This window comes from Heptranchias perlo, chromosome 22 (assembly GCF_035084215.1).
Source record: "Heptranchias perlo isolate sHepPer1 chromosome 22, sHepPer1.hap1, whole genome shotgun sequence".
Classification (NCBI taxonomy): Eukaryota; Metazoa; Chordata; class Chondrichthyes; order Hexanchiformes; family Hexanchidae; genus Heptranchias; species Heptranchias perlo.
In genome coordinates this window covers 29,120,837-29,265,015 of record NC_090346.1, presented here as the reverse complement: position 1 = coordinate 29,265,015, position 144,179 = coordinate 29,120,837, and the positions used below count along the sequence as shown (strand labels likewise).

Here is a 144,179-nt window from a genome sequence, read left to right as displayed (position 1 = left end):
GTGTTGTTAAAGTATTTGAAAGTGCTTGTAGTTGCAACTGTAAGTTCTGAACTGTCAAGGGCTTCTGGCATTGCGGTTGTTTCTTGATGGACGTCCTTCTAGGAATCCCATTTTAAGAGGAAGATAAACAGAGCTGTAACTGGAGACCTGCAGCCAACTGCTACAGCTAACATAGCATTACCTGTTGCAGTAATGGTTACTGCAGCCCTGAACTACTTTGTCTCTGGTTCTTCTCACTCTGCCACAGGGAATATCAACAACATCAGTCAGTCTGCAGTCCATGCTTGCATTAAACAGGTTACTGATACCTTGTTTTCTAGAGCAAACACATTCATCACTTGCCCCTTAAGTATCCAGAAGCAGCAGGATAGGACTCTAGGGTTCGCACAGATTGCAGGCTTCCCCCAGATCCAGAGTGTCACTCATGTCACCCTGTGGGCTTCTTCACACAATGTGACTGCCTTCATCAAATGCAAGGCGTTCCACTCTATTAAAATGCAATTGATGTGTGATGACCAGGAGTGCATCATGCAGATCTCTGCCTGTTTTCCTGGCAGCTGCCATGATCCTTTTATAGTGCATCAATCCTTCATCTCCCCATTCCTTGCCCCTGCACAGCAGGTGAGTCTGGCTGCTTGAAGACAATGGCTATCTCCTGCACCCTTGGCTCGTGACTCCTCTTAGGAATCCTCGCTTGGCAACGGAAGTCCGCTACAATCAGATCCACATGTCAAGCAGTGCCCTCATTGAGTATGATGTGGAGATGCCGGTGATGGACTGGGGTTAACAATTGTAAACAATTTTACAACACCAAGTTATAGTCCAACGATTTTATTTTTAATCCCACAAGCTTTCGGGGGCTTTCCCCTTCCTCAGGCGGTGTGGAAGGGGAAAGCCCCCGAAAGCTTGTGGGATTAAAAATAAAATCGTTGGACTATAACTTGGTGTTGTAAAATTGTTTACACTCATTGAGTATACCACTGGAGTCCTGAAATGATTCAGATGCCTGGATAGGTCTGGTGGCTTCCTGCAGTACAGCCCGGAAAAAAATATACCGTATACTTGTAGTTTGTTGTATTCTACATAACTTTGCTCTATAACAGGGACAACACATGGAACCATCATTGAAGGAGGAAGGTCAACATGATGAAGAGGGTAACACTGATGACACTGAGGATGATGAGGAAGTGGAAGACAGTTACCTGCAGCTAAAACATGTTCAGTCCCGGTATTAACATATGTCCCAATCATTCCACCTTAAAATAAACAGCATCTGCCCAAGTCCTGAAATTGATATTCATGTGAACTAACATTGCAGGATCACTAGCTACTACAGGAACACTATCTACTCACAATAATTTCAAACAACGTTGTGGTTTTGCTGGCTTACAGAAAGGCCTACACACTATTTTTCACCCCAGTGTGAGCCCCTAGTGCCAGTCTGAAGTGCCCTTTTGCCTACTGTAGTGAGTCTACGTGATACTCCTCAGTGGCTACCACAGGGGAAGTGGGAAGCTGCGGTGGTTACTCGAGGGCGCATGAGATGCTCGTGGTTGGCGGTGTCCTCTAGGAGCTTGGGCCTGAAAGGATTGACTGTAACAACTTGGCAACTGTCAGGGCAGCTGGCCCAGCTGCAGTGTGGGCATTGGATCAAGGGTTCACATTGATACAAAAATGTTATCATCATGAGAGATGGCACCAGTTGCAGAGGCCATTGAGGTGACCACATGCTCTATGGTTGACTGCAGAGTGTCAATGTTGTACATTGGAACACCACACAAGTTGATAATGGACTCCACCATACTATCTGATATTTTTGGACACTCCTCGGCAGGCAGTCCTATGCATTCAGCAGTTGTTGGTACACAAGAATCACCTTTCTTTTAAATGCTGGGCCCCTTAAATCTGCATATCGCTCCTCTTTAGCAGAGCTAGGACATTAACTGGCCCTCTGATTAGCTCATTCCTGGGCCTCCCTAATGACCTCCACCTGCTCCAGCTCACTTGTGCTTGGTATTCTCCCAGTGCAGTCCCTTTAAACTGACTATCTAGGTCATGCAGGATGATGATTTCTGTGCTGTTGCTTAGCAGGTTAAGGGTGTGTGACGGTGCATTATCTTCAGAGTTATCGTCATCAATCAGTCAGGTAGTAGCGACCGAATCATCTGATTGGCTTAGAAAAAGGGGAGTGGGACAATGGTTACGATATAGTTGTGAGGGTAAGCACCAACACATCAGTGGAAGATGTGCTCAGTGTGTGACTGTGTGAGTGTGTCTGAAAGAGTTAAGAGAAATACAAAAGGAAGAGTCAATGCCAACACACCCTGCTGTGTCAGGCGCCCAGCCTCACCATCTTCATGCTGACTTCTGTGAGTCTTATAATGATGTTAATGGCAGCCTCTTTGGCTGGTATCAGTGTTTGCGAAGTGGCAGGACTTCCTTCTGTGCTGGTTGTCTCCCTCCTTTTGTTTTTTTTTATTCGTTCATGGGATGTGGGCGTCGCTGGCGAGGCTAGCATTTATTGTCCATCCCTAATTGCCCTTGAGAAGGTGGTGGTGAGCCGCCTTCTTGAACCGCTGCAGTCTGTGTGGTGAAGGTTCTCCCACAGTGCTGTTAGGTAGGGAGTTCCAGGATTTTGACCCAGCGACGATGAAGGAACGGCGATATTTTTCCAAGTCGGGATGGTGTGTGACTTGGAGGGGAACGTGCAGGTGGTGTTGTTCCCATGAGCCTGCTCCCCTTGTCCTTCTAGGTTTATATGCCAGCCTCTCCTGCAAGAAGAGTGGAAGTGAGTTAACTTGAGCAAGGGTATTCCTCATGAATGAGCCAGCTTACCATAGTATGCATGATGACAGTAGGAAGCAGCAAATGTGGCCAAGAGGGAGAGATCATTGTGAGGGCAGTAGCAGCTTTTGAGGTTGAGTGGAAACAGAAAGGGGGTGTAGTGAAATCCTCCCTTCTGACTTATGGAAAGGTATGGCAAGTGGGGAAAGGAAGGATTGATCTGCTGAGGCAAAGGTAGTGTCCTTGATGGGCTAAGCAGAAAGTATGGCACTCCTGTTGAGATCATTGCATTTCTTTTGGCATTGCAGCCAGGTCCTGGGGAAAATGCTGATAGCATTCATGTGCCACCCCTTGCCATGTCCCTTCAACAATTTGCCGTGCAACCCATCTACCATCATGAGAAAGAGGACTTTCTGTTATTCACTTTCTCCACCAGCATCTCCAATGCTACATCCGAAAACTTTGCGGCACTGCTGAAACTCATGTTGTCCACGGACATCTTCCTGCAGCTCCACCATGTTCCTTCCGTCTTTTGCCTACAAAAAAAGCATCCCCCCTCTAAGCTGCTCGAGGCCCTTAAGAACCTTCAGCAGTGCCTGATTTCCCACTTCCTAATTGGTGAGCTTCCCATTGGGCCACCTCCACCATGCAAATGAGAGGTGGCCCAGAAACTGGCACCGGTCCCCCACTGACTCCTCTGCGGCCATTGCTGTTACCCCACCCACCTCCTGCCCAATTCCTACTGGGGGACCAAAATCGCCCCCATTGAATTCTAAATCATTGCGACCAAAAGGATTTTGAAGAAAATGTTTGGGGATTTGATTGGTAGATTTTTGTGACTTTTCTCTCAGCCATTTTGAATTTGCATTTTGGAAGGAAGAATGCAGAGAGGCAATATAAATGAAATGGTACAATTTTAAAGGGGGTACAGGAACAGATAGATCTGGGGTTTCACATACACAAATCTTTGAAGGTACAGGACAAGTTGATAAGCTTGCGATCTGGGGCTTTATAAATCGAGGCATATTATGAAGGATTTTGATAGAGTGAATAAGGAGAAACTGTTACCACTGGCAGGAGGGACAGTAACCAGAGGACACAGATTTAAGGTAATAGGCAGGAGAAGCAGAGGGGAGATGAGGAGAATTTTTTTACGCAGCGAGTTGTTATGATCTGGAATGTGCTGCCTGAAAGGGTGGTGGAAGCAGATTCAATAGTATCTTTTAAAAGGAAATTGGATAAATACGTAAAAAGGAAAAATTTGCTGGGCTATGGGGAAAAAGCGGAGGAGTGGGACTAATTGGATAGCTGCTTCAAAGAACCGGCACAGATATGATGGTTTGAATGACATCCTTCTGTGCTATATCATTCTACGGCCTCAATATTCCACCCCCTGCCTCCCACCCCACGATGTGCGGGAAGAGGTCAGGAGGGGTTAAACCCTAAAAAAAGTGACATCAACCCGCCACGCATTTGGGAGCCTGATTTAAATTTATCTGCTACGCAGGTTTCCCAGGGCTTGGGAAACCTGGCAGTGAAAGGGAAGTAAGAGCAGCTGGCTCCAGAAAGTAAGTGCCTTTTATAGCACTCCTTGTAGGCCAGAATCGCTGCCAGGATCACCTCTCTCTAGCCCCTTCGGCTTTCGATGACCTCCTCCCCTCCAGCCATAATCTGTGATCACAGCCGACCACCCCCCCACCCCCACAAGCCCCGATCTGCAGCCTGCCCCCCTCCCAATTGCTAGGAACCATCCACAAGGGCTGTGGCCTCCATGCTCTGCAACATTGTGAGGAAGCTCGCTGGCAGGATGCCCATCAGCTTGCTTCGGTAGCCTGGGCCCCTGAAGTCAGCATCTGAGTTGTCTGTAGCAGAGCTGGTATACGATCTCGCCCTCTGGCGTGCTGGCACCTGTGGCGTCCTATCCAACCTGCCCTAGCTGCTACACACATGCCCAGTGAGTGACCATGTGTAGACATCTCCTCCAACCTAGCCTCTAAAGTACACGTGGTGCCAGTAATCTAAGGGTCAGATTGAGTGCAACTTCAGGAAGGCTGGCCTCCTCTTCCTCCACTGGCACAGGCGCTTCCACGTTCTCAGCACCTGAAATGAAACAGAGGGACAAAGACCAGCTAGTGATGTGAAGGAGAGCAGAGAGAGACAAGCGGGTGGTGAAAGCATCTGCAGCTTGACATGCAGAGTGTGTAGGGTGAGATAGACGTCAGAAGGGACAAAGAGGATTAGGTGTGAACAAACCCAGCACGATGTTTTGTCCAGCGTTGCTAGTCACCACGGCCTCAACTTATAGCCAGCAGCTTTCTTCGAGGCGGGGAGAGGGTGTGCAAGCGAGCTCTTCCTCCTCTGGTGCCAGCCTTGCTGTCTTGAGTTGTGTACAACCTTCTCAAGCAAGAAAAAAGTAAGGGTATTATTGAGAGTCTTGTGAGGTGTTTGGAGAATGTGCCTGTCATGGTGATCGTCAGTGATAATGTGATTTCAGCTGATAGTCAGTGTATCAGATATGAGGTGTGGATAGATGAAGGTTGCAATAGTGGTGAGTGTGTGAGTATAAAGAGAAGCAGGTGTAGTGAGGTGTGGTGCAGTGATTGTAGGATAGTGTCTAGAAAGAGGGGAGATGAGTCTGTGAGTCTTGTGATTAGGGAGACTGTAAGTGGTGGAGATGTGAGCAGAGAATAAGAGAGCAGTATTCTTACCTTGACTTTAGTGAGCTTATATGCTGGTTTTGAAGCATAAAATTAAGTGTTACAAAAGGAAGGAGAGCAAAGGCTGTTTCCAGGTTTAATGAGGCATCCCTGGATATCCTGCTGGGTGTAGTAGGGCCAGGAAGAAGGTCTTCTTTCCCAGCAATGGGAAAAAGAAACCTGCAGCCACCACAAAGAAGGCATGGCTGGAGGTGGCCCAGAAGTCTGTAGTAGCAGCATGATCATGAGGATCTGGATCCAGTGCAGGAACGTTTTAGTGACCTAACCAGGTTGGGAAAGGTGAGCAAAGTTACAGATTTATCTACATCCTGTAGTGCACTCCCTCTCACTCTGTCTTGTCAAGCGTACTCCATTCACATCGCTTCTCACACCCACTTAACTTTCAGCAGCACCCATCATTCTGTTTCAATGCACATCCTCACCTGTCCTTTCCTTCATCCACCACTGCCATTCACCCCAATCCTCATGTAATCTGATATCACCTCAGTCAGCTCCCCCGATTTTCAGCACGCAGGAACATGGGAACAGGAATAGGCCATTCAGCCCCTCACGCCTGTTCCGCCATTCAATGAGATCATGGGTGATCCTAACTCCATTTACCTGCCTTGGCTCCATCTCCCTTAATACCCTTGGCTAGCAAAAATTATTAATTGAGCTAGCATCTACTGCTTTTTATGAGAGAGAGTTCCACACATCTACCACCCTTTGTGTGAAGAAGTGTTTCCTAACTTGTTGCCACTTGTGACGGAGACCAGAACTAGGAGCCATAAATATAAGATAGTCACTAATAAATCCAATAGGGAATTCAGGATAAACATCTTTACCCAGAGAGTGGATAGAATGTGGAACTCACTACCACAAGAAGTAGTTGAGGCAACTAGCATAGATGCATTTAAGGGGAAGTTAGATAAACACATGAGGGAGAAAGGAATAGAAGGATATACTGATAGGGTTCGATGAAGTAGGGAGGGAGGGAGGAGGCTCGTGTGGAGCATAAACACTGGCATAGACCTGTTGGGCCGCATGACCTGTTTCTGTGCTGTGCACTCTATGTAATTTTATGTAACTTCTCTCCTGAATGGCCTGGCTCTGATTTTAAGGCTATGTGCCCTTGTCCTAGACTGCCCCACCAGCAGAAAAAATTCTCTCTATCTACCCCACCAATTCCTTTCAAAATCCTAAAAGCCTCAACCTTAACCTTCTATATTCCAGGGAATACTAGCCTAGTTTATGTAATCTCTCCTCATAATTTAATCCTTGGAGCCCTGGTAACAATCTTGTGAACTTGCGCTGCACTCCTTCCAAGGCCAATACATCCTTTCTAAGGTGCAGTGCCCAGAACAGTACACAGTACTCCAGATGTGGTCTAACCAGGGCTTTGTATAGCTATAGCAAAACTTCCTCCCCTTTATATTCTAGCCCTGGATATAAAGGCTAACATTCCATTAGCCTTTTTGATTATTTTTTGTACCTGACTACTACATTTTAATAATCTATGTACATGGACTCCTAAATGTCTTTGGACCTCCAATGTTCCTAGCTTTTCACCATTTAAAAAATACTCAGATCTGTCCTTTTTTGGTCCAAAATGGATGACCTCACACTTTCCTGTGTTGAAATCAATCTGCCAGAGTTTTGCGCACTCACTTAATCTATCAATGTCTCTTTGGAATTTTATGTTCTTGTCTGCACTACTTACTATGCCACCAATCTTTGTGTCGTCGGCAAACTTGGATATATGGCTCTCTATTGTGTTATCTAAGTCATTAATAAATATAGTGAATAGTTGAGGCCCCGGCACAGATCCTTGTGGGACACCACTAGTCACTTCCTTCCAATTCGAGTACATACTCATTATCCTTACTCTGTCTTCTACCGCCGAACCAATCTCCTAACCAGGTCAATAATTTGTCTTCAATTCCACGACCTTTAATTTTAGCTAACAGTCTCTTGTGTGGAACCCTATCGAATGTCTTTTGGAAGTCCATATAAACTAAATCCATAGACATTCGCATGTCTACTACTTTAGTTAATTCCTCAAAAAATTCAATTGGGTTCATTAGACATGATCTATCCTTTACAAATCCATGTTGGCTCTCTCTAACCAGCTCAAATTTCTCTAAGTGCTCACTTACACTGTCCTTAATTATAGATTCCAATAACTTCCCGACAACAGATGTTGGACTAACAGATCTATAATTTCCTGTTTTCTCTCTCTCACTTTTCTTAAACAATGGGGTTACATTTGCAATTTTCCAATCTATGTGTAGACCCTGTTAGGTGGATAGTGCCTCCTGCGAGCTTGACCCCTCTGTTGCTCCCTTCTCTGCTGGCCATCTGCAGCTCCCGGAACAGCATGCCTTTGCTGCTGCTGATGCTGATTGTCTTCCTCGTCCGAAGTCAAATCAAAAGCAGCCATGGCGCCACCCATCATGAGCTTCTCTATCTAAATAACTCAAAACTCTCCAAATGACTCTCTCACACCAGGTACTCTCACCAAATCGAGTCCCAGAGGGAATTGAGAAAGCAGCTATGAACACTGAACCTTTCTTCAGATCGGGCCTCCTGATCTTTAATCATCCCGATACAGTGCCACTCAATCTAGCCTCGGTTTCACTGCCAAGTTGGTAATTTCAAATCGGGTTCCCAATTACATTATAGGAGCCCAATTTAGATATATTAATGACCGTTTCGCCTCTCCACAGCGGGATACTCTGATGCCCCGATTTCTGCTGCTGTAAAAAAGGTGGATTGTTGGGTGCTGTGCAGTACAAACAAGTTTATTTAAAGGATCCTAAGGAAGTTTTTAGGCCATTTCTGTTGGTTTCTCATAATTCTTTTCTCTTCTAGCACTTACATTCTGATGAGTCTTAATTTTTTTTTGCCTGTAGCACCATTACCTCTTTCTTTCTTTCCCACTCTTTATTTCTCTTGCTGTACCTGATTTGATATTGAATTCACTATTCTAACTTACACTTCTTGGTTCAGACTCTGCATTGTTCATTTCACAATCATTCAATCTGATTGATTAAGAAGATACACAGTCGTTTGCCCTGTTCACACAGATCCCAGATGCCCTGTAGGGGGCACCATGCTGTTTACATCTCTCACTTACAGCAACTCCCAGTGCAAGATCCCATGGAAATTAAACAGGCAAGGGCAAGTCTAACTAATGGCAGCACCCTTTGTTAACCGACTACAGAGAATTCTGGCCCTTTGCAATAAATTCTTTGGTCATCGAGGTGATCAATGCATACTGCTTTTCTTAAAAGAAGGTTTACTAACTGCTACTCCTATGAGGTGCTCCCCCAGTGGCTTCAGCAGAGCTGATGGAAGGCTGCTGTTGCTCCTGTGGGGACCCTTGAGGTGCTTTTGGCCAGCGATTTCTGAGAGCTTGAGTCTCTGAGGGCCCGGCTGCAGACTGCAGGACTTTTGGCACTGTGGCTGGTTTTGGTTGCAGGGCTGGCAAGGCAGCAGATGTGCTGACACCTGAGAGAGGGAATCATGTGCTTCTTCTGCTGCACCAATGCCATTCCCATGGGGCTGGGGTTCAACACTTCCACTGATTTGTGGGAGAACAGACTGCAGAAGGTGAGTGACACCTTCAAAGCCCCTATCCTTGTGTTCCATCAATCTCTCCAAGGCGGACATCTGTCTCTCTATAAGGCAGAGCACAGGTTTGGGTCCAGAGCCTGCATGGCAGCTTTTTGAAATTCCACAAAAGCTGCAAAGGCTGTTATGAGGGCCCAGGTGCAGCATCCCTGGAGGTGGCGACATTCTGCAAAGTAGACTGCAGAGTGCTGATGCCATGAGATATGACACCACATAGGCTGGGAGCTGACTCCTCCATACCTTCAGCCCTTGTGATGAAACTCATTGGCAGGCTTTCCAATACATGATATAACTGCATGTGTGAGGCAAGCAATTTACTTCTCATTGATGGACCCCTGAAGTCTGCATTCCTATAATCCTTAGCAGAGCTGGGAGAGTACCTTGGCCTCCAGTGAACTCTCTCCTGGGCTATCTGTGCCACCAGTACTTCCTGCTGCTCACTTGTGCAGACCCCTCTAACTCATTCTCTAACTCAGGCAGGGTGCAAATCTCTGTGCTGGTGCTTGGAAGTGATGCATGCGGTGATGATGCCTCCTCTGAGGTATCTTCTGCGGGCTGTGGCTCCTGAGAAGGACCTAGAAGAAATAGAAAAAGGACAAGAGTTAGCATGACACCGAGATACTGGACAGTAGCAGATGACAGGCATCACAATGCAACTTGATTTATTGGGGCAGATTTTGCTGAAAAAATAACAGATCCTGAGTCACGCAGCCGTTATTAATGCGTAAATCGACCAGCAACTTGTAGCGAGGAAGAGATACCCCGTGAATTGCGAATCGCCATAGGTTGCTGGCCAATTTGTGCGACTCCACTGTTAGCTTCATGGAAATGGCACCTCGTGCTAAATCTACCCGTGTATTTCGTGAAGTTGCTGCATTTGCACATTAATTGCCCATTAAACTTGCCACAGAAAGTTAAGTGTGGTAATTAATAGTGTAAGTACCCTTTTACGGTAGCATAGTGGTTATGTTACTGGGCTAGTAATCCAGAGGCCTGGACTAAAATCCAGAGTCATGAGTTCAAATCCCGCCACGGCAGCTGGCGAATTTAAATTCAATTAATTAAATAAAAATCTGGAATTAAAATACTAGTATCAGTAATGATGGCCATGAAACTACCGGATTGTCGTAAAAACCCATCTGGTTCACTAATGTTCTTTAGGGAAGGAAGCCTGCCGCCCTTACCCGGTCTGGCCTATATGTGACTCCAGACCCACAGCAATGTGGTTGATTCTTAATTGCCCTCTGAAATGGCTGAGCAAGCCACTCAGTTGTAAAATCTCGCTACGAAAAGTCATAATAAGAATAAAACCGGACGGACCACCCGGCATCGGACCACGAGGCACCGGACACGACAACGGCAAAACACCAAGCCCAGTCGACCCTGCAAGGTCCTCCTTACTAACATCTGGGGACTTGTGCCAAAATTGGGAGAGCTGTCCCACAGACGAGTCAAGCAACAGCCTGACATAGCCATACTCACAGAATCATATCTTTCAGCCAACGTCCCAGACTCTTCCATCACCATCCCTGGGTATGTCCTGTCCCACCGGCAGGACAGACCCACCAGAGGTGGCGGTACAGTGATATACAGTCAGGAGGGAGTGGCCCTGGGAGTCCTCAACATTGACTCTGGACCCCATGAAATCTCATGGTATCAGGTCAAACATGGGCAAGGAAACCTCCTGCTGATTACCACCTACCGTCCTCCCTCAGCTGATGAATCAGTCCTCCTCCATGTTGAACACCACTTGGAGGAAGCACTGAGGGTAGCAAGGGCACAAAATGTACTCTGGGTGGGGGACTTCAATGTCCATCACCAAGAGTGGCTCGGTAGCACCACTACTGACCGAGCTGGCCGAGTCCTGAAGGACATAGCTGCTAGACTGGGCCTGCGGCAGGTGGTGAGCGAACCAACACGAGGGAAAAACTTACTTGACCTCGTCCTCACCAATCTACCTGTCGCAAATGCATCTGTCCATGACAGTATTGGTAGGAGTGACCACCGCACAGTCCTCGTGGAGATGAAATCCCGTCTTCGCACTGAGGACACCATCCAACGTGTTGTGTGGCACTACCACCGTGCTAAATGGGATAGATTCAGAACAGATCTAGCAGCTCAAAACTGGGCATCCATGAGGCGCTGTGGGCCATCAGCAGCAGCAGAATTGTATTCCAGCACAATCTGTAACCTCATGGCCCGGCATATTCCTCACTCTACCATTACCAACAAGCCAGGGGATCAACCCTGGTTCAATGAGGAGTGTAGAAGAGCATGCCAGGAGCAGCACCAGGCGTACCTAAAAATGAGGTGCCAACCTGGTGAAGCTACAACTCAGGACTACATGCATGCTAAACAGCGGAAGCAACATGCTATAGACAGAGCTAAGCGATTCCACAACCAACGGATCAGATCAAAGCTCTGCAGTCCTGCCACATCCAGTCGTGAATGGTGGTGGACAATTAAACAACTAATGGGAGGAGGAGGCTCTGCAAACATCCCCATTCTCAATGATGGCGGAGTCCAGCACGTGAGTGCAAAAGACAAGGCTGAAGCGTTTGCAACCATCTTCAGCCAGAAGTGCCGAGTGGATAATCCATCTCAGCCTCCTCCCGATATCCCCACCATCACGGAAGCCAGTCTTCGGCCAATTCGATTCACTCCACGTGATATCAAGAAACGGCTGAGTGCACTGGATACAGCAAAGGCTATGGGTCCCGACAACATCCCAGCTGTAGTGCTGAAGACTTGTGCTCCAGAACTAGCTGTGCCTCTAGCCAAGCTGTTCCAGTACAGCTACAACACTGGCATCCACCCGACAATGTGGAAAATTGCCCAGGTATGTCCTGTCCACAAAAAGCAGGACAAATCCAATCCGGCCAATTACCGCCCCATCAGTCTACTCTCAATCATCAGCAAAGTGATGGAAGGTGTCGTCGACAGTGCTATCAAGCGGCACTTACTCACCAATAACCTGCTCACCGATGCTCAGTTTGGGTTCCGCCAGGACCACTCGGCTCCAGACCTCATTACAGCCTTGGTCCAAACATGGACAAAAGAGCTGAATTCCAGAGGTGAGGTGAGAGTGACTGCCCTTGACATCAAGGCAGCATTTGACCGAGTGTGGCACCAAGGAGCCCTGGTAAAATTGAAGTCAATGGGAATCAGGGGGAAAACTCTCCAGTGGCTGGAGTCATACCTGGCACAAAGGAAGATGGTAGTGGTTGTTGGAGGCCAGTCATCTCAGCCCCAGGGCATTGCTGCAGGGGTTCCTCAGGGCAGTGTCCTTGGCCCAACCATCTTCAGCTGCTTCATCAATGACCTTCCCTCCATCATAAGATCAGAAATGGGGATGTTCGCTGATGACTGCACAGTGTTCAGTTCCATTCGCAACCCCTCAGATAATGAAGCAGTCCGAGCCTGCATGCAGCAAGACCTGGACAACATCCAGGCTTGGGCTCATAAGTGGCAAGTAACATTCGCGCCAGATAAGTGCCAGGCAATGACCATCTCCAACAAGAGAGAGTCTAACCATCTCCCCTTGACATTCAACGGCATTACCATCGCCGAATCCCCCACCATCAACATCCTGGGGGTCACCATTGACCAGAAACTTAACTGGACCAGCCATATAAATACTGTGGCTACGAGAGCAGGTCAGAGGCTGGGTATTCTGCGGCGAGTGACTCACCTCCTGACTCCCCAAAGCCTTTCCACTATCTACAAGGCACAAGTCAGTAGTGTGATGGAATACTCTCCACTTGCCTGGATGAGTGCAGCTCCAACAACACTCAAGAAGCTCGACACCATCCAAGATAAAGCAGCCCGCTTGATTGGCACCCCATCCACCACCCTAAACATTCACTCCCTTCACCACCGGCGCACTGTGGCTGCAGTTTGCACCATCCACAGGATGCACTGCAGCAACTCGCCAAGGCTTCTTCGACAGCACCTCCCAAACCCGCGACCTCTACCACCTAGAAGGACAAGGGCAGCAGGCGCATGGGAACAACACCACCTGCACGTTCCCCTCCAAGTCACACACCATCCCGACTTGGAAATATATCGCCGTTCCTTCATTGTCGCTGGGTCAAAATCCTGGAACTCCCTTCCTAACAGCATTGTGGGAGAACCGTCACCACACGGACTGCAGCGGTTCAAGAAGGCGGCTCACCACCACCTTCTCGAGGGCAATTAGGGATGGGCAATAAATGCCGGCCTTGCCAGCGACGCCCACATCCCGTGAACGAATAAAAAAAAAATGAAGTGATGATTGTTAATGACTGGCAATCAACCTCTCTTATCCAGAAAGTAAACAATTATAAGTGTGGAGATACATTCCTTCAGGTTGTGAATTGTTTTTGGAGATTTAAAAAATGTCAAATTTTTAATTTTTAATTTTTTTTCTTACTTTTAATTTCTGTCTCTTTTTTTCTCTCTCTCTTAATCCAAACTTTCTTTCCCTCTCTTTATTTCTCTTTCTGTACCTGATTGGACATTGAATTCACCCACTCTAATTCACCCTCCTTCTCAGTCCTTCTGTTTATTTCTCAATCCTTTAATCTCATTGGTTAAGGAGATACACTGTTTGTCCCGTTGTTCACCAAGTTCCCAGACGCCCTATTTCTCTCGCTGCGCCATTATCAGCTCGTACTTCCAACAATTTTGTGGGCAAAAGTTTTTAAAACCTAAACGTGTACGAACAAGTTTAACTAATGATGCGAGATGTCCCACTCCAGCAAAATCTGGCCCATTGTGTTTTTCTGAGGTTCATGAAGCAGTGCAAGCAACAGCCAGAGACCTTGTTCAGAGAACTTCTCGACCTCAAAATGTTTTATTATGACAGCCCTGGAAGGACTACTGATTGCTTGCTGCTGCAGCTCGGAGGTTCATGATGTTGAATGGTCCTCACCTGGTCTTACTCCTCTCCCTTGTGTTGTGCGCTGTCTTGTCCTGCAGAAAGAGAGGGTGAGAGTTGTGGTCTGTCTCCTACAAAGGAGAATGCAGATGTGTGCAGATTCTTGTTGTGCAAATGCTGAGAGGGAGAAGAAGCAAGATGCAAGAAGGATGGGGAGGTGTTGAATAGAAAGCAGATGTGTGGAGTGTGAAATGAGGATTCTGAGGGGGCTTGACAGGTAAAGGCTGAGAGCTTGTTTCCCCTGGCTGGAGAGTCTAGAACTAGAGGGCATAGTCGCAGGACAAGGGGTTGGCCATTTATGGCTGAGATGAGGAGGCATTTCTTCACTCAGAGGGTTGTGAATCTTTGGAATTCTCTACCCCAGAGGGCTGTGGATGCTGAGTCATTGAGTATATTCAAGGCTGAGATAGATACATTTTTAGGCTCTAGGGGAATCTAGGGATATGGGGATCGGGCAGGAAAGTGGAGTTGAGGTTGAAGATCAGCCATGATCTGATTGAATGGTGGACCAGGCTCGAGGGGCCGTATGGAGCCTAATGCACTCCTGCTCCTATTTCTTATGTTCTTATATTCTAGGAAGGAGCCAGATTGGCGATTGTGTAACGGCTACCAAGTGAGAAGAGAATGCTGCTAATGAGTGCTGTGAAGGGAGCAGGAAGATGTGAGTGCGTGTGTTTGGACTGAGAATGAGAGGTGGTATAGTGTGGCCTTGGTGAAGGATGTGATGGAGGGAAGGGAACTGTTGAGAGTGCTGGGGGAGGGAGGAAAGTACTGTTGCAATGTGTTATTGAGAGAAATGGAAAAATGAAGAACTGTACTCACCTTCACCACTCTTTTGATGCCATGGAGGAGCTTCCTGCACTGCATTTAGGTCCTGGGGGTGATGCTCCTGGAACTGACAATCTCAGCAATCTCTCTCCATGCCTGGTGGACCTGAAATTTTGGGATCCTTCTCCCACTGGCTGGAAAGAGAACTTCCCTTCTCACCCTGACCTCTTCCAACAGGACCTCCTGATTATAGGCGTGCTGTTAATGCATGGTGGGGTTGCGGAAGGATGCCGTGAGCCATGTATGTGGGGGGTATCCCTTGTCCCCCAGCAGCTACCCTGTCACATTGGTGGAAGGGTCGAATATTGAGGAGCTAGTTGATTGCCACAGGATAAAAGCATTGTGAGAGAGAGAGAGAGAGAGAGAGAGAGAGGTGCCTTGCACACACACGCATAATTCAGTTTCTGTGATCGGAGACAAGCTGGACATTAATGGAATGATAGCCCTTCCTATTCATGAATGTTGCTGGCTGATGTTCTGGTGCCCTGATGGCCACATGTACGCAGTTAAGGATATGCTGGACATGAGGGAAGCCAGCCACTGCTGCTAATCCCCAAACTCTCTCCTGTTGACTGTTATGGTCAATGGGGAAGGTGCTGTACTGGTTAGCCTTGACGAATAGGACATTGCTGACCTGCTTAATGCAGCTGTGTACTTCAGACTGGGAGATGCTGGAGATGTCCCCTATAGCAGACTGGAAGGAGCCATGGCAAAGAAGTTAAGGGTTGTGGTGACTTTGACAGCCACTGGCAAAGCATAGCACCCTGGTCCAGCAGGCAGCAGGCCCTGTTGCAGGAGGCTGCAGAGGTCTGCAACAGCCTGACTGGAGAAAAGCAGCTTCCTGATGCACTCGTCCTCAGATAGATCCAAGAAACTGACTCTTGGTCTGTACACCCTTTGTGCTGGGTTTGGCCTCCTACGAGCAACTCCCCTCATCTGCTGTCTTTGAATAGACCCAGCTGCTGCTGGTTGCTGAGGCTGCAGCTGCTGCTCCACTTCTTTCAACTGTCTCTTCATCCAAATGAAACTGGCAATAATAGCACAATGATAAGCAGATTGATCTTACAGAGGGTCAGTAAGACAAAAAATCAGAAAGAAGTGATCTGGAAGCTGGATACTGTCCTGGCAATCCAAACAGCCAATGGCACACAGATCCTGTGATCCAATTAACTGCAGGTGAATGCCCCTTTAAATACTGCTTCAGTGGCAGGTTGGACTTCTGCAATTTTGCTTTAAAATGGCATTGGGGTGCTAATTGCATCATGGGACCCTGATTTGCCTCTGGTGGGCGCTGTGGCGACTAAAAAAACTGCACAGTTAAAATGGTGACCGGCGGGAAGGGAGCGTTAAGTCTTCTGCAGCAATTTTAACTGCATGAGTTAGATATGTGTTCAATAGATTCATTTATGAATAATTAATACATTTGTTCATCTATCATTTACATATTGTAGAAGCACAGTAGGTTCTAGTTCCAATGGGAGCAAAATTCAACTTACCTTTGCATATTTTTTGGGCATAAAATGGTCGGTGGGCCTGCAAATTTTGAGTGTTGATGTCCTGTGCCTGATCTGCCCTGAGGGTAAGCCGGTTGCAATGTTGGAAATGTCTAGGGAACCCACCTGAAATGCGTTAGACATCTTGTATATGCAAATCGGGATCCTAACACAGGTTGTAGGACCCTGATGAAAAATATGGATACAAATGGGCGGAGTTTGTGCTGCACAAGCTCCGCCTAGTTGTACCACGTATTGAGCAGCCTAACCAGTTATCCTTAAAGGGACCACTGGGGGCTGCTGAAGAAATTACCACAAAACAGTAACATATTTGTGGAGCCAGAAGCAGCAGGAGTGCTCCGCCTGGTTCCACAAAAATACTGTGGGTTGCTGTAGGCCCAGGCTCTCCCCACTCCACTTCGCTAATCGCCCTCCACAGGACCCACCTGCAGGCTGACTCGGCATCAGAGCCGCCTGAAATTTGCCAGGCCCCAAACAGGGAGCTGCATTAAGGGCATCCAATTGGCATCGACACCTCATCTGTTTCATTTGAATGAGGCCCGATGACGAATTTGGCTCGGGCTTCTAGCCGAAATCACCGGGTGTGTGTTTGGATCACACTGCCCATTTTGTGCCAGGAAATATCTCCATGGGAACTTTAACATCCACCTGAAGTACTGCACCTGAACCACTGGGTAGAAAGTCTCATCTGAAGGATGGCACAACCAGCAATGCAGCACTTCCTCATTATTACACTGATGTGTTAACCTAGATTATGTGTTCAGTTCCAGGGGTGGGGCTTGAATGTTCTGATTCAAAGGTCGGCATGCTATCAACTTAGTACAGTTGATGCTGTGCAACAGTTCAGGTCTCCATATTACAAGAAGGACAAAGAAGCACTGGAGAAAGTGCATAAAAGATTTACAAGGGTGATACTAGAACTGAGAGGGTACAACTATCAGGAAAGACTGAACAGTCTGGAACTCTTTTTTTTAGAAAAGAGAAGATTGAGAGGTGAGCTGATATAGGTCTTTAAAATTATGAAGGTGTTCAATAGAGTAGATGTAGAGAAGAGGTATCCACTTGTGGGGGAGTCCAAAAAGAGGGGCCATGAATATAAGATAGTCACTAATAAATCCAATAAGGAATTCAGGAGAAACTTCTTTACCCAGAGAGTGGTTAGAATGTGGAACTTGCTACCACATGAAGTATAGCACAGATGCATTTAAGGGGATGCTAGATAGGTACATGAGTGAGAAAGGAATAGAAGGCTATGTGGATAAGGTGAGATGACTTAAAATGGGAGCAGGTGTGGAGTATAAACACCGACATAGACCTGTTGGGTCAATTCCAAAGGCATTCAAGTTGATCAGAAAAATTTGCATTTATGTAGTGCCTTTCCTATCATCAGGGTATCCCAAAGTGTTTCACAGGCGATGAATGAGTCACTGTTATTAAGTATTCAAATGTGGCAACCAACATATGCACAGCAAGGTCCCACAAACAACAATGAGATAAAAGACTAGTTAATCTATTACGGTAATGTTGGTCCAGAGAGATATGATGGCAAAAATTATAAACTCCGATAAATATTTTGGAGTTTCTGCTCAATTACCTTTGAGTACGCGTTAAAATTCTACTCAACTATTCATCTCCCTCAGGAGATTAACTAAACTGGGAAGGTTAGTGCAAACTGAGGTTTATTTGAAGGAGTAGGTTTAATGGCCTTTCTTGTTCTATACCTTCTTATGTTGATTCACTGAATTGTTAGATATGTTTTGGTATCTTTAACAATGTGTATACATATAGGTGAAAGTTTTAAGCCCCCACGATGGACAAGTGAGGGTCGGTGGTTAAATTGGTAAAAATGTGAAACCCAACCACAACCCGCTGTGAATGTGCCTACTTCTGGTTTAACCAAGGTAGGTTGGGGGTGGGCCGAGGAACCGGCTCTGGAGATGTGGGTCCATAATTATAATATTTAAATGAAGCTCCTTTCCTCAGATTTTGGAAGCCATTTAAATTTAACGGCTGTGGGCCGGCGGGTTTCCCAGGGCTTGGAAAACCTGGCAGCTAAAGGGAGGTGGAAACTGCCAAAGCAAGCAGGTAATTGCTTTTCCAGCATTGCTTGTGGGCCAGGAGGAGCATGAGTGTTTCCCCCGGTCCCTCAAGCAAGTCTTCTGCCGCGTTCTGCCTCCCTCCCTGCGATCTCTTCTTCCCCGCGATCTCTTCCTCCCCGCGATCTCTCCCCCCTTGCGATTTCTCCCTCCCCACGGTTAACTAACACCACCCCTCCGCAATTTCTCCCTCCCCGCGATTTCTCCCTCCCCCGCAATCTCTCCCTCCCCCGCAATTGGCCGACCCCCTCCCTGCTGCCATGCTCCGAGCACCCTCACCATGCTCTGATCTTCTCTGATTGCCGGGGACTGTCCCCAGTGGTCCCCGGCTGTGGCCTTCTACCGCTGGCTTTCCCATCTGGCAGTTGGACAGATGAAGAGGCTGGCTGCTGCCGGGCAGAAACGGCGTAGAAAAATACTGATGCGGACCTGCCGTTAAATTTGGCAGGACCTCCTTGTTCCTGGCATTTCCTGGTTTCCCGGCCGCAAACATGCATCCCCGCTCCTTCCCCACCTCTCCGTAAATATCAGGGCCATAGTTTCAATTACTGTAGTAATAATAATCTAAGAATGTAAAGTTTGTTAACTACAGTCAAGGAAGTAGTTTACACTGAGGACAAACACTGTATTCCCACATCAATTCTTATTGCTTTTGGAGTTTTTTTCTAGGAGAGAGTAAATGTAAGTTGAATGTATTTGTAATTTAAATTGAATCTGCATACAGAAATTGTCTCCACTGTACTTGCATTGATCATTCTGTAATATCTGTCTGGGAATTGCATTAAACCTTGACTACTCCAGATACATAACATTGTTTTGCAAATTAGAAGGGTAGCCAGTAAAGAAATAAATAGGCTTCATGCTGTAGCCACACAGCTGATCAACATTGTCACTGTATATTTATTCAGCTATAATTTTTGTTATCTCAGTTTTATAGTTACAACAAACACATTCCCAGCAGCTATGGCTTTCCTTTCAAAAGTGACAAACTTTATTGGCACTGGCTCAACATATGAAAGCATTTCTTGCTCTTCCACCTGGTGGCAGTCTGTCATATTGTCCTAATAATTGAATCTAGTGCACTTATTCTGTAATCAAAGTCGAACAAGTAATTGTTATTCAGAACTACACTACAAAATATATCATAATGAATAATCTATATGTAATTACAATGATTACAATCATGCTCTGGTGAAACTTTATTTAAAAAATCTTCTATTTAGTACACCTTGAAAATAGTTTCACTTTTTTGCTTTGACCTTATCCTCAAGCCATGATCCTTGATCTGGTTGCATGTTAAGAAGAAGCCTTGAGAGGATGTTATCAGTGTTAGATTTTTTTCTGGCAAGTTACACATTAAGAAAAAGAAAGAATAAAACTATTTGGAAGTGAGGTTTTTGTAAAATGAATTAAAAACTGGCAATTATAGTTTCTGAGAAATGTTTGTTTAGTTGATTAATACTTTTGAAACTGATCTATTTAGCTCAATTTGTCACTATGATTAGTCAAGTAATTTGAAGTAGGATTCCCTATTGTAGTTTAAGATTGTCATCTGTCTTTCAGCAGAGACCTGATCAGGTGGATGTAAAATATCCCATGGCATTATTCGAAGAAAAGCTGGGAAAATCTGGGAGTTTACCTTGTGTCCTGGCCAACATTTTTCCCTCAAAGAGCACAAAAACACATCGTTTGGTCATTCATTTGCTGTTTTGGGGAATTTGCTGTGTGTTAAGTGGTTGCCTCATAATAACAGTGATTATAGCTCATTTGGTTGTAAAACACTTTGAGGCATCTTGTTGAAGTGATGAAGCTTAATATAAATGTAAGTTTTTTCTTTATTCTTCCTTAGTTTGAGATGTTTAAGGTCAGACATTGTTCACCTGAATCAGATTTTTAAATATTGACAGAAGGCTTTGGGAAGGTGGTTTGAATGTTATAAGATGTTAGAAAGGTTCACAGAATTACTTTATTTTAGATGCAAGTAGAAGTAAAGAATGTAAAATATGTTCCAACAATTAACTCAATAGTATAAATTTCAAAGTACAGAGAGAATGTATAGTACAATAGGCAACAGAAAACATACAATACTGTACATGCAAGGTTAGCTAAAGTTAGGAAAAGAAGAAGCCGACCAAAGAAACCAATGACCGCCCACCAGAGCATCACAGAGGAGGATGAAACTGCCTAATACCCAAGGAAAGAGATTGCATCTTTTTATGCTAATGCTATCCAAGGGATTTCTTTAACATTGGAAAACTACTTTGAATATTACCTGTGAACTAAACTTTGCTAAATCTGCACTGTAATCTTGCACATTAAATGTTATTATGCTATACTGCTATTAAGTGAAAAACATCTAAGGATGAGATGTTGTGACGCCTATAATTAAAGTTCTTATTCTGCTTATGATGATACGGATTCTGTTGATTCATATTAAGAATCAATTACTTTTGCCAAACCTTACGATGGTTCTAATGTAGTATACATGATGCTAAATAAAGTCGTTTTAATAATGCATCTTTGTGAGCTGAGACCTATTGCTTGCAATTCCTGCGCCATGTGGGTTCTTCAGGATGTTTCATGTGTCCTGGAGGGCCACATGTGCAGGAAATTAGAAAACATTTCTACACACAAAGGTTGGTAGAAGTTTGGAACTCTCTTCCGCAAACGGCAATTGATACTAGCTCAATTGCTAAATTTAAATATGAGATAGATAGCTTCTTGGCAACCAAAGGTATTAAGGGCTATGGGCCAAAGGCAGGTATATGGAGCTAGATCACAGATCAGCCATGATCTTATCAAATGGTGGAGCAGGCACGAGGGGCTGAATGGCCTACTCCTGTTCCTATGTTCCTATGTTCCTAAATGCCTCCAGTTGCTCGAGCTCAAACTGAGGGTTTCTGAGCTTGAGGGCAGCTGGAATTACAGCAGAGCATGAAGGAGGCTGAAGGTTTCCTGGATCAGAAGTTCCAGGAGGTGATCATCCCACAGCCACAGAGAGTTCAGGATAGCAAGTGGGTGGCCATTCAAAAGTAGGAAGAGGCAGGCAGTGCAGGAATCTTCTGGGTGTGTGGCACTCTCAAACTTGTATTCAGCATTGAACACCAATGTGTTGATGACAGCTTAAAGGAGTGCAGTCCTGAGCATGGCACCATGGGGCAATTGACTGCACGGTGGGGGGCACAGTGAAGCGTAGAAATGTAGTAGTCACAGGGGATTCGATAGTCAGGGGGACAGACAGGCGTTTCTGTGACCGTTGACATGAGTCCCGCATGGCGTGTTGCCTCCCTGGTGCCAGGGTAAAGGGCATCACGGAGAGGGTGCAGAACATTCTGCGGGAGGAAGGGGAACAGCCAGAGGTCATGATCCATGTGGGTACCATTTATACAGGAAAGAATAGGGATGAGGTCCTGCAGTCAGAGTTTCAGGAGCTAGGGAGGAAGTTAAAAAGTAGGACTTCAAAGGTAATAATCTCTGGATTATTCCCAGTGCCACGCGTTAGTGAGTACAGAAATAGGAAGATAAGGCAAGTTAATGTGTGGCTAGAAACATGGTGCAAGAGGAAGGGCTTCAGATTCCTGGGGCATTTGGACTAGTTCTGGGGCAGGAGTGACTTGATCAAGACGGACAGGTTGCACCTGGGGGGTGGGTGTGACTTTATTGATTAGGGAGAATATTGAATGCTGGAGAGAGTGAATGTCCTGGAGGGGTCAAGGTCAGAATCTATTTGATTACAGTTAAGAAACAATAGAGGCTTCATTACTGGATTACTGTTACAAAGAGCTGGCAGGGGCTCATTGGGCCAAATGGCCTCCTTCTGTGCTGTAACCATTCTATGGTTCTATGTGTCTGACTCACTGCTTGGTGTCCTCGCAAGTAAGAGTTCAATTGCACTTTGCCGAGGGTTCCGCTGTTATCCTGTTGCTGACAAATGTGAGGATCTTAGTTGAGATGTGGCTAATGTAGGATAGTTCAAAAGAATGAATTTAGTCACTACATATGAACTTCTAGGCACAAAAGTAAATCTCAGTCCATTTCTTATATATATATCTTACATGTATGTTATAGAAGAAACATCTGATATCTTTTATTACATTTTACATATTCGGATTATGAATTAAATAGAAGCCTGTTGTACATATGGGATTCCCTATATTTGGCGTGTTTATGACTTGGGACTTGTGATTCAATATTTCCTACATACTGTTGGCATTGCTGTGCACTTAGCATTAATATTTCCTGTATTTTACAAATGTGGACTGCCTGTTTCCAGTATATTTATACACTCTCAGGCTGTATTTGAAGAAAAGGTAGAAGACTTTCTAAACTTTAATTGCCCACTTCTAACCAACGGCAATTAGCTCAAACAATTTTACTGATTGTGAATCTCCTTTGTTTATTTTTGTATGAATAGGGAATCCAATCAATTTTGAGCCAGGTGTGCTTTGAGGAGGTGTGAAGACAAACTGCATTTGAAAGGAAGTGCTCGCACTCAGCAGCTGGCTATTAAAATTCTGAATGCAGTTTGCAAAATAAAAGAACCAAATAAATGTCAAGTCTTATTAATGGGGTTAAAAATGATTCCTGTTTTTTTAAAAACCTATTCTGATGCATACCAATCTTCAGAACAAAGACAGCTCCATTTGTTTAAATGCGGTTACAATCTGTTTTGTTTATGATCGAAATCTTATTCCAAACATTTCCTCTATCATAACTGACCAAAGGTTTTCAATCCAATTTTTTTTCTCCCGGATACCTGTTGTGTATTTCTATAAATTTATCTGTATATTTCAGACCTACTGTGTCAGATCTATTTCTCTTTTTACCTCTACTGTGTAATTGAAGTACTTACTTTTCACCAGAAGGTTGCAGAAGCATTTCAAGCAGGTCCCATGTGTGCTACAATGCTGTAAAAGATAACATTAATAGTAGACCGCAACCCCACTGCCCTCAGCATAGTTACCAAACCGAAAACTTCCTCGCTTTTGGGAACTTAAGGGCTTATATGAGTAAATGGATCTTTACTAATATGGAAATAAGCTGCTAGATTGTCCGGCTTTGCTCGCGAGAGATGGACACTCACTCACACACACAGCAGGTTCAGTGAGTTACGTCTGATATAACTCATTTCAACTTCACGCCGCGACGTATGGCAGAAGCAGAAAAAGAACAATCAGCACTGAGAGGTCGCTGTATTCGCACCGAAACAAGCATGAATAAGAAGTGGCATCATTGTAGCTTTCCTGGGCTGTCCTCCGAGACGGCGGAGTGACTGCGAATTTACCCATCCTACTGATTGTTCATTCTCCAGGATGAAGTTAACATTTAGCGTCCTCTCAGTGTCTGTTGTTTTGACGGGGGCGATGAGCTTCGTGCTGCTGGTGGTTGCAATGGGGACAGATTTTTGGTACATTATCGATGCCTCCAAACTGGAAACCTTCTCCAATTCCTCCGACCAGCTCAGCTCCCATTCTGGGCTTTGGAGAACTTGCAAATGTAAGTCTATTAGATAGTTCCACTTCTAGAGAAATGTAAATTGATTTCATATTAAATATATTAACGTTTTAACTTTTTTAGATGTGGTGATCTAAGAAATATTTGCAATTATTCGTCAGACTATCAGCAGCTGTAGGATTAATTGCGGATTTGGAATCTTTGCTTGTGCAACCTACTTTATTTCTAACATGCAGCTTATGTTCCTATTGTTTACAGTCTGTTTTGTGTTTTTGCTTACAGTTAAAAGTAAATGTTTCAATTTAATCAATCCATTCTGGCAAGGAGACACCAACTTCACAGCCTCGCAAAGACAACTTCTAAGTAAGTCTTGTTATCGGTTCTCATCTCCAGTTCATTAAATGAACTATTAATGATAATTTAGAACACCGTGCGAAGCAACCGATCTGTCGCAGCTATCGCCCGCTAAGCACAGAAAATGTTACCAACCATCGTTTTAAATATAAAGTAAGGAATGGTTAAAGGTATTCACGGTAATGTATCCTTTCCTCTGGGTGTCAAGTAAAAAAGTGGACTCCCGTGAACAGCTAAGCAAGGCTGTTGGAAAGTGGTATTTTTAGAGAAATATAAGATGATTTCCTATCTTGCTCATACAGCAAATTTATGGGAAAAATGCTTTTTAAGGGTTATTAAGGAATATGAAGACATTGTTAAAAGCCTGTTAGCGGATTTTCCCCTTACTGTCACTACAAGAGGGTTGTTAATCCTTCAACAATAACTACAGAGTGATACAAGTCAGAGTGGTTATAAAATAGCAAGCTTTAATAGATTGACTCACAATAGAATAATACAACTGTCTTCAGATTGCACTAAATGGCAAGCAATCAATATAATCGGGTTTCTCCATGAATTTAAGATGATCAGACCTGACCTCTGTGGACTGCCTGTAGCAATGGACTTCCAACCATCCCCTTTTGAGAGCTCTAACTTTTGGGAGGGAGCATGCCCTATCTTTATACTATTTGGCTGCGTTGTCCTGCACGTAAGCATCTCTGTCCTTATCTCGTGGTTGTAAAACATCCCACTATGCTGACTCTGTGAAACACAACCAAAGCTGGCCATACTATTTTAGCCTGGCTGCCTTATCCATTATCTCTGCTGCTTAAACAGTTTGTTCCATGTCGGCCTTGAATGGCTTCTGTGATATGGTTTCTTAGCAACTATCTGGTATGCACTGTCTCTTGACTTTTTACTTGGTTTCACCATTCTAATGCCTCAGCATTCTTGGGTTTCTGTAAGTTATCTTTCTCACAGAGATGCTGAACTTCACCCCCCTTTAACATCCGCCCTCTTGCTAAGATGCTTGGTGCTATGGGAGCCGATATTGTCTATGCTTGTTTCAAACCATATTCTTACATCTCCCTCCTCTTGAACCAGAGTGAAACCACACTGGTTCAGTTTTCACTTTATCCCTCAACTATCTTCTCCGTCTTGAGATTACATTTTATTGACATTAGGTTTACATAAGCACACATAGATATATTGCTTCTAAGTTTCATTTGGTTAATACAGAAACCCACAGTGTACCAAGAAACCATGGACTTAAAAGATTCTCCCGCTCTCCTTTTTATTAATATCCATCTTGTGGATATTTTGCTAAGTATTATTTCCTCCCTAGCCCAATTTCATTGTTAACTGAAAGGAACCTAACCCTGAATTTTGGAAAACCAAATTACTATGTCCCTCTACTTTTCAGTCCGTCTGATTGGTACCAGTGTTTCTTGATTGTTTCATTAATTAGTCGGTTTCTCTATGGAGCATGTGTCAGTGCCTTGTTTGAAAGCTTTTCTCACTCTCCTGAGCCACATTAACCATTTCATGTCATGCTGTTGTCAAGTAACTGAGCATGTCTCAGACCTGTTCTTCAGTGCTTCTTCATCATGCATTTCTGCATACTAGTTGCCTCGCATGCAACATATCACAGGTAATACTCTTGAATATTAACTTCTACTGGCCAGTTTTTTTTTCATGGTATTTCTGAATGAGTTTTCCATATCACACGTCCAGTAAGATTCAATCCTGTAAGAGCAACTGCTCTGTTTAAAGAGTGGTTCCAATAGCTCACCAGGCTGTGGGTCTTTGTAATCATGTTCTTCATCCAGGTCTCCATTTCCAATTGATGGCAACATACATTTGTATCTTTCATGTCCACTGTAGCCATTTTTGGGCTTTCGGGTTATCTTAACAAAAGATCGGGGGGTGTCTGAGGTCTTTGCTTATCTCCCCCTGCATGGTCCCAATGACTCGGGTAGTGGCCAGGCTATCAAATGCAGTTTTCTCATTGTTCAGTATAGGCAAGGACACAAATATCTCCAAGGGAAAGCTATCAATTAATTCTTCTCAACTACACTTTCCTGACTTTCAATAGATTGTACATTTATACTAGAATTATATATTTTGGTAAATCATGCCCAGGTGATTTATTTACCCAAAATCATCCAGGGATATGACTTTAGAAAAAATCCCATTTGATGGTGTAATTTCCCTGTTTCTATCTTATATCCTCAACCACTTCCTCTCATTGAATTTTGCACATCCCATTATATTACCATTTCATCTCATTCATGAGCCCTGGAGGAACTTTACTGTCCAATGCAATATTTACAGTGTGGTCCAATATCAGTACATTTTATTGTTTATTTTATTTAAATTCTTCTTTTGGCTTTTCATTATCCCAATTCAAGAGCAGTATTGTTGGACTGACGGGACTTGTCATTGTACAATTTTATTTCCCCCACCAAAATACTTTCTTCCTTGATACATAGCATTGGACAGGATCCAATTAGACTGGACTCCCTTTATTTAAAAAAATAATTTGATTATTCCTATAAACTACAAGTAAATTTTCCCTTCTCAAATGCTTGAACAGCAACTCACATCAATTTATCTTATCAACTCCAATTTCAGAAACAAATTATGTCCAGGCTTTGTGGTTTTACAGTTGATACAGAAGTGCTTATAATTTCTTTTGGATATATCTTCTCCCCACCCCGCCCCCCATAAGCACTCTGTCTCGGAAAATAAATGGGTTAAAGCAAAACAAATCAAAACATTGTCAAAAGAGGAAACACAACTTGGTATATTCTTAAGTATAGAAGAAATTTGATCAAGGCTGATGATTGCTTTTCCATCTCTATCAAATTTCGAATTTTCAAAATCCGAGCCTTAAGTCTTAGTCCAAAGTGTCACCATGCTGTGACATTTGATATCTGCCGATGTCTGTAGATAAGGTCTTAAATTCTTAATACCACTGAATCGCTTCCTGCACCAACATTTCTCCAGCAAAGCTTGCTCCTTAACTTTGTGAAGCCACTTTTATGTCAAAGAATTACTCTTGGTAATCCTGCACCATCAACACTCATGCATTCCTGAAAACCATGGCCCCCTGTTTAAAAAGAAACACAGAAAATGCACTGTGGCTCTTCTTGAGAGCCCAAGGGGTTAATTTGTCAATTCATGATTTCATGATTTCATTCTGTCACCATGGGGAAATATCCAATTAAATTTTGCCAATTATTTTAAATAAATGCAAAGGTTGTTGGTTGGCGAATAAAAAACAGATGTCACTTCCTTGGAAGGGGTTAACTTCTTTGCAGGAATAAAATGATGGAGCCAAATATCATCAGACTCATGCAGCGAGCATCAACGTACGTCAATGTAGCTTTCACATAAAAAATACTTGCATCTGGCCTTTTTATCTACAAACTTTGCAGGTTAAATTCCAATTGCTGTTAAAGCAATTACCATTTATTTAAGATATTTCTTATTCAAGCAGCCTTTGGACCAAGCTCTTTCCTCTTTGATGTCCACTGGACGTATGCGTCCATCAGACAATCTCTTTTCTGAGTTCTGTGGGGATGATCATTCGTTTTTTTATTTATTGGCGTCTAGGTGATGTCCTCCCCATTTTTAGGACGTCCCTGAGGCCATGGGCCTGTGCCCTGTACGGGATCCTTGGTTTGCAAATCTATCAAATTTACCTGTTCGCAAGCCACTCAGACAGGAGCCATCCAAGGTCACTTGCTAAAGGGCAAGTCCCACCATTTGCCACTCTGCTGGAAAGCCATAGCTAATAAATCAGCTTTTCCATTTTCTGCTACCTATGGCATGTTTTTAGAATGTGCCTTTACTTTTACAATGGCTACCAAATGTGTTCGATTTTGGGCCAGTTCCAAAATTTTTTGTAAGAGGTCAGTTGTGAGCAATGGCTTTCCATCTGCTGAGGCGAACCCTCGTTTCTCCCAGATAGGTAAAGAGTTAGTCAGTGAAAACAAGTAAAATGTCTGTCAGAGAAAATGGTCAGGGCTCGTTCCCCTACATCCATCTGGAGGACATAAGCCACTGTGGCTAATTCAGCTTGTTATGCTGATCAGCCTCCAATTAAATCTTTTAATGCACCTGACAGTAACATCTCGGTGGGGGTGTGGGCGGTCATAAGTACAACTTTATTTATTCCGCTGATTTAGGCTAATTTGTTAGTGGCCCAGTAGACAGTTAAAAGGTGTTTCTCACAGGCGGCGGACGTCTGTTCCACCAGTGACAGTGTTTGAGAGGCATATGCCACAGGCACCTGAACACTATGTCGTTCTTGGAGCAAAACAGCCGACACCACAATGTCGCTGTTCGCTACTTCGAGCGAGTATAGTTCGCCAGCCTTTGAGGTTTAATTTTAATCCACTCGCTGTGATCACTTCTAACAGTTCGTTGAACAGATTGTAATGTAGTTCCATAGTCTCAGTATGTAACAAAATATCATCCACATACTGTACTATTGCCGATTTGTCAGAAAATTTGGTCAAGATGTCCTTCAACATCGGATGAAAAATGGAGGGGGAATTGTGAAATCCCTGCATTAACCAGGTTCAGGTATACTGTTATATACCAAATAACTAGGCCTGTAGATAGCGCTTTAAACTAAAAAAGGGAGGGGGGGGGGTTTCAGGTGACGGGAAATTTAGAAATCTAATGGGAAAAGTCAAGGCAAAAGAGCAGTGTAGTGATACGGGTAAAGATAAGCAGAGAATGGCAGGAAGGGACAGAGAGTTTACCAATAATAGTGCATCAGCAAATAAGGTCAAAGCAGGAAAAAATGGTTAAAAAGTCAAAACTAAATGCTCTTTATCTGAATGCACGGAGCATTCATAACAAGATTTTTTTTTATTCGTTCATGGGATGTGGGCGTCGCTGGCAAGGCCAGCATTTATTGCCTATCCCTAATTGCCCTTGAGAAGGTGGTGATAAGCCGCCTTCTTGAACTGCTGCAGTGCATGTGGTGAAAGTTCTCCCCCAGTGCTGTTAGGTAGGGAGTTCCAGGATTTTGACCTATTCATTTATTTAATCTATTCTGTTTTTCAGTCACTTTATCTGACCGCAGCCAATCACAAGATAAAAGGGGCGCTGTTTGCGAATGGCTATCACATTTCAGTACAATCAAGATGATTACCTCAAATTTTTTTAATTTGATGCCCTGTACTAGATAAGAAAATTTGCAAGAGTAGTAAACAGTGAGGAGGATAGTGATAGACTTCAAGAGGTTATAGACATAGGATATAAAACACTGGTTCGGCCACAACTTTGGTATTGTGTCCAGTTCTGGGCACTGCACTTTAGGAAAGATGTGAAGGCCTTAGAGAGGATGCAGAAGAGTATGTAGGAAATAAACTTACTTAATTACGTGGCCATGAATTGGATGGGATTCTGTCGGTGGATTGGGTGAGGATGCTGTAAATCTACATTTGTGGGGCAGCTTAATGGGCTTTCTTCTGACACTCAAGCTAACATTAGGTGCTCAGGCTAGATCTGGATGGATAATTTTACTGCTGTTGACCAGGTGACTCGGTGGTGGGGGGGGGGGTGCGTGGCAGTGACCCATGGATCTTATAGAAGTCTATAAAATAATGAGGGGCATAGATAAGGTAGATAGTCAAAATCTTTTCCCAAAGGTAGGGGAGTCTATAACGAGGGGGCATAGATTTAAGGTGAGAGGGGAGAGATACAAAAGGGTCCAGAGGGGCAATTTTTTCACTCAAAGGGTGGTGAGTGTCTGGAACGAGCTGCCAGAGGCAGTAGTAGAGGCGGGTACAATTTTGTCTTTTAAAAAGCATTTGGACAGTTATATGGGTAAGATGGGTATAGAGGGATATGGGCCAAGTGCAGGCAATTGGGACTAGCTTAGTGGTATAAACTGGGCGACATGGACATGTTGGGCCGAAGGGCCTGTTTCCATGTTGTAAACTTCTATGATTCTATGATTCTATAAGAGATTTACGAGAATGATTCCAGGGATGAGAGGCTTTAGTTACATGGATTAACGGGAGAAGCTGGGGTTGTTCTCCTTGGAACAGAGATGGTTGCGAGGAGATTTGATAGAGGTATTCAAAATCATGAAGGTTCTAGACAGAGTAGATAGAGAGAAACTGTTCCCATTGGCAGAAGAGCCAAGAACCATAGGACATAGACTTAAGGTGACATGAGTAAAAACTTTTTTACACACTCAGTGGTTAGGATCTGGAATGCACTGCCCGAGGGGCTGGTGGAGGCAGTTTCAATCATGGTCTTCAAAAGGGAATTGGATAAGTACTTGAAAGGAAAAAATTTGTAGGGTTACGGGGATAGAGCCGGCGCAGACTCGATGGGCTGAATGGCTTCCTTCCATGCTCTAACCTTTCTCTGATTCTATGATTCCATGATTCTAAGAAGATATCATTCTTTGATTACAGTTACACACATTAACTCCTTACACATCAATTCACGCTCACCAATACTCAACATAACTTCAATCAGATTAATTTTCATATGTGATAATTTCATGTCCAGAATTTGAGACTCTCACTTTTAAATTTATAAGGACCAAAATTTCACTGTGGCCACAAAAGAAGTCTGGTTTCCACAATATGATAGGTTAGTTAACCTTAATAACGCCAATTTTAATTCAGCAATATCAAAATTATACACAAGACAGAACAGATAAAATTATCAATATAGCACATGCTTAATAAAACCCAATAAATTACATCCTCTTTCGTTTCATTCGTTCTTCAGGCGTGACTTTCCAAAACTGTAAAAATACTGGAAATAAGTGCTTTCAAAGCTAAACAAAATCTTTGCAACATTCCACAAAAGAGGAAAACACATAACACGCATTAAAAAGGGGCCGTAGCTCGCAACAGCGAGAAGAAAGAGCTCACAATGAGGACAGGTTTTCTAAAGAAACAGCACACTGAAATCAAAATAACACATTCTGTAACTTGTGACCCTCTCCCTTTCTCCTTCTTGATTCCATCATAGACTGACCTTTTTTTCCTTAAACCAAATTTCAATTTCTGATGTCTGTGACTTAACCCCATTCTGTACCGACTCAAAGTCTCAAACTCAGTCTGTGTCCTCATCCAAGCCTCCATCTTTTTATTTGTTCTTTTTTCTTCTTCATCTTTCAACCTACCCTGCTGAATTTCACCTTCCACTCTCAACCTCCCTAACTCTTGTGGCTGAAACAACAAGACTCCCACTTTCCAATCCTCCTCTTTAATTTCCTTCTCCTTTACCAGTTTCTTCCTCTTAGTCTCCATCTCACACAAAGTCTGACAGATTTTAACTAATACAGTACATGTTCTTTTGGATATACTTTGCATCTGATTTTACATAATTCCTTTAAGGCCTCTGTCATAGGAACATGGCAACAGGAGTAGGCCATATAGCCTCTCAAACCTGTTCTACCATTCAATGAGATCATGGCTGACCTGTGATCTAACTCCATATCCCTTAAAACCTTTGGTTAACAAAAATCTATCAAACTCAGATTTAAAATTAACAATTGAGCTAGCATCAACTGTCGTTTGCGGAAGAGAGTTCCAAACTTTTACCACTCTTTGCGTGCAGAAGTGTTTCCTAATTTCACTCCTGGCTCTAATTTTTAGGCTATGTCCCCTATTCCTAGATTCCCCAACCAGCGGAAATAGTTTCTCTCTATCTACCCTATCGGTTCCTCTTAATATTTTGGAAACTTTGATCAAATCACCCCTTAATGTTCTAAATTCCAGGGAATACAACTCTAGTATGTGTAATCTCTCCTCATAATTTAACCCTTGGATTCCAGGTATCATTCTAGTAAACCTACGCTTCACTCCCTCCAAGGCCAATATATCCTTCCTAACGTGTAGTGTCCAGAACTGAACACAGTACTCCAGGTGTGGTTTGACCAGGGCTTTGTATAGCTGTAGCATAATTCTACCCCCTTGTATTCCAGTCCTCTAGTTTTAAAGGCCAGCATTCCATTAGCCTTTTTGATTATTTTCTGTACCTGTCCATGACATTTTAATGATTCATATTAATGGACCCCTAAGTCTCTTTGGACCTCCACTGTTTTGAGTTTTTCACCATTTAGAAAGCACTCTGATCTATCCTTTTTAGGTCCAAAGTGAATGACCTCACACTTGCCTACACTGAAATCCATTTCCCACAGTTTTGCCCATTTACTTAATCTATTAATATCTCTCTGTAATTTTATGCTTCCACCTACACTGCTTATAATGCTGCTTATCTTTGTGTCATCGGCAAACTTGGATAAGTGACTCTCTATCCCATCATCTAAGTCATTAATAAATACAGTGAATAGCTGAGGCCCCAACACAGATCCCTGTGGGACACCACTAGTCACATCCTGCCAATCTGAGTACCTATCCATTATCTCTACTCTCTGTCTCCTGCCGCTCAACCAATTTCCTAACCAGGTCAATAATTCGTCCTCAATTCCATGCTGTCTGCTGTGAAGTGACTCATTTTAACTCCTCATCCTCCTGCATAATTTCTTTCCCTTCTCTTTTGCTTAGAACATTTTAACTTCTCGTCCTGCTGCACAATTTCTTTCCTCATCTCTCAAAGGCATGCATGACCCTAATGACTTTTCTACGTACATGTGGATTGTTGAACATAAACCATCCAGTCCACTTGCCATGATTTATTCTCTCATGGGTTTGAGAGGTTGGCTACTTCCAACTACTTATCCCTCCTCCCTGTCTTCTCTCACGGGCTTGAGGGGTGGCTACCTTTCGCTCACTCGATCAAAACCACTTATTCCTCCACTCCACCTCATCAGAATTACTCAGTAAATCTCTTAACACTAGCTACTTCAAACCTTTAAAACTCGGGCCCATCCAGGGATGCCATATGTTAGCGGATTTTCCTGTTATTGTCACTACAAAAGGGTTGGTAATCCTTCAATAATAACTTCCCGCAATGACACAAGCCGGAGTGGTTATAAAATAGCTTAATAGATTGACTCACAACAACATTATAGTTATCCAACTGTCTTTAGACTACATTAAATGGCAAGCATTCAAACACCCTGGTTTCTTCATGAATTCAGGGTGATCCGACCTGACCTCTGTGGCAATGGTCTCCTGACCTTCCCCTCTTGAGAGCTCTTACTTTTGGGAAGGAGTATACCTTATCTTTATGCTATTCAGCTGCATTGTTCTGCATGTAAGCATCTCTGTCCTTATCTCATGGTTGTAAAACATCCCATTGTGCTGACTCTGTGAAATACAACCAAGGATGGCCATACTATGTTAGCGTGGCTGCCTTGTCCCTTATCTCTTCTGTATAAGCAGATTGTTCCATGTAAGCCTTGATAGGCTTCTGCGATGTGGTTTCTTAGCAATTATTTGGTACAAACTATCTCTTGACTTTTACTTGTTTTTCACCATTCTAATGCCTCAACATTCTTTCAATAACCACTTGGGTTTCTGTAAGTTATCTTTCTCACAGAGATGCTGAATTTCACCCCCCTTTAATATCCGCCCTCTTGCTAAGATGCTTGGCGCTATGCGAGCCGGTATTGTTTATGCTGGGAGAGATATAAAGAACAGCAAATGGTGACGAAATAGATAGAGCAACAAAAAGGGATTATGAAAAGAAACTTGCAATGGATATCAAAATCAACACAACATTTTTTTACAATTATATTAGGAAATAGAGGGTGGGCAAGAGCAATGTGGGCCCCTTAAAAACTGATAATGGTGACATTGGAAATGAAAATAAGGAAATGGTGGACATGTTAAATAATTACTTTGCATCAGTATTTACAATAGAGGAAGAGGATAGCATGCTGGACACCCCAAGGATACTAATTTTGAATCGGGGACATGGACTCACCATAATTAACATAAGCAAATTAACAGTAATGAAGAAAATAATTGCCTAAAGAGTGACAAATCCCGAAGACCAGATGCTTCCCATCCCAGGGTTTTAAAGGAAGTAGGCGAGAACATTGCAGATGCCCTGACTATAATCTTCTAAAGTTCTCTCGATTCAGGAACAATTCCCTTAGATTGGAAAATTGCCCATGTCACTCCGCTATTTAAGAAAGGTGAGAGAGGGAAATCGGGAAATTACTAGATTCTATAATTAAGGATAGAGTGACTGAACACCTTGAAAATTTTCAGCTGATCAGAGAGAGCCAGCATGGATTTGTAACGGGTAGGTCATGCCTGACGAATTGGATTGATGTTTTTGAAGAGGTGACTAAAGTAGTGGACAAGGGAATGTCTATGGATGTTGTTTATATGGATTCCAGAAGGCCCACATAAGAGACTGTTAGCTAAAGTTGAAGCTCATGTGAATCCCTACCTTCCTCACTCTTTCTTTCTCCTAATAATTTTTAAACCCCAAGTTTGGTATCACCCAATAAATTTCCTGATTTACCCATCTTTTATTCTTTTCAGCCAGTGGTGTCCTGCACTACGGGCTTTGACCAACTTGCACTGTCAATCGAAAATGTCCGTGTTTAAATTAAACCTAAAATAAAATAATAAATGAATAGGGGTTGACGTGGTCAGTATTATGATGATTAAGTACTTAGTTGATTTTGTAATTTGTTCTCTTCTGTTGCTACGACAACTTTATAATGTTTCAACAACTTTATAATCATAATTTTACACTCTGGCAGACTATATATCATGGAGCATGGCCCCTTGATTTCGATTGTGACACCAATTATGGTAACCCAATTACAGCTTCATTATTTATTGGTTATGTGGTTGGACCACTCATGGTACAAACTCTGCATAGCAAAGACTTGAAAATTCTCTTCAAGTAACTTGGTATCAAAGTGAACATATTACAAGTGCAGAAATAGCTGTGACTAGGACATTTATTTGCAGAATAATGCTTTATCTTTCACAGTCTAATGCTGAAAAAAATTATTGAACAATTATAAGAGCTAACATTGGATAATGATTATATATTTGGCCTACAGCTCATGACACCCAAATAATCTTTGCTGTAGATTCAAAATAGGAGTGAACAGTAACTTTTAAAGCTCTAAGATTAGTAGCTCATACATAGTAAATAGTCATGGGTGACTTTCTTCCAAGTCATACATAATACATAAAGGGCAAAAGGGTAACAAGGGAGAGAGTAGGGCCTCTTAAGGATCAACAAGGTCATCTATGTGCGGAACCACAAGAGATGGGTGAGATCCTGAATGAATATTTCACATCGGTATTTACGGTTGAGAAAGGCATGGATGTTAGGGAACTTGGGGAAATAAATAGTGATGTCTTGAGGAGTGTACATATTACAGAGAGGGAGGTGCTGGAAGTCTTGACGCGCATCAAGGTAGATAAATCTCCGGGACCTGATGAAATGTATCCCAGGACGTTATGGGAGGTTAGGGAGGAAATTGCGGGTCCCCTAGCAGAGATATTTGAATCCTCCACCGCTACAGGTGAGGTGCCTGAAGATTGGAGGGTAGCAAATGTTGTGCCTTTGTTTAAGAAGGGCGGCAGGGAAAAGCCTGGGAACTACAGACCAGTGAGCCTGACATCTGTAGTGGGTAAGTTGTTAGAGGGTATTCTGAGGGACAGAATCTACAGGCATTTGGAGAGGCAGGGACTAATTAGGAACAGTCAGCATGGTTTTGTGAGAGGAAAATCATGTCTCACGAATTTGATTGAGTTTTTTGAAGGGGTAACCAAGAAGATAGATGAGGGCTGTGCAGTAGACGTGGTCTACATGGACTTCAGCAAAGCATTTGACAAGGTACCGCATGGTAGGTTGTTACATAAGGTTAAATCTCATGGGATCCAAGGTGAGGTAGCCAATTGGATACAAAATTGGCTTGACGACAGAAGACAGAGGGTGGTTGTCGAGGGTTGTTTTTCAAACTGGATGCCTGTGTCCAGCGGTGTGCCTCAGGGATCGGTGCTGGGTCCGCTGTTATTTGTTATTTATATTAATGATTTGGATGAGAATTTAGGAGGCATGGTTAGTAAGTTTGCAGATGACACCAAGATTGGTGGCATTGTGGACAGTGAAGAAGGTTATCTAGGATTGCAACGGGATCTTGATAAATTGGGCCAGTGGGCCGATGAATGGCAGATGGAGTTTAATTTAGATAAATGTGAGGTGATGCATTTTGGTAGATCGAATCGGGCCAGGACCTACTCCGTTAATGGTAGGGCGTTGGGGAGAGTTATAGAACAAAGAGATCTAGGAGTACAGATTCATAGCTCCTTGAAAGTGGAGTCACAGGTGGATAGGGTGGTGAAGAAGGCATTCAGCATGCTTGGTTTCATTGGTCAGAACATTGAATGCAGGAGTTGGGATGTCTTGTTGAAGTTGTACAGGGCATTGGTGAGGCCACACTTGGAGTACTGTGTACAGTTCTGGTCACCCTATTATAGAAAGGATATTATTAAACTAGAAAGAGTGCAGAAAAGATTTACTAGGATGCTACCGGGACTTGATGGTTTGACTTACAGGGAGAGGTTAGACAGACTGGGACTTTATTCCCTGGAGAGTAGGAGGTTAAGGGGTGATCTTATAGAAGTCTATAAAATAATGAGGGGCATAGATAAGGTCGATAGTCGTAATCTTTTCCCAAAGGTAGGGGAGTCTATAACGAGGGGGCACAGATTTAAGGTGAGAGGGGAGAGATACAAAAGGATCCAGAGGGGCAATTTTTTCACTCAAAGGGTGGTGAGTGTCTGGAACGAGCTGCCAGAGGCAGTAGTAGAGGCGGGTACAATTTTGTCTTTTAAAAAGCATTTGGACAGTTACATGGGGAAGATGGGTATCGAGGGATATGGGCCAAGTGCAGGCAATTGGGACTAGCTTAGTGGTATAAACTGGGCGACATGGACATGTTGGGCCGAAGGGCCTGTTTCCATGTTGTAACTTCTATGATTCTATGATTCTATACACATTGTCCATTATTTCTCTAATAAACGTTTTATGTTGAAAAATCATTGAAATTTTTGAACACTGCAGGAAGTTTCTGCAATTGACAATAAAGTGAAGAGGGAGTGAATGGGACAACTCGCCCATTTGATTTGACTGTTAAGTTGATTTAAAACTTTAAAAAAGAATATTTTTCATTAACAACTATATAACAATGATTTTACATTAGATCACAGGCTTTAATATTTGCATCCTCCATAAAACAGTTTAAGAAACTCCATAATCTACGTCAATTGTAATTGCTTACATAGCTATTGTATATTAAAAGCAGTGGATAGTCTCAAGATTCTAAAGATACAGTGCCTGTAGGTGACACTGTGATTGTAATGATATGTGATTAATTGTGTGTGATGGGGCAGCATCTAACGTCACCTGAGAACCCACCACTGATCCATAGTAATTGCCAATTTACACTTTCAGGAAAAGTTTGCGCTCACATGTGTGCAAAGTATGTGCAAGGAAAAGCAATCAAGTTTTAAAATAGAAAATCCAACAGAGAGTGGTTACTAGCCTAAATTATTGAACAGAAATACAGGGAAGTGAATCTCAAAGATTGTCCACCATTAAACCAAAATGAACATGAAGGTGAAATAGGTGTTGGAAAAGATTAATTTGAATCGAAATAGTCTGCTGTAAGTGAAGCTGTAAGAGAACAAATTGCAAAGGAAGCTCCGTGGATGAGGGAGCACGGGATAATGGAAGCTAGTACTGACATTGGCACAAAGATCAAAGGAAGCTTGAAGAAAAGGGTAGAGATAGAAGGATTAATTTCTTTCATAAGGGGAAGCTAGATAAATACATGAGGGAGAAAGGAATAGAAGGATATATCAATAGGGTGTGATGAAGTAAATAGAGTGGGAGGAGGCTCGAGTGGGGCATAAGTATGGTGTGGGCCAAATGGCCTGTTTCTGTGCTGTAAATTCTACGTAATTCATTTCCACATCTGCATTCTCTGGTTTCCTAGTGCTCTGTGAATCATCACATGTTAATTATTTGACCGTACTCCAAAACCAGCTAATCACTATATAGGGAAACATTGATGTTGCCTTCAATGCTACATCGTAGGACTCTACAAAATGCTGGAAAATGCATCAAAAAAAGGTCAATAATTAAAATCTCCTGGAGGGCATGACTCCAGACTCCTTTAAGAAATATTTTTACACCATCAGAACTCGCTTTCCCCTTGAAAAAAAAATCTAAATCCACACCGCAAAAAATGACATTGTTGTGTACTTTATTTTTTCCTATAATACAACTGATGGAATGTTGAATATAGCTGCAGCTTAAGTTATGTCAAGGGCAGGTTCCACGGCAATCCCATTATAAATATTTCTTTCCGTTTGACATACCTGAGGCCATTGGATTTTGGTTTTCACAGAAAAACACACTGAACTGTAGAATGTGATCACTGGACACCATTAAATATCTTGCAATCTAATATAATAAAAATAATTTTAATGCCTTGAAATAGTGACCTAGCTCATTGGCCCATATTCAGGGATCTTTTTCAGTTGCATGTTGTTATTTGAGTTATCAGCTTTTTTGACACTTTTAACAGCTTTTCTGAGTTTTGTCAGTCGGTGTGTATTATAGTGCCAATTTTATTGGTGGGGGTGTGTGTATAGTGCCAATTTTATTGGTGGGGGTGTATGTATAGTGCCAATTTTATTGGTGGGGGTGTGTGTATAGTGCCAATTTTATTGGTGGGGGTGTGTGTGTAGGGCCACCTTTATTGGTGGGGGTGTGTGCATAGGGCCAATTTAATCAGTGGGGGTGTATATATAGGGCCAATTTTATCAGTGGCGGTGTGTGCATAGGGCCAATTTTATCAGTGGCGGTGTGTGCATAGGGTCAATTTTATCAGTGGGGATGTATATATAGGGCCAATTTTATCAGTGGCGGTGTGTGCATAGGGCCAATTTTATCAGTGGGGGTGTGTGTATAGGGCCAATTTTGTCAGTGGGGATGTGTGTATAGGGCCAATTTTATCAGTGGGGGTGTGTGTATAGGGCCAATTTTATCAGTGGGGGTGTGTCTGTAGGGCCAATTTATCAGTGGGGGTGTATATATAGGGCCAATTTTATCAGTGGGGGTGTATGTATAGGGCCAATTTTATCAGTGGGGGTGTGTGTATAGGGCCAATTTTATCAGTGGGGGTGTATGTATAGGGCCAATTTTATCAGTGGGGGTGTGTGTATAGGGCCAATTTTATCAGTGGGGGTGTATGTATAGGGCCAATTTTATCAGTGGGGGTGTGTGTATAGGGCCAATTTTATCAGTAGGGGTGTATGTATAGGGCCAATTTTATCAGTGGGGGTGTATGTATAGGGCCAATTTTATCAATAAGGTTATGTATAGGGCCAATTTTATAAAACTGTGGTCTGTCCAGGGAGCTTTGCCAACCAGGAATGGATATTTGGAATTCAGGTCTCACTCCGGTGATTTTCTGTCCACATTTGCAAACATACTCTGGTTCTCCGCATTTATTTCTTAACTGTATTTCATAACATCCCATAGCACACTACTTTAGAAATCAGCAGTAAACAAATTCCAGGGCTCATTTACACCACAAGTATAGCATCAGTGTGAAGTGTTTTTGAATTTCATACCAACAATTAACTTGTGTAGTATAAATCCCTTATTAAGACCTGACCTGACTCTGGAGCAAAGTGAAGTGAGACTCCATCCTCCAGGCAATGTCATGCCGCTTTGTTCCATTGTCAGGTCAGGTCTTGACTCCAGACTCGGGTTGCATTTAGACAGAATCACTCTTGTTTTTATCTTGTTGTCTGCTGGAGATCATGCATTGCAGTTTCTATGACATTAGGTGTCATTGGAGTGCAGTATGACCACTGTACTAAAACTATTAAGGTGGAATTCTTACACTTTTAGTAAAAGAGTACCAAATTAATACTTTTTCAATTCACTTTCTAAATCGGAGTCCAGACACTGAGCCTAAGGGCTCACCTAAATACGACTGAGACAATAGCAATGTTCTCCACAAAGTATTTTAGCATGGCACACTGCCACACATTAAGAAATTACTGTTTCTTTTTAAATTAATATACAATACAACTATTGGCAATCAACAAGTTAATTAAGCAAGAAATGTATATGGAGCGAACAATGGGGCTCCCCCTTCACTAGCTTGGAGTGAAAGTTGCAAATAGGCTTTGATTCAAGCCTGGAACTTTCCATTTGTTTTTTTTTATTCGTTCACGGGATGTGGGCGTCGCTGGCGAGGCCAGCATTTATTGCCCATCCCTAATTGCCCTTGAGAAGGTGGTGGTGAGCCGCCTTCTTGAACCGCTGCAGTCCGTGTGGTGACGGTTCTCCCACAGTGCTGTTAGGAAGGGAGTTCCAGGATTTTGACCCAGCGACAATGAAGGAACGGCGATATATTTCCAAGTCGGGATGGTGTGTGACTTGGAGGGGAACGTGCAGGTGGTGTTGTTCTCATGTGCCTGCTGCTCTTGTCCTTCTAGGTGGTAGAGGTCGCGGGTTTGGGAGGTGCTGTCGAAGAAGCCTTGGCGAGTTGCTGCAGTGCATCCTGTGGATGGTACACACTGCAGCCACAGTGCGCCGGTGGTGAAGGGAGTGAATGTTTAGGGTGGTGGATGGGGTGCCAATCAAGCGGGCTGCTTTATCTTGGATGGTGTCGAGCTTCTTGAGTGTTGTTGGAGCTGCACTCATCCAGGCAAGTGGAGAGTATTCCATCACACTCCTGACTTGTGCCTTGTAGATGGTGGAAAGGCTTTGGGGAGTCAGGAGGTGAGTCACTCGCCGCAGAATACCCAGCCTCTGACCTGCTCTCGTAGCCACAGTGTTTATATGGCTGGTCCAGTTAAGTTTCTGGTCAATGGTGACCCCCAGGCTGTTGATGGTGGGGGATTCGGCAATGGTAATGCCGTTGAATGTCAAGGGGAGATGGTTAGACTCTCTCTTGTTGGAGATGGTCATTGCCTGGCACTTATCTGGCGCAGATGTTACTTGCCACTTATGAGCCCAAGCCTGGATGTTGTCCAGGTCTTGCTGCATGCGGGCTCGGACTGCTTCATTATTTGAGGGGTTGCGAATGGAACTGAACACTGTGCAGTCATCAGCGAACATCCCTATTTCTGACCTTATGATGGAGGGAAGGTCATTGATGAAGCAGTTGAAGATGGTTGGGCCTAGGACACTGCCCTGAGGAACTCCTGCAGCAATGTCCTGGGGCTGATTGGCCTCCAAGAACCACTACCATCTTCCTTTGTGCCAGGTATGACTCCAGCCACTGGAGAGTTTTCCCCCTGATTCCCATTGACTGAAATTTTACCAGGGCTCCTTGGTGCCACACTCTGTCAAATGCTGCCTTGATGTCAAGGGCAGTCACTCTCACCTCACCTCTGGAATTCAGCTCTTTTGTCCATGTTTAGACCAAGGCTGTAATGAGGTCTGAAGCCGAGTGGTCCTGGCGGAAACCAAACTGAGCATCGGTGAGCAGGTTATTGGTGAGTAAGTGCCGCTTGATAGCACTGTCGACGACACCTTCCATCACTTTGCTGATGATTGAGAGTAGACTGATGGGGCGGTAATTGGCCGGATTGGATTTGTCCTGCTTTTTGTGGACAGGACATACCTGGGCAATTTTCCACATTGTCAGGTAGATGCCAGTGTTGTAGCTGTACTGGAACAGCTTGGCTAGAGGCGCAGCTAGTTCTGGAGCACAAGTCTTCAGCACTACAGCCGGGATGTTGTCAGGGCCCATAGCCTTTGCTGTATCCAGTGCACTCAGCCGTTTCTTGATATCACGTGGAGTGAATCGAATTGGCCGAAGACTGGCTTCCGTGATGGTGGGGATATTGGGAGGAGGCTGAGATGGATCATCCACTCGACACTTCTGGCTGAAGATGGTTGCAAACGCTTCAGCCATGTCTTTTGCACTCACGTGCTGGACTCCGCCATCATTGAGAATGGGGATGTTTGCAGAGCCTCCTCCTCCCTGTTAGCTGTTTAATTGTCCACCACCATTCACGACTGGATGTGGCAGGACTTTGATCTGATCCGTTGGTTGTGGAATCGCTTAGCTCTGTCTATAGCATGTTGCTTCCGCTGTTTAGCATGCATGTAGTCCTGAGTTGTAGCTTCACCAGGTTGGTACCTCATTTTTAGGTACGCCTGGTGCTGCTCCTGTACACTCCTCATTGAACCAGGGTTGATCCCCTGGCTTGTTGGTAATATGCCGGGCCATGAGGTTACAGATTGTGCTGGAATACAATTCTGCTGCTGCTGATGGCCCACAGCGCCTCATGGATGCCCAGTTTTGAGCTGCCAGATCTGTTCTGAATCTATCCCTTTTAGCAAGGTGGTAGTGCCACACAACACGTTGGATGGTGTCCTCAGTGCTAAGATGGGACTTCATCTCCACGAGGACTGTACGGTGGTCACTCCTACCAATGCTGTCATGGACAGATGCATTTGCGACAGGTCGATTGGTGAGGACGAGGTCAAGTAAGTTTTTCCCTCATGTTGGTTCGTTCACCACCTGCCGCAGGCCCAGTCTGGCAGCTATGTCCTTTAGGACTCGGCCAGCTCGGTCAGTAGTGGTGCTACCGAGCCACTCTTGGTGATGGACATTGAAGTCCCCCACCCAGAGTACATTTTGTGCCCTTGCTACCCTCAGTGCTTCCTCCAAGTGGTGCTCAACATGGAGGAGGACTGATTCATCAGCTGAGGGAGGACAAGTAGGTGGTAATCAGCAGGAGGTTTCCTTGCCCATCGTTTGACCTGATGCCATGAGATTTCATGGGGTTCAGAGTCAATGTTGAGGACTCCGAGGGCCACTCCCTCCTGACTGTATATCACTCTACCGCCACCTCTGGTGGGTCTGTCCTGCCAGTGGGACAGGACATACCCAGGGATGGTGATGGAAGAGTCTGGGACGTTGGCTGAAAGATATGATTCTGTGAGTATGGCTATGTCAGGCTGTTGCTTGACTAGTCTGTGGGACAGCTCTCCCAATTTTGGCACAAGTCCCCAGATGTTAGTAAGGAGGACCTTGCAGAGTTGACTGGGCTTGGTGTTTTGCCGTTGTTGTGTCTGGTGCCTAGTGGTCCGTCTGGTTTTATTCTTATTATGACTTTTCATAGCGAGATTTTACAACTGAGTGGCTTGCTGGGCCATTTCAGAGGGCAATTAAGAATCAACCACATTGCTGTGGGTCTGGAGTCACATATAGGCCAGACCGGGTAAGGACGGCACGTTTCCTTCCCTAAAGGACATTAGTGAACCAGATGGGTTTTTACGACAATCCGGTAGTTTCATGGCCATCATTACTGATACTAGTATTTTAATTCCAGATTTTTATTTAATTAATTGAATTTAAATTCGCCAGCTGCCGTGGCAGGATTTGAACTTATGACTCTGGATTTTAGTCCAGGCCTTTGGATTACTAGCCCAGTAACATAACCACTATGCTACCGTACCCATGCTGCCCCAACATGATGATTCAATAAGAATACTGATATTGTTGCTATAAAAATGATGGTTTTGTGTGATAGCTCCTTGATGGAGATAGCTTTTCAATTTTTCCTTCACAACATTTTAACTTTTATGCATTTTTTTACACATTTTCAAAAAGAAATTCAATTTACAGCAAAAACATTGACCCATTACCTGCCCTCTCTCACTATAGAGGCTGTGTCTCCTCCTGTGTTATGGTTACAGCAGGAGCTATATTGACCAAAAAAATGAACATATATAAAACTGAGCCAAAGTTTATTTGAAACAATCAAATCTCAGATTCCTAAAAATTCCTGGATGTTATCTTGCACATAATAGTGTAAATTCACTGACAGCACCCCTTTTATCTTGTGATTGGCTGTGGCCAGAGAAAATGACAGAAAAACAGAATAGATTATTAAATAAAGGATATCTCGTATCTCTATGAGAAGAATTGGGAAATGTCGTGTCATTGGACTATCTAAGAGTTAATAAATCTCCTTGATAGAAAAAGCAGAAAACCTACAATAGCTAGAAGAGTTGGTTAAGACACTAACCAAAGAAAAGCATGTGAGAAAGGAAAAGTGGAAGGCTATAGCCGTGTTATGGCAAGGACAGCAAATTATAAAACTTAAGAAACAATTAGAAACCGTGGGCGACCTCCACAAAAAGTTGATGTTACAAAAATTAGAGATGGAAAATCAATTAGCTCATACAACTGCTTTCAACATGACTTTGGCTGCGTCACCTTCAAACGGAAGATGCAAATAGAGCCAGAAAATTAGTAGCATGTAATGCTGAAGTACAAAAACAGAAAGGTCAGGCTAAAATTGTGGAAGAAGAAGGTAGATGAGTTATGTGGTGCCCTATGAGAAGTCCTAACTCAAAAGCAGGACGACCAGTGTAGTGTAGCAGGAGCGGCAGATCATATCCATTGTTAAAAGAAAATACAGGAGCTGGAGGATAGATTAAAATCCAAGACAGATACTCTAAGTTGGGAGATAGAAATCTTGAAGATCACTCCGATCCTACTCTTCCACAGCATTTCCTCCCCCCCCCCCCCCCACCAGTGCGGAAGCATAAACAGCTCGGCACCACCACATGAAAGTCAGGGTCAGATGAAATGATGGTATGAGGCCTCTCCGGTCAAGGGAGCCTTGTGTGCATTGTACCGGGGCCCTTACCGAAGATCGCATACCAAAGCATGAGTTGGAGGCCACCCAAAGATATTGCTTCACATACGGTGGTATGGGGTGCACTTGACCAACAATTTGAACTTCAAGGCACAATAGAGCTAGGGAGCTTTGGAGGAGGAGGAGATATGGGGAAGATGGTAGAGACCGAAGTCACAGTAGTGGTTGTAAACATTTGCCAAATGGTAGTGTGAACTCAAAACCGATAGGAGACGGTGGATGGTAGATTAGGAGTAGATTGGATGGGAAAGAACAATGGGGTAGTGGACATGGTAAATATGTGTGGCAAATGGGTGCAGGCTCTCCACAAGGAGGATCGGACAGGACAAATCTGGTTGATTAGGGATACAAGGTCAATATTATGTAGCAGTATGCCTCCAACACGAATGGAGAGAATTAGATCAACTGCTAAAGACCGCCCCCTGCTGGGCACAACAACATAAGAATGTGTGTGGCAGAATAGACTGAGTAGTACAGATTGAGGCACCTAACCCATCCCGACTAGTCGACAATATCGTTTCCCAAAGGTAACGGAGATACCAGTAGCTAGGAGTCACTGGTGGAACAGGAAGTCCCGGGAAAGACAGCAAGCACTTACAACTCCCCAATTTGGCCCCCAATGGCTCATGGTGCTTAACCATTGATTACTGAGAGGTTAGCAAACACTGCCTGGCAGTATCCCCGACGGTGGCCTCTTCCCCTGAGACTCTGATGAAAACATCAGCCGAATTCAAGATATTTAATTTTCAAATGGATTCTGGTCCATTCCCTTGACCATTCAGCCAGTAAAAATTTGCATTCACCCTATGGGAGCAACAGTATATCTGGACCTGTTTACTGCAGGGATTTCACAACTCGCCCTCCATTTTTCAACAGATGTTGAAGGACATCTTGACCGAATTTTCTGACAAATCGGCAATAGTACAGTATGTGGATGATATTTTGTTACATACTACATACTGAGACTATGGAACAACATTGCAATCTGTTCAAAGAACTGTTAGAAGTGATCACAGCGAGTGAATTAAATTTAAACCCCAAAGGCTGGCGAACTATACTCGCTCGAAGTAGCGAACAGTGACATTGTGGTGTCGGCTGTTTTGCTCCAAGAACGACATAGTGTTCAGGTGCCTGTGGCATATGCCTCTCAAACACTGTCACTGGTGGAACAGACGTCCGCCGCCTGTGAGAAACATCTTTTAACTGTCTACTCGGCCACTAACAAATTAGCCAATATCACGGGACTAGATAAAGTCATACTTATGACCGCCCACACCCCCACCGAGTTGTTACCATCAGGTGCAGGAGTGCTCCTCTAGGCCCCACAAGGAAAGTTTAGGCCTCTTCTGTCCTGGGTTTCTCCCCCTCCTCTTAACGCAAGGCCCTCCCAAACTCCCTCCCAGCCACTTACTTGAGTGTTGAGGTCCATTCCCGGAGTCGCCGACAGCGGCCTCCTGCCACCCGACATTCCGTCCTCTCCTTCCGTCAAGATGCTGTTTCTCGTCTGTTTTGGGTGGGAGACTGACAGGGCCTATGCAGATAAAGCCCAGGAGTTAAAATCTGGGTCTCATGCTGCCAAGATGAAGATGGATTGCCACTCGTCTTGGCTCCCACACCAAGTTAAAATTGGGCATTTAGAAAGCCATGTGTGGGCACCCAAGAGAAGCACCGTGTTATCACTTTGGACTTTATTGTATTAAAATAGAATGTGCACTTATGTTGTGCTTTGTTATTCATGGAAGTTAGAGTTATACAGGAAAGTGTCCACTTACTTCATGTACACTTATTCAATCAGGTGATTATTATTGGTATTGTAGGGGCAAAGTGGTCTGATGTGTTGTTCTGTTCTAGGATGGGTAATGGGGATTAAAGATTAGTCTTTTATATGAAGGTGAGGAAGAAGGAGTTAAGTTAAATGGTAACAAAGTTAGATTGCATTAAACAGAAGAGAGACTTCACTCCCTTGCAGCAATCACTGCAGAGTCCTCTGAGTGAAGCTCCTTCTCATGTTCTCCTCCATGTATTTCTGTCTCCAAAGCAGTTCAGGTTCCCTTTCCCTGCACTATCCAAATTCAGGCCTTTTTAGATAGTGAAGTTGTGTAGGGCACACCAGGTCTATAACTATGTAGGACACATGTGTTGGAGCATATTGCTCTTCTGCTGCAGCTGCTCGGTTCATTCTTATTGGGGTCATTATCAATGGGAGCAGCGGGTAGGCCTCGTTACCCACAAGTCATCCATTGACTTGATTTTCTTCCTTGAGGAGATCGGGGAGGGCCAAATTTTGAAGAAGGAATGCATTGTGACAACTTCCAGCATAGCTCGTGTTGACATGTAGGGTCCTTTGCATTTTGTCACACACAATCTGTATATTCAGGTAGTGGAAGCCCATTCCATCGAGGAAGTTGAAAGGGTTGTCTGTAGGAGCTTGCAAAGTAAGAACATAAGGAATTGGAGCACGAGTGGACCATATAGCCCCTCGAGCCTGCTCCGACATTCAGTGAGATCATGGCTGATCTTCCACCTCAACTCCACTTTCCCACCCTATCCCATATCCCTTGATTCCCTTAGTGTCCAAACATCTATCGATCTCAGCCTTTATTATACTCTGTGACTGAGCATCCACAGCCCTCTGGGGTAGAGAATTCCAAAGATTCACAACCCTCTGAGTGAAGAAATTTTTCCTCATCTCGGTCCTAAATGGCCGACCCCTTATCTTAAGACTATGACACCTAGTTCTAGACTCTCCAGCCAAGGGAAACAGCCTCTCAGCATCTACCCTGTCAAGCCCTCTAAGAATTTTATATGTTTCAATGAGATCACCTCTCATTCTTCTAAACTCCAGAGAATATAGGCACATTCCACTCAATCTCTCCTCATAGGACAATCCTCTCATCCTGGGAATCAATCTAGTGAACCTTCGTTGAACCCCCTCTAAGGCAAGTATATCCTTCCTTAGGTAAGGAGACCAAAACTGTACAAAGTACTCCAGGTGTGTTCTTACCAGAGCCCGACATAATTACAGCAAGACCTCCTTACTCTTATACTCCTATCCCCTTGCAATAAAGGCTAACCTACCATTTGTCTTCCTAATTGCTTGCTGTACCTGCATGTTAACTTTCTGTGATTCGTGTACAAGGACACCCAAATCCCTCTGACTACCAATCCTTAATCCATGCTAATATATTACCCCCAATCCCATGAGCCCTAATCTTGTGTAACAACCTCTTGTGTGGCACCTTATCAAATGCCTTTTAAAAATCCAAATATACTACATCCACTGGTCCTCTCTTATCTACCCTGCTAGTTACACCCTCAAAAAACTCAAATAAATTTGTCAAACACAATTTCCCTTTCATTAAGCTGTTGACTCTGCATAATCATATTATGATTTTCTAAGTGCCCTGTTACTACACCCTTAATAATAGATTCTAGCATTTTCTCCACTACTGATGTGAGGCTAACTGGCCTGTAGTTCCTTGTTTTCTCTCTCCCTTCTTTCTTGAATAGTGGGGTTGCATTTGTTACCTTCCAATCCATGGGGATCATTTTTGAATCTAGGGAATTCTGGAAGATTAAAACCAATGCATCCACTTATCTCTGCAGTCACCTCTTTTAAAACCCTAGGATGTAGGCCATCAGGTCCAGGGAATTTGTTGGCTTTTAGTTTCATTAATTTCTCCAGTACTTTTTCTTTACTAATCTTAATTACTTTAAGTTCCTCACTCTCATTAGACCCTTGGTTCCCTACTATTTCCGGTATGTTTTTTGTGTCTTTTACCGTGAAGACAGATACAAAATATTTGTTTAACGTCTCTGCTATTTCCTTTATCCCCATTATAATTTCTCCTGTCTCTGCCTCTAAGGGACCCATGTTTACATTCGCTAATCGCTTCCTTTTTACATACTTGTAGAAACTCTTACAATCTGTTTTCATATTTGTTGCTAGTTTACTTATTCAATTTTCTCCCTCTATCAATTTCTTGGTCATCCTTTGCTGATTTCTAAAACCCTCCCAATCCTCAGGCTTACTTCTCTTTTAGGCAACATTGTAAGCTTCTTTTAATCTAATATTATCCTTAAATTCTCTAGTTAGACACAGTTGTATCACTTTTCCCTTGTTTTTATTCCTCGAGGGAATATATATTCGTTGAGAATTATGAATTATATCTTTAAATGTTTGTCATTGCTTATCTACCATCATATCATTTAATCTAATTTCCCAATCTACCTTAGCCAACTCGCCCCTTATACCTACACAATTGACCTTGTTCAAATTCAAATCCCTAGCTTCAAACTCAAACTCAATATGAAATTTTATCATATTATGATCACTCTGCCCCAGAGGATTCTTAGCTATATGATTGCTAATTAACCCTCATTACACAATAATAGATCTAATATAACCTGTTCCCCAATTGTTTCCTCAACATATTCTAGAAAACTGTCTCGAATGCATTCCATGAACTCGTCCTCCAAACTACTTTTGCCAATTTACTTTGCCCAGTCTATATGAAGATTTAAAGTCCCTCATGATTATTGCAGTACCCTTGTTACATGCTCCTCTAATTTCCTGATTTAAACTCTGTCCAACACTATAACTACTGATAGCGGGCCTATAAACTACTCCCTCCATGTTTTCTGCCACTTGTTTTTTCTTAGCTCCACCCATATTGATTCTACATCCTGATTTTCTGAGCCACGATTCTTTCTCACTACTGCCTTTATCTCATCCTTTATTATCTGAGCTAACCCTCCTGTACCACAGTGCTGTGGTCAGTTTGCCCATCCTCACTGCAGTCTTTGTTCTCGTCCACACAGGTTCCTGTTGGACAAGGGCAAAGGCTGAGGCTCCTTCATCACTAAATCTAGGGCCCCCTTACCTTCCTGACTCACAGTCACATTCTCCTGTCCCTGACCACTGACCAAATCTAAACCACTACTTAACCTAAAGTGTGTGACTGCCTCCTGGGTCAAAGTGTCCAGATAACTCTCCTCCTCCCTGATGCATCACAATGTCTGCAGCTCGGACTCCAGCTCAGCAACTCTGAGCCGAAGTTCCTCGAGTTGCAGACACTTACTGCAGATGCGGTTGCCTGGGATCACGCTGCTCTCCACAAACTCCCACATGCTGCAGTTACGGCACACCACCTGGACTGTCATCTCTATCTAACCTTGTTTTATTTATTTACTTAAAGTTTTTATGTAATTAATTCACTTGGTTTATTTTTAGTTATTTTTTTAACCTAATTAATTTATCTAGTTTAATTTACTAATTTAATAAAGTATTAGCAAGATAGAGGTTCCTAGCTCCTAGTTTAAACCACTCCCCTAGCTTAGAGAGCAAAAAATTGTATTACTCACCAACCAGTCATCAGCCTGCTGTCCTCTGATGTCACTCTTTCAAATCTCTGCCTGTGTTTGAGTTGGTCTCGGCTTTATATCCCCGCTCTGCTCTTGGTCACTGGTCCCTCTCCTTTATATCCCCGCTCTGCTCTCGGTCACTGGTCCCTCTCCTTTATATCCCCGCTCTGCTCTCGGTCACTGGTCCCTCTCCTTTATATCCCCGCTCTGCTCTCGGTCACTGGTCCCTCTCCTTTATGTCCCCGCTCTGCACTCGGTCAGTAGTCCCTCTCCTTTATGTCCCCGCTCTGCTCTCGGTCACTGGTCCCTCTCCTTTATGTCCCCGCTCTGCACTCGGTCAGTAGTCCCTCTCCTTTATATCCCTGCTCTGCTCTCGGTCACTGGTCCCACTCCTTTATATCCCCGCTCTGCTCTTGGTCACTGGTCCCTCTCCTTTATATCCCTGCTCTGCTCTCGGTCACTGGTCCCTCTCCTTTATATCCCCGCTCTGCTCTTGGTCACTGGTCCCTCTCCTTTATATCCCCGCTCTGCTCTCGGTCACTGGTCCCTCTCCTTTATATCCCCGCTCTGCTCTCGGTCACTGGTCCCTCTCCTTTATATCCCCGCTCTGCTCTCGGTCACTGGTCCCTCTCCTTTATGTCCCCGCTCTGCACTCGGTCAGTAGTCCCTCTCCTTTATGTCCCCGCTCTGCTCTCGGTCACTGGTCCCTCTCCTTTATGTCCCCGCTCTGCACTCGGTCAGTAGTCCCTCTCCTTTATATCCCTGCTCTGCTCTCGGTCACTGGTCCCACTCCTTTATATCCCCGCTCTGCTCTCGATCACTGGTCCCTCTCCTTTATATCCCCGCTCTGCTCTCGGTCACTGGTCCCTCTCCTTTATATCCCCGCTCTGCTCTCGATCACTGGTCCCTCTCCTTTATATCCCCGCTCTGCACTCGGTCACTGGTCCCTCTCCTTTATATCCCCGCTCTGCTCTCGGTCACTGGTCCCTCTCCTTTATATCCCCGCTCTGCTCTCGATCACTGGTCCCTCTCCTTTATATCCCCGCCCTGCTCTCGGTCACTGGTCCCTCTCCTTTATATCCCTATCTTGCTCTCGGTCACTGGTCCCTCTCCTTTATATCCCCGCTCTGCTCTCAGTCACTGGTCCCTCTCCTTTATATCCCCGCTCTGCTCTCGGTCACTGGTCCCTCTCCTTTATATCCCCGCTCTGCTCTCGGTCACTGGTCCCTCTCCTTTATGTCCCCGCTCTGCACTCGGTCACTGGTCCCTCTCCTTTATATCCCCGCTCTGCTCTCGGTCACTGGTCCCTCTCCTTTATATCCCCGCTCTGCTCTCGGTCACTGGTCCCTCTCCTTTATATCCCCGCTCTGCTCTCGGTCACTTGTCCCTCCTTTATGTCCCCGCTCTGCTCTCAGTCCCGCTCCCTCTCCTTTAGGTCCCCGCTCTGCTCTCGATTGCTGGTCCCACTCCTTTATGTCCCTGCTCTGCTCTCGGTCACTGGTCCCTCTCCTTTATATCCCCGCTCTGCTCTCGGTCACTGGTCCCTCTCCTTTATATCCCCACTCTGCTCTCGGTCACTGGTCCCTCTCCTTTATAACCCCGCTCTGCTCTCGGTCACTGGTCCCTCTCCTTTATATCCTCGCTCTGCTCTTGGTCACTGGTCCTACTCCTTCTGCTCTTGGGCCTCCGCTCCCGCTCCTTTTATCCCCAATAACTATAATAATCACTAAAAACACTAACCAATGATCTAAATACTTACTGACTTACTCTCGGCATCCCTCCTTGTCTTGTGATGTCTCATTTAGAATTTTTCTTGATTTTTGATTCCTTGCGTGACTCCCTTTATGCTCCAATCAATCTTAGTCTATAGTTCTTTGATTTAGATCACTTAGAACCTCCTTCCCCCTCTGCACGTAATTCCCACACTCACCAAATTCCCAGTTGACAGTCCTCGCTCTGTTATCACTTCACTCTGTTAGAGGTTCACTCTCTGCCTTTCCAAATCTCTGTGCTCAAGCTCAGAGTAATGTGGGTGCCACCTATTGCACTGTGTACCTTGAGAAAGCTCGCATCCCAGTAAAATTGGGAGGGTCTCTCTCACTGCTGCCTTGCCGTGATATCAAACTGGATGATCTCCCAGCTGTCCTGTAAAATGTGTCAGTCATCTGACGAATGCATGACCATACTGCAGCCTGTCTGATATTACAGAGAACCCCTATGATTGCCTGAAATAAGCTTGTGCCATAAATGTTGATTGGCTGCAGATTTTCAAGCATTAGGTGACAGAGTTCTCCTAATGCCTCTTTGGTGAAGCACACTTAGGTCTCCTCACTAAGATCCTCATGAGACCTGTGTTCCCTATATATTCTTTGAGGTGCATCCTCCTTAAATGCTGCCTGACTCTCCTTTGCTCCATCGTGTGCTGCTCCTCCGCCTCCATGATAATGGCATACGAGGCCATTCTCATAGGGAATACTGTACCTGCTCCTGAGAAGCCTTCACAAAATCTCCTGGTAATCTCACATTGCCAGAACTAGTCAGGAGCAAGTTCAATGCTGCGTAGGTAGAACGTCAAAAAAAAAATTGCTTCAAAAAGTCATTCTCAGCTGCAGTAATGATTACTCATACTCTCCACATTCTTTATGCTCCTAATTTCTGCCTGTGTCAGCTGATCCTGGCAACAGCCTTATATCTCTCATTCTAGCTTCCCTTGATTGAGTGTAAATCCTTGGCCCTCATTAGCATATATTGTAATGAGCAGGCTGGGGACTCGGCGGATGGATTACGGGAATGGCAAAATCATGTCTGAAAACTCGGGGGGCAATTTTGGGATGGGAAACTGGTGGAAATGGCTTCTGCTCTATTTTGCTGCCCCCCACCCCCACTAAAAGCCCTAATTTTACATGGAAAAAACCCACCAAAAGTGGAATGCAATTATGGGGCCTTTATAATCACCCTCTAAAAGCAACTTTAGTACCTGTCAGTAAGGCCAGGGTCTTGGTGCTTCATTATCTCTCTCTGTAGTCTACTCTGCTACTTGTGTGCTAGTCTTAGCATGTTTCCATCTGGTCGATGGATCACAATTCCTTTTTTTTTAGGGTGGCATAGCTGAAGCAAAAATAAACTCAAGTACATCCACATCATATTTGCTTCAAGTGGCTGTAGAGTGAGTTGGCCAGAATTGAACTTGGGACTCCAGGAGTGACTGGAGACAACAGGACTGGGTGGGAACTTGTCAACTGCGCACTTCATGCCCATTCATTCATGCATGGGGTGTCACAATATAATCTCAGGCAACCTCTGAGAAAACTTGGAGACTCATGAGTTTGCTTATAATCTTGGTGTCTCCATATTACGTTTGAAACCCTGCAGCAAGTGGGACATCTAACAGATACAAAATGTATTTTCAGACATCCGGCTGTAAAAAAAAAAATTGGAACAGGGATCCTCAAAAAACACATTTTTCACCATGCAGTCATGGAGAGGTACTAAGCAAGGTGAGACTCCTCACAAGGAGGACGAGAAAAATCAGCAGGCTGGAGCTCTTCACTTCTCTCATACCTCCGAGCAGTGGTCATATACTTATAGAGACGTGATATCACGTTGTCTTCATTTTCTTCTCATCGGGAGGCTGCTGCCTGATTCAGCTAAGGACAGAGAATTATATATATCTATCCTCATCTCAGAAAAATTGACCATTTTTTTCACGGAACAACTCACTTATTTGCTCCAGACTCAAAGGACACAGTAATAATTTTGCTACAGATATAGTCTGGAATAAAAGTAAACGTAATTGTTTTTTCCCTTGAAAACACAATGGGCGGAGTTTTCCGAGGCCCCATGTCACTGGTACGGCTTTGCACGCAGCTGGCAGCTTATTGAAAAATTGTGGGTGGTGTGCCAATGATTTTCCTCCCATTAATATCAATGGATGTAAAATTGCAGACAAAGCACCTGTGAATTTTCAATATGTTGCTCACTGCAGGGGAGGCCCTGCGGATGGTGTAGGGCCTTGGAAAGTTCCACCCATTGCTATGAACCGGAGTGACATCTAACCAAATGATGTGAAACTTGAGTGACACGAAACACTGACACATGACTAGAGTGATGAATGATGTGCCTCATAATGATGCTGAAATAATTTGAAGCTCGATTAAGTGAGGAATGACCTTGACTGATCATTCAGAAATTCATGATCGAGTGAGGTCAAAATAAAAGCTCAAATGAATAACACTCATTGACATAGAATTGAAATATGCCCTAAAATTGAAATAATGCAACAAGTCATTTCTTTGTGAATGCAAAATTTCTATTGATGTAAAATGATACATGTTCAGCAGAATATTTTTGACAAAAGAATGATGGAAATGCAATTAAAGTCTTTCCTGTTTCCCTGCCAGCTAAGCAATGTTATGGTTCAAAAATGACAGAGGAACAAGAACTGGAAGTTTAAAAAAAAATCGTTGAACTAAATATTGAATCTCCGTGCAACCTGTAGATGTACCATGACCAATAAGTCCTCAAATATTTATATCTAATGTGATAGACAGCTGTGAAGAGCAGAACATTGGCATCACTGCACTTCATAGAATCATAGAATGGTTACAGCATAGAAGGAGGCCATTCGGCCCAATGAGTTCGTGCCGGCTCTTTGTAAGAGCAAACCAGTTATTCCCATTCACCCGTACCCCTGCAAGTTTTTCTCTTCAAGTATTTATCCAATTCCTTTTTGAAAGCCATGATTGAATCTGCTCTCACCACCCTTTCAGGCAGCGCATTCCAGATCATAACTACTCGCTGCGTGAAAAAGTCTATCCTCATGTCGCCTTCGGTTCTTTTGCCGATCACCTTAAATCTGTGACCTCTGATTCTCGACCCTTCCGCCAATGGGAACAGTTTCTCTTTATTTACTTTATTTAAACCCTTCATGATGTTGAGCACTTCTATCAAATTTCCTCTCAACCTTCTCTGCTCTAAGGAGAACAACACCCGGTTCTCCAGTCTATCCACGTAACTGAAGTCCCTCATCCCTGGAACCATTCTAGTAAATCTTTTCTGCACCCTCTCTAAGGCCTTCACATCCTTCCTAAAGTGCGATGCCCAGAATTGAACACAATATTCCAGCTGTGGCCGAACCAGTGTTTTATAACTGTTCAACATAACTTCCTTGCTTTTGTACTCTATGCCTCTATTTGTAAAGCCCAGGATCCCGTATGCTTTAACTGCTTTCTCAACCTGTCCTGCCATCTTCAAAGATTTATGCACAGATGCTCCCAGGTCTCTCTGTTCCTGCACCCACTTTAGAATTGTACCATTTAGTTTATATTGCCTCTCCTCATTCTTCCTGCCAAAATGTATCATTTCACACTGCTCAGCGTTAAATTTCATCTGCCATGTGTGCACCTATTCCACCAGCCTGTCTATGACCTCTTGAAGTCTATTATTATCCTCCTCACTGTTTACTACACTTCCAAGTTTTGTGTCATCTGTCAATTTTGAAATTGAACCCGGTACACCCAAGTCATATACATATATACAAAAGAAGCAATGGTCCTAGTACCGACCCCTGGGGAACACCACTGTATGCCTTCCTCCAGTCCGAAAAACAACTGTTCACCACTACTCTCTGTTCAGTGTCACTTAGCCAATTTCTTATCCATGCTGTCATTGCTCCTTTTATTCCATGAGCTTCAATTTTGCTGACAAGCCTATTATGTGGCACTTTATCAAACGCCTTTTGAAAGTCTACATACACAACATCAACCGCATTGCCCTCATCAACCCTCACTGTTACCTCATCAAAAAACTCAATCTACTTAGTTAAACACGGTTTGCCTTTAACAAATCCGTGCTGACTTTCCTTTATTAATCTGCACTTGTCCAAGTGACTATTAATTTTGTCCCGGATTATCGTTTCTAAAAGCTTCCCCACCACCGAGGTTAAACTGACTGGCCTGTAGTTGCCAGGTTTAACCTTACACCCTTTTTTTGAACAAGGATGTAACATCTGCAATTCTCCAGTTCTCTGGTGCCATCCCCATATTTAAAAAAAATATTTATTCATGGGATGTGGGCATCGCTGGCAGGCCAGCATTTATTACCCATCCCAAATTGCCCTTGAGGATTGGAAGATAACAGCCAGCACCTCTGCAATTTCTACAACCTAGGATACATCCTATCCAGACCAGGTGACTTATCTACTTTAAGTACAGCCAGCCTTTCTAATGCCTCCTCCATCAATTTTTAGCCCATCCAGTATCTCAACTACCTGCTCTTTTACTGTTTGACTTTGGCAGCATCTTTTTCCTTGGTAAAGACAGGTGCAAAGTATTCATTTAGTACCTCAGCCCATGCCCTCTGCCTCCATGCGAAGATCTCCTTTTTGGTCCCTAATTGGCCCCACCCATCCTCTTACTGCTCGTTAACTATTTTTATGCTTGTAGAAGACTTTTGTATTCCCTTTTACGTTGGCCGTCAGTCTATTCTCATACTCTCTTTGCTCCTCTTATTTCCTTTTTCACTTCGCCTCTGTACTTTCTATATTCAGCATAGTTCTCACTTATTATCTGTATTATCAACCTGACATCTGTCATTCACCCCCTTTTTCTGCTTCATCTTACTCTCTATCTCTTTCGTCATCCAGGGAGCTCTGGCTTTGGTTGCCCTACATTTCCCCCTCGTGGGAATGTACCTGGACTGTACCCGAACCATCTCCTCTTTAAAGGTCGCCCATTAAAGATTAAAGTTTTGCCTGCCAATCCTTGATTCCAATTTACCCGGGCCAGATCAGTTCTCAACCCACTGAAATTGGCCCTCCTCCAATTAAATATTTTTACTTTAGATTGCTCCTTGTCTTTTTCCATAACTAATCTGATACTATAATCACTGTTCCCTAAATGTTCCTCCATTGAGACTTGCTCAATGAACCAGATCCAGCAATTCCTCCTTCCTCATTGGGCCGGAAACATATTGATCAAGAAAATTCTCCTGAACACAGTTCAGAAATTCCTCCCCCTCTTTGGCCTTTACACTATTACTATCCCAGTCTATATTAGGATAGTTGAATTTCCCCATTATCACTACTCTATGGTTCTTGCACCTCTCTGTAATTTCCTTGAAAATTTGCTCCTCTATATCCTTCCCACTAGTTGGTGGCACCTCTATTTTTTCTTAATTCTAACCAAGTAGATTCTGTCTTTGACCTCTCAAGGACAGCCTCTCTCTCCAGCACTGCAATGTTCTCGTTAATCAATATTCCCACACCCCCTCCTTTTTTTCCTTCCCTATCTTTCCTGAACACCTTGGGCCAGAAATGGCGCAGAGTGGTGTGGCGTGGCTCTCTGCAACTCCTGCAAATTAAAAGAACAAAAGTACTTACTGCGGGCTCCGCCGTGTCCACTTGCTCGATTTTGGAGTTTCTTGAGGTTGTGCGCTGTCAATTCATCCTCTTAGCAACATAAGCTGATTCGTATGGGACTGTCTGTGGGAATGGAAGACATGCCAACACAATCTGTCAACAAGAGAAGTCACGCCCAAAAGTAGACTTCATTCATTTAATGTTACTATTCTGTATGTCATAGTAAATTAAAAATTAACATTTTTTTAATAAAAAGCCAAGCAAATAATTGAATTAATTAAAGAGACAAGTTTAAAAAAAATTAAAAATTAAAAAGTTAATGATCAAAAAATATTACAATAAGGAGTAATATGACATTCCACATTTTTAAAATTTAATTTTTAGTTGTTGGCAGTTATTAAGAGTCATTGCACCTTTAAAAAGTAGTTTAGAGATATTATTTTTCAGCATATCTATTGGTATGTTCCAGCTGGGCAAGTTTACGATTTTTCAGTGATCAGTGATTGATGCGTGCGAGTCCCCTTTAATTCACAACTGTCAAATTGCCGGCGAACCAATAGGAGCAAGTTCACAATTTCCCGGTTTTAGTGTGCACGTGGAAATGCGTGAACTTGCTCCTTTGATTCGCCGTCAGAGTCAGCGGACTGATGTACCCCGTTGTTTGGTGAGCAATTTCCAGACCTTTACATCCAGGAATATTTAATACCCAATCTTGCTCTTTTTTGAGCCAGATCTCCGTTATCACCATTACATCATATTCCCATGTGGCTATTTGTGCCTGCAGCTCACCAACTTTATTTACCATGCTTCGTCCGTTTACATACATGCACTTTAAACCTATCTTAGACCTTCTCGTGTTCTCTCAGTCTGATCCCAACTAATCCTGTACTATTTCTTACTCTAGTGCTATCTGTCTCTCCCAATCCTTTGTGCACCTTGTTTCTCCTTTTTAATGCTACATCCTAGTGCCCATCCCCCTGCCAAATTAGTTTAAACGGTCCCCCACAGCACTAGTGAACCTCCCTGCTCTGTTGAGGACCAACCCATCCATCTTGACCAGATCCCTCCTGCCCTAGAACTGGTCCCAATGCCCAAAGAATCTGAAGCCCTCCCTCCTGCAGCATGTCTCTAGCCACACATTAACCTGCCTTGTCTTCCTATTTCTGTACTCACTAGCATGTGGCATTGGGAGTAATCCAGAGATTACTACCTTTGAGGTCCTACTTTTTAACTTCCTCCCTAACTCATGAAACTCTGACTGCAGGACCTCAACCCTTTCCTATATCGTTGGTACCCACATGAACCATGACTTCTGCCTGTTCCCCTTCCTCGCGTAGAATGTCCTGCACCCTCTTTGTGATGTCCTTTACCCTGGCACCAGGAAGTTATCCATGTTATGGTAGTATAGCTCCCAACCCTAAACACTGATGCAACTTCGGGATCATAAGACGTCAGAATAGGGCTAAGTATTTAGCAGGCCTAGAACATCTTGATAGAGGCTGGTACACTTTAGTACCGAGAAATATGGGTGAAGGCTTATGGATGTGGAGGCCTATGGAAAAGTGCAGCTAGAAACAGTATAAATGAGGTGAGATTGTAGGCATAGGTTAGAAGAAATCAGAAGGAGGAAGTTGGGCTCAACTGGCTGTAATGTGCTGTTCTTCTACGGCAACATCTTATGCAGTGAGTATGTTGGTTCATTTAACCCTAAATAAACCTCAAAGAGTTTTTGACTCCGTGTTTGAAACTCATTATTAATACATAGACAGGACTGCAGCCTTTGTCTATATATTAAAACAAACAGTATCAAGGGATATGGATCAAAAAAGGGTAAATGTAGTTGAAGCACAAATCAGCCATGGTCTAATTGAATAATGGAATAGGCTCGAGGGGCTGGATGGCCTATTCCAGTTCCTACGTTCTGCCTATCTCAACAAAAAAGTGTAGTTTCTAATCAATTATTTTTGCCTACATATAATATCCAGCTGATATTAATACACACAAGGCTTCAAAAAGTAAAAGGTTTCTAAACAAAATTTCTTGTATATATTAATGGTGGAAGTTTGAGAATTTGAATGCAGTTTAAAAAATCTGAAAAATAAAAGCTGGTGTTAGTAAAAAAGTGACTATGAAACTATCAGTTGTCATAAAAACCCAACTGATTCACTAATGTCCTTTAGGGAAGGAAACCTGCCGTTCTTACCCGGTCTGGCCTATAGGTGACTCCAGTCCCACACCAACATGATTAACTCTTACCTGCCTTCTGAAGTGGCCTAGCAAGCCACTCAGTTGTATTGGGGTAACTAGGGATGGGAAATAAATGTTGGCCCACAATGTGTGACTCCCTCAAGAGGCCACCAGCAGATGCAAAACATTTTAAAGGTGCAACAGCGGAGTAAGTCATTTTGAGGAAATTCTGGGTCTTCCTTTCATCTCTGGGACCTAGGTTTGATTTTAGCCCAGACTGTTGACAAAAGGTCAACTAACAGTCTTACAGGACCCACCGAAGTGCGAGCATCAGCGCTGGTGCATGGCTGTATGTCCTGTGACGGTGCAGCCTCAGAAGGAATGAGCTCCTCCAAGAAATGACTTTCTTCCATTTCTGCTGAATCGTCATGAAGGCGTGAAGGCCCTGGAAGACAACAGAAAGCGATATTAATGATTCATTGCAAAAGTGACAATCTTTCCAATACTGTGGCCTGTCACAGTTACATCATTGATAAAATCAATTCATCATGTGTGTGAAAGACAAAAGTTAAAGTTCTGTCACCAGCCACAAGCGGGTTGCCAGTCTCTCCATCTCCGATGGATAGGCATTCGACAGTCCAACTTATTTCCATGGCCTCCTCCTCCACTATGTGGCGGGCCACCTCCAGTTCTGCTCCTCTCCCTTGCGTTTTGCGCTCTCTTCTCCTACAAGGGGAGAAAGAACAAACCTGTGAATGACCGAAGGTGATGTATTCATCCAAGGAATGCATTGATTTGGGTGAGGCTGACCATGAAGCAGATGCATCAGAGGGTGACTATCAGACAGATACATCATGTTGCATCAGGATTGGGGTGAGTGGCATTGGTGGGTGAATAAATGAGCAGTTGAGGAAGTGCATAGAAAGTGAAGGATGGTTGCTGCTGCTGACACTTAGGTGGGTGTGAGGAGTTATGTGATGGGGGAGGTGAGCCAACACAGAGTGACGGGGGGAGTGGGGGGGGCAGGGTGTTGAACAACACAGGATGTGGGTGAATCAGCAACTGCACTCACTTTTCCTGACCTGGTTAGGTCATTAAAACGCTTTCTGCACTGAACCCAAGACCTGGGCACCGTGGTCCTGCTGCTCCCCTCTTATGCCACCTCCAGGCAAGCATTTCTGGTTACAGAGCCAGGTTTCTTCCTGCCATCCATTGGAAACATGACCTCCCTCCTGGCTCTCACTGCAGCCAGAAGTACGTCCAGGTAAGCATCATTAAATCTAGGGGCAGCCTTTGCTTTCCTGGACTCCATTTCTCCTTTCTCCTTCAAAATCTATTCTTGGACTGGCCCTTTAAATAATGGGCTTTAAATCGCATCATTCGGGTCGCAGTGGGCCCGCAGCGCAGCTTGGAGACACGAAACCCGGAAGCAATGATAATTGCCAGCAGTCGAGTTGTGACTGCAGATTTAAACACGTACAGTTGACTTCCGGGGTCCCCATGCAGAAATCCACCCATCCACTGAGTTCCTGTCTCCAAGTTAAAACCCAGGCCCAGATCTCTGCCCGTTTGTGTTTTGTGTGCACCGCTGGTCACGGGTCAGCTAGAGGCCACTCCAATGTGTCTGAAACAGATGTTTTTTATTAAAAAGTACCTGAAGTGACATTATTCTTGTCTGCCTATCAGTTTCCTCTACTTCATCTGAACACAGGTCATATGCAAGCTGCCCCTCTATAAACTGAATCTTCATTTTGTTAATACTGCATTTTAAAAGGTATAGTTAATACTGAGGAAGATTGCGATAAAATACAGGAAGACGTTAATAAACTTGCAGAATGGGCATGTAACTGACAAATGAATTTCAATGTAGGTAAGTGTGATGTGGTACATTTTGGTCGGAAGAATAAGGAGGCCACATACTCCTTGGAAAATAAGAGTCAAATGGGGTAGAGGAGCAGAGGGATCTGGGGGTACAGATACACAAATCACTAAAAGTAGCAACACAGGTTAATAAGGCCATAAAAAAGCAAACAAATCACTGGGGTTCATTTTTAGACGGAAAGAACTGAAAAGCAGGGAAGTTATGTTAAACTTGTATGGAACCTTGGTTAGACTACACTTGGAAGAGAGGACTGAGGGGTGATCTGATAGAGGTCTTTAAGATTATGAAAGGGTTTGATAGGGTAGTTGTAGAGAAGATGTTTCCACTTGTGGGTGAGATCAGAATTAGGGGCCATAGGTATAAGATAGTCACTAATAAATCCAATGGGGAATTCAGGAGAAACATCTTTACTTAGAGAGTGGTCAGAATATGGAACTCGCTGCCAAAGGGAGTAATTGAGGCAACTAGCATAGATGCATTTAAGGGGAAGCTAGATAAACACATGAGGGAGAAATGAATAGAAGGATATGTTGATGGGGTTAGATGAAGGAGGCTAGTGTGGGGCATAAACACCGGCATGGACCTGTTGGGCTGAATGGCCTGTTTCTGAGCTGTACATTCTGTGTAAGTATTGCAGCTTACAGGAATTTTCCCTTGGATTATAAGAAGGTTCCCATTAAAACCCATATTTAAGATATTGTCTTTTAAAAGATTACATGAATTATTACTGCAGCAGTCTTCTTACTAAGGTACCTCAGCTCCTGAAGCAGTCGATATACACACAAGTATCTGACTGAATCTGGCATCAGAATAAAAGTATACACGGATATAGTGTGAGAAAAGACCTTTCAACTCATCTCACTCGCCTTGTCATATGGGTCCATTTCTACATCATAGGGAAAAAAATTCATGGTGCTGTTGTAGCAGTGTAAGTACGTCGGGTGGGACTTCTGCTTTCATCTGCTGATGACCCAATCCCAATCCCAATCCCAAATCCCAGGGACAAGGTCATTAAAATAATTGGGGTGGGCCCTTGCACCTATAACGGTGCAACAAAGTCATCCACTACAAGGAAGCAGTGGGTCTTGCTGCTCAGAGAGGGGGAGTCCGGATTGGACCAAAGAATAAAGTGAAAGCATTTTTAATAAATATTCTCCCAGAAGCTGCAGAGCTATTTTTCAACATTTGTCTTTGCACTTTTCGGGCTCTCAACAGATGTAGTTCCAACTGAGTCTATCCAGGGCATATCTGGCAGAAATCCTGGAGTAGCCTGAGAATGTCCCAAGACGTGCTACCCATTTGCTGGTTCTATGTAACTGGGGTGAGCAGAATAAGCACTCTCCCTTCCTGGCCTCTTCAGCATCTTAGATGGGGGCGACATCTGGCAGATCCAGTTTCTGCCCCAAATTGCAGCCTCACAACTCAAAACTGGAATTTCACCACCCCATGATGTGACATTTCTATCCTCACACAAATGGGTCACTTCAGTGGTTTATTCCTTTAAAAATTCATCAATTTCATTATTTTTTTCAGGCTATTGCTAGGTGTCCTGTAAGGCTGCTCACAGGTAATCCAATGTTTGAATGCTGTTTCTGATATTACAGTGACCACGCCCCCCCCCTGTTTAAACCCAACTGTAGCCCTGACTCAGAAACCTCTGAGTGGTTCTTGGGATCTTAACTAATAAAGAAGAAAATTAACAGGTATCTGAAGAAAAAAACCTGATTGAGATTCGTGACAGAGATGACAGTCTTGTACCAGAGTTATACTCTACCCAGTGCCAAGCCTAGCAGTGAGAGACAAGTTCCTTGAGGAGGAGTCTCACATTGCTTAGTTTTAACACGTTCCAGAGACTGATTGGGTTGACTCCAGTGTTATATTCAAAGTTTCTACTCAATGTGCATTGATATGAAAGTGCAGCCTTATATTTCTCTTCCGAATCTACAGTTCACTATTCTTACTGTTCCTTCGTGGTTTTTTTTTGTATCCCTCATCGCTAATTTTGGCTCTGCATTCTAGCTTACAATAGTCATTTTTTTTTCATTGTCCATTATTTAAAAAAAAATTATATTTAAATCTTTGCCTTTAGTCCCTAAGTTCTATCCTTCTCAATTCCATTAACTATTTTCCTACTCTATGCTTTTGCTCTTCTTGCTTCAAGTCTTGCTGGTTCAGTTGTGTGCACTCTGTAACCTGAGTAGATTATCGTCGTCTACACATTCAAGTGTATTATCAGAAGTGCCAATCATTTTACTGAGGGACAAAAACCAACACTGAAAGGCAGTAACTATTTTGTTATGGTCCGGGAAATCACGTGCATGAGGCACAGGAAAAAAACAATCACACGTGCAGGTTGGCCTCAGAAAAATCAGGCGGCCTAGTTCAACAATAGAAGTTCCAGGAAGGGCAGAAATTGTAAGTCTGAGTTTGGGAAGAGAGGAGTGAGGGGAGAAGGTGGAGGGGTTAATGTGAACCAAGACAATAGGCCGTTCTGATTCTTACTCTCTAATATTAGATCTGTGCAGCAAGCTGCAAGCACATCTTTTAGTGTGGGTAAAACCAGAAAGAGAAAAAGGATGCCATACGCCAAGACTGGTTGAGAGAGAAGAACACACGAGTTATCTGAGTGGTGTGGAGCCAGGTGATCTCTGTGTGTTGTAGCATGAGAAAGTTATCACAGGAACAAAAAAGATAAAAGGAGCGGCAGAAATGACTGAAAGGAAAGAAGGAAAATACAAACAAGAGAATTCAGGGGTCGGTGCAAGGAGTCACACCAAGGTGAATACAAGAGACTGGGAACAGAACAGAGAGAGTATGTGTAACAGCAATGGAGATTAGAAACGCAGCTCGGAAGGGAGCCTGCAATGGATCCTCGGTGCAGGAAAGAGAGCAAGGCAGAGATCCCTGGGTGCCAGACAAAAGGAGCCCTAAGTGCAGCAGAGGCACAGGTAAACCCAGCACTGAGTTAGATGTTTGGCAGAGGGAAGACAACACCTGGAGAGAGCCCTGAATGACTGGCAGAAGAGAGCAGAGAGAGATATGCAATGAGACCCCAACAGCCCTGTCACAACTCATCCAAATTAGAAGAGGGCTCTGAAAACTGGAATCAGTCACAGTGTTATCAGCCAAGAGGGACAGTTGGTATACAGGTCTATAGGTACAAGAGATCCAGGCCGAGAACTAAGCATGAGGGAGCTAGGGAAAGTGTCACTGAACTATGCATAACTTTGTAAAGTGTAAGGATGTATCATATGCTGTGAAAATAAACTACTGCAGTATGCAGAAAGCTCTGTCTGCTATTGTAATGTGTAGTATTACATAGAATTACGTAGAATCTACAGCACAGAAACAGAACATTTGGCCCAACTTGGTCTATGCCAGTGTTTGTACTCCACAGGGGCCTCCTCGCACTCTAATTACCACTTCCCACCATGTCCCCATATCCTCAATTCCCTTCTCCCTCATGTATGCATCAAGACTCCCCATAATTGAATCAGTGCTATCTGCTTCAACCATGTGCCAGCGAGTTCCACATTCTCACCACTCTCTATGTAAAGAAATTTCAAATAAATTCTTTATTTGATCGTTAGTGGCTATCTTATATTTGTGCCCCCTTGTTCTGGACTCATCCACAGGTGGAAACAGTTTCACCACAGCCTCCCTATCGAATCTCTTCATAATTAAAAAAAATTCCATCAGTTTTCCTTTTTGTCTCTTTTCCAAACAAAAGAGCTCAGTTTGCTCAATCTTTCCTGATAGTTGCATCCTTTCAATTCTGGTAATAGCCTTTTAAATCTTTTTTGCAATTTCTCCAGTGCTTCACCATTCTTTTTGTAGTATGGAGAACAGAACTGCTCACAGTGCTCCAAGTGTCGTCTAACCAAGGTCCTATATAAATTTAACTTTACCTCCCTGCTTTTATATTCTATTACTCTACAAATGAACCCCAGGACTTTGCACTCTTTATGGCCTTATTAAATTGTATTGCTACTTTTAGTGATTTATGTATCTTTATTTCCAGATCTCTTTGCCCCTCTATTCCATTTAGTTTGTTATCTTCCAAGAAATAAGTGGTCTCCTTGTTCCTCCTACCAAAGTGAAACACCTCACTTCGCTATATTTGCCTGAGGGGTTCGGAGAGGAATTTTACAGTGTATTTTTTCCCTTATTCTTTCTGGGTTTTTTCTGTTTTTTGCCTCTCCCAGGAGATTACATGGTGTGGGGGTGGGTGTGACAGAGGGAGGTCGGGGGAGGGAAGAAGTGTTTAGCCATGATAGCCCGGCCATCATGGTGTGGGGCAGGCTTGATGGACCAGCTGGTCTTTTCCTGCCTGTCAGTTTCATGTGTTCATATGTATGTTCGTAATTTCATTTGCCATTTATCCACCCACTCTGCAAGTCTGTTTAACACTTCCTGTATTTTGGTGCAGTCCTCCACATAATTAGCGATACCCCCTAATTTGCAAATTTTGACACCATACCACCAAATTTCTGAGTTCAAGTCATTTGTGTATATGGTGAACGCCAGTGGTCCCAGGATGGATCCCTGCGGGACACCACTTCCCACTTTCTGCCCATCCAAGCAACCTCCCTTAATTCTTACCCTCTGTTTTCTGTTTTGTAGCCATCCTTCAATCCATTTTGCTACCCGGCACTGGAAAGCCACCAGCAGCAGGAAGTTGGCTGATTGTTCCTGTACTAGCCGAGTAGCATTGAAACCAGTTTTTGTACCCCGTGACAAAATGTCTGTGATGGATTGTTTACTGGATTCCTTCTTGCTGGTCAGAAACACACTCGGTTAAAATTGGTTTCAACTAGCTGTTTCTGCGGGTTGTGGAAAATGCACTTCCCAGACTGTCCGATATGTGTGGGTTACTTCTGCTATTGTCCTTAGATGGAGTCCTATCTAACGTCATTCAAAAGGAACAATTTTAACCCCATCTGCCTGGCAGAAACTGGGTGGGTGGGCAATTAAAATCTGCCAAATGACTTACCCAATAATCCTGGATTGGGAGAGGGGAGAGGTCCCATTTCCACCCAGGGGGACCCAGAATATGGGCTGGAACTGGCTCTGTTGGGATTCTGCCCCATGTGGACCAGACTTTTAAATTCTGGTCAGGGGTACCATGGGCAGATCTTCCACCCACCCCCCATGTCAAGGGGGCATTTGTCAGGAATTTCCTAGCATCGCCAGGAGTTTCTCTTGAAAGGCCTCAGTGGACATCATACCAGTTGAGACCTGGCATGATTCTCTATGAGGCCTCCTGAAGGCCCCAGACCTTTACTATAATAAGGTAATCGATTCCACAGGGGATTATTGACCAGAGCTCCCTCTTCCTCGACTATTGTCATAAATTTGGCAAATTCAGGATTTTGTGGCAGTCATATCAATGAAATGGAAAAGAGAACTGTTCATTCTTTACAGCAGCTGACAGAAAATTGGGCAACAAATTCTGATATTTTGCCTTGGCATGGACTAGTGGGGCTATAGATTCTTATCAGATCCACAATTTGTGAATTAACCTGGGTATTCCCCATTTCCCAGATGTGCACCTTACCTTATGATTTTTCAGTAGGACGAAATACATTTGATTTTTGTTTCTCTTACAGGTATGCATGGAACATTTGTAGTTCTGCTTCCACTCAGCCTTATCCTGATGATATTTGGAGGAATGGCTGGATGTGTTAGCATGTTAGCACGATCCTATGTGTTACTGCTGTTGACTGGAACCCTTTTTCTTTTTGGAGGTAAGACTAAGTTGAAAATGAAGGTACACATATCTTGGAGTCTCTTTTCCTTTTCTTAGCTTCTCTCATTTGCTGATTTCCCTTACCATCCCCACCCCTCCCACCCCTCCATCTCACCTTGGCTTTGTCCCTGAGAAATTCTCCCTCAGCCTATGTACAGAGTGACTCATTATCCTGGGTGATTTCAAACTCCATCTCAGTTCCCTTTTCCCTCTCTCCTCTGAATTCACTACTCTCTTGTCTTCCCTCAACCTTTCCCTCCCTATAAACTCTTGGACTCATTCATGGACATCCTCTCGACCTCTCCATCTCCATTGGGTCTCTCTACTCCTGTGGCCTCAATCATTGACAAAGCTAACTCAGCCCACTTCATGATATCCCTCACCACCCACATTCCTCTACCTTCTCCCAATCCAATTCCTTCTGCGTATGCCTCTGGAGAAAACTCTGCTTCAAATCTCTTCAAATTGCACTTTCAAATTCTCAACTGCTCATCCTTTGATGCTCCATTAATCATGATTCATGTGTAGCTGTTGATTTGCACAATCACTGCCTCGCCTCCAACTTCGATGCCCTTATCCCCAGCAAAACCTTCACTGTCTGCCATTCTGGACATCCCGCATCGTGTCGCCCTCATCTTTGCTCCTTCATATCTGCGGCTAACTGGCTGAACCATCCATCACCAGATCAAACTCTACCAACCCTCGTTCTCCTCTATCAAAACCTCCGAATACTCCAGGATCATCCTGGCGAGCAAAAGATAACCCCCATCGTTTTTTCTTCACTACCAATTGCTTCCTTAAACTCCTTTCCCCTGCTCCCTCCACCCTCACCTCTAACAAGTGTGAGGAGCTATTGGATTTTTTTGCCACCAAGATACAGACCATCTGTTCAGCTGTCCCTGAAACTTCATCCTTTTCCCTTGCCTACTAAGCCAAACCTCCCCCCAGAAGCCCCCTTCCATACCCCTGAACTCCATCTCTCTTTAGTTTCTTTCCCATCTCCCCCCATGCGCTCTACAGACTTATCTGTCCCGTCGACCCCATTCCCACTAAACTGCTGAACTACTGACCACCAACATACTTTCATGGCCCCATGCTAGCTGATATTGTAAATGACTCCTCTTCCTCAGGCACTGTACCACTTCTTTTCAAAGCTGCCATCAACACTCCCCTCCTCACAAAGGCACCTTTGACCCCTCTGCCCTTACAAATTACTGCTCCATCTCTAACCTCCCTTCTCTCGTAAAGGTACTTGAATGTGTTTCTACTTCCCAGATCTGTTCCCATAACTATCTAGAACCATAGAACAGATACAGCACAGAAAGGGGCCATTCGGTCCATCGTGTCCGCACCGGCTCAAAGAACAACCAGGTGCCCATTTTAATCCCACCTTCCAGCATCCGGTCTGTAGCCCTGCAGCTTACAGCACTTTAGGTGCAGGTCCAGGTACTTTTTAAAAGAGTTGAGGGTCCCTGCTTCTACCACCAATTCAGGCAGCGAATTCCATACACCCACCACCCTCTGGGTAAAAAAGTTTTTCCTCCTGTCCCCTCTAATCCTTCTGCCAATCAGCTTAAACCTATGTCCTCTAGTTCTTGAACTCTCCGCTGGGGGAAACAGGTACTTCCTGTCTACTCTATCTGGGCCCCTCATAATTTTGTACACCTCAATCAAGTCTCCCCTCAGCCTCCTCTGCTCCAAGGAAAACAGCCCCAGCCTATCCAATCTCTCCTCGTAGCTGCAATTTTCAAGCTCTGGCAACATTCTTGTAAATCTTCTCTGCACTCTCTCAAGAGCAATTACGTCCTTCCTGTAAAGTGGTGACCAGAACTGCGCACAATACTCCAGCTGTGGCCTTACCAGCGTTTTATACAGTTCCATCATTATATCCCTGCTTTTGTATTCTATACCTCGGCTAATAGCGGAGAGCATTCCGTATGTCTTCTTTACAACCTTATCCACCTGTACTGCCACCTTCAGGGACCTTTCCACATGCACTCCAAGGTCTCTCACTCCCTCTACCCCTCTCAATATATTCCCGTTTACTGTGTATTCCCTTTTACTGTTTGCCCTCCCTAAGTGCATTACCTCACACTTCTCTGGGTTGAACTCCATTTGCCACTTTTCCACCCACTCTACCAACCCATTGATATCTTCTTGGATTCTACAACTATCCTCTTCACTATCAACTGCACGGCCAATTTTTGTGTCATCTGCAAATATGCCAATCATGTCCCCTACATTCAAGTCCAAATCATTAATATCTCCAATCCCTCCAATCTGGATTCTGCCCCTCCTGCAGCATTGAAACAGCTCTAACCAAAGTTGCAATAACATTCTCTGTTACTGTGCATTATCCCCTTGTATGCTTCAACCTCTCTGTAGTCTTTCACACAGTTAACCAGACATCCTTCTCCAACTCCTTTCTACTGTTGTCCAATTTGCTGGGCTTGTTGTTGCTTAGTTCCACTCTTACCTATCTGATTGTAGCTAGAGCATCTCTAAAAATGGCTTCTCTCCCTCACCCCCCATGCACTGCTACCACTGGTGTCTTCCAAGGATCTATCCTCAACCCCTCCCTCAAATACGTGTTGTCCCTTGGCGACATCATCCACAGACATGGGGTCAGTGTAGTGTTGCCAAGAAGAGTAATAAGCCCGGGGATTGTGAAAGTTTTAGAAACCAACAAAGGACGACCAAAAAATTGATAAAAAGGGAGAAAATAGAATATGAAAGTAAACTAGCAAGAAATATAAAAACGCATTGTAAGAGCTTCTACAAGTATGTAAAAAGGAAGAGAGTAGCAAAAGTAAACGTTGTTCCCTTAGAGGCTGAGACAGGAGAAATTATAATGGGGAATCAGGAAATGGCAGATGCATTAAGCAAATATTTTGTATCTGTCTTCACAGTAGAAGACACAAAAAGTCTACCAAAAATAATGGGGAACGAAGGAGTAAATGAGAGTGAGGAACTTAAAATAATTAATAGCACTAGAGAAAAAGCACTGGACAAACTAATGGGACTAAAAGCCAACAAATTCCCTGGACCTGATGGCCTACATCTTAGGGTTCTAAAAGAGGTGGCTACAGAGATAGTGGATGCATTGGTTATGATCTTCTAAAATTCTCTAGATTCTGGAACGGTCCCAGTGGAGTGGAAGGTAGCAAATGTAACCCCGCTATTCAAGAAGGGAGGGAGAGAGAAAACAGCGAATTACGGGCCAGCTAGCCTGACATCAATAAGAACATAAGAACATAAGAAATAGGAGCAGGAGTAGGCCAATCGGCCCCTCGAGCCTGCTCCGCCATTCAATAAAATCATGGCTGATCTGATCCTAACCTCAAATCTAAATTCATGTCCAATTTCCTGCCCGCTCCCCGTAACCCCTAATTCCCTTTACTTCTAGGAAACTGTCTATTTCTGTTTCCTCGGAAAAATGCTGGAATCCATTATTAAGGAAGTGGTAACAGGGCACTTAGAAAATCATAATATGATTAGGCAGAGTCAGCATAGTTTTATGAAAGGGAAATCGTGTTTGACAAATTTATTAGAGTTTTTTGAGGATGTAACTAGCAGGATAGATAAAGAGGAACCAGTGGATGTAGCATATTTAGATTTTCAAAAGGCATTCGATAAGGTGCCACATAAAAGGTTGTTACACAAGGTAAGGGCTCATGGTGTTGGGGTAATATGTTAGCATGGATAGAGGATTGGTTAAAGGATAGAAAAAGAGAGTAGAGATAATTGGGTCATTCTCAGGTTGGCAGGCTGTAACTAGTGGAGTGCCGCAAGGATCGGTGCTTGGGCCTCAGCTTTTTACAATTTATAATAATGACTTGGATGAAGGGACCGAGTGTAACGCATCCAGATTTGCTCATGATACAAAGCTAGGTGGGAAAGTAAGCTGTGAGGAGGACATAAAGAGTCTGAAAAAGGATATAGACAGATTAAGTGAGTGGGCAAGAAGTTGGCAGATGGAGTATAATGTTGGGAAATGTGAGGTTATTCACTTTGGTAGGAAGAATAGAAAAACAGAAACTTGGGTGTCCTCGTACAAGAAACACAAAAAGTTAATGTGCAGGTACAGCAGGCAATTAGGAAAGCAAATGGCATGTTGCCCTTTATTGCAAAGGGGTTGGAGTACAAAAATAAGGAAGTCTTACTACAGTTGTACAGAGCTTTAGTGAGACCTCACCTGGAGTACTGCATACAGTTTTGGTCTCCTGATCTAAGGAAGGACATACTTGCCTCGGAGGTGGTACGGCGAAGGTTCACTGGATTAAATCCTGGGATGAGAGGGTTGTCCTATGAAGAGAGGTTGTGTAGAATAAGATTCTGATGGGGCTTGACAGGGTAGATGCTGAGAGATTATTTCCCCTGGCTGGAGAGACTAGAACTAGGGGGCATAGTCACAGGATAAAGGGTTGGCCATTCAAGACTGAGATGAGGGAGAATTTCTTCATGCAGAGGGTTGTGAATCTTTGGAATTCTCTACCCCAGAGGGCTGTCGATGCTGAGTCATTGAATATATTCCAGGCTGAGATGGGTAGATTTCTGGACTCTAGGGGAATCAAGGGATATGGGGATCGGGTGGGAAAGTGGAGTTGAGGTCGAAGATCAGCCACAGTCGGATTGAATGGCAGAGCAGGCTCGAGGGGCCGTATGGCCTGCTCCTGCTCCTATTTCTTATGCTCTTATGTTCTTATGTCAATCCCATATTTATGCTGATCAGACCCAGCTGTACCTCTCCACCTCCTGTCTTAATCCTTTTACAGTCTCTGTGTTGTCAGATTGTTTGTTCAACATCAAGGCATGGATGAGATGCAATTTTATCCAGCTAAATAATGGGAAGGCCGATGCCATGGCCTTTAGTCCCCTGCACAAACTCTGTACCCCTGTCACTAACTCCATCCTTTTCTCCAGCCACTGACTTAAGCTGAACCAGACTTTTCAGAACCTCAGTGACCTATTTGATCCTGATCTGAGGTTCTAACCCCATATCCTCTCCATTACAAATAACGCCTATTTCCACCTCTGTAACTTCACCTGCTTCCACTCCTACCTCAGTCCATATGTTACTGAAAACCCTCCAGGCTTACCTATTCCAATGCTCTCCTGGCCAGACTCCCATCCTCCACCCTCCATAAATCAGCTCACCCAAAACTCTGCTACCCATATCCTATCCCATGCCAAGTTCACTCATCCATTACCCCTGCTCTTGATGATCTACATTGGCTCTCATGGCCCAACACCTCAAGTTCAAAATTCTCATCCTTGTTTATAAATCCATCCTTAGCCTCGGCCCTATCTCTCCCCCCAACACTGTGGGGGTAATTTTCACCTTCATGCTAAGGCGATAATGAGTAGAGTGGATCGCCGCCCCCCCCCCCCAAACGATCGCGACCCCCATGATGACCCCCGATCCTAACCCTCCTGCCCCCCCCCCCAGGTGACTGATCCCCCCCTCCGGTGACTGACCCTTGATCCCCCCCCCGATGGCCTCTGATACCCCTCCTGTTGACACCCAATCCCGAGTCCCCCTTCGGTGACTGACCCCCCCCCCCCCCGCGATGATTGACCCCCTGAAGACTGACCCCCCACGGATGTCTGACCCCTCCCCCCGCCCCGGATGACTGACCTCCCCCGATGACTGACCCCTCCGCCCGGTGACTCCCATGCCCGCCAATGTCCGCCAATGTCCCATGCCCTTTGATGTCCCAATGCCCTCGATGCTCCCCCATGCCCACCCCCACCCCCCCACTCCAATCCATCCAATCTAAGACTTACCTCCTCCTTGCGTTTCTCCTTTCCGACTGAGACCAGTCTGTCAATCAGGCTGGCCTGCCGGGCGGGAAACCATAAAAAAAAAGATGTCTTTATGTCAAAATCGTAAGGACATCCAGAAAACCCATACCTCTGGGTTTCCTGTTTGCAATTCGAACCTCCCCCCGCCTCCCTTCCCGGCTCCGGGCTAAAATTATGCCAATTGAATTTCAAACACCAACAAAGCACAGCTTTCAGTGGGGGTTCTCCTGCATGTATGCCATAGCATTGGCGGAAAAGCTATGGAAACCCCATAGAAATGGTACAAACATCATTAATGCCATTTTTCTGGGTTTCTGTTGTTCTTCCATCAAAGTTACAGAGGATGAGTGGGAAAACCCCCATGGTAATTCATCCCCAGCATTAGTAGTGGAAGACAAGAAAGGACAAACTTGACAGCAGTCAGTGAAGAATGAATCCATATGGTAGAATCATAGAATCGTACAGAAGGAAGCCATTCAGCCCATCATGCCTCTATGAAAGAGCTGTCCAATTTAATCCCACATCCCAGCTTTTCCCTATAACCTTGCAAATTACTCCTCTTCAAGTACATGTCCAATTGCCTTTTGGACGTTCCAATGGACTCTGCTTCCACCATCCTTTCAGATAGTGAGTTCCAGATCTTAACAACCCTCTCTGTGAAAACAATTCTCCTCATTTCCCCTCTAATTCTTTTGCCAATTATTTTAAATCTGTGACCTCTGGTTACTGACCCACTTGTCAGAAGAAACAGTTTCTCCTTACTTGTTCTAACAAAACCCTTCATAATTTTGAATACCTCTATTAGGTTTTCCCTTAACCTTCTCTGCTGTAAGGAGAATAATCCCAGCTATCCAATCTCTCCACATAACTGAAGTTCCTCATCCCTGGTATCATCCTGGTAAACCTCCTCTCTGCCCTCTCTAAGGCCTTGACATCCTTCCTAAAGCGTGGTGCCAAGAATTGTACATAATACTCCAGCTGTGGCCTAAGCAGTGAATTGTAAAGTTTTAGCATGACTTCCTTGTTTTTGTATTCAATGCCCCTATTTACAAAAAAGTATCCCATATGCTTTCTTAATTGCCTTATCAACTTGCCCTGCCACCTTCAAAGATTTGTGAATATGCACCCCCAGGTCCCTCTGCTCTTGCACCCCCACAAAATGGTACCGTTTAGATTATACTGCCTCTCCATGTTGTTCCTCCCAAAGTGTATCACTTCACATTTATCCGCAATAAATTGCATTTGCCATGTGTCTGCCCATTTCACTTGTCTATGTCCTTCTGAAGTCTGCTATTATCCTTCTCACTATTTAGTACATTGTCAAGTTTTGTATCATCCGCAAACATCAAAATTGTACTCCCTATACCTAAGTCCAGGTCATTTATATATAACAAGAAAAGCAATGGTCCTAATACCAATCCCCGGGGGACTCCACAGCATACTTCTCTCCAGTCAGAAAAACATCTGTTCACCACTACTTCAAAAGCAAAATACTGTGGTTGCTCGAAATCTGAAATAAAAACAGAAAATACTTGAGAAGCTCAGCAAGTCAGGCAGCATCTGTGGAGAAAGAAACAGAGTTACCGTTTCAGATTCTGACGAAAGGTCTTTGATCTGAAACATTAACTCTTTTTCTTTCTCCACAGATGCTGTGCCTGACTTGCTGAGCTTCTCCAGCATTTTCTGTTTTTATTTTGTTCACGACTACTCTCTGCCTCCTATCCCTTAGCCAATTACGTACCCAAATTACCACTGCCCCTTTAATACCATGTGCATCTATTTTCCGAATAAGTCTGTTATGTGGTACTTTATCAAATGCCTTTTGAAAGTCTATATATACAACATCTACTGAAATACCTTCATCAACCCTTTCTGTTATTCCATCGAAGAACTCAATCAGGTTAGTCAGACACAATTTGCCTTTAACAAATCCATGCTGGCTGTCCCTCATTAACCCATGCTTCTCCAAGGAGAATTAATTTTGTGGTTGACAATGGTTTCTAGTAATTCTCCCACCACTGACGTTAGACTGATTGGTTTGTAGTTACCAAGTTTATGCCTCTCCCCTTTCTTGAATGGGGTGTAACATTTGCAATCCTTCAATCCTGTGGCACCACTCCCATATCCAAGGAGGATTAAAAGATTGTGATTAGAGCTTCTGCTATCTCCACCTTAACTTCCCTCAGCAACCTAGAATGCATCCCATCTGGACCGGGTGACTTGTTAACTTTGATGCCAACCTACTTAGCACCTCCCTTCTATCTATTTTTATCCTAGCCAATATCTCTACTCCCTCATCCCCTACTGCGACATTAACTTCATCTTCTTTTGTGAAGTGAAGATGCAAAGCACTCATTCAGTACCTCAGTCATGCCCTCTGCCTCCACAAGAAGATTCCCTGTACTACCTGATTACCCTATAAGAGGACAATTATAGTAGGGGACTTCAACTACCCTAACATCAACTGGGATTCAAACAGTGTGAGAGGCACAGAAGGCGCAAAATTCTTGATTGGTGTCCAGGAGAACTTTTTTAGCCAGTATGTGACGAGCCCAACAAGAGGGGATGCAATTCTAGATTTAGTCCTGGGAAATGAAGATGGGCAAATGGGTGAAGTGACAGTGGGTGACCATATTGGGGATAGTGACCACAATTCAGTTAGTTTTAACATTATTATGGAAAAGGACAGAGTTAAATCAGGAGCACTGTGGGAGAACCGTCACCACACGGACTGCAGCGGTTCAAGAAGGCGGCTCACCATCACCTTCTCAAGGGCAATTAGGGATGGGCAATAAATGCTGGCCTCGCCAGCGACGCCCACATCCCATGAACGAATAAAAAAATAAATCAGGAGTAAACCTTTTAAATTGGGGGAAGGCAAATTTTACAGAACTAAGAGGTGATTTGGCAGAAGTGGACTGGACACAACTACTTGAGGAGAAATCAGTGGCATGCCAGTGGGAGGCAATAAAAAGTGAAATTCTAAGGGTACAATGCAGACACATTTCCTCAAAGAAAAAGGGTGGCACTGCCAAATTTAGAGCCCCCTGGTTGTCTAGAAGTATATGGGGCAAGATAAAGCAGAAAAAGAAAGCTTATGACTGTCACAGAAAACTAAATACTGCAGAAAGCCTAGAGGAGTATAGGAAGTATAGGGATAATGTAAAAAAGGAAAGCAAAGAGAGGGCATGAAAAAATATTAGCTAGTAAGATTAAAGAAAACCCAAAGATGTTTTATTAAGAACATGAGGATAGCTAAGGAAAAGGTGGGACCTATCAGGGATGATAAGGGTAACTTGTGTGTAGAAGCAGAGGATGTGGGTAGGGTTTTAAATGAATATTTTGTCTCCGTATTCACAAAGGAAAGGGATGATCGGACGTAGTAGATGAGGTGTGAAATATTTGATAAAGTAAACATAACGAAAGAGGAAGCGATAGAGTGACTGGAATCCTTGAAAGTTGATAAGTCACCAGAGCCAGATGGACTGTTTCCTAGGCTATTGAAGGAAGCCAGGGAGGAAATAACGGATGCTCTGAGGATCATTTTCCAATCCTCACTAGATACAGGGGAGGTACCGGAGGACTGGAAGACTGCAAACATAGTACCATTGTTTAAAAAGGGTACGAGGGAAAGGCCGAACAATTATAGGCCGGTTAGTCTTACCTTGGTGGTGGGCAAACTATTAGAATCAATACTAAGAGATAGGATAAACTGTCACTTGGAAAGGCATGGTTTAATCAGGGATAGTCAGCATGGATTTGTTCAGGGAAGGTCATGCCGTACAAATCTGATTAAATTCTTTGAGGAAGTGACCAGGAGGATTGTTGAGGGTAGTGCAGTGGATGCTGTCTACATGGATTTTAGTAAGGCATTTGACAAGGTCCCACATGGCAGACTGTTCAGAAAGGTAAAAGCCCATGGGATACCGGGAAATGTGGCGAATTGGATCCAAAATTGGCTCAGTAATAGGAAACAAAGGGTAAAAGTTGATGGATGTCTTTGCGAATGGAAATCTGTTTCCAGTGGTGTGCCACAGGGCTCAGTGTTGGGTCCCTTGCTGTTTGTGGTATTGTTTTTTATTTATTCGTTATGGGATGTGGGCGTCGCTGGCGAGGCCGGCATTTATTGCCCATCCCTAATTGTCCTTGAAAAGGTGGTGGTGAGCTGCCTTCTTGAACCACTGCAGTCCGTGTGGTGATGGTTCTCCCACAGTGCTGTTAGGAAGGGAGTTCCAGGATTTTGACCCAGCGACGATGAAGGAACAGCGATATATTTCCAAGTCGGCATGGTGTGTGACTTGGAGGGGAACGTGCAGGTGGTGTTGTTCCCATGTGCCTGCTGCCCTTGTCCTTCTAGGTGGTAGAGGTCGTGGGTTTGGGAGGTGCTGTTGAAGAAGCCTTGGCGAGTTGCTGCAGTGCATCCTGTGGATGGTACACACTGCAGCCACAGTGCGCCGGTGGTGAAGGGAGTGAATGTTTAGGGTGGTGGATGGGGTGCCAATCAAGCGGGCTACTTTGTTCTGGATGGTGTTGAGCTTCTTGAGTGTTGTTGGAGCTGCACTCATCCAGGCAAGTGGAGAGTATTCCATCACACTCCTGACTTGTGCCTTGTAGATGGTGGAAAAGCTTTGGGGAGTCAGGAGGTGAGTCACTCGCCGCAGAATACCCAGCCTCTGACCTGGTCTTGTAGCCACAGCAATTATATGGCTGGTCCAGTTAAGTTTCTGGTCAATGGTGACCCCCAGGATATTGATGGTGGGGGATTCGGCGATGGTAATGCCGTTGAATGTCAAGGGGAAGTGGTTAGACTCTCTCTTGTTGGAGATGGTCATTGCCTGGCACTTGTCTGGTACGAATGTTACTTGCCACTTATGAGCCCGAGCCTGGATGTTGTCCAGGTCTTGCTGCATGCGGGCTTGGACTGCTTCATTATTTGAGGGGTTGCGAATGGAACTGAACACTGTGCAATCATCAGCGAACATGCCCATTTCTGACCTTATGATGGAGGGAAGGTCATTGATGAAGCAGCTGAAGATGGTTGGGTCTGGGACACTGCAGCAATGCCCTGGGGCTGAGATGATTGACCTCCAACAACCACTACCATCTTCCTTTGTGCTAGGTATGACTCCAGCCACTGGAGAGTTTTCCCCCTGATTCCCATTGACTTCAATTTTACTAGGGCTCCTTGGTGCCACACTCGGTCAAATGCTGCCTTGATGTCAAGGGCAGTCGCTCTCACCTCACTTCTGGAATTCAGCTCTTTTGTCCATGTTTGGACCAAGGCTGTAATGAGGTCTGGAGCCGAGTGGTCCTGGCGGAACCCAAACTGAGCATCGGTGAGCAGGTTATTGGTGAGTAAGTGCCGCTTGATAGCACTGTCGAAGACACCTTCCATCACTTTGCTGATGATTGAGAGTAGACTGATGGGGCGGTAATTGGCCAGATTGGATTTGTCCTGCTTTTTGTGGACAGGACATACCTGGGCAATTTTCCACATTGTCGCGTAGATGCCAATGTTGTAGCTGTACTGGAATGATTTGGACTTGAATGTAGGGGGCATGATTTGCAAATTTGCAGACGACACAAAAATTAGCTGTGTAGTTGATAGTGAAGAGGATAGCTGTAGACTCCAAGAAGATATCAATGGGTTGGTGGAGTGGGCGGAAAAGTGGCAAATGGAGTTCAACCCGGAGAAGTGTGAGGTAATGCACTTAGGGAGGGCAAACAGTAAAAGGGAATACGCAGTAAACGGGAATATATTGAGAGGGGTAGAGGAAGTGAGGGACCTTGGAGTGCATGTGCACAGGTCCCTGAAGGTGGCAGTACATGTAGATAAGGTTGTAAAGAAGGCATACGGAATGCTCTCCGCTATTAGCCGAGGTATAGAATACAAAAGCAGGGATATAATGATGGAACTGTATAAAACGCTGGTAAGGCCACAGCTGGAGTATTGTGCGCAGTTCTGGTCACCACTTTACAGGAAGGACGTAATTGCTCTTGAGAGAGTGCAGAGAAGATTTACAAGAATGTTGCCAGGGCTTGAAAATTGCAGCTATGAGGAGAGATTGGATAGGCTGGGGTTGTTTTCCTTGGAGCAGAGGAGGCTGAGGGGAGACTTGATTGAGGTGTACAAAGTTATGAGGGGCCCAGATAGAGTAGACAGGAAGTACCTGTTTTCCCTAGCGGAGAGCTCAAGAACTAGAGGACATAGATTTAAGCTGATTGGCGGAAGGATTAGAGGGAACATGTGGAAAACCTTTTTTACCCAGAGGGTGGTGGGTGTATGGAATTCGCTACCCAAATTGGTTGTAGAGGCAGGGACCCTCAACTCTTTTAAAAAGTACTTGGACCTGCACCTAAAGTGCTGTAAGCTGTAGGGCTACGGACCGGGTGCTGGAAGGTGGGATTAGAATGGGCACCTGGTTGTTCTTTGAGCCGGCGCAGACACGATGGGCCAAATGGCCCCCTTCTGTGCTGTATCTTTTCTGTGGTTCTACCTTTTTTTAACCTCTATTTCCTTTGTCATCCAGGGAGCTGTGGCTTTGGATGCCCCATCTTTCTTCCTTATGGGAATATGCTTGGCTAACTAACTCCAACTTGAAGACCTATCATTGCTAATTTACTGTTTTATTGGCCAACCTTTATTTCCAGTCCACCTGTGCTAGATCACTTCTCAAATCACTGAAATTGACTCTCTTCCAGTTGTGTTTTCATCTTTGATTTTTCTTTCTCCCTTCCCATAACTACTTGAAACCTAATTATATTATGATCACTATTACCCAGATGTTCTCCCACAGAAACACACTCCACTTGCCCTACTTCATTCCCCAGAACTAGATCCAGCACTGCTTCCTTCCTCTTTTGGCTGGAAACACACTGATTAAGAGAGTTCTCCTGTATACATTTTAGGAATTCTTCATCCTCCTTGCCCTATACTCTTTTTTTCCCAGTCTATGTTAGGTTAATTGAAGTCCCCTCGTATTACTGCTCTATTATTTTTACATTACATAGAAGCGCATGATAAATGATGCACGTCAGTGCCCGACAAATTCTCAGAATGTTATAAGCAATGTGTGTCCTTGGAGTGAATGCACAAAAATTCACATGAAATGTACTTGTTCATTGTTATGAACACGATGTTGTAGGAATTGTTTAAGTCAGGAGAGAATCAGCCTTAATAATTGAACCTTGAGCAATTGCATTTCACAGATCTGTCAGGGATACAGACAGGTTAAGCGAGTGGGCAAGAAGGTAACAGATGGAGTATGGTGTGGGGAAATGTGAGCTTATTCATTTTGATAGGAAGAATAGAAACACAGAATATTTTTTAAATGGTGAGAAACTATTAAATGTTGGTGTTCAGAGAGACTTGGGTGTCCTCATCCAAGAAACACAAAAGTTTAGCATGCAGGTACAGCAAGCAATTAGGAAAGCAAATGGAATGTTGTCCTTTATTGCAAGGGTGTTAGAGTACAAAAGTAAGGAAATATGCCTACAATTGTACAGGGCTTTGGTGAGACCTCACCTCGAGTACTGTGTACAGTTTTGGTCTCCTTACCTAAGGAAGGATATATTTGCCTTAGAGGCTGTGCAACGAAGGGTCACTACATTAATTCCTAGGATGAGAGGGTTGTCCTATGAGACAAGGTTGAGTAGAATAAGCCTATACTCTCTGGAGTTCAAAAGAATGAGAGATGATCTAATTGAAACATATAAGATTGTGAAGGGGCTTGACGGATTGATGTTGATAGGTTGTTTCCATGGCTGGAGAGTCTAGAGCTAGGGGGCATAGTTGCAGGGTAAGGGGTTCGCCATTTAAGACTGAGATGAGGAGGAATTTCTTCACTCAGAGGGTTGTGAATCTTTGGAATTCTCTACCCCAGAGGGCTGTGAATGATGAGTCATTGAATATATTCAAGGCTGAGATAGACAAATTTCTGGACTCTAGGGGAATTAAGGGATAAGTGGATCGGGCAGGAAAGTGGAGTTGAGGTGGAAGATCAGCCATGATCTGATTGAATGGTGGAGCAGGCTCGAGGGGCCATATGGCCTACTCCTGCTCCTATTTGTTATGTTATGTTCGGATGACATTTCCATGGTACCAGCAGAATAGGAATCACAATCTTCCGTTAATATTTAATCATTTACATGGAGTTACATAGGGGGTCATTTTAACCTCCAAGAATGGATGGGTTGGGGGCAGGTGGGTGGTGAAAATCATAGGTTTTTGTAGCGCGACCGCAACGTGGGCGGTTTGAATGTGCGCGTGCAGCCGAAACCCAGAAGTCGCTTCCTCAATTACTACCGGAGGGCAGTTACTTAGAGCATCAATTCAGATCGTTGACATACTTCAGGTAGGTATTTTTAAATTGATTCTTAAACAGAAACTTAAATTTAACTTGTGCTGCATGGGTTTTCCATGGCTACTGAATCTTGCCACTGAAACAGAGGGCCGAGAAGGGCCGGATCCGTGAGGAAAGTGCCTTTATTGCACTGCTTCTGGGCCAGGAGGAGCAGGAGTGTTTCCTCCAAGCTCAACAAACCTACCTGTCGTGATCCGTGCCCCGCAATCGGCTGACCCACCTGATGTCCGACCCTCCGTCCCGACCTCTGACTCTTCTGCTGTCCTCTGATCTTCAACTCCTCCCAATTCTCGACTCTTCTGCTGTCCTCAGATCTCCGACTCTTCTGCTGACCTCTGATCTCCGACTCCTCCTGATCTCCGACTCTTCTGCTGACCTCTGATCTCCGACTCCTCCTGATTTCCGACTCTTCTGCTGACCTGATCACCTCTCGGCCCGCAATCTTGTCCACGGCCCCCACCCCCGCGATGTTCTCCACGGCCCCACATGTGCCGTGTATCTGAAATGCGGATAACATGGGGACTTATTGAGCCTTGCACGCAGTTGGTACGCAGACTCTGAATGCATTATATGCTGACTGACGTATCGGGTGTGCTGAGCACCCCGGAGGGATCAAAAGCCTTGAGCTTCTATGCCCAATAATAAGAGATGTCTGGTGTTGCATTATTAGCCCTACAGAGTCTGCCCACTGCACAAGATGAGAAAACAAGGAGCCCAGCACATACTATTTATATACCATTAATGCACAAAGGTAAAACAAAGAGTAGAAATTGAGGCATGCTGTAGGAACATTGAGATTTGTAATTTGTACTTACAAATGAAATGATAATAGAAATTTGCCCTACATTTTTTATCCTGTGCTTAGGTGTTAAAGGCAGTGAGACAAATTAAACTATGCCTTGTTTAGGACTGATCTTCTTAGAAACACAGAAAGTTCCTTGGCTTGCATATTAAAGGAAGTTTAACTATTTACTCACAGCAGACCTATTGGTAAGGCTGAGGATAAACAAGATGAAAAAGCTTGAACAAATCGAACACAGAGGCAGACCCGTGGAAGATGCTGAGATGCAGCCACATCTCAATTGTTAACTTGATGTCCTACATGCCCCCCCCACCCCATGTCCTCCATGCCCCCACCCCATGTCCTACACGGCGCCCCTCCCCCCCAACAATGTCCTCCACGACTCACGATCTCTCCCTCCCTCCCACCTCTCTGATGCCCGGCCTTCCCACCCGACAGCCAGCCAGCCTGTCAATCTGGCTGGCTGTCATGCGGGAAACCTGGAAGCAAAATTAATTGCCTTCAGTTGACTTGTGATTGCAGATTCTGACACACAAACTTCACTTCCGGGTTTCCTGCATGAAAATCTACCACCTGCTGTCTTCCCAGCTACAATAAAAATCATGCCCATAGAGTCTACAGCACAGAAACAGGCTACTCGGTCCAACCAGTCTATGCCGGCATTTATGTTCCACATGAGCCTCCTCCCACCCCTCTTCATCTAAGCCTTCAGCATATCCTGCTATTCCTTTCTCCCTTATTTGCTTATCTAGCTTCCCCTTAAATGCATCTATGCTATTTGCCTCAACATTCTTACCACTCTTTGGGTGAAGAAGTTTCTCCTGAATTCCCTATTGGATTTAGCAGTGACTATCTTATATTTATGACCTCTAATTTTGGACACCCCACAAGTGGAAACATAGGTCTAACCTATCAAATCTTTTCATTATCTTAAAGACCTCTATCAGGTCACCCTTCTGGAGAAAAGACCCCCAGCCTGTTCATCCTTTCCTGGTAAATATCATAGTATCATAGTAGGTACAGCCATTTGGCCCATCGTGCCTGTGCTGGTTCTTTGAATTAGTCCTATTCCCCTGCTCTTTCCCCATAGCCCTGTAATTTTTTTCCCTTCAAGTATTTGTCCGATTCCCTTTTGAAAGTTATGATTGAATCTGCTTCCACTACCCCTTCAGGCAGTATATTCTAGATCATTACAAGTCGCTGTGTAAAAAAAAGTTTCCTCATGTCGCCTCAGGCTCTTTTGCCGATCACCTTAAATCCGTGTCCTCTAGTTATTGTGGTATCATAGTAGGTCCAGCACAGGAGCAGGCCATTTGGCCCATCGTGCCTGTGCCGGCTCTTTGAAATAGCTATCCAATTTGTCCCATTCCCCTGCTCTTTCCCCATAGCCCTGTAATTTTTTTCCCTTCAAGTATTTATCCAATTCCCTTTTGAAAATTACTATTGAATCTGCTTCCACCACCCTTTCAGGTAGCGCATTCCAGACCGTTACAACTTGCTGCATAAAGAAATGTTCCTCATGTCGTCTCTGGCTCTTTTGCCGATCACCTTAAATCTGTGTCCTTTGGTTACTGATCCTTCTGCCACAGAAACAGTTTATCCTTATTTACTCTGTCAAAACCATTCATGATTTTGAACACCCCTATCAAATCTCCTCTTAACCTCTCTGTTCTAAGGAGAACAACCTCAGCATCTCCAGTCTCTCCACATAACTGAAGTCTCATCCCTGGTACCATTCTAGCAAATCTTTTCTGCACTCTCTCGAAGGTCTAAAGTGCAGTGCCCAGAATTGAACAGAATACTCCAGCTGAGGCCTAACCAGTGTTTTATAAAGGCTTAGGATAACTTCCCTGCTTTTGTACTCTATGCCTCTATTAATAAAGTTCAGGATCACATATGCATTTTTTAACAGCCTTCTCAACTTGTCCTGCCACCTTCAAAGATTTGTGTATGTGCACCCCCAGGTGTCTCTGTTCCTGCACCCCATTTAAAATTATATCATTTAGTTTTAATTACCTCTCCTCATTCTTCTTACCAAAATGCATCACTTCACACTCCTCTGTGTTAAATTCCATCTGCCTTGTGTCTGCCCATTTCACCAATCTGTCTATGTCCTCCTGAAATCTGTTACTATCCTCCACATTGTTTGCTACATTTCTGAGTTTCGTGTCATCTGTAAACTTTGAAATTATACCCTGTGTACCCATGTCCAGGTCATTAATATATATCAAAAAGAGCAGTGGTCCTCATACTGACCCCTGGGGAACACCACTGTATATTTCCCTCCAGTCTGAAAAACAACCATTCGCCACTGCTCTCTGCTTTCTGACCCCTGGCCAATTTTGTACCAATGCTTCCACTGTCCCTTTAATCTCATGTGCTTTAATTTTGCTAGCAAATCTATTATGTGGTACTTTATCAAATGCCTTTTGAAAATCCATATAAACAACATCAACCGCACTACCCTCATCAACCCTCTCCCTTATTTCATCAAAGAACTCACTCAAGTAAGTCAAACACGATTTCCCTTTAACAAATCTGTGCTGACCTTAATTTATTAGCCCATACTTTTCCAAATGCCAGTTAATTTAGTCCTGGATTATTGTCTCTGAAAGTTTCCCCACCACTGATGTTAGGCTGACTGGCCTGTAATTGCTGGGTTTATCCCTCTCCCCTTTTTTGAACAGAGTTGTAACATATGCAGTCCTCCAGTCCTACGGCACCATCCCCATATTTAAGGAGGCTTGGAAGATTGTGGCCAGAGCCTCCGCAATTTCCACCCTTTCTTCCCTCAATAACCCAGGATGCATCCCACCTGGACTGGGTGAGTATATCCTCTCAGTTCTGGTATCATCCTTGTGAATCTTTTTTGCACCCCCTCCAATGCCTCTATATCCTTTTTATAATATGGAGATCAAAACTGGACACAGTACTTCAAGTGTGGTCTAACCAAGGTTCTATAACAATTTTAACATACCTTCTCTGCTTTTCAGTTCTATCCCTTTGGAAATGAACCCCAGTGTTTGGTTTGTTTTTTTTTGGCTTTATCAACCTGCGTCGCTACTTTTAGTGATTTATGTATCTGAACCCCTAGATCCCTTTGCTCCTCTACCCCATTTAGACTCTTAATATCCAAGCAGTATGTGGCCTCCTTATTCTTCCTACCAAAATGCACCACTTATCTATATTAAAATTCATTTGCCATTACAAACCATTCTGCAAATTTATTAATGTCTCCCCGTACTTTGTTGCAGTCTTCCTTTGTATTAACTACACCTCCCAATTTGGTGCCGTCCGCAAATTTTGAAATTGTACTTCCGATTCCCAAATCCAAGTCATTAATGTAAATGGTGAACAACCGTAGTCCCAGCACTGATCCCTGTGGAACTCTTCCCAACTTTTGCCAGTCTGAGTGGGTCCCCTTAGCCCCTACTCTCTGTTTTCTATTTTGCAGCCAGCTTGCTATCCATTCTGCCTTTCCTGATTCTTATAACCTTCAATTCAATTCCTACGCATATGTTGATTCAACTATTTTTGAAGGAGTTAATTGATACAGTATTAACTCCTTTTGCTCAGAACCTGTACCACAGATCTACTCCTATACTAGTCCTGGATCTTGTTAATTATGTACTTGTTCAATAGCCTGCTTACATCTATTATTATCCCAATTGTTACAGCATCTTCAAGAACTGAATTAATCTTTTCTCCAGTGAATAAAAGTTCAGTTCTTTGAATTTCTGAATCATCCTTTATGCACTTCCATGAACCTTCTTCTGTGTATCAATATTCTTTTGCGGGTACATTGCTTAGAAATACACATAATGCTTCATTATAATACACCGATGAGTTATAGACAAAGTATACTGTATAGTAACAAAGCAAATTTTTTAGTAGAATGTGGGTGTGAAATCACCAAGTGTAGGTGGACAAGAACGTTGAGGCTACTTCTAGTTATGCAGCAACAGACGTGAAGTAGAATTTAAAAAGTGCAAACAAGCATAGAGATATCTATTTCTCCTGACTGGAGAATAACACTGTAACCAACAATGTAACTTAGGTCTGCCAGTCTGCATAGGTCTATTTTTTGGATATTAATGTGGAGCAGCACAGGAGGAGGCTGTAATCCAACAGGCAGTTTGTTGCTAACCTATGCTGCTTGTTGCAGCCGGATCTGCTAACTGCTGGACCAGAGGTCCATGCTTTGCTAGTGGTTGTCAAATTCACCACTGCTCTTCATTTTTTTGCCACAAGCTCCGTCCAGGCTGCTAACAGAGGACATCACCTGCATCTCCCAGTCTGCAGTCCATAGCTGCATCAAGCAGGTCACTAACACCCTCCTTGCCAGAGAAAACCAGTACATTACCTTCCCAATTAATGCCAACAGCCAGAATGATATGGCTTGGGGATTTGCAGCAATGGCTGGCTTCTCTTATGTCCAGGACATAATAGACATCATGTAGCTATCAGGGTGCCAGCAGCTTTTGTGAACAGGAAGGGCTCCATCAATGTTCAACTGGTGTGTCAGCACCGCAGAAGGATATTGCAAGTCTGCACCAGTTTCACTGGTAACTGCCATGCTGCTTTCATTCTGTGACACTCATCCATCGCCCCATTTTGCACCCATCCAGGAATGCCAGAGGATGGCTGCTAGGGAACAAGGGATACCCCTCCACATCTGACTGATGACACCCGTCTGCAACCCCACCATGCCTGAGCAATAGAGGTTCAATGAGAGTCGTGGGACTGCAAGGAACATCATGGAGCACACCAGTGGCATATTGAAGCAAAGATTCAGGTGTCTTGATCACTTGGGGGGGCTCCCTACAACATGGCCCAGACAAAGTGGTCCGCATCATTGTAGTTTGCTGTATTTGAGCAAGGATTGGAGTTGGAGGATGCACAGAAACACGAAGAGGGATCGTCAGTTGAGAAAGAATTGGATGAAGGCAAGGGAGAACCACAAGAAGGAGAGACATCAGAATGCAATGGAGCTAGACAGGCCAGGGAGCGGTTGATTGAGCAGCAGTTTTGGTGACTTCCTCAATCACCTTACCTGAAATGTCACAAAAAGCTCCTCAACATTAACAGCGGTTGTTATCAGTTCAAGAGGGAACCTTATGTATGCGGGTCCCTTCTTAACACTGATTTATATATTTATACTGTTTCAGTACAAACTCATTAACTAAATTAAACCCGATCTGGATGTTCTGTCCATACTTACTGCGACCCATCCCCACATTATCAGATTGGAGCCAATGCTCCTAAACGCATCGTTGTTCCTTGGACATGTATCAGACATTGGCTGCCCTGCTCCCAATCCATCGCTATACTCACTGCGATGTAATCTAATTATTTTCCAACAAATTGTGGCATGAATTTGCCACTGGAGAATCGGGGAGCACAACAGTCTAATATATGGCGTTCATCGCCAATATCGCTATTTCAGTGAATTCCGGGCCATTATTTTTATCCAACGAGTGGATCTGACTGAGTAACAAATTTGATAAAGCCACCTGGGTGCCCAGTGATGGACAAATCTTCAGGACCTGACGGGTTCCACCCCAAGATATTAAAAGAAATAGGTGAAGAAATTGCAGATGCAGCGGTCATAACTTTCCGAAGCTCTCTAGATATAGGAACTGAGACTTTGGTTGGAAAATTGCAAATTGTTTATGAAGGGAAGGATGGAGAAACCAGGTAACTACTGACCTGTCAGTTTAACATCAATTGTGGGGGATGTTACTGGAATCTATCATCAGAGACAGAGAGGTTAATGATGTGTGGGAGGGATTAAAATCGGTGAGTCCATTTATTGGCCTGAGGCCTCACCATTCCCGTCACATTTTATCTTCACCGACTTTGAAGTTGGCCGAGGTTATCACTGCAGGCAGGTGGGGACTTAATTTAAGTCTAAAAGTCATAGCTCGATGATGTCATCAGCGTCCCGACGGCATTTTAATGTTGGCATTTAGGACGATCGCACGGGGCGACAACTGAACAATGGCGGAAATCGTTGGATGGCTAGGACAGGCCAAGGTAAGTTTAAAAATGTTACCCTTTTTTTCCAGTGCTCCACCAATGTCTGCAAGAAGTCCTTGGGTCTCCCCAGCCTTGGCCTTGCTTTACCCTCCCACGACTGGCATCGGCTTGACAACCCCCCCCCACAACCCCCCAACCCCCAGCACTTATGCCACGGGCCGTTACCTTGGTTCCACAATGGCATTGGCTCCCGCACCAATTCCCGCTGCCACCCACCAGTCGGAGACCAATGGACTCACTAGGGAAATGGTGGAGATCTGGGAATTTCCGCCCCTCCCTATCTCTGTAACCTTCTCTAGCCCTACAACTCTCCAAAATCTCTGAGCTCCTCGAATTCTGGTCTCTTGCGCATCGCCGAGCGATTTAATCGCTTCACCATTGGCGGCAGTGCCTTCAGCTGCTTAGGCCCCAAGCTCTGCAATTCCTTCCCTAAACCTCTCTGCATCTCTACCTCTCCACCTTTAAGATACTCCTTAAAACCTATCTCTTTGACCAAGCTTTTAGTCACCTGTCCTAATACCTCCTTATGTGGCTCGGTGTCAAATATTAGTTTCATTACACTCCTGTGAGGTGCCTTGGGACATTTTACTGCATTAAAGGTGCTATGCAAATGCAAGTTTTTCTTGTTATTGACTTGAGGTGGAATTTCTGCTGTCTCTCACAAGGCAAATGATGGGCAGGGCTGGGAGTTCCTGCTCATGTTCCCCAAATGTTACCTGGGGCACGACTTTAAAAGGGCGGCGCGATGGCAGTGGGGTTGGGGGGGGTGGGTGAACGGTGCGTGGGTAACCCGAATAATAAAAGCTTACTATTCCCCACAAGATCGCAATTTAATTGGTGGCCATTAACCTTGTTTCTGGGTTTGCCGTCCGAAAGCTGTGCAGCGGGCGGACTGCGCACTCGCATGACCTGCCGTCAGCTGGAGCGTCTAGATTTAAAGGGCCATTGCTGTAAGGGATTTTGCTGAAGAAAGGAGCAAGGAGACAAAATGGAGCAGCACAAGCGAGGCAGCTCCAAGATTCAGCGATGCCTCACTTGAGGTGCTGCTGGCCGGGGTGAGGAGGAGGAGGGAACTATTTTACCTGGCCGAAAGGAGGAAGTGCCCTGCCTCTGCCATCAAGAAGGCCTGGCTCGAGGTGGCAGAAGAGGTCACGAGCAGGAGCAATGTATCCCGCACATGGGCCCAGCACAGGAAGCGTTTCAATGACCTAACTAGGTCAGCCACTTACTGATTCTCCTGCATTCCGAGATGCACATCACCTCCACAACCCCCCTCCCACCCATATCATTCTGCACTGCCAAGACTACTCCATCACATCACTCCTCACACCCACTCAAGGCTCATCCTGAACTTACCTTCACTTCCTGAGCACTTCCTCACCTCCCCATTTGTGACCCCACCACTACCACTCCCCCCAATCCTGATCCAACATGATGTCCCTGTCTGATACTCACCCTCTGATGCACCTCTTTCATGGTCAGCCTCGCCCAAACCAATGCATTCATTGGCTGACCACTTCACCCTCACTCACTCATACGTCTGTACTTTCTCCCCTTCAAGGAGAAGAGAGCACAAAATGTACGCGAGAGGGCGAGGACTGGAGGGGGGCCACAACAAATAGCGGTCCTCACAGAGGAGGCGGTCCTGCAGATCAGCCGAACCCTCGAGTGCCTGTCCATCAGGGACGCTGAGACTGGCACCCCACAAACATCTGGTGAAACAACTTTAACATTCACCACACACAACATGAATTGATGTTAACAATGATTACCATGTTGAACACCTCAGTATGCTCATCGCAGCATGATACATCTATGATGATGCTTAATATTGCCTTCTGTTCTCTTACAGGCACTTCAATGACCACAGTGACGGGAGAGGGTGATTCCTCAGAGGAGCTCCCGGCCTCTCAGGGCGCACTAACACATCTTAGTGAGCCATCCACCAGCGCAGATACTCACACCTCGGTGGGTCCTAGTAGTCGGTTAATTGGGTTGGCACCTGGTGAGTCACCACACACAGGTGAGCACAAGCAGACACTGGTGGCGGGGCAGCTGTGGACAGGCCGTGTCGGCGGGCGGACTCCGGGCTCTGCTCAGCTGGACTCAGATGCTGAACACTGGGGGCCATCCTTTAAAAGGAGAATGATCGAGGGACAGCAGCACATTTGCGAGGTACTGGAACAGGTATCATGCACACTCTCCACAATACACAGAAGATGGAAGAGACCAACTCCTGCATTAGTGGAATGGTGGCACAGGTACGTGAGGGAATCTGAGAGAGTATCGCAGGTAAGTGCGGAAATGTCTGAGAGAGTGTCGCAGGTAAGTGCGGGAATGTCTGCGATGGAGAGAAGGCTAGCCTCCATTGAGCTTCAAGCACGGCTTAAAAATAAGTGCATTCAGGCCCTGTTAATGGCAGTTTGGACTCACGGTGAACAACATTCTGCCGCCTTAAACAGGCAGACAGAAACTTTACAACTGGGCTTACAAGGCATCACACATGTTCTCCAAACTGTTCTCCAGCAGGGTGGTAGGAGTGATGTGGGCCTGGGCCAGGAGAGGGATGATGGTGAAAAGGGACATAGAAATGGGGACGCCACTCAAAGCACTCCCATGTCTCACCTGTTGCTCCCCTCTTAACGAGTACCCGCAGTGCTGCCTCCTCTCCAGGTGGCCGAGTCTGCCCCTGCACAGGTGCAGGTGGAGCAGTCTTTGGCGGGGTCCTCACGGGCTCCAAAACCCAGAGGGCATAGGCCGAAAGCATCTAAGCAGTCCAGGCATGGACATGAGCAACCTGCCACTACCTCTACTGCAGCCACAGGGGATGCACCACATAGAAGTAGTAGGAAGAGAAAGGCTGAGGATTTGTGATCACGAAGGGTATGCACAAGGGTGTTTGACAGACTGTCATGTTTTTCATTTATATTTGTTTTTTGTTAATGTCACATTAAATGTTATCATTCTCACCACTACTGCCACGTCTTGCCCATTCTTGACTGCCTTTTGTGATAGTGCCCTCTCATGTGCTTCATCATGAATGGCAAGACTTGATGCCACTCAGTGGGTGACTTTACAGTGGGTGTATGTGTAGTTGCAGGACTGTTTTGTGCAGGGAGGGGTGGTGTTGGTGCTGCTCTTTCCAGGTGGTCTGAGGATTGGACTATTCTCACTTTGTGATCTCCTTATGAGAAGCGTTCACATATTAGTGACTCCCTGGCCTCACGAGCAGCCAGGTGAGCCGCTGCTTTATCGATGGGTTCATCCTCCTCCTCCTCCTCCTCCTCCTCCTGCTGTTCCTGCTCCTCCTCAATGTTCATTGCAGATGTGGATGCTGGATGAGGGCGTGGGGCCTCATCAACCGGTACCCCTCTCTGTAGCGCCATGTTGTGCAGGACACAACGCACTACTATAATACGACCCACTCTTGCTGGTGCGTATTGAAGCGCTCCCCCAGAACGATCGAGGCAACGAAATCGCATCTTCAGCAGTCCTATCGCAAGTTCAATTACAGACCTGGTGGCGATGTGGCTGTAGTTGTATCAATGCTGTTCCTGGCTGATGGGGTTCCTCAGGAGTGTCATGAGCCACGTTTTCAGGGGGTATCCCTTGTCCCCAAGGAGCCAGCCCTTAAGGCTGTTTGGTGCATGAAAGAGGCCTGGGATGCTCACACGTGAAGAAATATTTTGCAGTGGTCACAAATGAACTGAGTGATATCCCTTTCTGTTGATGAACAGTCCTGGCTCGTGTGGAGATGTTCGGATTGCTATATGCGTGCAATCAATTGCACCCTCTCAACGAGTACCCGCAGTGTTGCCTCCTCTCCAGGTGGCCGAGTCTGCCCCTGCACAGGTGCAGGTGGAGCAGTCAATTGCACCCTGTACCCGTGGGAAGCCAGCCACAGAGTGGAATCCCACTGCCCTCTCCGTCTGGCTGAGGTCATCCATGGGGAAGTTGACTTATTGCAACGCCCTGCGAAACAAACCATCAGTGACCTGCCTTATGCACTTGTGGGCAGACAATTGAGGGACCCCGGTGATGTCACCGATGGCACCCTGGAAAGATCCGGAGGCGAAGAAGTTGAGGGCAGTGGTCACTTTAACTGCAGCGGATAATGAGATCCCGCCGGACCCAACCGGGAGCAGCTCGGCATGAAGGAGGCTGCAGATGTCTGCGACCGCCTGGCGGATCACTCTCAGCCTCCGTAGGCACTGCTCCTCAGAGAGGTGCAGGAAGCTCAGTCTCGGTCTGTAGACCCTCTGACGAGGGTAGTGCCTCCTGCGACATCAGTCCCTCAGTTGTTCCCCTCTCTGCTCTTGTGCAGGTGCCTGTGGCGCAGCACTGTATTGTAGAGCTACAAGTGGCGGAAGTACACGCCGTGCCTGGTGAGGATGGTGATGTTCCTCGTCCTCAGATATACTCGTGAATGCAGCCATCGCGCCCCCCCATCATGATGGTATCAGTTTGAGGGGGTCCGAAAAGTTGGTAAATATGTGTAAACTGAACAATTCTGAGTGTGAACCAAGAATTTTCAGACTAAAGACAAAGACCTCCCAGCCAAAAGTTCGTCTGAGAGAACTGAGTGTCCTAGAAACATAGAAACATAGAAAATAAGAGCAGGAGTAGGCCATTCGGCCCTTCGAGCCTGCTCCACCATTCAATATGATCATGGCTGATCCTCTATCTCAATACCATATTCCCGCTCTCTCCCCATACCCCTTTGATGCCTTTTGTGTCTAGAAATCTATCTAGCTCCTTCTTAAATATATTCAGTGACTTGGCCTCCACAGGTTCACCACCCTCTGAGTGAAGAAATTTCTCCTCATCTCAGTCCTAAATATCCTACCCCATATCCTGAGACTGTGACCCCTCGTTCTGGACCCCCCAGCCAGGGGAAACATCCTCCCTGCATCAAGTCTGTCTAGCCCTGTCAGAATTTTATATGTTTCAATGAGATCCCCTCTCATTCTTTTAAACTCGAGTGAATACAGGCCGAGTCAACCCAATCTCTCCTCATACGACAGTCCTGTTATCCCAGGAATCAGTCTGGTGAACCTTCGCTGCAGTCCCTCTGTGGCAAGTATATCCTTTCTTAGGTAAGAAGACCAAAACTGCACACAATACTCCAGGTCTCACCAAAGCCCAGTTGAAAAAACTGTCTGTAATCACCAAGCATTGTTCTGTGAATTATAAATGCGACTTCATTTCGAGGACTTCATTTCCACATCGTTCACCTGAGGAAGGAGGTAGCCTCCGAAAGCTTGTGAATTTAAAATAAAATTGCTGGACTATAACTTGGTGTCGTAAAATTGTTTACAATTGTCAACCCCAGTCCATCACCGGCATCTCCACATCATAACTGCAGTAAGACATCCTTGCTCCTGTACTCAAATCCTCTTCCAATGAAGGCCAACATACCATTTGCCTTCCTAACTGCTTGCGGCATCTGCATGTTTGCTTTCACTGACTGGTGTACAAGGGCACCCAAGTCCCTTTGTGCATCAACATTTCCCAATCTATCACCATTTAAATAATACTCTGCCTTTCTGTTTTTCCTTCCGAAGTGGATAACTTCACATTTATCCACATTATACTGCATCTGCCATGTATTTGCCCACTCGCTCAACTTGTCTAAATCACCTTGAAGCCTCTTTGCATCCTCCTCACAATTCACGATCCCACCTAATTTTGTGTCGTCAGCAAACTTGGAAATATTACATTTGGTTCCCTCATCCAAATCATTGATATATATTGTGAATAGCTGGGGCCCAAGCGCTGATCCCTGCGATACCCCACTAGTCACTGCCTGCCACCCCAAAAAAGACCCATTTATTCCTACTCTCTGTTTCCTGTCTGTTAACCAATTTTCAATCCATGCTGGTATATTACCCCCAATCCCATGTGCTTTAATTTTGCACACTAACCTCTTATGTGGGACTTTATCAAAGACCTTCTGAAAAAGACCTGCTGTAATAAACTGACCTTTTATCACCATCTGTCAAATGGGGTTTTAAATGTCCAAATGGCTGCCGGCTGAAACCCGACTACTTTCCCATGGCTTGCTTCACACAGCATGGGAAACACGTTGAGGCAGCGTTGAAATCGCTTGCCTTCATTCTTAATTGGATTTATGGACATTTCAAGTACTTTAAGTACTTGATTTACTGCTTTAAATATCGTAAAGCCGGTGGGACTTACCGGGTCGGGAACGGCGCGGGAACTCAGATGACTCTGGGTCGTGCGTTCTTCGGTGAGTTGGAGCCGGGATTCCTGCCTGCTCCAAAAAATCCCGATTTTCTTTGCCCCCAACACACCCACATTTTCCTTTTAAAATTGTGCCCCTGGTGTTTGCTTGACAGCTGGTATGCCAAATGAGTGGAGACGTACTGGCTTCCACAAGGACAAATGTGGGCCCTACTGGTGAGAGGCCTGGATCCTCGAAAGAACTAAATTATTTTTTTTTTGAACTTAGCTGGATTAGAACTTTGACGGGGTTGCGGGGGGGGCGGGCGGCATGTGCAACCATAACCTCATCACCAGCTTCCATGGGCATGACGCAGGCGAGCATTAGAGATATGCCCGAAATGATGCTTGTGCCTATCTGCTCTGTGCTTTCCTGCCAATCCCACAATCGCTGTGGAGTTGGTGCTGGAGGGCACCAGTAGGTGAAATTCCAGCTAATCGCTGGGATTGCAACCTGATGAATTTCAGCGCATCTGGTTTCTTTGTGGATTGGTCACATTTGCCAAATGAAAATTCCAGTTTATCTGTATGAATAGATTGATATTAATGACTCTCATTCACTGATAGTAATTGTTCACTGATGTGATAATCATATATCGGAATGTAAAAAGCTCGGTTTAAACAGCTCAAATTACCTTTATTAACCAGACCACAATGTTCCTTCTGATAGTGATTGGGTGGAAAAATGATCAAAACATTATTTACTCTGATCTTTCATCAACCGCAATCTTGACTTGAGATTACACTATGCAAATATTAGCATTTGTATGAAATTCCCTTTTCTGCTATATAAAAGAAAATGCTAACCCATTTATTGTAAATGGGTTAACGCCGCTTAAAATAGACGGCAACCTAACTTTATATGTACATGTTCAGCATTTACACTCAATCCTTACACAGTATAATTTCATGCCTTGAGAGACTAACCAATTTTCAATATTTGGTGTAACAGCTGTTTATTTTGCTTAATCTAAATTTAAAGAATGCAACCTTCCTTGGGGTGCGATTTATGTTATTGGTTTTGCCCTTGCATCAAGTACTGTTCTGGAAATTATTCTGGTATTAATGTGGGTGCTGATTCCGACAAACATTGACAGAACAATGTAATGACATAAATCAGGTGACTCAAAAGACCCACTTTAACTATCACAGGCACATGCTTAATTTCTGCAGATGATATTTAAAAATGTGTTGATGTTGAAAACAGCCCGAGCTATTTCAAACAATAAAGATAGACGTCATGCCAAACAGCAAATAGAGCAACATGAAGTATTGAAGAGAAATTATCCTGAGGTTGTAAGATAATGGAAGTACTGGATAGACAATTAACTCAAAATGATCTCCCTTTGTCTCCTTGGCTTTGCTTTAATTAATCCAAGATGAGATAGAGCATTCAGCTCACACTGTAGGGAGTTTTGCCTGCCTGTAAAACTCCACGCTAAGATGACAGCCCCATGTGGATACATTGGACTAGTTCCAGAAAAAACAGGTCAATTTTTATAAAATTTGTTATGGTGGGAAACAATAGATGTAGTCTATGTACCAGAAGTTTGGACTATAGCCCCAACTGAGAGTTGGGTAAAAATGGGGTTCTGTTGACCTATGGCACAGGCTCACTGTGCTGGCAACTCAGGAGGCAGGCTGCACCGAATGTTGCATTAGTTGTGTCTTTCCCTAATATCAACAGGCTACTAGCTTACGCTTGCCCAAAGGGCTTGGCCTGTCATACACTTAGCTGGAAAACACAAAAAACTGCTGAAACAGCCCTTTTTAAAGGGCTACAGCTTGTTTTAAAAGGGCATAAGGTGGCGGCAGAAAAGTGGACTAATTGTTCACAATGACACAGCAGAGACAGGTGGGCAGCACTGCTCCCTTTGATGCTAAGAGTTGGAGGAAATTCATTAAAGGAGGGTCGCCCTATATGGGCTGAAGGCCGCTCACCAGTAAAAGCACAAGAGCCAGTTATGTGGAGAGAGGTTGCCAACTGAGTCCATGCACTCACATAGGTCTCTCAGATGAGGAAGAGAAAGATAAGTAATGGTAAGTGTGCTCCTCATTTGTGCACACATTTCTGATGGGCCCATCAACCGTGATACAAACCGAAGCTGAGTACTCCAGCAGCCTCTGGGAGGTATCATTTGAAGTATTGTGCACAGCCATTGTCCCTTTGCACACTCTTTTTCACTGTGTCTATGCTGCGTGGCACACTTTTCTTGCAGGTGGAGATGGCACTGACAGAACAGCAACCACACGCTGAAGCATCCAAGCTGTTAGGTGGTTTCTCTGTGGGATCAGCAGCTATGGATGCGGATGGCTGTCCTGTTTCTCTAAGGTGCATCTACCCAGTGGTTTTTCTCCTTCAAAAGAGGTGGGCATTGTGGAATGTTGCACAATTAAGACATCACAGCTATTCCCTGGATAATGGCCACTGACATGCACAGTGGTCAGAAACAGTGATTGAGTGCAAACTCTTTCTGTTTATGAAGGCTATGGGGTTGATATAAAAAGCTCTGATGCCCACTTGGGTGCCATCTACAATGCTGTACACTCCAGGGAACCCTGCTACCTTGAGAAAGCTGGGTTTCATATCCAGCTGATGCTTTCTTTCCACAGGAAAAAGGATTAAGGTATTGCATCTTACAAACAAAGGAGTTGAATTTTCACAGGGGTTCTCCTGCACGTCTGTTGTAACTTTGGTTGAAAGCTTCAAAAACCCAGAAAAATGTGTAAACATGTAAGCAGGGGACTCAGCTACAGTCACGAGATTCAGCATGTTAGCTTCTTTCGGTATATTTACATATTAAAATGAAGCTGTGAATGCTGGTAGAGCAGTATTACTTTTTGGCCCCAAACCAATTGTCGGAAAATTGGATGTCCTGTTGCGGGACGTCAGTGGCTGACTTTTCAACCTGCACCCGCTGCCTGTGAACCCAGCATTACTGCCCTGCCTCACAAAATTAGCGTTGATATGTATTTCTGAAACTGTCACAACTGCTCCCTATAGTATATTTATTTTGATGATCAACAAAAGTTCAGTGTGGGAAGATCAGAGTTACAAGTGTCACGACAAACAGTTCACTAGGTATGATACATTTTTGCATTAAACATAATGGGCCAGATTTTGCTTTGAAAATAACGGTGAGGCTAACCCGCTCATTGTTATTTATGCGTAAATTGGACAGCACGTGCGCAGTTAAATGCGAAAATCTGGAAGTTCCTGTCCGAGAAAACGCATCTCGCCGTCTGGCTCCCCATTTAAATGTATTGAATGGTGTGAAGTTCCTGTACTGATGTTGTAGATAGGAACGAAACTCGCCACAAAAAGCTAGGGCTTGTCCATTCCAGTCTAAGTACCCTTTTAACAGTGTGGTATGTCTTAATTACTGCCAAACAACCTTTCTGGCACTGCAGATGAACTTTTACAAGTGTGGAGTCTCATTCCTTCAGCTTTTAATTATTGTTGGAGATTTTAAAAAATGTAAATACATTTTTTTAACTTTTTCTTTCTGTCTCTTTTATCCCTTCTCTTAATCCAATCTGTTTTTCCCTCTCTTTATTTTGCTTTCTGTACCTGATTTGATATTGAATTCACTATTCCAACTTACACTTCCTGGCTCAGACTCTGTGCTGCTCATTAACGATTCTTCAATTTGATTGGTTAAGGAGACACATAGTTGCTTGCCCTGTTCATACAGGTCCCAGATGCCCTGTAGAGGGCGTTGTGATGTTTGGATCTCCCGCTGACAACAACTTGCTGTTCAAAACCCCATGGAAAGTCAATGGGCAAGTGCAAGATCGCCACTCACAGCAAAATCCGCCCAATAAAAATAGCATCAAAAATGTAAAAGCAATTTTAAAAAGTAACTCCAGACTGGTTGCAGCTCTCTGTAATGTGTGTGCAGATCAAGCAGTGTCAGACCACTTCCTCAAAGAGGTCTCACAATGGTTGAAAAAATTTGAAAAGCTCTATAATTGGCAACTTCAAACCACAGTTTCTGTATCGAGGCAATGTGAAAACTGAACGATATTGATGCAGAAACTCCATTGTGACTAGTCAGTAGTGTTGTTCAATGGGTTCATTTGGAAAAAGACCTGGTTTAATGCTATTATCATCTTATTGTATTGCGGTTTTAACAGAGTAGAGGGTTTGGATTTGGAAGCTAATTTTGAACCAAGTCTAAAATAATCTAAATTCTCATCCCTGCTTAAACAATACACATGTAATACTCTCATACAGGATGCTGATAATTGTTTTACAATTGTCTCAGGCTTCTTTGTGTGATATTTCCTTCAAGAAATTCTGAAGCACTAAAGGGATTAATATCTAAGCAACCTTCTCCACACAAATACAAGTTAGTAAAATAAATGTCAGTAGCTACAAGGTACTTGCTACCCGTGTGGATGAGAACAAAGACTGCAGGGAGGATGGGCAAATTGATCACGGCACCGTGGTACAGGAGGCAACTCAAGTGGGGGGGAGTGAAAAGGAATGTGGTAGTGTTAGGGGATAGTATAGTCAGGAGGATAGATACTGTTCTCTGCAGCCATGACCGGGAGTCCTGAAAGCTGTGTTGCCTGCCTGGTGCCAGGGTTAAGGACATCACCGGGCGGGTGGAGAAGAACTTGAAGCAGGAGGGGGAGGATCCAGTTGCTGTGGCTCACGTAGGAACCAATGACAGGTAGAACTAGGAATGAGGTTCTGCTGAGGGAGTTTGAGGAACTAGGGTCTAAATTAAAAAGCAGAACCTCAAAGGTAATAATCTCTGGATTACTACCTGAGCCATGCACAAATTGGCATAGGGACAAGGTTAGGTGGTTAAATGTGTGGCTGGAAGAGTGGTGTGGGAAGCAGGGATTTCAATTCATGGGGCACTGGCATCAGTACTGGGGAAAGAGAGAGCTGTTCCATTGGACGGGCTCTACTTCAACCAGGCTGGGACCAGTGTCCTGGTAAATTGAATAAATATGGTGGTAGATAGGACTTTAAACTAATAGAGAGGTGGAGGGCTCAGGTAAGGGTAAATTTATAAGTCTAAAGAGAAAAGTCAAGGCTATAGAGCAGAGTAGTGATTTGGGTAAAAACAAGCTGAATATGTCACGAAGGAACAGAGAGTTTAACAAAGGTAATAGGGCATTAGTGACTAAGGTCACTTCAGGGGAAAATATTATAAAGTTAAAATTAAAGACGCTATATCTGAATGCATGAAGCATTTGTGGCAAGGTGATGGCACAAATAGAGATAAATGGGTTTGATCGAGTCGCCATTACTTAAACATGGTTGCAGGGTGACCAAGGTTGGGAAATAAATATTCCAGGGTATTTGACGTTTAGAAAAGATAGACAAAATGGAAAAGGAGGGGTGTAGCCCTTATAATAAAGGATGAGATAAAGGCAGTAGTGAGAAAGAATCTTAACTTAGAAAATTAGGATGTAGAATCAGTATGGGTGAAGCTAAGAAATAATATGGGGCAGAAAACACTGGTGGGAGTAGTTTATAGGCCCCCTAACAGTAGTTATAGTGTTGGACAGAGTATAAATCCGGAAATGAGAGTGGCATGTATCAAGGGTACTACAATCATCATGGGGACTTTAATCTTCATATTGACTGGGCAAACCAAATTGGCAAAGGTAATGTGGAGGATGAGTTCATGGAATGCATTCGGGACAGTTTTCTAGAACAATACATTGAGGAACCAACTTGGGAGCAGACTATTTTAGATCTAGTATTGTTTAATGAGACAGGGTTAATTAGTAATCTTATAGCTAAAGATCCTTTGGGGCAGAGTGATCATAATATGATAGAATTTCATATTGAGTTTGAGAGTGATGTAGTTAAGTCTGAAACCGGAGTCTTAAATTTAAACAAAGCCAATTACGTAGGTATGAGGGGTGAGTTGTTAAGGTAGATTGGGAATTTAGATTAAAAGATATGACAGTAGATAAGCAATGGTGAACATTTAAAGAAATAATTTATAATTCTCAATGCATATACATTCTCTTGAGGAATAAAAACTCCACGGAAAAAGTGAGCAACCGTGGCTAACTAAAGAAGTAAAGGATAGCATTAGATTAAAAGAAGAGGCTTACAATGTTGCCAAAAAGAATAGTAAGCCTGAGGATTGGGAGGGTTTTAGAAATCAGCAAAGGATGACCAAGAAATTGATAAAGAGATTGTAAAAGCTTCTACAAGTATGTAAAATGGAAGAGATTTGTGAAAGTACACATGAGTACTTTAGAGGCAGAGACAGGAAAAATTATAACGGGGAATAAGGAAATGGCAGCGACATTAAACAAATATTTTGTATCCACACATAAAACCGTGTTGACTCTGCCTAATCATATTATGATTTTCTAAGTGCCCTGTAACTACGTCCTTAATAATAGCATTTCCCCTACTACTGATGTCAGGCCAACTGCTCTATGGTGCCCTGTTGTCTCTCTCCCTCCTTTCTTGAATAGCGAGGTTACATTTGCTACCTTCCAATCCACAGGGACCATTTTAGAATCTAGGGATTTCTTGAACAATCCAAACCAATGCATCCACTATCTCTGCAGCCATCTCTTTTAAAACTCTTGGATGTAGACCATCAGGTCAAGGGGAACAGTGATTCTTATCAAAGCAGTGGGGGAAAATTAGATTTTTTTTTAACAACTCTCCATTTAAACAAAAATAAAATGACTGAGAATAATATGCTTAGCACAACTTAATTCTATTTATCTATTGTATGGAACAAAATACCATTTCATGAGTATAATTCTGATACCTTATATTAGCGTAACTTAATTTTGAAATCATATTGTTAAGAATGAGAAAAGGCTATCCAGCTTGCCTCATTATTCACATCAACATTCTGAATCTGAATAGGAAAGTCTATTTCCTTGCTGCTTTGGTGCCAACCTTATATCCATCTGTTAGGAACAGAGGAACAGGAGTAGGCCATTCAGCCCCTCATGGCTGATCTGTACTTCAATTCCATTTACCCGCCTTAGCTTCATATCCCTTGATACCCTTATTTAACAAAAATCTATCACTCCCAGTCTTGAGATCTCCGGGTGTCCCTGCATCCAAAGCCTGTTGAGTGTGAGAATTCCAGATTTCTACTACCTTTTGTATGAAAAAGTGTTTCCTGATTTCACTCCTGAATGGCCTAGCTCTAATTTTAAAATTATGTCCTCTCTTGATTCCCCCACCAGAGGACATAATTTCTCTTTATCTACCCTATCAATACCTTTTATCACCTCGATCAGATCACCCTTTAATCTTCTATACTCAAGGGAATACAAGCCACGTTTAAGCAACTTGTCCGCATAATTTAACCCTTTGAGCCTCGGTATCATTCTGGTGAATCTGGGCTGCACCCCCTCCAAGGCATGGTGCCCAAAACTTAACGCAATGCTCCAGATGGGGTCTGACCAAGGCTCTATACATCTGAAGCATAACTTCCTCCACTTTGGATTCCAGCCCCTTTGAGATGTTTTAAATGTTTTGTGTATTTGGAATATATATATATATATATATAGAGGATATATTGGCTCTGGAGGGGGTGCAGTGCAAATTCACCAAAATGATAGCAGGACTTAGAGGGTTAAGTTATGAGGACAGGTTGTATAAACTATTTTCTATTGAATCAGGAATTTGTCCATTTCTTATTTGAATGCTCTGATGACCAAGGCATTTTCTGTATTTTTAGGCACTTTATTCCATTAAGTCACATCTCTGCAAAGTTATTCCTGAAATGACACTTGGCTGTGATGGTTCTCATTTTATAAACATGCGATCTAGATATTTTCTTTGCATCCATCTCACCGATTCTCCCTTCATGGTTCAAATAGTCAATTGTATTTGCTGTCAACCTTTTTCCAAAATGTATAAATTGTTCTTTTCATAGCTCAGTGGATTACTCTATTTCAAAGTTCCTATGTTTGTATAGGTTCAGTGGCCTTGCCTTCATTGGCTTATTTTCTCAGCCCTGTACTCTTTTTTGCATGTGCCTCCCAAAGAGCAATTTGTTTTGGCAGTTCTTCAACATGTGAAGAAGATCGCAGTGTTTGGCCTCCAATGCCTCCAAGTCTTTTTCCTGATCATTATATTAATACATAGGTCCTAAATGAAAAATCATTTAGGTTATTTATAGCACCCATGTACATTACTTTGCACTTCTCAATTTTAAATTCATCAACCTGATCACCTAATCCCTGTAAATCTCTGAACAATATGTCTTTCTTTGAAGCATGGTCCCTTCACACACTGTTTGGAGTCATCTAAAAATGTAAGCATTTTATTTACAGTTCCCCATTGCAGATGTTAATTCATACTAAAAACAAAAGTGTTTTCAGAACTTATCTGGGGAGGATGAGGGATGGTATACTCCACTGGTTAACACAGCTCAGATTGAGCTAATACATAGTTATTCTCAGCTTCATGTTGTAAAGTCGATGTACTATACATAGGACAGAGAATTCCATTGTTATTTTACCAATCAATACTCTGTGAGGTCCTTTGTCATTTTGCATTATCACCCGTGTCACTTTGAAATTACTTTGGTAAGCCAACGGACAATGTTTTTTTTTGGTAGGAAACATCAAAAATTGCATACAGTAAAAAATATTTGACATTTATAAAGGCTTGGAGAGAGTGATCTAATCCTGGGATTCAGATAATTTATAAACCACACTAATGCTTATACACTGTTCTGTATTATGCAAACAATAACCTGATCATTTATCTCTTGAGCTCTTTAGCAATATGCACTGTATAAATTTGGCAATGCCTCCTAGTTCGTGTTGTTGGAGGTCCAATTTCTACCCCAATAGGCTCCAGTTTAACTTTGATTTAATGACAGTGCTAATAGAACCAGTACTAAATAGTTATTTCCTCCTAGTGATTGATTTAGTGTGTTCGAGTTGTAACATTACCAAAGTGTTTTTTCTACTCATCTGTGCCAGAGCCAACATGGCAGTTAACATTGGGGAAGATTGTAGGTTATTTACCAACATACATTTTCAACCCGCCACCACCCCTCCCAGAGCAACATGGAAAAGGGTCGACAGAGTAATGAACAAAAGCTTTTCTTAGGGGAGCAAATTTTTCTGTCCTGTGCTCCTGGGGAACATCCACTTCCCAGGCACATAGGCAGATAAAAAGGGGCAGAGGCCTGTTATGCCACATCTCCACCTCCTTTATGCTGTTCCACGATTTCCAAGGCTTCCCTGCTGGGACGGAGCAGGTCCAACAATGTCATGGGGGCATTCCCAGCCCTCACGCCTCAATTTCTTGTTTGTGCAGCAATGAGATGTGCAGATGCATGTATTGTGTTCTCTCTTCTCCTGCAAGGGGAATGACAGACCTATGAGTGTCTGTAAGGCACGTGTTCATCCATGGATGCAGTGCATTCTGTGAGGGTGACTATTAGGCAGATGTTTGGTGAGTGCCACTGGCATGCATTTGAGGATGTGTGTTTAGAATCGGGTGAGGTGACTGAGGTGGCATCACATTGTGTAAGGATTGGAGTGGTGAGTGGCAGTGGTGGATGGATAAATGGGGAGGTGAGGAAGTGCATAGAAAGTGAACGGTGGGTGCTATTCAAACTTAAGTGGCTGTGAGGAGTGATGTGATGGAGTACGCTTGACAAGACAGAGTGAAAGGGGGTGTACTACAGGATGTAGGTGAATCTGTAACTGTCCTCACCTTTCCTGACCTGGTTAGGTCATTAAACCACTTCCTGCACTGGATCCAGGTATGGGACACTATACTCATGCTGCTGACCTCCTCAGCCACCTCTAACTTGGTCACAGCAGCAGCTGTTTTCTTCTTGCCATTTCTTGGGAAGATTATCTCCTTCCTGCTCATTACTCCACCCAGAACATCAAGTGGCGCGTCATTGAGGCGGGCGCAGCCTTTGACCGTATTGACTCCATGTTTGAATTTTTTTCATCTCTCTAGAAATGCTTCCAACCCTTCCAAATTTCATCTTTGCATTGGCCCTTTAAATAGCTGAGGTGAGGTCGCGTCATGTGGGTGTGCATCACGCCTGCTGATGCGCATTGGAGATGCAAAGCCTGGAAGTAAAATGATAATGAGGCATCCATGTTGAAATCGGACATTCCCACACGTCCCATGATCTTCCTTGTTTCACGCTCACTATCGCGCCCCACACCCCCCCAGCTCAGATTCCGCCTCTGCATTATCAGGCCCTAAAGATTTTTTTTAAAGAAAATAAAATTGGTTTATGCTACTTTGGCAGTCAGTCCAAACATCCACAAAAATCTGGTAAAAAGATGGGCGGCCTTAAGAAGATTTTCTCTAATTGTTACTGTCAGCAGCTTCAGTCTGGTAAAAGCTCATCAGTCCTTTTGCACAGGTTGCAGAGACATTCCTTCTCGTGTCTGCACTTGTTAGAGTCCAGAATCATTCAGACTAATGACTCTGCATCAGAGTCCGTTCTTGACCAAACTGGAAAGATAGGGCGTGTATACATACCAACCCAGAGATAGGGCGTGTATACATACCAACCCAGAGATAGGGCGTGTATACATACCAACCCAGAGATAGGGCGTGTATACATACCAACCCAGAGATAGGGCGTGTATACATACCAACCCAGAGATAGGGCGTGTATACATACCAACCCAGAGATAGGGCGTGTATACATACCAACCCAGAGATAGGGCGTGTATACATACCAACCCAGAGATAGGGCGTGTATACATACCAACCCAGAGATAGGGCGTGTATACATACCAACCCAGAGATCGGGCGTGTATACATACCAACCCAGAGATAGGGCGTGTATACATACCAACCCAGAGATAGGGCGTGTATACATACCAACCCAGAGATAGGGCGTGTATACATACCAACCCAGAGATAGGGCGTGTATACATACCAACCCAGAGATAGGGCGTGTATACATACCAACCCAGAGATAGGGCGTGTATACATACCAACCCAGAGATCGGGCGTGTATACATACCAACCCAGAGATAGGGCGTGTATACATACCAACCCAGAGATAGGGCGTGTATACATACCAACCCAGAGATAGGGCGTGTATACATACCAACCCAGAGATAGGGCGTGTATACATACCAACCGAGAAAACCAGCAAAAACTGACCACTGCTTTAAAAAAGCTCCAAAAGCCTGACAACTGAAGGACATCTTTGACATGTGAAAACAAGTAATTATATGGGCTTTTGTAGAAGCTGTAGGGATACATAACATTCCTGCCCATGTATTGGAGGGAAAGAAGTAAGTACATGAATACTGTAAGGGAAAACACCAGTGCTGAAGGTACAAAATTAGTGGTACATTTCTGAGGTGGAGGGAGCTTGGGGCATGCTTCCCCAGAAAATGTTGAATTTATATATATAAAATGATGCAACCTGACTAATCTTAAGTATTTTTATACTTCACATTTCATCGAATATTAATCCAAAAAAGTAAAGGTAAAGTGAGATGTGGATTTTCAACGGACCAACCAAAAAATCACTGATCCAAATGTTTGCTCAGTAATTACTGCCCATACCCAAAGCCTCTCCTCAGTTCAACATGGCACTCTCCTCCCCCTCTCAGTTCATCCTGGCACTCTCCTCCCCCTCTCAATTCATCCTGACACTCTCCTCCCCCTCTCAGTTCATGCTGACACTCTCCTCCCCCTCTCAGTTCATACTGACACTCTCCTCCCCCTCTCAGTTCATACTGACACTCTCCTCCCCCTCTCAGTTCATCCTGGCACTCTCCTCCCCCTCTCAGTTCATGCTGACACTCACCTCCCCCTCTCAGTTCATGCTGACACTCTCCTCCCCCTCTCAGTTCATGCTGACACTCTCCTCCCCCTCTCAGTTCATGCTGACACTCTCCTCCCCCTCTCAGTTCATACTGACACTCTCCTCCCCCTCTCAGTTCATGCTGACACTCTCCTCCCCCTCTCAGTTCATGCTGACACTCTCCTCCCCCTCTCCCTCTCAGTTCATGCTGATGCTTTCCTTCTCTACTCCCATAAAAATACTGCTGCCAACAACTCTTCTTCTACCCTCCAAATGCACAACTGGCAGTTTCTGTGTCCTTCTCTCTCCTCTTCATTTCCATCTTTCCCTCCCCCCCTTTATTGCTGAGCATTTCCCTCCTTTTTCCCTTCCTTGTCATGCATTTCCCCATCACTCATTGCTGTCCCCTTCAATTGTCATCTATTTCCCCCCTCCAATTACTATCCACCTGCCCCTTTCATTGCCACCCATTCCCTATTGGCCATTCAGTTCCAATTTCGTCTGAGTGTGACTGCTAATGTACCAGACTGAGATGCTGTCTGCTCTCAGTGCCTCTGCTATGCAATAGGCAGGGATTGCAGTTTCTGTGTATTGTGTCTTGTAGAGAAATTACCTAACCTGGTAGGCTAAATTGGGCGCTATGTGGACATGTATGCCCCGAAAATGGCGCCTGAGATGCATGCGCACACTTCCAGCATGACGTGCGCAGGACACCTTCTTAGTAAAGGCGTTTGCGCATACGCACCTAACTAATACCGGCAGCATGTAGAGTAGGGAGATTATGACCTAAATCAGTGTGCAATGTTGATTTAAAGGGATCACTGCTATTTCGGAGCTCCATGCTCCAGCCAACGCACTGTCTTAACATAGCACATCTAAACAAGTCTTAAACAGTATGGAGGACCCCTCCCCCCACCAGCGCTATTTAAAGGGATCATGCAGGAGTTACAGGTTGGTTGCTGGATTATTTGTTCTGGCTGCTGATGCATTTGTACCTGTTTTTGGAGGTCTCCTATACTTGAATATGAGGACTAGAGGACATAGCCTAAAAATTAGAGCCAGGACTTTCAGGAGTGAAGTTAGGAAACACTTCTACACACAAAGGGTGGTAGAAGTTTGGAACTCTCTTCTGCAAATGGCAGTTGATGCTAGCTCAATTGTTAATTTTAAATCTGAGATTGATAGATTTTTGTTAACCAAAGGTATTAACTAAAGAGGGTACATGGAGTTAGGTCACAGATAAACAATGATCTCACTGAATGACGGAACAGGCTCGAGGGGCTAAATGGCCTACTCCTGTTCCCATGTTCCTATAATAAAGTTTCAATACTCCACAGGGAGTGGGCTGGCTAGCTGACAGGCAACAGCAAGGGCACTGGTGGAGTGGCAGGGGTGGGACAGGAATGCTGTCATCCTGAGAGAGGACGGCAGGTTCATGTTCCATGGAGCCATTGCCACTTGCTGCCTCCTGTTATGCGCCACCTTCTCCTCCAAGGAAGCAGGACTTGTGTCAGTGAGTGTCCTGCAAGATGTTTGGGTGATGTGGCTATCATGGTTGAATAGCTGCCAATGTGTGTGATATGTGAGTTGTGGGTGTGCGGCTTACAATAGTGGTAATGTGTGAGGGTGAGAGGAAGCATCTGATTGGAAGAGTTGCGTACTGATTGAAAGATTTTGTTAGTAGGTGGGTGATGGGGGGGTGTCCTGTGTGGAACAGTGGATGTGGCTAGTGGTGCAGTTGGCAGGATATGCCATGTGACAGTTGATCTCCTGCACCTTGACCACTCGTATCAAATCATTGAACTTCTTCCTGACTGCATCCATGTTCGTGATGCGATGTGCCTGGTATTGACTTTGTCCGCTACTCTCTCCCACTGCCTCGGGAGCATATGTCTGGAGGGCCTTTTGCCCCCCTGCAGATATAGGATGTCCCTCCTTCTGTCCACCTCTTGCACCAAGGCCTCTAGTACATCATCAGAGAACCTCCGTGCACGCACTCTTGCAGGCCCGGTACGTACTCAGATCGGCAGATTGGTGGGGTCTGGCGGGGATGTAGTTTTGTGAAACCTTTATTCAATATTTTAAAATAAAACAACAGTTTTTAAAAATAAGGTTGAGACCTGCATCTGTGTTTTTCGTGTGTGATTTCTGACCTCTGTTCAGGCACTGTTCAGACCCGTATCTGATATTTTGAAAATGAAAGAGTCCGGCCAACTTTGAGCAGCCAAGTTGTTGCCCATTAAAAATTCCAGAGTTCCCATCATCACCGTGCTTCACTTCGTCCAGCACAGATTTACTTCCCAATGGACTACCCGCTCTTCCTGGAGCCGCTGAGCACCTCTGCTTTAAGAGGTGTAGGCTGCCTTTAAGTGGTGCTAGCCACTTCCGATAGCGGGGCCCTCTGCTGGGGCGTGTACGAACATTACGTGCTGACTGCATCGCAACCAACGGGTGCAGGTTAATTGCGCACCGCAATCCCAGCATCCGTTTTCAGGGGTTAACTGATATAACCCCCCTGGTGTTATACAATGTTACCTTTGAGTGAGGGTTTATTTGTATTTAGCCATAACCACTAAAACCAGTGCCAGCATGGAGTGAGCTGAGGAGAGTGTTTCTGTGTGAAGACTAACAAGAATATCAAGTGATGCTCTTGATAGTGCCAATGTTTCACACTAACGCTCGGCATTTTGGGGGCCAGGTTAGAGTGTCAGCATTTGCTGACAAAAGGGAGAGCAGATGTCTACAGTACACAGAGGCTGCAATCTCTGCAATTTGTGCTGGGAGAGTTGCTGAGAGGAGAAGGGGAACTAGTCCAGTGTAATAACAGCCAGACTCATGTAGGAGTTAGGTTTCTCAACCCTCCCGGAATGACCGGGAGTCTCCCGGATTCAGGAACTCCTCTCCTGAGCGCTGCTTCCAGCAGCTTGGGAGATCAGCGATTTAAATTTCCAGCTGCAGTGCCGCCCCCCTCCCCCGCTCCATGACATCACCTGCAGAGAGCCACGACCACATGGAGTGCAGTCGGGAGGGGGCTAAGGGGACAGGAATCGGGGGTCTTTGAAACTGGGGGGGTCGCTGAAATCAGGGGGCTCTGAAATCGGGGGGGGGGGGTCTCTGAAATCGGGGGGCAGCTCTGAAATTGGAGGGGTCTCTGAAATCGGGGGGCAGCTCTGAAATTGGGGGTCTCTGAAATCGGGGGGGGGTCTCTGAAATTGGAGGGTCTCTAAAATCGGCGGTGTCTCTGAAATCGGCGGGGTCTCTGAAATCGGGGAGTCTCTGAAATAGGGGGTCTCTGAAATAGGGGAGCTCGAGAGTGGGGAAAGGGAGGGAAACTGGGGAATGGGGGCTCAGGAGGAGAAATGGAGGCTGGAGAATGGGGGTTTGGGGAGAAATAGAGACTGGAGAATGAGGTGGGGTGGGCGTGGGGCCCAGCATTTTTCTGCAGAGCCGGGAGCAGCAGCAACAAGGTGGTGAGGGGTCGTGAGTAAAGGGGCAAGTGAAACCTGGGGACTTTACCATGCGTAAATAGTGAATGATTATTTCCACTGGTAGACAAATGGGGAACAAGGGGATGGAGACCAAGGATTCTCACTGGAGAAAACAAGGGGGAAGGGAGGAGGAAAGTTCTTGAACAGAGGGCTATTAGACCATGGGATACTTCACCACATGTGGCTATTGAGGAAGATACTAAATCATAATTTCAAAGGGAATGGGATAAACGTTTGAAAAGGAGGTATATAAAAAGATCTGGGGGAGGAATTGGGTTACAGGAGAGAGCACCAGCACCGGGGGCTAAGTGGCCCCCTCCTGTGCTGTAATTTCTATAATTCTATGAAAACTAGGAAGCCTTCAAAGAGGAGATAGTTCAAGTACAGTATGGACATCTTTCCACAAGGGGGAAAAGAAGGGCATCCAAAGCTACAGCTCCCTGGATGACTAAAGATATAGAAGTTAAAATGAAAATGAAAAAGGAGGCTTATGATAAATGTTAGGTTCATAATTCAGTAGAGAACCAGGCTGAATACAGAAAGTACAGGCGAGAACTGAAAAAGGCAATAAGAGGGACAAAGAGAGTGTATGAGAATAGATTAGCGGATATCATAAAAGGGAACCCAAAAGTCTTTTATAAACATATAAATAGTAAAAGGTAAAGGAATAGTCAAAGGAAGGGTGCGGCCAATTAGGGGCAAAAAGGAGATCTTCTTGTGGAGGCAGAGGGTATTCTAAGATACTAAATATGTTGCATTTGTCTTCACTAAAGAAGAGGATGCTGCCAATGTCAGAGTAAAGGAGGAGGTGGTAGAGAGATTAGATAGGATACAAATAGATAAAGAGGAGGTACTTAAAAGGTTGGTAGTGCTCAAAGTAGAAAAGTCACCCGGTCCAGATGGGATGCAATCTAGGTTGCTGAGGGAAGTAAGGGTGGAAATTGCAGAGGCTCTGGGAAAATCTTCCAAACATCCTTAGGTACGGGAGTGGTGCCAAGGGACTGGAGGATTGCAAATGTTACACTGCTACTCAAAAAAGGGGAGAGTCAGCCTAACATCAGTGGTGGGGAAACTTTTAGAGGCATTAAACCGGGACCAAATTAATTGGTACTTGGTAAAATATGGGTTAATAAATGAAAGCCTTCATGGATTTGTTAAAGGCAAATCAGGTTTGACTAACTTGATTGAGTTCTTTGATGAAGTAACAGAGAGGATTGATGAGGGTAGTGCGGTTGATGTGTATATGGATTTTCAAAAGGCGTTTGATAAAGTACCATATAATAGATTTGTTAGCAAAATTAAAGCCCATGGGATTAAAGGCTCTGTGGCTGCATGGATACGAAATTGGCTAAGGGACAGAAAGCAGAGAGTAGTGTTGAATAGTTGTTTTTCAGACTGGAGGGAAGTATGCAGTGGTGTCCCCCAGGGGTCAGCGTTGGGATCACTGCTCTTTTTGATAAATATTAATGACTTGGACTTGGGTGTAAAGGGCATAATTTCAAAGTTTGCAGATGACATGAAAGGTGGAAAAACAGTAAAGAGTGAGGAGGATAGTAACAGACTTCAAGAGGACATAGGCTGGTGAAATGGGCAGACACATGGCAAATAAGGTTTAACACAGAGAAGTGTGAAGTGATTCATTTTTGTAGGAAGAATGAGCAGAGGAAATATAAACGAAATGGTACAATTTTAAAGGTGGTGCAGGAACAGAGAGACCTGGGGGTGCACGTACACAAATCTTTGAAGGTGGCAGGACAAGTTGAGAAAGCTGTTAAAAAGGCATACACAATCCTTGGCTTTATAAATAGAGGCACAGAGTACAAAAGCAAGGAAGTTATGCTAAACCTTTATAAAACACTGGTTAGGCCCCAGCTGGAGTAATGTGACGAACTCTGGGTATTTTTTTTTATTCGTTCATGGGATGTGGGCATTGCTGGCGAGGCCAGCATTTATTGCCCATCCCTAATTGCCCTTGAAAAGGTGGTGGTGAGCCACCTTCTTGAACCGCTGCAGTCCGTGTGGTGAATGTTCTCCCACAGTGCTGTTAGGAAGGGAGTTCCAGGATATTGACCCAGTGACGATGAAGGAACGGCGATATATTTCTAAGTCGGGATGGTGTGTGACTTGGAGGGGAACGTGCAAGTGGTGTTGTTCCCATGTGCCTGCTGCCCTTGTCCTTCTAGATGGTAGAGGTCGCGGGTTTGGGAGGTGCTGTCGAAGAAGCCTTGGTGAGTTGCTGCAGTGCATCCTGTGGATGGTACACACTGCAGCCACTGTGCGCCGGTGGTGAAGGGAGTGAATGTTTAGGGTGGTGGATGGGGTGCCAATCAAGCGGGCTGCTTTGTCCTGGATGGTGTCGTGCTTCTTGAGTGTTGTTGGAGCTGCACTCATCCAGGCAAGTGGGGAGTATTCCATCACATTCCTGACCTGTGCCTTGTAGATGGCGGAAAGGCTTTGGGAGGTCAGGAGGTGAGTCACTTGCTGCAGAATACCCAGCCTCTGACCTGCTCCTGTAGCCACAGTATTTATATGGCTGGTCCAGTTAAGTTTCTTGTTAATGGTGACCCCCAAGATGTTGATAGTGGGGGATTCGGCAATGGTAATGCCGTTGAATGTTAAGGAGAGGTGGTTAGACTCTCCCTTGTTGGACATGGTCATTGCCTGGCACTTGTTAGGTGCAAATGTTACATGCCACTCATCAGCCCAAGCCTAGATGTTGTCCAGGTCTTGCTGCATGCTGGCATGGACTGCTTCATTATCTGAGGGGTTGCGAATGGAACTGAACACTGTGCAATCATCAGTGAACATCCCCATTTCTGACCTTATGATGGAGGGAAGGTCATTGATGAAGCAGCTGAAGATGGTTGGGCCTAGGACACTGCCCTGAGGAACTCCTGCAGCAATGTCCTGGGGCTGAGATGATTAACCTCCACCAACCACTACCATCTTCCTTTGTGCTAGGTATGACTCCAGCCACTGGAGAGTTTTCCTCCTGATTCCCATTGACTTAAATTTTACTCGTGCTCCTTGGTGCCGCACTCAGTCAAATGCTGCCTTGATGTCAAGGGCAGTTGCTCTCACCTCACTTCTGGAATTCAGCTCTTTTGTCCATGTTTGGACCAAGGCTGTAATGAGGCCTGGAGCAGAGTGGTCCTGGCGGAACCCAAACTGAGCATCGGTGAGCAGGTTATTGGTGAGTAAGTGCCGCTTGATAGCACTGTCGACGACACCTTCCATCACTTTGCTGATGATTGAGAGTAGACTGATGGGGCGGTAATTGGCCGGATTGGATTTGTCCTGCTTTTTGTGGACAGGACATACCTGGGCAATTTTCCACATTGTCGGGTAGATGCCAGTGTTGTAGCTGTACTGGAACAGTTTGGCTAGAGGCGCGGCTAGTTCTGGAGCACAAGTCATCAGCACTACAGCCGGGATGTTGTCGGGGCCCATAGCCTTTGCTGTATCCAGTGCACTCAGCCGTTTCTTGATATCATGTGGAGTGAATCGAATTGGCTGAAGACTGGCTTCTGTGATGGTGGGGATATCGGGTGGAGGCCGAGTTGGATCATCCACTCGCACTTCTGGCTGAAGATGGTTGCAAATGCTTCAGCCTTGTCTTTTGCACTCACATGCTGGACTCCGCCATCATTGAGGATGGGGATGTTTACAGAGCTCCCTCCTCCTGTTAGTTGTTAAATTGTCCACCACCATTCACGACTGGATGTGACAGGACTGCAGAGCTTTGAACTGACCCGTTGGTTGTGGAATCGCTTAGCTCTGTCTTTAGCATGTTGCTTCCGCTGTTTAGCATGCATGTAGTCCTGAGTTGTAGCTTCACCAGTTTGGCACCTCCTTTTTAGGTACGCCTGGTGCTGCTCCTGGCATGCTCTTCTACACTCCTCATTGAACCAGGGTTGATCCCCATGGCTTGTTGGTAATGGTAGAGTGAGGAATATGCCAGGCCATGAGGTTACAGATTGTGCTGGAATACAATTCTGCTGCTCATGATGGCCCACAGCGCCTCATGGATGCCCAGTTTTGAGCTGCTCGATCTGTTCTGAATCTATCCCATTTAGCACGGTGGTAGTGCCACTCAACACGTTGGATGGTGTCCTCAGTGCGAAGACGGGACTTCATCTCCACGAGGACTGTGCGGTGGTCACCCCTACCAATACTATCATGGACGACAGGTAGATTGGTGAGGACGAGGTCAAGTGGGTTTTTACCTGGTGTTGGTTCACTCATCACCTGCTGCAGGCCCAGTCTGGCAGGTATATCCTTCAGGACTCGGCCAGCTCGGTCAGTAATGGTGCTACCGAGCTGGCCGAGTCCTGAAGCATTGTAGCAGAAACATTGAAGCCATTCTCATCCTGTGAATCCTGACAGCTATTTTCCAGTGCTTTTGAGAAATAGAAATGGCTCGTGCCATGCTTGTCATTATCATGGAGTAGAAGAGGAGCAGTAAGAAGAGAACCAGAGACAGGAGGCCCAGAGAGTGAAGTACCACCAGCAAAGACAGCACCCCACATGCACGTATCCGGCCTGGAGAGTATACAGAACTTGACTGACAATCTAGGAGATGTTGGAGGAACTGACTGTGTGACAGCTTTGCTTTACAAATGAGGCCATCGGCCGACTCTGCGACCTGCTCTGCGATGAGTTATAGCAGAGCCTCACCTGTAGAAATGAAGATCACCATGGCCCTCAACTTTTACAAGTCTAGATCTTTCCAGGCATCTACAGGGAACCTGTCTAGGATTAGCCAAGGGGCAGTGAGGGCCTACTTTCGGTAGGTAACTGGTACCCTTTTCCATTGGGCTGGGGAGGTCAGCAGATTTGACGTCCACGGTGGAGCAAAGGCAGAGGGCATTAAGTTTCTACAGGATTGCTGGCTTCTCTAAAGTGCAGGGGATGACTGATGGCACACACATCGCAATAAAGGTTTCCCATCAGAACGCTGAAAGCAACATGAACAGAACAAGCTATCACTCTCTCAACATTCAGATGGTCTGCGACGCCCGGCTGCACATCTTACATGTGAGTATGCAGCATGTGGGGGCCGGTCACGATGCGTTCATTGCGCGCAACTCAGGAATGTATGCGCACTTGGGAGATGGGGGCGAGTGGTATGATGGATCCTTGGTGATAAGACTTACCCCTTGCTGCTCTGGCTGATGGCCTCTTTTCCCATCCCACCGAAGCTGATTAGCGATAGAGCCAAGTACATATGTCCACCAGGCAGTTGGTTGGGAGGACCATTGGAGTGCTGAAGCGCTGCTTCAGGAGCTTGGACAGGTCTATGGGTGTTGTCCAATATTCCCAAGAGAGGGTAGTGAGAAAGGTCATCGTGTGCTGTTCCCTGCACAACTGTGACATGACAGAAGGTTTGGGCCTCGACACTCTGGTGCCACAGGTCCCCTGTGGATGCCTGGAACGATTCAGACCTGGAAAAGTTGAGGGCTGTGGTGATCTTCATGGAGGAGCCCTGGAGGAGCCAATCAAAACAGAAGACCCTGGACTGTGGGAATGGAGCTGAGGGACGTGGCGTGTCGGCAGGGAGCGTCGCCACACTGCGTAAGGGTGTCTTTCTTTGTCTGAACTATAGTCCAGGTCCACAAATCACTGGGGAGCACTCGTTTCCCTACGGACCCCCCACGAGGAGAAGGCGGTGCAACTCTAGGGCTGCTGCACCACAGCGGCAGCAGTGGAGGCCGAGATGGAGGCGGGAGAGTCCTGAGACAGGTCAGTCTCTCAATGCTCCAGGACGGGCGCCAAGCCTTCCTCTCCCCATTCCTTCCCCCCTCCCCGTCGGGCATCCCAGTAGTGGCAAAGACAAACATTCTAACCCTCTATTTTTTGTTCCCAATGGGCAGTTTTTTGAAAGAGGAGGAGGAGATGGAGGAGGGGGCAAAGATGGGATTGGGGGTAACAGCTTGGAAGGATTTGGAAAACACAGACCCTGATTCATGGCACCCTTCAGCCAGAGCAGCCACATACACTACAGCTGCCAATTCGTTGCTTACACAGACATGTACAGTCAGTTTAATTTCTATTCGTTTGTCCAGGTCATATATTTCACATCCTGTCTTCCTTTGTCTGTTCTCTACTCTACTGGATCTGTTTACATATATATCGCGAGTGTCAGGCAACACTCCTGCTCTATTGGACCTTTGTGGTGGTTTTCGTTGGCCACTTTACACTGATGCTTTTCTCCGTGATATATCAGACTTCCTTCTATCACCATGGGGAACTAGCTACAAATTAAGAAACTTAAAAATTTTATACACTTGACTAAAGCACTGCAACAATAGCACTAAATTTCAAAGAATTATTCTTTTAACCGAAACAAACCCAACAAAATATGTCGAGACAAACGTGGGAGAGATTGCTAGCTTTTCTGACTTATCTTCCAAGGTCTCTCTCTCTCCTTTGTTCCAAGCTCTCAGCCCATCTGAAATTATCCCTGTCTATCCCACACACAGATGTGCATAGGACAACTGAATTTGCAATTTCCAACTTCAAGACCTTTTTGTGTTTTTAAGATGTAACCAGATTAAGAAAACTGTTTTGTAAATCGTTGAAGTGATTTAAAACAAGTAAAGTGATAATCGCTCAAACTAAAGAAAAATTCTCTAGTTTGTAACAGAAAAGATACAGAATATTCCCTTTTCCCTTTTCTCCTGTTTTAAATCCTGTTTTATCCTTTATCTCTGAACTCCATTTTCAATCTCCAATATTTCCTACTTAACTCAATTTTGAACCGATTTAAAATCTCATGTGGGAAAGACCTTTTGTCAGCTTGTATTGGCTCTCCTGTAAAAGTTTTCCCCTCTTCCGTTGCTGGAAGGATGGGTTATAGTAAATGGAGAGGGGAGGACGGGGGATCCAGTGGAGAGTTCTAGTTTCTATCTCGGTTCACTTCCTAGAACCTCTACGACTGCCTCTCTCACTCCTGCAACTCCCAGATCATCTTTACACCTGTCACATTTTCCCTTCACACTCTCGGTTTTGAGACGTTCCCCTTCTACAGAAATTTTAAATGCTTGTGAACAAATTACTGCTCTTGTTGGTGAACAATCTCATATCCAAATTGCTGGATTTTTATTTCCTGTGCTTTTATTTCTAACTGTTTCTGCTTATTTTCTTTTTCCTTTAACTGAGTGTCCTGACATTTGGGAATCTATTTGGACATTTCCTGTAGTCGCTGTGGGGTATAGGGGACCATGAATCTCCTGGCCACAGCTCCCCTCATGCCTTGGGCGTCTACATTATACTTGACCTGTTCCATCGGTGCCATTGGAGAGGCCACTGGTACTATGGGAGGGGGGTGCTCACCCCATGGCTGATCTTTATTTAAATCACTCCAATCCAGGTTGTATAAATCACTATCACTATCGTCTCCCTTCATGGTGCAGATTATTCCTTGTTTTACCTGCAGGTCTTTTTCTAATTCAGCTATCTTATGTTTACAATGGTAATGAGATATTTCGAGTCTTCTACGACTTTCTTTGTTGGTGCTCATCTGTATTTGTATGGCTGCCTTTAAATCATCCCTTTCCATGCCAGTTTTTTGCAATTACTGTAATAGTTCCTTTTGAGTTGCCTGCATGTGAGTCACATCATTTCCTTTAACTACTGCCTGGACTTGAAAGTACACTACGTAGCTTTGTAGAGTTTGGATGCTTTTTCCATTTTTTTTCCTTCCTGTTTCCCATTATCAAGTGTCTTTTCTAACTGTTCCTCTACCTCGTCCAATGCCCGCTTTAGTTTGGATACTTCTGTTGCTAAACCTGCCTTTTCCGTCGTAGCTCTCCCCAACCATGCTTTTATCTCTTCTAATTCCTGCTTTAGATCAGATACTTCTGTTTCTAACCCTCCCTTTTGCTTCTCATCGCTGTTTTTTTTACTGAAGGCAAGGAGCCATACTTTAGCCTTTAGGCTTTAGCCATTTTAAAAAATCTTGGCCTCTCTGTTAACATATGTATCCACGTATCATCGTGTGCTTTGAAGGTCCTCAACCAGGAACCATTCCTCACACTTTGGCAACTTCTTTGCTATGTATTTTCGAATTGCCGCTTCCATTTTATATTCCACCTGCCTTTACCTGTACCTTTAATTATACCTTCCATTTCTATCTAAATGTTGGTTCTACAGCCCTCCAACACCTCTTTCCAGAAATACTCTGGTTCTGTCTGGACATTGGACAAGGATTTAAAAAAAAAATTCTACCTTCCATCTGTCCCTGCCCAGAAAACTCAGTTTTCTGTCTAAACGTGGCTCCAATATATAGTCCACCTGCTTCTACCCAGAAAACCCTATTCTCTGTCTAAGGACACAGTATTCTTTCTTTACCCTGCCTGTTATATCCTCCTATGCCTTCTCTGGACATTGGATAAGGATTTTAGCCTTTGCCCTGGGGGTCATTTCACATGAACTTGTAGGCTTTCTTTGTTGAACTATGTCAGGTCCCTGTTCGGGCACCACTTGTAGGGAAATGTGTACTTCCCAATGATTCGTGGATCTGGACAACAGTTTAGACAAAGAAAGATACCCTTACACTGTGATTAAAAAAACTACTGCGTAAGGATGTCTTTCTTTGTCTGAACTATTATCCAAGATTATGAATCACTGGGAAGTACCCATTTCCCTATAAGTCAGAGAGTGGCAGATGGTCACACCGCGCACCAACCCCGCTGCCCCCCTTCCTCCCCCCCCCCCCCCCGCTCCCGGGCACTGTGCCCTGCAAAGACAAAAAGAGAGAAAAATTAGGCTTGCACTCATTTGAATGTATGGAACAACTGAAGGTTCAACTGGTCTGTATCTTTCTGGGGACTTTCACTGCAAGGTCACTGATCAATGAGTTCCACCTCAGAGATTTGAGCGTGGTGCCCAAAGTGGGCGAGGAAGAAAAGTCTGGTCAGGTCTTGAATTTCTTGCTGCACTGATCCACCATCCTTCGGACTGTGGATGTGGCATTTAGTGCCTCTGCCACCTCCTAACTGCACATTAGAGCTGGGATGTGGGGGAGCTGAGCTGCTGGTCCCGCCTTCTCTCAGTTTTGGCTAGGAGGGCCTGCAGGTCGCCCTCCATGAAGTTCGAGGCCCTCTTCCTGCCTGCCCTCTCTGCTGGGAATCAGCAGTAGTCATCTATGAGAAGGGAAAGATTTGAGACAATGGAGACACTCCATTCTGAATGAATTAATGAAAAATCTTTTAAGTCAGAGAACTGTCTGCCACTTACCTTGCACTCTCCAGCCTCACTCTGAAGGAATTTCCCCCCCACCCCAATTTTTATAGTGCTCCACTCGAAGACCTTGAGGCCCCATTGGTTATGTTCAAATTATGTTCAAAGCACGCTGGCCATTTACGCTGATTTACACTAATTTTTACACTTTGGCATATGCTAATGAGATTGGCAGGATATTTTGGCATAACTTGACAATGATAGAATGGGCGCGAGAATGGGTGTAATTTCAGGCACAAGTTCCGAGTTACATTTGAATAGCCATCTATTAAATAGCTCAACTCTACATGCGATTAACAATGCTCAAAGCTTACACAACCTCATTGTTCTCTTTCCTTCCCTGGGACACAGGTGTTAGCTTCTGGAGCGTTCAGTGGATGAACCCCCTTTCGGCAGTGGGGTTATTTGTTCCACTTGGATCTTCAGTCCCAACAGCCTCACAAGCTAATTCAGTGTTTTACTCCTTGTCCTAATACGTTGTACTTGTAAAGGCACCTTTCTGCATCTTCTAGGTAAAGGTTTTTACAGAACAAAGAGAACCTAAGTGAACTGACAGAGACTGTTACTTCTACAAAGACAAAGAGAGACAGCTTGCTCTTTCTAGAAAAAGACTGTCTACTCCTGCCACTACCACTGACCTAATAAATGTAGAGTCCTGCGGCTGTTGTTGAGTCACTGGAGCATGAAATTTCCCCCAGCAACACAGACGAGGGGGATAATTTTGACTTTGTGCGGTAGTGTAAAACGGGTGATAGCGAATCGGCAGCCCATTTTACATTTCTCCTGATTTTTATTTCCACTGACTTCAATCGAAATGAAAATCGGGAGAGATGTAAAACGTTCCGCTGATTTGCTACCACCCAATTTACACTATTGCACAAAGTTAAAATTACCCCCTTTCTGCATACGATTTTTACGACCACCTCCCCCCTACTGATTTCTCGAGTTTTGTTTCCCATAAATGGGACATGACATCTCAATGTTCCATTAAATGTGACCTAAGTGGTTTGAGTTAGGGACAATGGCTTCTCAAACTAGTAAAGGATGCCTGCAGTATAAACACTGACCTTCCTGGTGTAATTAATCTAGAGGTTTTATGGTTTTAATTCATTATGACGTTTAGCTTAGAAGATTTTATGGCCAAGTTATCTGGGAAACACCACGGCCAAAAGCCTGGGTGATGATTTGAACCAGTTGAGAACTTGTGTTAGCTGAAATTCTTTTCCCAGCATTCAGTTCAACAGCTGAATTCTGTTTTGTGTGGTCAGCATTCAAGCTAAAACTCCACAAACCTCAACCGCATCCTTTGCCAATTTATGGGACATTGTTCCTACACACTCTCGTCTGATGCAAAATTGCAATGAGACGAGGCATTCGGGTCGATTTTAACTCCTCCCCCCTCACCGCCACCCCCCACCCCGGTTTCCGCACAGTTAAAATGGAGTGGAGGACTTACCCACTTCTTTCCAGCCCCAATCTGGCCGACTGCAATTTTAAATTGCATGCAGCAAGGACACTTAGCCCAAGCCAGCGGGATCCTCTTGAAATATGCAGATCAGACTCCGATGATGTCACCATCAGGGCAGCAGCAGGCCAAACCAGCCGGGAACAGCAACCAGGACCTAAAGAGGCCCAGCGAAGTAAGTTTAAAAAAAAATTTAGTTTTCTTGTGGGTCAGGAGGAACAAGGGAGCTCCTCCAGCCCCAACAAGGAAACCTTGGGCCTCCCCTGCCCCAGGCTTCCCATGCTTCCTCCAACCAGGACTCCCCTCTCAGAGCATTTAGATTGTGCTGGGACCCTTTGAGGCCTCCTGTCGTCAGATTTTAACAACCAGGCAGCCGCAATTGCACCGACTTCCCGGCCATTTTGGTTAATGAGGCCCGGCTGTTAAAATCGGCCAAGCCTTCCCGCGACCGCTCCGGATGAGCTTTCGGGCCCGTGAGTTAAAATCGAGCTGATTGTGTCTGTGTGATTACAGTTGTACACTCATAGGATGCCTGACATTTCACATTGTTTTTTCAACTAAAGTGTTCAGGTCTCTTTTGTCTTATATTACCTTGCTACATGTGCACCATTGGCATCTGAACAAAATATGTTGGAATGAGAACACTGAGGATTGGTCTATATTGCTAAATAATCTCACTGGAATTGATTTTTGGAAAAAAATCTTCCAAGGAAATTATTGAGCAATGTGGAAGTCTAAAACTAGGGAGTATAGTTGCAGAATAAGGGGTCCTCCTCAAGACTAATATGAGGAGGAATTTCTTCATGCAGAGGGCTGTGAATCTTTGGAATTCTCTACCCCAGAGGGCTGTAGATGCTGAGTCATTGAATATATTCAAGGCTGAGGTGGATAGATTTTTGGACTCTAAAGGAATCAAGGGATATGGGGATCGGGCGGGAAAGTGGAGTTGAGGTCGAAGATCAGTCATGATCTTATTGAATGGCGTAGCAGACTCGAGGGGCCATATGGCCTACTCCAGCTCCTATTTCTTATGTTCTTATGGACCAAATATCAGTGCTCTTATATTAATACATATTGTTCAGATGCCAGGTACCAAAATCATCATTTACTGTCTGGAATGATATATAAACCCCAGTTAGGAAGAATTGAAACCAATGTTAACATACAATTAATAATCCTTCAATAATGTAATTACAACAGGACAAAGTTGGTTCAGTTCAGTTTTATGGAGTTAATGCATTCAGGGAAATCAGCTCAGATGTTGGAAATTACAAAAAATGGTGATATTAGTCACCCATCTAATCTTATTTAGATGCCACACATTGCCTTCTGAGCAACAAACTATATTCCCTTTATCAACATTTACAAACATGCAAACCCCCAATCACTCTATTCATATTGTGGCTGCTAAAACAGCGATGTTGACTCTTGTTCCATAAAGCATAGGAGTTTACCTTTTCTGTGCATGCACGAAAGAGACGAGTTACTATACTTTATAGACAGACAGTCAGTCTGAGCCTGAAACGCTGTTTTAGGAGTCACTGCATGAATGGGGAGCAAAAAGCAGTGTAAAGAACTTAAAACTGGTTCCCAGCTGGGAAGACAACTATGAGGTGTTTCTTTGGGGAAAGAGTTGGTAACATAGAGCAGGGGGAAAACATAAGTGTTTGGGGCAGGAGTGGTGAGAGGTGATAGCAAGGAGCTACGAACAAAATACACTTTAAATAAATAAAAGGGAAGGTGTCTGATAGGTTGGAGGGCAAGAGTGATTAAATGACAAAAGGGATGATGGTGCAAGGCAAGGAGGGTGGTAATGGGACAGGTTAAGAAACAAAAGATGGGTCTAGAGGAACTGTAAAGGGTAACAGCAGAACTGTCCAAAAAAATGGGCGCAGTGATTATGTCTGAAGTTATTGGAATCAATGTTGAGTCCGGAAGGTTGTAAAGTGCCCAATCAAATGATGAGGTGCTGTTCCTCGAGCTTCCATTGAGCTTCATTGGAACAGTGTAAGAGGCCGAGGTCAGAGTGGGAGTGGGACGAAGAATTAAAATGGCAAACGACCGGAAGGGTCACGCTTGTGGACAGAGTGGAGGTGTTCAGCAAAACGATCACCCAATCTGCGTCTGGTCTCCCCAGTGTAGAGGAGACTGCATCATGAGCAGCGAATACAGTATACTAAATTGAAAGAAGTACAAGTAAATCACTGTTTCACATTATATGTGCAACATTCATCGATCATGTTGGACTAACCATGTTCTTTTTCATCAAAAAGGAGAAGGATCTAGAGAGGCTTAAGGGATTCAAAACTGTCAAATCCTGAGGGACAGATATCCCAGCATACTGAGAAAGATGAGGAACAAGATTCATGAGATGCTAACAGTCATTATGAGAAAGTGACTGAAAGCTGAAGAGGTCCCATTAGGTTTGAAACAAGCGAAGATAGTATCTATCTTCAAAAAAATAACTCTGGAAACTGCAGAACTATTAGTATTCATAAATAACGGAATCAATTGTCAAAAGCAAATTTGAGAATAATCCGTATGATAATGATGTAGTGAATAGCAGCAAACATGGCTTCAAATGGGAATAACACTATCTGACCAACTTTTTTGAGGAAGTGAGGTGCGGACTGAATTAACACTTTCTGAGATTTGTGGTCTGGCTCTATGTTCCAAGGTCTGGTTAGCCTTCCTTACTGTATCCATCAGTACCTCAATTTCCCCCTCCTAGAATCATGGAATCATAGAAAGGTTACAACACGGAAGGAGGCCATTCGGTCCATTGAGTCCGAGCCAGCTCTATGCAAGAGCAATCCAGCTAGTCCCACTCCGCCAACCTGGTAACTACAGATCAATCAGTGTTGTGTTCTGCAATGTAGAGCCATTTAGTTTATATTTATGGAGGCAGAGGGCATGACTGAGGTACCGAATGAGTACTTTGTATCAGTCTTCACAAAAGAAGAGGATGAAGTTAATGTCACAGTTGTGGGGGTGGGGGGGTGGGGAGGGGGGGGGTGGTAGAGATATTGGATTGGATAAAAATAGATGGAAAGGAGGTGTTAAATAGGTTGGCATCATTCAAAGTTAACAAGTCACCCGGTCCAGATGGGATGCATCCTAGGTTGCTGAGGGAAGCTAAGGTGGAGATAGCAGAAGCTCTGACCAAATCTTTCAATCCTCCTTGGATATGGGAGTGGTGCCAGAGGATTGGAGGGTTGCAAATGTCACACCCCATTCAATAAAGGGGAGAGAGATAAAGCTGGTAACTACAAACCAATCAGTCTAATGTCAGTGGTGGAAAAGTACTAGAGACCGTTGTTGAAAATTAATTCTCACTTGGAGAAGCATGGGTTAATAAGGGACAGCCAAAAGGGATTTGTTAAAGGCAAATCATGCCTGACTAACCTGATTGAGTTTTTCGACGAAGTAATAGAAAGGGTTGATGAAGTTGGTGCAGCAGATGTATATATGGACTTTCAAAAGACATTTGATAAAGTACATAACAGACTTATTCGGAAAAAGAAGCAGATGGTATTAAAGGGATGGTGGTAACTTTGGTAAGTAATTGACTAAGGAATAGGAGGCAGAGAGTAGTGGTGAATGGATGTTTTTGTGACTGGAGAAGTATGCAGTGGGGTCCTTCAGGGATCGTTATTAGGACCATTGCTTTTCTTGTTATATATATATATAACCTGGACTTAGGTATAGGGAATACAATTTCAAAGCTTGCGGATGATACAAAACTTGGCAACGTCATAAATAGTGAGGAGGACATTAGCAGACGTCAGGAGGAGATAGACAGACTGGTGAAATGGGCAAACAAATGGCAGATGCAATTTAATGCGGATAAGTGTGAAGTGATTCACTTTGGTAGGAACAACATGGAGAGAGATGATAATCTAAATAGTGCCATTTTGAGGGGGGTGGAAGAGCAGAGCGACCTGGGGTGCATATTCACAAATCTTTGAAGGTGGCAGGGTAAGTTGATAAGGCGGTTAAGAAAGCACATGGGATATTGGCTTTGTAAATAGGGGCATTGAATACAAAAACAAGGAAGTCATGCCAAACCTTTACAAATCACTGGTTAGGCCTCAGCTGGAATATTATTCTGGGCACCACATTTTAGGAAAGATGTCTAGGCCTTGGAGAGGTACAGAGGTGGTTTACCAGGATGATACCAGGGATGTAGGACTTCAGTTGTGTGGAGAGATTGGAGAAGCTGAGATTATTCTTCTTAGAGCAGAGAAGGTTAAGGGGAGACCTAATAGAGGTATTCAAAATTATGAAGGGTTTTGTTAGAGCAAGTAGGGAGAAAGTTGGTCGGTAACCAAAGGTCTTAGTTTTAAAATAATTCGCAAACGAACTAGAGGGGAAATGAGAAGAATTTTTTTCACACAGAGGGCTGTTAAGATCTGGAACGCATTACTTGAAAGGGTGGTGGAATCAGATTCCATTGGAACTTTCAAAAGACAATTATACATGTACTTGAAGAGGACTAATTTGCAGGGTTATGGGAAAAAAGCTGGGGTGTGGGACTAAATTGGACAGCTCTTTCAAAGAGTCAGCTCAGCATGATAGGCCGAATGGCCTCCTTCTATGCTTTCTACTGTTTATTTCCATTCCCTAGTCTCATTACCTTGCATTCGTCCTCATTAAATGCCATTTGCTACTCATCAGTTCACCTTCCCAACCTCTCCAGATCCCTTAACATTTGATTTGCCCCTCCCCTTTGTTTGAACCTCCACAAATTTGGTGTCATCTGAAAACTTGGACAGCTTTGTTCCTGTCCCTACCTCCAAATCATTTACACTGTAAACTGCAGATCCTTGCGGTACCATTTCTGGTGACCCCTTGCCATGTTGACACAGTTTCTCTGGTTTGTCCAATTTTTAAGCTTCCCTCTTATTCCATCTCTTCCCACCTTGCAGTGTAATCATCTGTTGGCACGGTATCAAAAGCCTTGCTGAAATATCACATCTACAGAATTTGCTTTGTAAATAAAGTCTAGCATTTCCTCAAAGAACTCAAGTAAATTTGTCAGGCAAGACTTCCTTCCCATACAATTACACTGACTCCCTCTTTCCATACAATTCATGTTGACTCCCTCTTCCCATACAATTCACAGTGACTGCCTCTTCCCATACAGTTCACACCGACTCCCTCTTCCCATGCAATTCATGTTGACTCCCTCTTACCGTACAATTCATGGTAACTTCCTCTTAACATACCACGTCTTTTCTCCTCTTTCACAATTTCCACCATCTACAAGGCACAAGTCAGGAGTGTGATGGAATACTCTCCACTTGCCTGGATGAGTGCAGCTCCAACAACACTCAAGAAGCTCGACTCCATCCAGGACAAAGCAGCCCGCTTGATTGGCACCCCATCCCCCACCCTAAACGTTCACTCCCATCACCACCGGCGCACTGTGGCTGCAGTGTGTACCATCCACAGGATGCACTGCAGCAACTCGCCAAGGCTTCTTCGACAGCACCTCCAAAATCCGCGACCTCTACCACCTAGAAGGACAAGGGCAGCAGGCACATGGGAACAATAACACCTGCACGTTCCCCTCCAAGTCACACACCATCCCGACTTGGAAATATATCGCCGTTCCTTCATCGTCGCTGGGTCAAAATCCTGGAACTTCCTTCCTAACAGCACTGTGGGAGAACCTTCACCACACGGACTGCAGCGGTTCAAGAAGGTGGCTCACCACCACCTTCTCAAGGGCAATTAGGGATGGGCAATAAATGCTGGCCTTGCCAGCGATGCCCACATCCCATGAACGAATAAAAAAAAAACAATGCCTTGTAATACTTTACCCAATAGATGTCAGGCTCACTGCTCTGTTGCTCTCTGGGCTATCCCTATGCACCTTTTAAAAGATTAGTGTTATATTAACTACTTTCCAATCCTCAGGCACCACTCCCATTTCTAATGATTGTAAAAATGTTTTCATCATGTGTCTCAAAACTAGGGTAAAAGGGAATGCTACGTTACTGGCTAGAATGCACTGTCTGCCTGAACAGGTACATCAGTTTATTTTGCCTTGAAATTAGTGCTGGTGATTTTTATCTTTCTACATTCCCGATTTTCGGCGTGAATGGGATGGTAACAAATCAAAAATTTAAAATAAACGTAGTACTTATTTCGCAACCAAGGCCCACCTGATGCGATTTTCGAGTGGGCCTCGAAATAGGCGATACGTCCTCCCACCTGAAGGCAGTTTTAGTCATCAACTGGGTGCTCTGTGTACTCTGCCCAGTGGAACGGAGCATTGAGCAGCCTAACCAGCTGTACTTAAAGGGGCCGCTGTAAGCCAATCATAAGAACTCAATAACCAGCTTTGCTAATGATTTTTGTGGGCCAAGAGGAGCATGGATACTTCACCTGGCCCCACAATAATCTTCCTGCCTCTCTGGGATTGTCTCCCCGCCACTGCCTTTAATGACCCAATTTTGGCTCAGCACTGTGGAGGAACCGCTAGATCTCCTGCTCCCCCGCCGAGTGACGAGCTGCCTGTCAGCACCTGTTCAGCACTGGCATCTCACTGATATTGTAACGAGGCCCAACCATGACGATGGTTCTGGCCTCTTGCCGACGACAGTGGGCGAGCAATCTGATTGCGTTGCACACCACCCGCCTGATGTGAGCCGAAAATGAAAATCGCCTTCTGTTTTTCAGGCAATTGAATCACAAGAATCATTTGGCCTGCTTTATTATTTAGCATAGAACTCTGCAGTTGAACATGACATTACATTGCTGGCTGTTAGATGACTAATATTGGAAAAAACCATGGCAAAGAAATGAGATAGTCTGAAAAGCATCATCAGTGTGTCAGTTCTGATGAAAGGTCATCAACCAGAAACATTAACTTTATTTCTCTCTCCACAAATGCTGCCTGACCTGCTGAGTATTTCCAGCATTTTCTGTTTCTATATCAGTATGCCAGTATCTAATCAAAGTCTCATCTTATGTTTAACTCAGCACTGGTCACTCTCGGTGGGGTCAGCGTGTATATCGGATATTCTGCAGCAGCATTCAAAGAAGCCGTCTGTGTGTCTGGAAAGAAGATTCTGGAAGATATTAACATCAGGTTTGGATGGTCTTTGGCTCTGGCATGGATCTCATTCATTGCCGAAGTCTTTACAGGTGTTGCATTCATATTAGCTGCAAAATTGGCAGGCATGAAAAGGAGGCAGGAAGAAGCAACACGAAGCTAACATGTACTTAGTTTAATTGCAACCAAAGCTGCAATGTAACAAAGGCAATTAAGTTAAGTTTCTGTAAATTACTTTGATATTGAAATCATGGAAAGATCTCAGTGATCTGGGGAAACTGCTCAAATATGTATCTCTCACAAAGTCAAAATTATTTAAAATGTTCTCAATGCTGAAAATGTGGAATAAATATTAGTAGCTGAATTACTTAATGAAAGCAGTCTGTTCTTATTCACTGTTTAGTTTATGTTGTTTAACTGTTAACAAGATCAAAATATCTTTGCTAATGTAACTTTCACAGAAAAATGTAACAAAGAAATGCTGTAAGTGATTTGTGTGTGATGACAGTTAACAGTGTACCATAGTAGTGAAAGGAGAGCTCCCAGAATTACAGGTCAAATGGCAAAGTTCTCTGTTTTTGCAGAGAAAATATATTTCTTGTATGTTACTCCATTTCCATTATCTACAATTACAGTAAGTATAGCAGATTATTGTTAAATAAACTGTATCAGTTCCCAAAAGATTAACAGGCTAATTACGTGATCCTACACATCCTACGGGGAGCTGTGCTTACTGGGAACTTGGATTGGCTAATCGGGCTCCAATATTGCAACCCTGTTTTGAATGCTCACACCCTTTGAGCAGGGGTTTTGTGCACCCGCAGGGAGCGTAGGACTGCAGAATTAACCCGTAAACCTTTGGCTGCAGGAATGTTAGAGGCAAACAAATATTTAATTGTAAAAAGTTCCATAAGTAAACAATAACTTGTGATGAAGAATGCAAAGAGTGAAAAGTTTTCTTATATATTTATTTTGCATCAATTTTATCCTCTTCCCTCCTGAAGGCATTGACTCTTTGCATGAATACGATCTCACATTCACCTGTCACACTCCAGCATCTTGCCCAAGTGTTCACTGTTTATTTGTGAGCCTTGACAGTGAGCATTGACTGGCTATTCATCCACAGGAGGAATCATAGCCAACCCTAATTCTGTCCACACATGTACATTTCCAGCAGGATTCACTGAAGAATGATAGAACTGGCAACCCTAGCTGATTTTCTTCTGTCTATCTCATTAAGCTGAGGCTAACTGTAGCTTCCCCATCACTGTCCCAGCTGAGCTTGTTAATTGTATGATTTATATCATTGAGTGTTAATTGCATTCAGGTTGTATCAATTGGGGGCTCTCTGGTATCCTTTTTATAGGCAAGCTTATCTAAGGTGTGGTATGTGTATAAGGGGAATCTCTATCAATAAAAGTTTGAAAACAACTAAAGACTAGGCTCTATTATTCTATCCTTTACCACATGGCTTTCCATTTATAATAGAGCTTACCTAACATAGCACACACTGGGGATCTAATCTTGGATCTTCCTAGTCTTTATGGTTCAGCAACTCACTGCATAAACTTGGTGACCCAATAGTGGAGCCTATCAAATTGATTTTTAATAATTACAGAAGAAAAAATTGAAACACTTGACCGTTAAAATACTGCAGCTAGATTGGGAACAGCAAGAAAGAGAATAAATGTCATTATTTGGTTAATTTTTACCAGGTGCACAGAAGTTAAAACCTTATCACTTGATCTTTAAAGCACTTCAGCTACAAGGGTGGTATGAATGTACCTAATGAACAAAATATTAAAGAAATAATCTTTTGTGATCATCTGTTTCATTGTTTATGATAAATACTATTCTAACTGGTTTTTAAAAAGCTTCTAAGCATTCATAAAACCCTTCAGAAATAATAACCTGCAAAATAAACCAGTTGTTGAGCTTGCTTACAGTGAGGTTTGGACAACTCGATTCCTGGAGTAATGATGTCAACCATGTTGCTATATAATTGCATATCTGCAAATCGGTGCAAGCTCCAGGGAGGTCTGAAATTCCTTTGGCCACAATTTTAACAAAAGCACTAAACCATTGAAAAATATTTCCACTCATTTCTTAATTAAAACTCTCAATAATTAACATGGTTTTCTCTGCAAAGAGAGAGATGTGACAAGGATGTTCTATAGTCCTTTGGCATATTCGTTGAGTGAGCTGTTGACTATTAGAGTCAAAGCAATCTTCAGTATTCATAGTATCGACACTGGTGGGAGAGTGACATTTCTCTATGTCTGATGACGTCCCATCATTATCAAAACAATAGAAAATTATTTCTACTTCATACTGGGTTTTTGCTAGTTAGGCTGGAGTTAATACACTATCATCAGTACACAATAGGACAAAAATTTGGGGCTGTAATTTTGATGATGATGAGTGGGAGGGAAAAACATGCTGTTATTGGCATGCCACAGTTGAAAAGTAAAGGGAGCTACATTGAAATCAATTCATACATGTCCCTGCAAGTTGCAAAGATAGAATTATGCTACACAGGAGGTGGGCAACTTTGTGGGGTTATATCATGGAACTGTGAGACTGCAGCTTGTTGGTTTTTCATCTGTGTGGTGAGCTGGAGAGTAACACGTACTCTATTCAGACATTATTAACAACATACAATCAAAGCACTGCATTTAATCTCCTATCAATAATGTAACACACAGACCACAATAGGGAGGCAAAATTACCATTAACGCTGTTTGTCAAATTGTGCGTACTTTACTTGATGCAATTATTTTTCCTCAACTTTCTCTAAGTTAAAATGATACAACATGTTACCATTCATCTTAGCATTTCAACAAAACAATGGCAGCAGAACAAAAGCACAGATTTTAAAATACATCCCGTATTACCAAATAAAACATACTTTTGCAGTTTTAGCATTCAAATTCTATTAGTGTCAATGCAAAAACAAACAAATTAATCAAAATAAAATCTTACGCATGATGTCACAATTACTGGCTGAAGTCAGTGTGCCCAACTCACTTTACTCACAATTTTCAGGCATTAAAATTAATCACTGGTAAATTGAGACCTCCATGACTGATTCTCCAAGCCACGCCAAATGTTGAGTGAGGCTCCACTCCAGGAGCTCAGGCTTTCAAAATTTACCTGTTACATCGAAGAAAATGGTTATTAAAAAATGAAAGAGAAATTATAAACACCCAAATAACTCTGTAGGTGTTTAGTTTTTGGTTTCATTTCAAGGATCAAGTATCTATTTTATAGAAATGTTAATGAGTAGGTACTCAGCCTGTTATGTACATCATGGCATCAATGCACATGGCTGAAGCTCGGGCGAAAACGATGCCTAGATCATGAAGTAGCAGAAGGTTACGAATCCCTTTTACTGATCGGCTAAGGAGTGATATTATGGAAATCAATGAACCTTTGCTCTATCTGAACTAAACAACTGTCTGAAATTATAAGGGCAAAAACAGCTGAAGTAGATTCAACATTCAAAGCTTACTATGCTACTGATAATTTGACAATGGAAAAAAAATAACATCAGGTATACATTCGTGAAAGCTACAAACTGCTTCTTGAAAAAAGACAGGAAATAATAAGTATGTACACTGTTTAAAATGCCCCTCTAAAATTAGGATGATTTACTGTTTTCAGTTTGTTATTTTAATTGTCAGCTATGTATGGCTTGGAGTCAATAGAATATGAATAATTCTGATTTCATCTGTCTGTGGGTCATTGAAAATCAAGCACTGGCATGGTAAAATACATCTGATAAGCTCCTGTTGTTTTAAAAAAAATTGGTTGCTTGAATGCACAAGTCAATGTGGGGAAAAGAGCTTCTTTTTCTTGCTTGGAAGCAAAAAGACAGATGAAAGTAAAGGTAATGGTATCACATCACTGAGTATCAATGACTATACACTTTCTGGTAATGAGCACAGTGTCAGACAGTGATTTAGGAGAGTGATTTTTTTCCCTTAAAAGAAAGCCAAATACCTCAAACTGGTTTTGAGATCACACATGGGTTTTTTGCTGGCCCACCAGCTACAATTTACGAAATTTTGGATTCCCCCCAAGACTAAGGTACAATTACAATCTTACACCCAAGGTTTCCTGAGAGGTCAGCTTTGTCAGCCTTAGGCAAAGTGTAAAGAAGGATCCCGTCCACATGCTCAGGGGGATATGTCTGCAGATTGGACTCCAACCTAGAGGATATCAAACTGGTGTGTGTGTGGGGTAGGAATGGTGGTGAGAGGGAGATAAGGGGAACAAAGATACATTAAAAAGGGGGTGGGGGAATCAAGGTAGGATGACTTCTTGAATTATCAGCCTGAAGTTTCCTGAATTGCACTTATGCAGAAATGACGCTGAAACTTACATTGGTTTTTACCAACGGTAACTTATACCGAAATTTCCCCCCGATCTCATTTGCCTATGCCAGCACATAAAAATCGGCATAAAACAAGTGCAAATACACCGCCACCAGTAGGGAATAGTGAGGGTGCTGCTGTCTTCTGCCATGGCACTTCACTCTCAGAGCCTTTTCCCTCTGTTGCTCCTCTTCCTCTTCCATTATTATGCAGAACAGAGGTATGCCTATTGGGAAGACTATTCCAGGTTCTTAATCTTTCTGAACATGTAGGTGGGGTAGGGTTCTGAAAAATTTCAGGTGCGCTGAGACTAACAGCACCATTGGTTGGATACAGTGTGGGTCTCAGTTAGAAAAATTTAAAAAGGAACATGAAAACTATGGAATTATGGAACTCCATCAATCTCAGTTACGCCGATATCAGATGACTGCGCCTGCATTTTTGGGTGTAGATCTACACTACTGCATTATTTGCGTAAATCCAGGAAACTCGTATGAGCTGTACTTTTGCTTGTAGGCGGAGCTATGTAAATGAGTGGCAGAGAGTTTTGGTGGACGTATCTTGGAAATGGCGCAAACAATCGGTGTAAAACTGGTGTAAATTGGTTCTGTGTGAATTTCCTAGTATCATAGTAGGTACAGCATAGGAGGAGGCCATTCGGCCCGTTGTGTTTGTGCCGGCTCTTTGAAAGAGCTATCCAATTAGTCCCATTCCCCTGCTCTTTCCTAATAGCCCTGTAAATTTTTTCCCTTCAAGTATTTATCCAATTCCCTTTTGAAAGTTACTATTGAATCTGCTTCCACCACCCTTTCAGACAATGCATTCTGGATCATAACAACTCGCTGCGTAAAAAAATGTTTCCTCATGTTACCTCTGGCTCTTTTGCCCATCACCGTAAATCTGTGTCCTCTGGTTACAGAACCTTTTGCCACTAGACACAGTTTCTCCTTATTTACTCTGTCAAAACCGTTCATGATTTTGAACACCTCTATCAAATCTCTCATAATCCTCCTCTGTTCTAAGGAGAACAACACCAGTTTCTCCAGTCTCTCCACATAACTGAAGTCCTTCACCCCTGGCATCATTCTAGTAAATCTCTTCTGCACCCTCTCTAAGGCCTTGACATCCTCCTTAAAGTGTGGTGCCCAGAACTAAACACAATACTTCAGCTGAGGCCTAGCCAGTGTTTTATAAAGGTTTAGCATAATTTCCTTGCTTTTGTACTCTTCGCCTCTATTAATAAAGCCCAGGATCCCATATGCCTTTTTAACAGCCTTCTCAACTTGTCCTGCCACCTTCAAATATTTGTGTGTGTGCACTCCTAGGTGTCTTTGTTTTTGCAATCCCTTTAAAATTGTACCATTTAGTTTATATTTCCTTTCCTCATTCTTTCTGCCAAAATGCATCATTTCACATTTCTCTGCGTTAAATTTAATCTGCCATATGTCTGCCCATTTCACCAGTCTGTCTATGTCCTCCTGAAGTCTGTTACTATCCTCCACATTGTTTACTACATTTCTGAGTTTCGTGTCATCTGAAAATTTTGAAATCATACCCTCTACACCCAAGTCCAGGTTACTAATATATATCAAAAAGAGAAGTGGTCCTAATACTGACCCCTGGGGAACACCATTGTGTATCTCCCTCCAGTCTGAAAAACAACCGTTCACCACTACTCTCTGCTTTCTGTCCCTTAGCCAATTTTGTATCCACGCTGCCACTGTCCCTTTAATCCCATGGGCTTTAATTTTCCTAACAAGTATATTATGTGGTACATTATCAAATGCTTTTTGAATGTCCATATACACATCAACCACACTACCCTCATCATCCCTCTCCGTTACTTCATCAAAGAACTCAATCAAGTTAGTCAAACATGATTTTCCTTTAACAAATCCGTGCTGACTTTCATTTATTAGCCCATACTTTTCCAAGTACCAATTTACTTTGTCCCAGATTATTGTCTCTAAAAGTTTCCCCACCACCGATGTTAAGCTGACTGGCCTGTCATTGCCGGGATTATCCCTCTCCCCTTTTTTGAACAGGGGTGTAACATTTGCAATCCTCCAGTCCTCCGGCATGATCCCCATGTCTAATGAGGATTGGAAGATTGTGACCACACCCTCCACAATTTCCACTCTTACTTCCCTCAGTAACCTAGGATGCATCCTATCTGGACTGGGTGACTTTTCTACTTTGAGTACTGCCAATCTGTTAAGTACATCCTCCTTACCTTTCTTTATCTTATCCAATATCGCTACTACCATCTCCTTTACTGCTACACTGGCAGCATCCTCTTCTCTAGTGAAGACGAATGTGAAGTATTCATTTAGTGCCTCAGCCATGCCCTCTGCCTCCACAAGAAGATCTTCATTGTCTCTAATCAGTCCCACCCTTCCTTTGACTACCCTTTTACTATTTATATGTTTATAAAGTCTTTTGGGTTCCCTTTTATGTTGGGCTAATCTATTCTCATACTCTCTCTTTGCACCTCTTATTGCAATTTTTAGATCTCCTCTGTAATTTCTCAGTGATTACTGCATAGATTTGCTCTTATGTTGTAGTTATGCTGAACATATCCAGGAAATTCCGGGCAATCATAAAGGAAAGCAAAATGAGGATTTGAAGAAAGCAAAGGTATAATTTATATTGTGAATACTATCCTCATATTAATCACCAATATTGGAATGAGGCAAATGGTATTTTTAGATGACCCCAGCTATATATCTACAGAGGCAATAAAAATCATCAATACATCAATAAAAATTCAAGTAATTGCTGATTACGAACCCACTAATCATTGTCATTTTATTCCACCTTTCAGGAGGAGAACACAGTTTAGAATGGGGGGCGGGGGGGGAGATGCAGCAACAGTTTTCACAATGAATAATATCACCAGTTTGCAGTACACTCTTCCTCCTCCAACACAACCATGCGAATGAGACCAACACCAAACAAAATTGCTGCAACCATTACACATGCACTGCTCACACACTATATACTAAGAATGCTAATAATCAATATACTCTTACTGCAAGCACTGATCTAAGTGCTTAGTGGCTTAATTTGCATCTAACGTAGACATGCAAATTAGGAAAAAAATATATACACGCACAAAATAATACATCTGCTCACATTTTCTGGCAACATTTTCCATTGTGAATTTCTATTTCCACATTTATAATGGAAATGCCTATGTGATGCTGGAGTGACACCCTCCACCCAGTGGAGGTGTTTCAGTGCCACCACTGGGAGGAGGGCATAATTACACCAATAACAACAACAACTTGAATTTATATAGCGCCTTTAACGTGGTAAAACATCCCAAGGCGCTTCGCAGAAGCGTTATCAAACAAAATTTGACACCGAGCCACATAAGGGGGTATTAGGACAGGTGACTAAAAGCTTGGTCAAAGAGATAGGTTTTAAGGAGCGTCTTAAAGGAGGAGAGAGCGATAGAGAGGCGGAGAGGGAGGAATTCCAAAGCTTAGGGCCTAGGCAGCTGAAGGCACGGCTACCAAAGGTGGAGTGATTGAAATCGGGGATGCGCAAGAGGGAAGAATTGGAGGAGCCTAGAGATCTCGGAGGGTTGTAGGGCTGGAGGAGGTTACAGAGATAGGGAGGGGTGAGGTTGTGGCGGGATTTGAAAACAAGGATGAGAATTTTTAAATCGAGGCATTCCCAGACTGGAAGACAATGTAGGTCAACGAGCACAGGGGTGATGGGAGTACGGGACATGGTGCAAGTTAGGATACGCGCAACAGAGTTTTGGATGAGCTCAAGTTTATGGAGGGTGGAAGATAGGAGAGCGTTGGAATAGTCGAGTCTGGAGGTGACAAAGGCATGGATGAGGGTTTCAGCAACAGATGAGCTGAGACAGGGGCAGAGATGGGCAATGGTAGGGAGGTGGAAGTAGGCGGTTTTGGTGATGGAGCGGATATGTGGTCTGAAGCTCATCTCAAGGTCAAATAGGACGGCAAGGTTGCGAATGGTCCGGTTCAGCCTCAGACAGTGGCCAGGGAGAAGGACGGAGTTGTTGGCTAGGGAACGGAGTTTACGGCGGGGACCAAAGACAATGGCTTTGGTCTTCCCAATATTTAGTTGGAGGAAATTTTTGCTCTTCCAGTACTGGATATTGGGCAAGCAGAGTGACAAATGAGAGAAAGTGGAGGGGTCGAGCGAGGTGGTGGTGAGGTAGAGCTGGATGTACTCAGCGTTGTGTTTTCGGATGATGTTGTCGACGGGCAGCATGTAGGTGAGAAATAGGAGGGGGCCACGTATAGATCCTTGGGGGAGTCCAGAGGTAATGGAAATTTACACCCAGGAAATTCAGGCCCTGGTCTCTGGGGTGGCTGAGTCTTTTATGTCCCCTTAGCTCCCACTTCTATTCTGTGGCAATGCAGAATACGCATATTGCAGTTCTAATAGTAACCAACATGCTCACAATTCACGGAGACACAATAATTCCAAATTCAGGCCAGGAGCCCAGGGCGGTGTTGGAGAATTTACAACATCAATCGTCTTTAAGAACCATTACAAACCTTAATTGACATTGTTATTGGCAGAGTGTGCTGAAAAAATGGCAGAGCAATGGTGCTAACAAATTCTGTGTTGACATGACAGAAAGCCAAGGATGGAGCTTCAAATGCCAGCTAACATTCCTATTGCCTTTTCTCCAGTTGTTTGCCTTTTTAATATCAATATCCATAGGTGCTAGCAGTGGAAACATTCTATTCCTTTGTCTTAAATTCTGTTCCTCATTGGATTTACATGTTTTTTTTCACTTCATTTTTTTACTCTCATCTCATTTGATTTCTCTAATATTTCGTTTTCATTTAACTCCATTTTCCTAGAACTGCTCATTACTTGATTGCCAGTATACAGGAGACAAGCTTTGAATGAAACTGGGAAAAGTAACATTATGTAGGTCAGGATCAAATACATCTATGAGACAGGCAAGATGAAAAGGATTAATAGAATCAGAAAGAAAAACACTCCAACAGGAGGTCAGGCTGAATTTAGTTGAAAGGAACACACACACTTCAAATCTCAGCATCACTCATGCCATTTTTCCCTTTTTTTTGTGAACTTTATTCTGTCGGTTTCTGAAAACATGGGCGGTAATTTTCAACTTCGGGTGATAACCTGGTGGAGCAGATTACTCACCCATTGTAGAACCCACCCGATTTTCATTCTATTGACTGCTTGATATAAGGGATAATTTTACGAATCTGTTCTGCCAACATGGAGCTTCACCCACCGGGAGCACAGATCAGGCACTCAGGTGTGTATTCCCTATGATTTTCCACTTGTTTATCTGCAGCAGGAGCATAAATTTGTAAAATTTGAAAAGTTCCATGCCTACTGGTCATAATCCAATGCCAGTCCCTGGTGGTCATTATTTATAAGTGCACTTCATTAATGAGCCAGCATATGGACCATTTTATCAAGGGCCAAACCCGATTCAGTCCTGACTCAAAATCCTTTTTTAATTTTTACTCAGGTTGTGGGTGATGCTGGCAAGACCGTATTTGTTGTCCATCCCTAGTTGCCCTGAGAAGGTGGTGGCGGGCCTTCTCCTCGAAACTCTGCAGTCCTTATGATCATCATGTTTCCATGATGGAGTTAGGCAGGAATTCCAGGATATTGACTCAGTGATGATGAACGAATGACCACATATGGCTTAAATCAGGAGGGTGTGTGGCCTGGAGGGGAGCTTGGAGATAATGGTGTTCTCGGACATTGCTGCTCTTGTTCTTCTTGATGGCGAGGTCATGGGGCTGGGAGGTGGGGCTAAAATAAGCTGCTGCAGTGCATCCTGTAGATAATGCATCCTGCAGCCACAATGTGCTGGTGGTACAGGGTTTGAAAATTGAGGCCAGTGGCAGGGGCAACAATCGGGCCAACCTCTCTATCCCTGATGATGTTGAGCTACTTGAATGTTGTTGTGGCTGCACTCATTCAGTTGAGTGGTGAATATTCCATCACCATCTTCATTTGAGTTTGTAGATAGAGGTGCGGCTTTGAGGGGTCAGGAGGTGAACCATTCATCACCATAGTCACCATACCCATTTCTAATTGGCGAGAAGCTATGAACTGTGGATGAGCAGAGAGATTTAGGGGTCCAAGTACAGATATCACTAAAAACTGGAGGGCAGTAACAAAAAATAATTAAAAAGGTTAATGGAATGTTGGACTTTATCTCAAGAGGGCTGGAATACAGAGGTGGAAGTTTTGTTACAGTTTCTGTGCAGAACTCTGGTTAGATCCCATCTAGAACTGGATGCAGTTCTGCGGTGCCCAGAACTGCATCCAGTTCTGGGCACCGCACCTCAGGAAGGATATATTGGCTTTGGAGAGCGTACAGTGCAGATTTACCAGAATGATATCGGGGCTAAAAAGTTTAAATTATGAGGACAGGTTGCATAGACTAGACATGTATTCCCTTGAATATAGAAGATTAAGGGGTGATCAAATTGAGGTGTTTAAGATGATTAAAGGATTTAATAGGGTAGATAGTGAGAAACTATTTCCTCTGATGGGAGAGTGCAGAACAAGGGGCGTAACCTTAAAATTAGAGCCAAGCCATTCAGGGATGATGTCAGAAAGCACTTCTTTATACAAAGGATAGTGAAAATCTGGATCTCAATCCCCCAAAAAGTTGTTGAGGCTAGGTCAATTGAAAATGTCAAAACTGAGGTTGATAGATTTTTGAGAGGCAAAGGTATAAGGATTATGGACCCAAGGCAGGTAGATGGAGTTAAGATACACATCAGCCAAATCTAATTGAATGGCAGAACAGGTTCGAGGGGCTGAATGGCCTACTCCTATGTTCCTGTGTTCCTGTCCTGCTCTTGTAGCCAAATTGTTATATGGCTGGTCTAGTTAAGCTCCTGGTCAATAGTGACCTCCAGGATGTTGATGATGGGGGATTCAGAGATTCTGGTGCTTATAGTCAGGGGATGGTGGTTGGTCATTTCTTGTTGGAGATGGCCATTGCACTTCCACTAGGTATCACTATATATAGAATCATAGAATCTTATAGCACAGAAAGATGCCATTCAGCCCGTCGGCTCTTTGAAAGTGCTGTTCAGTTTAGACCCACACCCCAGCTTTTTCCCAATAACCATGCAAATTAGTCCTCCTTAAGTTCCTATGGAATCTGCTCCCGCCACCCTTTTAGGTAGTGCATTCCAGATCTTAACAACACTCTGTGTGAAAAAAATTCACCTCATTACCCCTCCACTTCTTTTGCCAATTATTTTAAATCTATGGTTACTGACCCACTTACCAGAGGGAACAGTTTCTCACTCTTTGCTTTATCAAAACCCCTCAATATTTTGAATACCTCTATTAGGTCGCCCCATAACCTTCTCTGCTCTAAGGAGAATAATCCCAGCTTCTCCAATCTCTCCACATAACTGAAGTCCCTCATCCCTGGTATCATCCTCGTAAACCTCCTCTGTACCTTCTCCAAGGCCTTGATATCCTTCCTAAAGTGTGGTGCCCAGAATTGTCCACAATGCTCCAGCTGAGGCCTAACCAGTGATTTGTAACGGTTTAGCATGACATCCTTGTTTTTTATTCAATGCCCCTATTGACAAAGCCAAGTATCCCAAATGCTTTCTTAACTGCCTTATCAATTTGTCCTGCCACTTTCAAAGATTTGTGAATATGCACCCCAGGTCCCTCTACTCTTGCACCCCCCTCAAAATGGTACCATTTAGATTATACTGCCTCTCCATGTTGTTCCTCCCAAAGTGCACCACTTCACACATATCGGCATTAAATTGCATTTGCCATGTGTTTGCCATTTCACCAGTCTGTCTATGTCCTCCTGAAATTTGCTACTATCCAGCTCACTATTTACTACTTTGCCAAGTTTTGTATCATTCACAAACTTCGAAATTGTACTTCCTATCCCAAAGTCCAGGTCATTTACGTATAACAAGATAAGCAACAGTCCTAATGCTGATCTCTGGGGAACCCCACTGTATATTCTCCAGTCAGAAAAACATCCGTTCACCACTACTTTCTGCCTCCTATCCCTTAGCCAATTACGTACCCAAATTATCACTGTCCCTTTAATATCATGTGCTTCTATTTTCCGAATAAGTCTGTTATGTGGCCTTTTGAAAGTCTATATAGCAACAACTTGCATTTATTTAGCACCTTTAATGTAGTAAAATATCCCAAGGCGCTTCACAGGAATGTTATCAGACAAAATTTGACACTGAGCCACATAAGGACATATTAGGACAGCTGGCCAAAACCTTGGCCAAATAGGTAGGTTTGCTGAAGGCATGGCCACCAATGGTGTAGCAATTAAAATCAGGGATGCACAAGAGGTCAGAATTGGAGAATTGCAAAGATCACGGATACAATTTCAATCTTGACATATACAACATCTACTGTACTACCTTCACCAACCCTCTCTGATTCTTCATCGAAGAACGCAATCATGTTAGTCAGACACGATTTGCCTTTAACATTTTAACCAGACAATCATAAATTAGTGAAAAACCCCAACAAACAGGAAGGGACTTGCATTTATACAGTTCCTTTCATGACCTCAGGATGTCCCACAGCGCTTTACAGCCAATTAGATACTTGTGAAATGTAGTCAATTTGCACAAAGTGAGGTTCCACAAACAACAATGAGATACATGACCAGATAATCTGTTTTAGTGATGTTGGTTGAGGGATAAATATTGGCCAGGACACCAGGAGAACTCCTCTGCTCTTCTTCGAATAGTGCCATGGGATTTTTTAGGTTCACCTGAGAGGGCAGACGGGGCAATTTAATGTCTCATCCAATAGCTGGCACCTCTGACAATGCAGCACTCCCTCAGTTCTGCACTGAAGTGTCAGCCTGGATTACGTGCTCAAGTCTCTGGCATGGGGCTTGAACCCGTGACCTTCTGACTCAGAGGCGACAGTTAGAGAAATTTAAAGGGGTCGATATTAAACACCCCCCCCCACGATGGGCGGGAGAGGGTCGGGGGGTTAAAAATTTAAAATCGGGGAACGTGTCCTCAATCTGCCGCATATACGCCTGCCGCCATTTTTACGGTGGCGGGTTGTGCGCTGTAAGAGAGTTCCGTCTTGGAGAGGTGGAACATTTCATTATAATATTTAAATCAGGCTCCCACAGTCCAGTTGGGAGCTTGATTTAAATTTAATAGTTGCCTGCCAGGTTACCCAGGGCTCAGAAAACTTGGCAGTGAAGTGGAGACGGGAGCAGCCGACTGCAGAAGCCAGCTTTTTAGAACACTTCTTGTGGACCAGGAGGAGCAGCAGTGCTCCACCAGGCCCCTCAAGCAAACCTTCAGCCTCCCTTTGGCCGATCACGGTCTCTCCTCGCTGCCACAATCAGCGACCTTCCCCGCCCAGCCCTGATCTCCGGCCTGCCTCGCGATGGGCTGACCCTCCCACCAACCCCCATTCTCTAATCTCCTGCCCCGCCATCGGGCGAGTCCCCCACCCCTCCAAGCCCAGATATTTCCCTCCTTTCCTCCCGATTGCAAGGCTCCGACCTCCTGGTTGCCGGGGACTGTCCCCAACTATCCCGGCTGAAGCCTCCTGCCATTGGCTTTCCTGCCTGGCAGCCGGCCAGCTTGTCAATTTGGCCGCCTGCCGGGTGGGAAATGGAAAAAAAAAATGATAATAAGGTCCTGCTGTTAAATTTGGCAGGACCTCTGCATTCCCAGGATTTCCAGGTTTCCCTCTGATACTGCACTCCTCTGCTCCCTCCCCACCTGCCTGTAAATATCGAGGCTAAAATGTTCATTTTTTGGATCTGCCAAGTGACACACATGGAAATCAGTTACTATACTGAACAGCTCCCGTGACAAGCTACTATATATGTAGTGTTTCTGAATGCCTGATGGAGAGTGTACCCTCTCTCCCCTTAGGGGCACTCCTCACTTACCCAAATCCACGGACCTTTGGCGCAGATTGTCAGAGGCAAAGCTTAGGGATCCCCAACTGCGTAAGGGGTATGGTATTGCTCGATTTCAACCTGCACACCTGATCAGCACAGAGCACTGTTAAGCTTCCAGCTGCTTGTTTAGCCAGGACTATCTGACCTGTTAGCGTATTGGTTTCCAAGGGTTTCTGTGGAGTTGAGTGTGAAGAATCCCAATCCTCAGTGACAGGTCGACCACTCCAAGTTTTGTTAGTCCGTCATCAACAGTGCTGTGGAGTATTGCAGACACATCAGATTACCCAGTCTGCCACAGATGGTTGGCTCGGTTCCAAACTTCCATCAGCAGGTTTGTCATCTTGGAACCATCTCGATTCCACGGCGACCTGCTTACCTGCCCCCACCCCCAAGAAGAAAAGTCAATAGTTGATCACAAGATAACTGATAAATGTATTGAGCCCTCATGAGGTCGGACTGGAGGGAGGTGTACAGTGGCGTTCCCCAGGGATCAGTGCTGGGACCACTGCTTTTTTGATATATATTATTGACTTGGACTTGTGTATATAGAACACAATTTCAAAATTTGCAGATGACACAAAACTTGGAGGGGTAGTAAATAGTGAGGAGGATAATGATAGACTTCAAGAGGATATAGACAGGCTGGTGGCATGGGCAGACACGTGGCAGATGAAATTTAATGCAGAAAATTGCGAAGTGATACATTTCGGTAGGAAGAACAAAGAGAGGCAATATAAACTAGAGGGCACAACTCTAAAAGGGGTAGAGGAACAGGGGGATCTGGGGGTACATGTGCACAAATCATTGAAGGTGGCGGGGCAGGTTGAGAAAGTGGTTAAAGAAGCATACGGGATCCTGGGCTTTATAAATAGAGGCATGGAGTACTAAAGTATGGAAATCATGATGAACCTTTATAAAACACTGGTTCAGCCACAACTGGAGTATTGTGTCCAATTCTGGGCACGGCATTTCAGGAAAGATGTGAAGGCCTTAGAATGGGTGCAGAAAAGATTTACTAGAATGATTCCAGTGATGAGGGACTTTAGTTACCTAGATAGACTGGAGAAGCTGGGGTTGTTCTACTTGGAACAGAGACAGTTGTGAGGAGATTTGATAGAGGTATTCAAAATCATGAAGGGTCTAGACAGAGCAGATAGAGAGAAACTGTTCCCATTGGCGGAGGGGTCAAGGTCTCCTAACATAGATTTAAGGTGATTGGCAAAAGAGCCAAAGATGACATGAGGAAAAACTTTTTTACACAGCCAGTGGTTAGGATCTGGAATGCACTGCCTGAGGGAGTGGTGGAGGTAGATTCAATCATGACCTTCGAAAGGGAACTGGATAAGTACTTGAAAGGAAAAAATTTGCAGGGCTACGGGGAAAGGGCGGGGGAGTGGGACTAGCTGGATTGCTCTTGCATAGAGCCGAAGCGGACTTGATGGGCCGAACGGCCTCTTTCCGTGCTGTAACCTTTCTACAATTCTATGATTCTATGTTTTCTATGTATCAGGAGCTCCTAACAAGCAGCATGGTGAACAGTACCTTTCATCATTAAATGTGTGACTGCATTGCCACAATGCTGCCTAACCACAGCATGGACATGCACCATATCCTGCTGAATGGTGGTTTCAGCAGCATCTGTTTTTCCCTGTAACCGAATCCAGTAGGCACCAAACCTTAGATGTATGAATGTATGTTCTCATATACTGCCTCCAGATAATGCCTTTCAACAGCTGTCATCCCAAGTCTTTTTCCTCATCAGCTGTATAATGGCCTACAGCATGGTAGAAGGATGCACACAAAGCATCTTGCAACATGCCTACTCCCTTAATGTTCTAGACCTTCAAGCCCAATGCTGCCTCATGATCTTATTTGTCATTAACTACTTAATCCAAGTTCTCACGAGAGGGGATTTTGGCAAAGAGGCATGTCTGATGTAAGGCTGGCTTTCCCTCCAGGACACTCAGCGACAGTTTTGTGTAGGCCCAAGCCCTTCCTTCCTGCAACACTTTCATCTTTTTGCCAAGAGTTCACCTCACAGCTTGTTCCTGGATTTTGTACAAATGCCAGGATCAGCTCTTCTGTTGTACGCCGAGGAGTTCAGGACTATGAAGGAGAACTGCTAGGAACACATATCTTAACCTGCA

General features: G+C 44.1%; 1 protein-coding gene across 1 annotated transcript; it reads left to right on the top strand.

Annotated features, from left to right (window-relative positions):
* The first annotated feature begins 23,474 nt into the window (after positions 1 to 23,474).
* LOC137340907 (transmembrane protein 114) lies at positions 23,475 to 129,149 on the top strand. The gene is made up of 4 exons (XM_068003712.1): positions 23,475 to 23,965; positions 24,206 to 24,286; positions 67,295 to 67,432; positions 127,641 to 129,149. Exons 1-4 carry the CDS (start codon positions 23,782 to 23,784, stop codon positions 127,874 to 127,876), a joined length of 639 nt encoding a protein of 212 aa, XP_067859813.1. The 5' UTR covers positions 23,475 to 23,781; the 3' UTR covers positions 127,877 to 129,149.
* The last annotated feature ends 15,030 nt before the right edge of the window (positions 129,150 to 144,179 follow it).

What these genes read in the sequence shown, in the direction of transcription:
- LOC137340907 (XM_068003712.1), top strand. Translation starts at nt 23,782, where the DNA reads ATGAAGTTAACATTTAGCGTCCTCTCAGTGTCTGTTGTTTTGACGGGG. An exon ending in GCTTTGGAGAACTTGCAAAT is followed by an intron (nt 23,966 to 24,205) that starts GTAAGTCTATTA and finishes TTTTGCTTACAG; the next exon opens with TTAAAAGTAAATGTTTCAAT. An exon ending in CTCGCAAAGACAACTTCTAA is followed by an intron (nt 24,287 to 67,294) that starts GTAAGTCTTGTT and finishes TTTCTCTTACAG; the next exon opens with GTATGCATGGAACATTTGTA.